At 36.4% G+C, this 144,179-nt stretch overlaps 1 protein-coding gene across 3 annotated transcripts; it reads left to right on the top strand.

Annotated features, from left to right (window-relative positions):
- Window positions 1-52,503: 52,503 nt before the first annotated feature.
- YTHDC2 (YTH N6-methyladenosine RNA binding protein C2) lies at window positions 52,504-122,021 on the top strand. Of its 3 annotated transcripts, XM_004267460.3 has the most exons (30): window positions 52,505-52,893; window positions 54,431-54,521; window positions 61,146-61,342; window positions 62,678-62,877; window positions 67,912-68,078; window positions 68,847-68,949; window positions 70,177-70,333; window positions 73,429-73,536; window positions 74,659-74,807; window positions 76,553-76,688; window positions 80,475-80,601; window positions 80,814-80,879; window positions 85,888-86,066; window positions 86,320-86,416; window positions 86,495-86,582; window positions 86,669-86,749; window positions 88,443-88,525; window positions 93,988-94,093; window positions 95,553-95,672; window positions 95,981-96,253; window positions 98,744-98,870; window positions 99,915-100,120; window positions 100,475-100,670; window positions 102,703-102,812; window positions 104,182-104,474; window positions 108,577-108,751; window positions 114,474-114,677; window positions 115,431-115,613; window positions 116,837-116,924; window positions 117,053-122,021. In XM_004267460.3, the coding sequence occupies exons 1-29, from the start codon at window positions 52,707-52,709 to the stop codon at window positions 116,915-116,917; spliced, it is 4,290 nt and encodes a 1,429-aa protein (XP_004267508.1). In that variant the 5' UTR covers window positions 52,505-52,706; the 3' UTR covers window positions 116,918-116,924; window positions 117,053-122,021. The 3 variants fall into 3 exon arrangements, with proteins under 3 accessions (XP_033279675.1, XP_004267508.1, XP_033279674.1); XM_033423784.2 differs by having other exon boundaries at window positions 52,504-52,893; window positions 102,706-102,812; window positions 116,837-122,021; XM_033423783.2 differs by having other exon boundaries at window positions 116,837-122,021.
- Window positions 122,022-144,179: the final 22,158 nt, after the last annotated feature.

Raw genomic sequence — 144,179 nt, 5'->3', positions numbered from 1 at the left:
AGTCCAGTGATTTTTTTCCTTCTGCCACTGAACTTGGACTTTACCTCTGACAGTCCTCAAAACACTTATGAGAAATTCAACCTTGGGGACAGACGTGCGAATACCATGTGATAAATCCCATGCTATGGGAACAGGAACACCAAGATGGGTCATTTATCTCAGTCTAGGAAGGTAAAGTGATGAGTGGGCACTAACCAGTGGAGAAAGAAGGGCAGTTCAGAGAGAGTGAGAGAAAAGTGCAAGCCAGAGTGTAGAGGTTGGTTTGTGAGGGATCTGCAAACTTTTTAGAAGAGCTGTAGCATAAAGAGAGAGGCAGGTAGAGCTCAGATCTTGAAGGACCCACATCCTATAAGTAATGGGGAAGACACTGATGGATTTTAAATAGCAGGGTGTAGAATAACAGGATAAGATTTACATTTTAGATAGGTCACTGTGTCAGTGATGAAGAAGTTTTATTTGAGGAAAGCTAGTCTGTAGGCAGGGAAATATTTAGGGCACTGTTGAAATAGTTCAGGGGAGATATATAGTTTTAAAATTTTCTTGAAGTACAGTTGATTTACAGTGTTGTGTTAATTTCTGCTGTGCAGCAAAGTGATTCAGTTATACATATATATATATATACACACTCTTTTTCACATTCTTTTCCATTATGGTTTATCACAGGATATTGAATACAGTTCCCTGTGCTCTAAAGTAGGACCTTGTTGTTTATCCATTTTATATATACTAGTTTGTATCTGCTAATCCCAAACTCCCAATCCTTTCCTCTCCCACCCTGCTCCCTCTTGGCAACCACAGGTCTGTTCTCTATGTCTGTGAGTCTCTTTCTGTTTCATAGGTATGTTCATTTGTGTTGTATTTTAGATCTCACATATAAGTGATATCATATGGTATTTGTCTTCATTTTTTCTGACTTTCTTCTCTTGGTATGAAAATCTCTAGGTCCATCCATGTTGCTGAAAATGGCATTATTTCATTCTTTTTTATGGATGAGTAATATTCCACAGTGTGTGTGTGTGTGTGTGTGTGTGTGTGTGTGTGTGTGTGTGTGTGTGTATACCACATCTTCTTATCCATTCATCTGTCGATGGACAGTTTGTGCCCATGTCTTGGCTATTTAGTGCTGCTATTAACATAGGGGTGCATGTATCTTTTTGAATTATAGTTTTGTCTGGATATATGCCCAGGAGTGGGATTGCTGGATCATATGTCAACTCTATTTTTAGTTTTTTGAGGAACGTCCATACTCTTTTCCATACTGGCTGCACTAATTTACATTCCCTCCAACAGTGTAGGAAGGTACCCTTTTGTCCATAACCCCTCCAGCATTTATTTGTAGACATTTTAATGATGGCCATTCTGACCCATGTGAGGTGACAGTTTTGATTTACATTTCTCTAATATTTAGCAATAATGAGCATCTTTTCATGTGTCTGACATTGGCCATCTGTATGCCTTCTTTGGAGAAATGTCTATTTAGGCCCATTTTTCAATTGGGTTGTTTGGTTTTTTGTTATTGAGTTGTATAAGCTGTTTGTATATTTTGGAAATTAAGCTCTTGTCGGTCACATCATTTGCAAATATTTTCTCCCATTCTGTAGGTTATCTTTTCATTTTGTTTATGGTTTCCTTTGCTGTGCAAAAGTTTATAAGTTTGATTAGGTCCCATTTGTTTATTTTTGCTTTTATTTCTAGTGCCTTGGGAGTCATACTAAGAAAACATTGGTATGATTTCTATCAGTGAATGTTTTGCCTATGTTCTCTTCTAGTTTTATGGTGTCATGTCTATGTTTAAGTCTTATGGCCATTTTGAGTTTATTTTTGTGTATGGTACAAGGGTCTGTTCTAACTTCATTGATTTGCATGTGGCATTCCCAACTTTCCCAGCACCAATTGCTGAAGAGACTGTCAGGGGAGATATATTAAAGGTATATCTTAGAGCAGAAATATAGAGTAGGGGAGAGAGCAATGAATTGAGAGACTTTTAGAACTGAATAACCCAAGGCTTGGTGATTGATTTGAGATGGTATATGAAAGACAAGGGTGGATCAAGCATGATGCTGAGCTTCCAGAGCTGGGCAATATGGAGCAACTGCAATAGGAACATTGGAGGAGAAGCATATGTGGAGATGAAAAGTGCCATTTGGAGAACGTTGAATATTGAGGAGTCTGTAGGTTATCCAAATGGAGATGTCTAGTACCTGTTGAGTGAAAGAAAATTATTCACAATTGCCATTCAGAGAGAGAGTTAGAATCACAGGAGTAGCTGATAAAAACCAGCAGGGCATGATTGACTATTTGCTTTCCCATATTAGGGAAGCTTTCAACTTTCTGGAAAGTTTTTTATCATAAATGGGTGTTGAATTTTGTCAAAAGCTTTTTCTGCATCTATTGAGATTATCATATGGTTTTTCTCCTTCAATTTGTTAATATGGTTTATCACACAAATGACATACAGGGGAACTCCCATAAGGTTAACAGCTGATTTCTCAGCAGAAACTCTGCAAGCCAGAAGGGAGTGGCAGGACATATTTAAAGTGATGAAAGGGAAAAACCTACAACCAAGATTACTCTACCCAGCAAGGATCTCATTCAGATTTGACGGAGAAATTAAAACCTATACAGACAAGCAAAATCTAAGAGAATTCAGCACCCCCAAACCAGCTTTAAAGCAAATGCTAATGCACAGAAATCTCTGGCATTCCTATATAATAATGATGAAAAATCTGAACGTGAAATCAAGAAAACACTCCCATTTACCACTGCAACAAAAAGAATAAAATATCTAGGAATAAACCTACCTAAGGAGACAAAAGACCTGTATGCAGAAAAGTATAAGACACTGATGAAAGAAATTAAAGATGATACAAATAGATGAAGAGATATACCATGTTCTTGGATTGGAAGAATCAACATTGTGAAAATGACTATACTACTCAAAGCAATCTATAGATTCAATGCAATCCCTATCAAACTACCACTGGCATTTTTCACAGAACTAGAACAAAAAAATTTGCAATTTGTATGGAAACACAAAAGACCCCGAATAGCCAAAGCAATCTTGAGAACGAAAAAAGGAGCTGGAGGAATCAGGCTCCCTGACTTTAAACTATACTATAAAGCTACAGTAATCAAAACAGTATGGTACTGGCACAAAAACAGAAAGATAGATCAATGGAACAGGATAGAAAGCCCAGAGATAAACCCATGCACATATGGACACCTTATCTTTGATAAAGGTGGCAGGAATGTACAGTGGAGAAAGGACAGCCTCTTCAATAAGTGATGCTGGGAAAACTGTACAGATACATGTAAAAGTATGAGATTAGATCACTCCCTAACACCATACACAAAAATAAACTCAAAATGGATTAAAGACCTAAATATAAGGCCAGAAACTATCAAACTCTTAGAGGAAAACATAGGCAGAACACTCTATGACATAAATCACAACAAGATCCTTTCTGACCCACCTCCTAGAGTAATGGAAATAAAAACAAAAATAAACAAATGGGACCTAATGAAACTTCAAAGCATTTGCACAGCAAAGGAAACCATAAACAGGACCAAAAGACAACCCTCAGAATGGGAGAAAATATTTGCAAATGAAGCAACTGACAAAGGATTAATCTCCAAAATTTACAAGCAGCTCATGCAGCTCAATAACAAAAAAACAAACAACCCAATCCAAAAATGGGCAGAAGACCTAAATAGACATTTCTCCAAAGAAGATATACAGACTGCCAACAAACACATGAAAGAATGCTCAACATCATTAATCATTAGAGAAATGCAAATTAAAACTACAATGAGATATCATCTCACACCAGTCAGAATGGCCATCATCAAAAAATCTAGAAACAATAAATGCCACAGAGGGTGTGGAGTAAAGGGAACACTCTTGCACTGCTGGTGGGAATGTGAATTTGTTCAGCCACTATGGACAACAGTATGGAGTTTCCTTAAAAAACAAAAATAGAACTACCATATGACCCAACAATCCCACTACTGGGCATATACCCTGAGAAGACCAAAATTCAAAAAGAGTCATGTACCAAAATGTTCATTGCAGCTCTATTTACAATAGCCCGGAGATGGAAACAACCTAAGTGCCCATCATTGGATGAATGGATAAAGAAGATGTGGCACATATATACAATGGAATATTACTCAGCCATAAAAAGAAATGAAATTGAGCTATTTGTAATGAGGTGGATAGACCTAGAGTCTGTCATACAGAGTGAAGTAAGTCAGAAAGAAAAAGACAAGTACCATATGCTAACACATATATATGGAATCTAAAAGAAATAAAAAGAAAAAAAATGTCATGAAGAACCTAGGGGTAGGACAGGAATAAAGACGCCGATGTAGAGAATGGACTTGAGGATACAAGGAGAGGGAAGGGTAAGCTGGGACGAAGTGAGAGAGTGGCATGGACATATATACACTGCCAAATGTAAAATAGATAGCTAGTGGGAAGCAGCCGCATAGCACAGGGAGATCAGCTTGGTGCTTTGTGACCACCTAGAGGGGTGGAATACGGCGGGTGGGAGGGAGGCTCAAGAGGGAGGGGACATGTGGATATATGTATACGTATAGCTTATTCACTTGGTTATACAGCAGCAACAAACACAGCAATGTAAAGCCATTATACTCCAATAAATATGTTTTAAAAAAAGTAAATTTTAATTAAAAACAAAAAACCAAAAACCAGCAGGGCAATGCAATCATGGAAACTTGGTGTGGTGCCAGAATTTCAGGGGAAGGCAGAGCAAGAGGGGTCAATGAAAGAGAATCAGTGTGTAGTGGAAAAAAAGTACTTATGTGTGAGTCATCACCCCGGTTAATCACTTTTCCTCTACTTCTCACCCATGCTTGAAGAAGAAATGTGTATTTGGCCCCTCATTTCTTGCTTCTTCCCCTTTCCAAATTAGTAAGGAAAGCAGAGGCAGAAAGGGCAAATAAATGTATATAATAAAGAGATGGATGGAAGAAGAGTGTGGGAGAATAAAGAAGAAGAGTCTCATCTCTGAAGCTCAGGAAGAGAATTTTGGAGATTTTGGTTTGAGAGACTCCAAACCAGCTGTGAGGTTTAAGAAAACTTGTGTTATAGGAATCTTTGGGAAATGTGGCTGAATTAGATTCCCTTTAATATTCTTAGAGGAATCTAAGGCTAAATGGTTTTTAGTTGTTGCTCTGGACAGTTTTGGGAAAGCCTCTGTGTAGGGACTGAGCAATATGACACAACAGATTCACTAGGGTTATAAGAAGGAATCGTCAGGGATGTAGGTGGCACCGAAAAGGGAAAATGCCACAGAAACCAACAAGATGATGGAGCAGCGCTCAGCACTGAGTGCTGCTGAGAGATCAAATAACCAGGTCAGCTTTTGCCAATGCAGTTTTGGAAGAGTTGGGAGTCAGAAGTCCATGGGCAATGAATGAATGATAGGTAAAGAAGTGGGACAGTGAGTTTGATATACTCGAATGAAAAGCTTGACTGGTAAAGGACAGAATTAGGAGTAGCTAATGGGAGATAAGAAGACCATTTGAAGTGAGACATCAGTTTATGCACATACAAAGTGATTGATCTGAGCAGATGTTTCAGTTCAAACACTTTGATTCTCTCTTACTCTAGCCAAAGGCCAGCTCCCCTCATCTGATTAACACTGTACATCACCCTCATGGAATAATGCTAAAGAAAGAGTAAATAAGAAGGAATTTGGTTCTTATCCAAGAATATTTGGGAGAGAAGTTCCCATGCTTTTCTGTGTGCTTACTATAGCCGTTTTGTTGTTTGTTTTCTTTTTTTAGTTTAGAAGTTCACTTAGAAAAAATTATTACAGAAAATTAAAAAAAAAGAAATCATCTAACTTCCATTCTCTTTTAATTAAAAAATTTAATAATATGTATATATTTCAATAGTAAAAACAGTGTCTCTCCACAGGTTAGCCTTTGGGTACACTGGAAATGAAATGTCTCCTGCTTCCTCTGAGTGAAGCAATAGCTTCTTTAAAGAGGAAGATGTATTTAGGAGAAAAGTTAAACCCATGGCCATCCTTACATTCTTACTTGCAAATTCAAAACTCTCTTCTTTGGTGGCTTCTAGTCAAGATCAACTTGCCTTGAAAGCAGGCTTGTCAATAGTGTGCTAAGAAAGTGGCAAAAATATCTTTTCAACTATTGTAATAGAGTTGATTTTCTACTATTAGACCTCCATTCCTTAGGGTTTGGGATTGTCCTTTCTCAAAATGTCAGACCAGTGCCACACAAAATGTGATCTGTAGAAAAGCAGCAGAGGCAACACTAGGAGTGTGTTAGAAATGCTAATTTCCCCACCTCACTCTAGACCCACTGAATCAGAATTGCTGGGCGGTGGTGGTATGTAGGGCCCAAGAATCTGTATTTAACAAGCCCTCCATGTGATTCTTGCATCTGCTGAAGTGTGGGAAGCACTCTTGCAGGCTCCTAGGAAGGAACCCTGTCTCATCCATCTAAAGCATGTTCGGTGTCTTCCTTTGCTCCTTGAGATCCATTCCCCTGCATTCTCACACTACTGGGTCCTAAGAAGCAGATCTGTATTGGTAATATCAGCAGTATCCTGGGAGGATTGATTGATGGAAGGCACCAGAAGGAGATGGATGTGAGAAGAGTGTGGTCTGAGATGTTTATTTCTTCCCAATGCCCTTTCTGCAAGGTCATCAAGGGCTGATGGCTTCCTTTAACTGAAGGTCACAGCTTCTTATCAGTTGGCTCTCTCCACACAGGTCTCCCTGCCTCAGTTTCCTTCCTTTCACGTCTTTGTAGTGGTGGTGATGAATTCCTTACTACTGTCCTAGTAGCCCCAGGAAATTGCACTAGCCCTGGTCCTTTCCCTGTGTTTAACTCCACCTAACAGATAATTTGTAAATAGTCACTTTATAATACTTCCTTTAAATCACCCAACTTAAGCGTGCCTTCCTTTTCCTTTCAGGACTCTGACTAACAAAATCCATACATTCCCAATGCCTAGAATGATGATTAACAAATATTTATAGTAGGAACAAATGAAGGACAATATAGATGGTCCTATCTTATGATGGATCAACTTACGATTTTACAACACTTAACAACAGTGCGAAAGTGATACACATTCAGTAGAAACTGTACTTTGAATTTTGGTCTTTTCATGGGCTAGCAATAAGTGGGATGATACCTTCTCATGATGCTGGGCAGTGGCAGCTCCGTCAACCATGAGATCATGAGGGGCAAGAACTGATACACTTAGAACCATTCTGTACCCATATTCTGGTTTTCACTTTCAGTACAGTATTCAATAAATTAAATGAGATATTCAACACTTTGTTACAAGATACGTTTTGTGTTAGATGATTTTGCCCAACTGCAGGCTAATAAAAGTGTTCTGAGCACATTTAAGGTAGGCTAGGCTAAGCTATGGTGTTCGGTAGGTTAGGTGTATTAAATGTATTTTCGATTTATAGTATTTTCAATTTATGATGAGTTTATTGGGATGTAACCCCATTGTAAGCTGAGGAAGATCTGTATATATGGAAAGGCATAACCCTCTCCAAGAGCAACAGTTATTAGTAGCTTAGTGACTTTATACTTTTTTAAAAATGCCAGTAGGCCAATTTGATAATGGGATATGGAAACATGAGATATGGATTTTAGAGACATGAGGTCCAGAGCACTGGCTTTGGGAAGTACTGGCTCGAATACTACCCTAATGCATTAAATGGGAGGTGATTGATCCCAGGGCCCATCAAAATTCACTGTCCTCAAAAATTTCAACAGTAAAATAGGTTAACACAGTCACAAGGAAGGGGAAAACTTGGTAGGCAATTCAAAAATAGTGACTAAGCCTTCAGAAATTAGCAAGTATGGCTGGTGGGAGAAGAGGACCTTACAGCAGTATATTAAATCCTGGCTCTTACGGGTGGTCCAAGGATATTCAACTGGCTCATGCTTAAGATGGGGCAATATTAAAGACAAAGCTCTAGTGCTTGGAATGGTGCCATGCTGTATTATTATTCAGCAGACATTGTGAAGAGTGGCTATTTTCTTTTATCAAAGAAGAGATCTACCAATATCAATGTCCCCTATCTTAATAGAATCTGCTCATCTTTCTTGTTAGCTGATCTGTGGTACATTCCTTAGCCTTTGCCAGCATTGAAAAGCACAGTCAATATGAATCAAAAGGACTTGGAAGATCTGGCATTTGGGGACGTGGTGTACAACCCCACCCTGTACTCCATCACCTTATTTTATTTCCCCCAGCTCAAGCTTCCAGGGCCATCTGTAAGCACTGATCACTATGTAAACAAATGCAAAGAGATGGGCAATGGACATTGTTTAGAGTTATGATATCCTTACTGTGTATTTTATGTATTTTAAAAATTCTTTCCTAAGAGTAACTGAATTTACCAACCAGCTTATCAAAACAGGCAATCCTTGGAAGGTTGTTTTTTTTTTTTTTTAAAGTTTCCATCTGCAGCATAATGTTGTATATCCAGACCTGCTTCTTTTATCACTTCTTTCACCCAAAGTTCCCTCAACACATCTTGAATCAACTTTTCAAATTTCTATTCTGGCTCACCACATGTCAAATCTTGCTAAGCAAATGAAGAAACAACACTCAACATATCTCTTCCTGTCAACGGCAACATCTGCGTTCGAGTCATTAAGGACTAGATACTGAATTTTATCCCACTGTTTACTCTCATATCAAACTTGGTAAGGAATGTATACAAGCACTTTCCCTTATAATTATGGACTGAGGTATGCAGGGCTCAGAATCAGCGCTCTTTGGTTTAGCATCTTGTGCCTTGATTGCTAATTAAAATAACTCATCTCCAACTAATTCCATCACATGATGCGTGTCCTGCCTGACAGGATGCAAATTTAACTACTCTGCTAGACACAGGATACCTTCTACTGCAGACAGGGAAACTGTAGTCACCAGCATGAAATGTCATCTGCTTAAGTCATTTTAACTCCAAAATAGTAGTTTCTGTATCTACTTAGATACAGAATACGTAGTATTACCTAAGTTTTTGTACTTTAGTTCCTGCAAAGATTGTTTCTACTTGAGGGCATTGAATGCCAGTAGATCCTAAAAAAGTTACTAAAGCCAAAATAGTCATTGTGCCCAAGAAATGACACTTAGTCCAGGAAGACATGAAAATGTTTGGGTAGCTGGTAATTTGCCATAATTTAAGACCCATCTGAATAAACAGTGAATGAGGGAACCACCCTCTCCACCTAAAAAGCTTGATAGAACAGTTGTTTTATACACATTTGAAACTAAGCTATTGGGTTTTAAAAATTCAGTAAAGAAAGAAATATGGACAGTAGTTGATTGTATGTGCAGGTTTCAGCTCCCCCTGCCCACTTACACCAAGTGTCCAGCACATCAAATTATTCATCTCATATCAACAATCTCCTGTTGGAAATCCAACAGTCACTTCAAACTCAGCAAGTCAAAAACTGATCTGATCCCTTTCCCTCTTATATTATGCTCCTTCTTTTGACTTTGTTACCTCAGTGAACGGTAACCTACTTGCCCAGATGCCCAAAGCTAAACCCTGGGAGACATCCCCATCAATCACCAAGCCCTTCTTATATGATATTTGATAGTATATGATATTTCTCAATTCCTTCCTTTTTTATTCTCAACATCCATATCTTTATTTTGTTCCTCAAAATTTCTTACCTGAATAAGTGACATATCCTTCTAATTAGTCTTTCTGACTCCAGACTATTGCCTTTCAATTAATTCTCCAATTGTAGGTCAAGCCGGCTTTCTGAAAAATACAAATAGGATCCTTGGGCTTAACTATCTTTCAGTACCTCCTCATATCTTTAAATGCTTTTTTAAAATCCAAACCCCTTATCATGGCACACAACCTGCTTTATAATCTGACCCCACCCTTGTGCCTTCACCTGATGTCCTGCCACTCTTCAACTCTCACTTGATACTGAAACTGTAACAAACTACTTGTAGTTTCCTGAACAAGGCCTGTAGTTCCTCTCTAGCCTTTACACCCTAGCTTGGATCTCAAGTGGGGCATCTGTGACCACCGCCCCCCCCAGAACACATTAGGCAACATCTGGAGACTTTGTTGATCGTCAGGCCTGAGAGGGGTGCTACTGACATGTACAGCACAGTCTCCCACCACAAAATATAACCCAGCCCCAAATGTCAACAGTTCCAGGATTAAGAAACCCTACCCTGTTCCTTTTCCTTCCCTTGTGTGGCAGAGATTACTCATTATTCGCAGTATCATTCTTAATTTTTCTTTGAATCATCAAACCTCCCAAGTTTAGCTGGGCTACATTCCCCAGCTTCCATTGCAGCTGAGTGTAGGCATGTGTGCAGTAAAGGGTTATTATTGTGGGCCTGAGATTTCTATCCTTAGGAAGCCCTGCTTGCAAGGCCGACCTTTGGCTGTCATCTGGGAACTCGAATTTCAGGAGGGTTCCCACCAGTCCCTGATAGGAGTGGGTTACTATGCTTAAACTGTATATAAATATATAGTTTATGGTGACCTCTTGCTTTTCTTCTGGGGATCTGGAATTTTGGTACATTCTCAAGTAGAGAGTGACATGACCAGCTCCAATAAAAACCCCTGGTACCGAGTCTCTAAGGAGCTTTCCTGGCACAGAGCACTTCATACATGTTAACCACAGTTTGTTCGTGGAGGAATTAAGTACATCCTATGTGACTCGACTGGGAAAGTACTTTCGGAAGCTTGCAGCTGGTTTCCTCCGTACTTCACTCAATGGGCCTTTTCCTTTTGCTGATTTTTCTTTGTATCCTTTTCTTACAGTAAATCTTGGCCATGAATTTAATTGTATGCTGAGTCCTGTGAGTACTTGTGTATCACTGAAACTGGAAGAAGTCTGGGAATTCCTTACAAAACATGTAACCAAATTCTAGCCAGGGAGAAGTGAACAGAAGTTAACTTCTGGGTCACATCCTTAAAACAAATTGTTTCACCCTTCTTTCTCTTTTCCTTCTTTCTATATACTGGATTGTAGATTGGTACTAGCCAGTCAGCTTCAGTCAGGTGGACAAGGACCATACCCTGGAGTAGAGGTTGGCAGAGTTTTTCTATAACCAGGCCATATGGTCTCTGGTGAAACTATGCATGTCAGCCACTGTAGCCCTGAAACTGCCATACACAATATGTACATGAGTGTGTATAGCTGTGTTCCAATAAACCTTTATTTACAAACACCAGAGGGGGCCCAGATTAGGCCTGGGGGTCATGGTTTGCCAATCCCTGCCCTAGAGGACAGAGACAAAAGGTGTAGAAAGACAATTATCCATGGGTTTAATTCCTATGATGTGACACCCCCACTTGCTATCCATACAAATATCCTAGGAGAGTACTCTCCTAAGTGTTTCTGTCTAGTCCCATATATATATCTATCAAAACAATTACTCATCTGAATTGTCATCTCTCTACTCTGTTATTCTGTAAGCTCTTGAGAGCAAGGATCATTCATCTCCATATCTTTAGTGCCCATCACAGGGCTCAAGATGTATCGGGACTCAAAACAAATTTATTGATGTGGTTAATCAAGTACACTTTGCTTTTTTTTTTTTTTTTTTGGTGGTACGCGGGCCTCTCACTGTTGTGGCCTCTCCCGTTGCAGAGCACAGGCTCCAGATGTGCAGGCTCAGCGGCCATGGCTCACGGGCCTAGCCGCTCCGCGGCATGTGGGATCTTCCCGGACCGGGGCACGAACCCATGTCCCCTGCATCGGCAGGCGGACTCTCAACCACTGCGCCACCAGGGAAGCCCACACTTTGCTTCTTATACTCTCTTTTTCTTTTTTGAATTTTATTTCATTTTTTAATACAGTAGGTTCTTATTAGTTAACCATTTTATACGTATTCGTGTGTATATGTCAATCCCAATCTCCCAATTCATCACACTACCACCACCACCCCTGGCCACTTTCCCCCCTAGGTGTCCATATGTTTATTCTCTACATCTGTGTCTCTATTTCTGCCCTGAAAACTGGTTCATCTGTACCATTTTTCTAGGTTCCACATATATGAGTTAATATACAGTATTTGTTTTTCTCTTTCTGACTTACTTCACTCTGTATGACAGTCTCTAGATCCATCCACATCATTACAAACAGCTCAATTTCGTTTCTTTTTATGGCTGAGTAATATTCCATTGTATATATGTGCCACATCTTCTTTATCCATTCATCCGATGATGGACACTTAGGTTGTTTCCATGTCCTGGCTATTGTAAATAGAGCTGCAATGAACATTGTGGTACATGACTCTTTTTGAATTATGGTTTTCTCAGGGTATATGCCCAGTAGTGGGATTGCTGGGCCATATGGTAGTTCTATTTTTAGTTTTTTTAAGGAACCTCCGTACTGTTCTCCATACTGACTGTATCAATTTACATTCCCACCAACAGTGCAAGAGGGTTCCCTTTTCTCCACACCCTCTACAGCATTTATTGTTTGTAGATTTTTTTGATGATGGCCATTCTGACTGGTGTAAGGTGATACCTCATTGTAGTTTTGATTTGCATTTCTTTAATGATTAGTGATATTGAGCATCCTTTCATGTGTTTGTTGGCAATCTGTATATCTTCTTTGGAGAAATGTCTATTTAGGTCTTCTGTGCATTTTTGGTTTGGGTTGTTCTTTTTTTTTGATATTGAGCTGCATGAGCTGGCTTGTATATTCTGGAGATTAGTCCTTTGTCAGTTGCTTCATTTGCAAATATTTTCTCCCATTCTGAGGGTTGTCTTTTCATCTTGTTTATGGTTTCCTTTGCTGTGCAAAAGCTTTGAAGTTTCATTAGGTCCCATTTGTTTATTTTTGTTTTTATTTCCATTACTCTAGGAGGTGGATCAAAAAAGATCTTGCTGTGATTTATGTCAAAGAGTGTTCTTCCTATGTTTTCGTCTAAGAGTTTTATAGTGTCCGGTCTTACATTTAGGTCTCTAATCCATTTTGAGTTTATTTTTGTGTATGGTGTTAGGGAGTGTTCTAATTTCATTCTTTTACATGTAGCTGTCCAGTTTTCCCAGCACCACTTATTGAAGAGATTGTCTTTTCTCCATTGTATATTTTTGCCTCCTTTGTCATAGATTAGTTGACCATAGGTGTGTGGGTTTATCTCTGGGCTTTCCACTCTGTTCCATTGATCTATATTTCTGATTTTGTGCCAGTATCATATTGTCTTGATTACTGTGTCGTTGTACTGTAGTCTGAAGTCAGGGAGTCTGATTCCTCCAGCTCCGTTTTTTTCCCTCAAGACTGCTTTTGCTATTTGGGGTTTTTTGTGTCGCCATACAAATTTTAAGATTTTTTGTTCTAGTTCTGTAAAAAATACCATTGGTAATTTGATAGGGATTGCATTGAATCTGTAGTTTGCTTTGGATAGTATAGTCATTTTCACAATATTGATTCTTCCAATCCAAGAACATGGTATATCTCTCCATCTGTTGGTATCATCTTTAACTTCTTTCATCAGTGTCTTATAGTTTTCTGCCTACAGGTCTTTTGTCTCCCTAGGTAGCTTTATTTCTAGGTATTTTATTTTTTTTGTTGCAATGGTAAATGAGAGTGTTTCCTTAATTTCTCTTTCAGATTTTTCATCATTACTGTATAGGAATGCAAGAGATTTCTGTACATTAATTTTGTATCCTGCAATTTTACCAAATTCATTGATTAGCTCTAGTGGTTTTCTGGTGGCATCTTTAGGATTCTGTATGTATAGTATCATGTCATCTGCAAACAGTGACAGTTTTACTTCTTCTTTTCCAATTTGTATTCCTTTTATTTCTTTTTCTTTTCTGATTGCTGTGGCTAGGACTTCCAAAACTTTGTTGAATGATAGTGGTGAGAGTGGACATCCTTGTCTTGTTCCTGATTTTAGAGGAAATGATTTCAGGTTTTCACCATTGAGAATGATGTTTGCTGTGGGTTTGTTGTATATGGCCTTTATTATGTTGAGGTAGGTTCCCTCTATGTCCACTTTCTGGAGAGTTTTTATCATAAATGGGTGTTGAATTTTGTCCAAAGCTTTTTCTGCATCTATTGAGATGATCATATGTTTTTTTCTTCTTCAGTTTCTTAATATGGTGTATCACATTGATTGATTTGCATAAATTGAAGAATCCTTGCATCCCTGGGATAAATCCCAGTTGATCATGGTGTATGGTCCCTTTAATGTGCTGTTGGATTCTGTTTGCTAGTATTTTGTTGAGGGTTTTTGCATCTATATTCATCAGTGATATTAGTCTGTAATTTTCTTTTTTTGTAGTATCTTTGTCTGCTTTTGGTATCAGGGTGATGGTGGCCTCATAGAATGAGTTTGGGAGTGTTCCTTCCTGTGCAATTTTTTGAAGAGTTTGAGAAGGATGGGTGTTAGCTCTTCTCTAAATGTTTGATAGAATTCACCTGTGAAGCCTTTTGGTCCTGGAATTTTGCTTGTTGGAAGATTTTTAATCACAGTTTCAATCTCATTGCTTGTGATTGGTCTGTTTACATTTTCTACTTCTTCCTGGTTCAGTCTTGAAGGTTATACCTTTCTAAGAATTTGTCCATTTCTTCCAGGTTGTCCATTTTATTGGAATTGAGTTACTTGTCGTAGTCTCTTAGGATGTTTTGTATTTCTGTGGTGTCTGTTGTAACTTCTTCTTTTTCATTTCTAATTTTATTGATTTGAGTCTTGTTCCTTTTTTTCTTGATGAGTCTGGCTAATGGTTTAACAACTTTGTTTATCTTCTCAAAGAACCAGCTTTTAGTTTTATTGATCTTTGCTATCATTTCCTTCATGTCTTTTCATTTATTTCTGATCTGATCTTTATGATTTCTTTCCTTCTGCTAACTTTGGGGTTTTTTTTTGGTTCTTCCTTCTCTAATTGCTTTAGGTGTGAGGTTAGGTTGTTTACTTCAGATTTTTCTTGTTTCTTGAGGTAGGATTATATTGTTATAAACTTCCCTCTTATAACTGCTTTTGCTGCATCCCATAGGTTTTGGATCATCATGTTTTCATTGTCATTTGTCTCTAAGTATTTTTTGATTTCCTCTTTGATTTCTTCAGTGATCTCTTGGTTATTTAGTAATGTATTCTTTAACCTCCAATGTGTTTGTGTTTTTTATTTTTTTTTCCCTGTAACTGATTTCTAATCTCATAAAATTGTGGTCAGAAGAGATGCTTGATTTCAATTTTCTTAAATTTACTGAGGCTTGATTTGTGACCCAAGATGTGATCTATCCTGGAGAATATTCCATGTGCACTTGAGTAGAAAGTGTAATCTGCTGTTTTTGGTTGGAATGTCCTATAAATATCAATTAAATCTATCCGGTCTATTGTGTCATTTAAAGCTTGTGTTTTCTTATTAATTTCCTGTTTGGATGACCTGTCCATTGGTTTAAGTGAGGTGTTAATGTTCCCCACTATTATTGTGTTACTGTTGATTTCCTCTTTTATAGCTGTTACCTTATGTATTGAGGTGCTCCTATGTTGGGTGCATATATGTTTATAATTGTTATATATTTTTCTTGGATTGATCCCTTGATCATTATGTAGTGTCCTTCCTTGTCTCTTGTAACATTCTTTATTTTAAAGTCTATTTTATCTGATATGAATATTGCTACTCCAGCTTTCTTTTGATTTCTATTGACATGGGATATCTTTTTCCATCCCCTCACTTTCACTCTGTATGTGTCCCTAGGTCTGAATTGGGTCTCTTGTAGACAGCATATATATGGGTCTTGTCTTTTATCCATTCAGTGAGCCTGTATCTTTTGGCTGGAGCACTTAATCCATTCACGTTTAAGGTAATCATCGATATGTATGTTCCTATTACCATTTTCTTCATTGTTATGAGTTTGTTTTTGTAGGTCCTTTTCTTCTCTTGTGTTTCCCACTTAGAGAAAGTTCCTTTAGCTTTTGTTGTAGAGCTGGTTTGGTGGTGCTGAATTCTCTTAGTTTTTGCTTGTCAAGAAAGCTTTTGATTTCTCCGTTGAATCTGAATGAGGTCCTTGCTGGGTAGAGTAATCTTGGTTGTAGGCCCTTCCTTTTCATTACTTTAAGTATATCGTGCCACTCCATTCTGGCTTGTAGAGTTTCTGCTGAGAAATCAGCTGTTAACCTTATGGGAGTTCCCTTGTATGTTATTTGTCATTTTTCCCTTGTTGCTTTCAATAATTTTTCTTTGTCTTTAATTTTTGTCAATTTGGTTACTAAGTGTCTCGGCGTGTTTCTCCTTGGGTTTATCCTGTGTGGGACTCTCTGCACTTCCCGGACTTGGGTGGCTATTTCCTTTCCCATGTTAGGGAAGTTTTCTACTACAATCTCTTCAAATATTTTCTTGGGTCCTTTCTCTCTCTCTTCTCCTTCTGGGACCCCTGTAATGCGAATGTTGTTGCATTCAATGTTGTCCCAGAGGTCTCTTAGACTGTCTTCATTTCTTTTCATTCTTTTTTCTTCATTCTGTTCCGTGGCAGTGAATTCCACCATTCTGTCTTCCAGGTCACTTATCCGTTCTTCTGCCTCAGTTATTGTGCTATTGATTCCTTCTAGTGTATTTTGCATTTCAGTTATTGTATTGTTCATCTCTGTTTTTTTTGTTCTTTAATTCTTCTGGGTCTTTGTTAAACATTTGCTGCATCTTCTCAAACTTTGCCTTCATTCTTTTTCCAAGGATCATCTTCACTATCATTCTGAATTCTTTTTTTGGAAGGTTGCCTATCTTTATTTAGTTGTTTTTCTGGGGTTTAATCTTGTTCCTTCATCTGATACATAGCACTCTGCCTTTTCATCATGTCTATATTTCTGTGTATGTGGCTTTTGTTCCACAGACTGCAGGATTGTGGTTCTTGCTTCTGCTGTCTTCCCTCTGGTGGATGAGGCTATCTAAGAGGCATGTGCAAGTTTCCTGATGGGAGGGACTCGTGGTGGGTAGACATGCATGTTACTCTGGTGTGCAGAGCTCAGTGAAACTTTAATCTGCTTGTCTGCTGATGGTGGGGCGTGGTTCCCTCCCTCTTGGTTATTTGGCCTGAGGTAACCCAACACTGGAGCCTATCTGGCTCTTTGACGGGGCTAATGGCAGAATACAGGAGGGCTCACACCAAGGAGTACTTCCCAGAACTTCTGGTGCCAGTGTCCTTGTCCTCACAGTGAGCCACAGCTACCCCCTGCCTCTGCAGGAGACCCTCCAACACTAGAGGTAGGTCTGGTTCAGTCTTTTATGGGGTCACTGCTCCTTCCCCTGGGTCCCAATGTGCACAGTACTTTGTGTGTGCTCTCCAAGAGTGCAGTCTCTGTTTCCCCCAGTCCTGTCAAAGTCCTGCAACGAAATTGTGCTAGCCTTCAAAGTCTGATTCTCTAGGAATTCCTCCTGCCATTGCCAGATCCCCAGGTTGGGAAGCCTGACATAGGGCTCAGAACCTTCCCTCCAGTGAGTGGGCTTCTGTAGTATAAGTGTTCTTCAGTTTGTGAGTCACCCACCCAGCAGTTATGGAATTTGATTTGTGATTTCACCCCTCCTACCATCTCATTGTGGCTTCTCCTTTGTTTTTGGATGTGGGGTATCTTTTTTGGTGAGTTCCAGTGTCTTCTTGTCGATGATTGTTCAGCAGTTAGTTGTGACTCTGGTGCTCTCGCAAGAGGGAGTGAGTGCATGTCCTTCTACTCCGCCATCTTGAACCAATCTCTTCTTCTTATACTCTTTACTACTTATTCCCCAGGGTCCTTGGCAGTCAAATCAAGAAGGCAGTATTACTCATCCAGTCAGAACTCTACCCTATAGCATTCTCCCAAAGCCTTCTAATCTCTAAGCTACATCTCAGAAGGACACTCAGGGGTACACATGTCTCACTTTAGGGGTGCACTTGTTCTAGACCTTACATAGCACTTAATGCAATAGAACAGGATATACACTGATAGAATGTTTATATCTCACTCCCAGAATCAGGTCCAGCATTTAAAAATTTTACCCAGTGAACTTCATGCTCATTGATCACAGGATAATGCTTCTTCTTCTATGAAAATAAGGGTACCAGAAATGTCCCAATAATTCAGCTGTTGTCACTTTTAGGAGTATTTGCTAACACAGCCAAGGGACAAATTATACCCAATGGGACTTGTCTTGCTTATGAGAGACAAAACTGCTCACTTGTCGGCCACAATTTCTGGCTCTTGTACATCCTCCAAATCCTGCTCCACTGTGCACACTCTCTACAAGTGAGTTCCAAACACCTTGCTATAAACCCTCCTCTGTTTTTGGAAACAGCCCCACTGGGCATGTTGAAGCTATAGCATCCTTATTAACATAATTCCTCTTTCTTTTCCCTGTGGCCATGACTGGATGTTAGCCTTCTAACATCCAAAGTTGTGTGAGATAAAGATTTGATTGTAACTGGGAGCCATCTGGCACAGGTCAGAACATGTTTTATGGGTAGGCTGTCCAAGTGCAAAGGCTTGGGTGTATTCTCTGCAGGCCATCAACTTCCCTATGACTAACTGGGCCATCACTTGCAGTTCTGATTAAGCACATCACTACCCATATGAAGCATTCTCTGGTTCCAAATGTTCACATTGTTTCCACCATGGCTATCTTTTCTGGTACCTGTCTTCAACAGTGAAGTGACATCAACCCCTTGACAGTTCCCTGAGGGAGTCAACAGAACCAGCCTGTTTCTGGCCTCAGTGTCTCCTGAGGCTGCTGGTATACCTCCTTTGGATGTCAGTTATTGGCTGTTAATTGTTTCTTAGTTTGAAATAGAATAAATAATAGAAGGACATTGAGACTTTCTGAAACCCAAGATGGATGTGAATTACATATTCATAAATATTTGTAAATATTGACAAATAGGAACTTATCTGACTTGACCATTCATGAGGCAAGAGAAGCAAATGTTATATGAAAGTGGTATGTCAAGGACTGCGCGAAGCCTGGGGTGGAAATGGATCTGATCCCAAATAGACAATATTCAGCGTAATAGCATAAAATTTTTGGCTGAAAGAAAATGATGATATTGAAGGAGCATATGGTGTTTTGGCCAAAGTTTATGAGAGCTGGGAGTGTCATCCTTAAACCCAAAGGGCAGATGTAAGTAAATACCTAGGGATTATCTGAATCTGTATCAAATAGAAATCAAATTCCTTATCTTGCATCATATGAAAAGGTAATACAAGATGAGACAAAATGATAAATCAACCCAATCTGGTCTGTTGTCCTATGCTTTACTTAGTTCACTATTTCTATCTATCTGAATAAATTCAGATAATTTTTCTTGCATTAAAGCCTTTAGTATCCATCCACCATTCAATTTCTACCCATCCTACAAAGCCTACTATAAATCTATTTCTACTCGGAAGCATCCACTGCTGTCCCTTTAGGCTCCATCTTTATAGAACTTGTCTGCCACTCACGTGAATACCTTCATGACACACAGCCTTGTGTTACTCAGTGTTCCCTTTTATGAATTATTTTTATTACCTCACCTCTTGAGATCGGAAGCCTTCACCAAAGCAGTTAGCTTAGCACAGCTATGTGGCAGCTACTCACACTTGTTGATGGGTGGGGTTTTAAACACTGTTGAAGTGAAGAAAAACTAAAATAACAAACACTGTGACACAACGGACATGAACGATGTGAAAGCCAATTTGTATGGGAGCTGAGGCCTCCCAAGGAGTTTCAGGGCTTCTTTCTCAAGAAGTTCCCAGATGCCAGGCCTGAGGCAGAGTTCCCAGGGCAGGAGCTCCCTGGCTGCTCCCTTCCCCGAATTTGGAAGTCCAGTATAAAGTCCTAGTCAAAGGCCCCAAACTCGCTGTCCAGAAAAAAAACTCAGGTTTGTACTGTTTGACAGGTCACCTTGCAGGACAGACCCCGGACTTCAGCAGTTGTCTGCAGTGACCCAAGCATGGGCAGGACATTCTGCAGGAGTTCTTGGATCCCAGCACGAGGCCATGTAGGGTGAGTCATGTGGGGCCTGAGAAAAACCAGATGCTTGGGAAAGAAGTAACAGGAGATACTGGAAATACTGTATGGTCTAGACTGAATGCTTCAGTGGTTTCAAGATAAATAAAGTAGGCCAAGGGTGAAATGTGTGAGCTCAGTCAGCTTTACCCAGGAGACTTCCAGCTCCTATCTTCAGGAAACAGCTAAGGCTCGCTTATGTGACCGCAGGCAAACTTGGCATGCACTTTCCTTGCTTTCTTTCAGCCTGATCTGTGTACTTGAATTTATAGGATGGCACATTCCCATTACAAGCATTTCTCCAGATTCTAGGGCCTGATCTTGGGGCATATGGAAAGGCAGTCTCTACAGGCGTTTCATTCCTGCAGGAGGTGCTAACTGAGGTACCTTCCCCTGCCGAGGAAGGATGGGTGTTCTGGGGCTCTGCTCCGGCTATTTGCTCTCCTCAGATGTTACCTTCAAGTGGATCAGTGCTGATGATTGGCATGTTCACCAGAGACAGATTTGCAAAGGCTGAGGGAGGACTGGCTGGTTGCAGGAGGGGCCTGAGCCTAACGGTGCTTTAGCCAGATGGCATCAGAGAACATTGTCATTCACACGGACATGAGAGATGGTCAGTGCAAATCTTTCGTTCAACAGGCTAGGGAAACAATGCTCCAAAACTAGTGCTTGCAGAATTGTCTCTCAACATTGTTTTCTTCACATCAGGTTTGGAGGTTCCATCCAAGCTCTGGTACTGTCATAACACAGGTCCTTTCCAGCTGGGCTCACCCATCTGTGCCTACGATATGCCAGAGCATTGTCTCAGCTTTCCCAGGGTGAGTTCCTGAATTGGCTTTGTTTCCAGTCATCCTGTTTCTGACCCTCACTTTGATCCTTTGGCTCATGTCCCACTCAGCTCCTCTAGCCTGATGACCTTTTTGATTTATTATTCTTTTGACTTGACTTAACTGGACTTTTAATCGGCTTTCTTCCTCCTGCTAGTCCTATGCAAGCCCCTGTTGGCACCCTTCCAGGCCCCCTCCCACCCTTGCAGACTTTTCTCCAGGATAGCCTGATTGGGGATGAACTAACTTCACCATCCCTCCCGCATCTGACTTTGCCTGAGAAGGCTGTAGGAAGCAGCTCTGCAGAAACAGATGTGTAATCAAGTTATATGAGAAAGCCAGAGTCGTTATACTTAACAGACCCAAATTCTCCATCAACAGATAGACTATCATAATATTTAGTCTATCGACTAATCAAATTAATGTTGAAACCACCAAGCCCTTAGAGGACCACAGGTGGCAAGTGTCAAAGAACTGACCTTGATGGGCAAGTAAACTTTTAAGTCTTTGAAGAAAATCCAGGCTTGAGATCCCAGGCTTCCAAATGGAATTCACAACCAGGCTTGTGATTACAGTGGCAGTATATAGTGGTAATAAAAAAATGAAGAGATACAAGTCTTCTGAAGAAAATTGAAATTGTATCCACATGAACATAATTTAAGTAAATACTCTGAGCACTAACGCAATGCCTTTCAGTTTGTCAGCTTTCCAGGCAGACACATTCAAATACCGGAGTCTGCATTCCCAAGATAAATTCAGTTTTTCACGCCTCTCAGACCTAATATGTGAAGTTAAGGACTGTAAGTGAGCAGTAATGTTTTTCTTCATTTTGTTTTACTATTTATTTAGCCCAGCATTGCCTCTGTGATGTTTCAGTCTGCACAATGGAGAATAAAGCATCTTATCATTTCTTCCTTTGGACTTGTGGTTCCACTGTGCCTTCTACCCAAGAAATTTCCCCTCTCATCTCTGTTTTTCCAAATCCAACCATCCTTGAAGGACAGTGAAAGTCCTGCCTCTTCCTTGAAGCCTTCTATGATGTTACCAGCCAAGCATGATTTGTTTGGTCTTATCTTTTGAGCTTTTGTACTGATCATTGAACTTCCCATTCTTCTAGCATTGCTTGATTATACGAACCAAATATTAAAGCTCATGAAAATTTACCCGGGGATACAGATCAACATACGACCTCATCTAGCGTGCTTTCTATCAAAATACAGTTACAGTTAGGAATTTGGATTTTTATTTTAATGATATCTTAGTTCTAGGATTAAGTGTGGCTTCCTTTTAGAATGGGTTGCAAACTGGCAGCTTGTGGACAATATTCAACACAAGAAATGGGTTTTTTTTTGCCCTACACAGTGTTGGGTGGCCCAATGTTTTAATCAAGTCAAATTATTATATGCTCAGTATTTTAAAATTTGGAACTTTCCTCAAAAATATATATTTCTAACTTTGCTTCAGCTCTCTGAAGATCTGGCAGCACTGGGCCCTCCTGATTACCTGTAGGAGGGACGCTCACTCCGGATAGAGTCAGCACTCCGATTGCTCCAGTCCTTATGTCACTCGTGTTTCTACAGCACGGAAACTGAGGGCCCTTTGCCTTCCATCATCTTCCAAGCATCTCACTTCATCCATTTGCCTTATCTGTCTTGTCTCCATAAGCATCTGAGTTTGCAAGGTCCCTTTTCTCTAAATTGTTTTTACCTACAGTTTAGCGTAACTCTTTTTGCTTTCTTCAGATTTTAGTAGCAGTTTTAAACTTCCTCTTGTCTTCACTTTAGGTGTCAACATTCTCTGACTTAGCTCACTGGCTTGCTGAGAGTCTTCAGAACTTCAAAGCAACTTAATTTCAAAAGCTCTTAAGGACATACCTTGAAATAATCTGTCTTCTTAACTCTTAATTATCGAAACACTTCTCATTCACTCTCTGCTCCCTACCTCTTTTTTGAAGAGAAACTGACTTCTGATCAGTATTGCCTGCTCCGTTCTGTTCGGTGAAAGTTAGAAAGAGCAAGATGGTAGCATCATCCCTCCTGCCCGTGTCCCTAGACAGTGGAGAGCAGCCTATTTTGCAATACAGGTGAGAGAAGTCTTCCACCAGCTTGAGGGTCATGCTGGCATCCACATTATTGTAAGTCACCTCCAGGAAGCAAGAACTGATACCTGCAAGGACCACACAATTGTGATGATCTTCCCTGTGGACGAGACCCAGGGAACCAACCTGGCACTTATGGAAACTAAGCCTGGAGAAGGGCTGTGCAGTTCAGCCTGTTCTCTTCCTGATCCAGTCTGTAAATATGCAGTCAAATCTCGTGACACTCTGAGCTAATGGCGTTCAGCAACTGGAAGGTCTTTGGAGGGCAATCAGGTGCTAATAAAAATATGCTAATGGCAGCTTGTGATCTAGCAGCAGGACCCCAGGATTTGGGGTTGGCATGGCAACTGCCAGCAGATAGTTCACGCAGAACAGGAACAACGGAAAGAATTAGAATGAGCTGCTTAAATGCAAGTGTTAATGAAAAATGTGAAACACAAGTGAGGATCAGAGAGAAGGTTTGGTGCCCTCAGCGGCAAAAACAAAACACACAAACACACAAACCAGAAAACCTGAAAGCAAAATGAAGCCCTTCCTTTCTGCTATGGCCATAGAAGGCAAGCCAGTCACTGGGAAGAATTTAGTATTTAGCCTGATGGTTTTATAGAAGACCTATGACCCTGTAGAAATCTGTGTCTCATATGTGGATGAGAGAAGTGTCATATGTGTATGTGTCTCCCTGCCAAGGCTGAAAGAAGAGGTCTGACAGGGAACAGCTTTTAGCAATCTACTGTATCAAAGGCAGTACAGATGGCCGTTTTTGCTTTTAGTTTAACTGAATGTCAAAGAAAGAAAAGGGGGGCTCCCTCACAAGAGCATATCCAATATGTAGAAAGAGCTTGAAACTGGGGCTTGTACCCATGTGCATATCGATCACTGTGAAAACCTAAGGCATGTTTCAATGTGTGTGCACATGTGGGCATTCCTATAGTTTACACGTGCCCTGCACTCTTTCCCCTCTTTGCCTGAAGCTGGAAGTTTCATAGTAAGTCAGCCTCTGCCACTGTGGGCTTGAGACCACAAAGAACAAGATTCTTTCCTGCTTTCCCACTGCAAAGAGTCAATGCCGTTGGAAATGATTTCCCATGGCGGGGATGGACAAGAAGGCTAAGTTCACTGTCTCCGTTAGCTTTGCTAGCTTATGTGGCTGAGGGGAATGACACAGAATAAAATCATTGGAAGGGAGCTGTCTGAGACAGGCAGGGATGGGAATGACTCCAGGAAAACAGAAGTAATTTATCTGCAGCCATCACAGACACTCTCACGTGCCAAAGATGGAAATGAAGCCAGCTATGCAGAAAATGAGGCATGCGTATCTCTGGGGGCGCAGAGGAAAAAGGAAACAGAGAGGTAGATGGACCACGAATTAAGTGAGTTTGGGAATGTAGGGGATCCTGGGAAAAATCTGTAAAAGCTCAAAGGACAATCCATAGGCAGAAGAGTAGGAATTCAACTCCTAAGATTCGTGTTTCAGTTCATGCTGTCCTTAGCCTCACCTGAAACTTCTACTTTGGGAAAAGGTTGTGTCATTTGACAAATACACTTTTCCAATGACTTAGGCATAGCTTCCTTTTCTTAGTCACTTCCTTCCTTCTCTTTGATACAATAGGTCCTTAAAGAAAGACCAGGGGAGAAAAGCTGGTGGAAATGCGTGAGACTTGAAACAATTGCTATTGTTCTAGACATGGTCCATCTAGCAGTGACTGACAGGTGTTCTGCTGCTGAAAGGATGGTCCTAGGTATGGCTTCATGTAAATAATATCTGGGGAAATCAAGATTTTGTGGGGACAGCCTGAAGTTTATATAATTGGGGAAGCCCCATTTAAGAAAAAAAAAACAGAATTACAATACAAAATTGCTAAGACCCTCCTAGAGCCTTGGAAAGGGTCTGGGCAAGCGAGGAGCATGTCAGATGATATTCACTACCTGCCGTATATTATTGTCAACACCTGCAGGGGCAGGGGAGTGCCTTTCCATTGAGGGGTCCTTAGGCAAGAAAAACTAGGGTCCATTTATTCTTTTTAATTTAAGCAGTCAGCCAAGATGTAGCCTGGGCTTAAAACACCCACACTGTTGTCTGCTCATTAGACTAAATGCTGCATCCTGTACTGTTAATAGCACTTCCTGAGGAAATGGGCTGAAATTCCAAGATAATATCACTAAGAAACCAAGAGACGTTAAGGTGACGGGCATATTTCTAGAGACACCTACATGACTATAGTATGTCACCTCAAATAAGACACAATCTCTTGGTCTTGTAGCAGAGCTGATGGTGATGTGTATGGTATAAAACTGAAAGAAGCCAAAAGGTTCACTTTGAATCCTTCTAGACGCCAAAGGCAGGCAGCTCATTGCTTAGAGGATAAGTACAAATTTAACTGGAGCTATTGTAAATAGTATGAGACTCCTAAAGAGTGATGTGACTTAAGAAAATAGAGCCCTGAGGTGATAATAGGAGTCTTTTGTTTTGGACTCACAGGAACACCTTTGCTTCAGCTCCACAGGAATTTAAGGGAGCTACGGAATTTCTGTGTTCATCAGGGGATGTCTTCCTGCTGGGCTCCTCTGAGGGGCCGTTTCTTCTGAGGTTGCTGGCGTCAGGCACAAAGGATGTGAATGGATGAATGAGGACTTTCTTCTGCAAGGGCGCCCTCTTGTGGGAAACTCATTAATTATCTTGCAAGGGAAGGGGCCGTCCACCTACCCTGTCATCTTACACAAGGCACAGTTGTGAAGATTCCCAAAGTTTCCTATAAAGCCTCAAAGACCAAGTCTCATCCAGCACTGGTCTCTCCTCTCTCTTCTCACTGTGGCTGAACTGGTGTATTTCTCAATTCTATGAGATCCTTCTAAACAGGTAACCCAGTTCCCTGTCAAAGTGAGTGTCCTGAACACAAACTGCTTGCACCCTCCTCATTCATTCTCCTGAATTCTCCTAAATGCACAAAACCCTGAGTTAATCTGTCCCTTACTTGGCTCTTCCCTGGCCTTCACCCTTCATTCCTGCAGTCTTTCAACTCGCTTTTGCCTCCAGGCTCCCTCACAGGCTATTTTCCTTACCTGAAGCATGCTTCCTCTTAACCTTCTCCAAATCTTAGTGATCCTTCAGGTCTCAGCCTAAAAATCTGGGGAGACCTGTTCTCCTCCTCCAAGCCTGGAGTTGGGGCATGTCCTACAAGCACCCACAGTGCTCTTTGCTTCCCAGACATAGCTCTTCTTGGGTTCTGTTTTCATCACCTTTTTATTTATCAGCATCTCCCACTAGACCAGGCTCCCCAAAGGCAAAAGTTCTGTTTCTACCTATTTTGCTCCTGGTGGTGACACCAGTGCCCAGCCTGTTGTCTGTCACTTAATAGGTGTTAAATAGGTGTTGGGTGATGAATAAATGAGTGGCACACAACAAGACATCATTCTCTAACACTGCACACACTCCTTAAACGCTAATGCACACACATTCAATACAACTCCTGGGCAGTATTTGATCACCACCAGTTTAGTAAACAACTACCCAGCACCTACTATGTGTCAAACACAGAAATTGATGCAGTGTAAAAGGAATCAACAGAGAAATTAAAGAGAAGTAGAATACAGCTGGGGCTACAGCGCCACAGGGGGAAAGGGGATCACGCAGGAGAGGTATGATCCGCTGAAACTTCACCTGCTGAGAAGGCAAAATTCTCAAAGGCTTTACCACTTAGGTGGTCATTGTTAGAAACATTATCACGAGCAATTTCAGTTGAGTGGTGAAAATGACTGGCTTGTTACTTTTAATCACATTTGGAGGCTTCTAGGAAGAAGGAAGGAGTAGGCACTTTTGTGTCTATTGCAAGAAAGATCCCTGAGCAGGTTTTAGTTTTGATTAATTCTTGGCCTTCATGTGGCTCCAGTAAAATGATCTGATTTGGCCGGCCCTCTAGTCAGGACCACCACCGTGGAGCTTCACATCCCCCATATCTCCCTGCCTTCTTTGAATATTTAGCCTCCTTGTCTTCCCATAGGGCTCAAGGAACAATCTAAGATTGTGAGAGTAGGGTAATTGCTGTGACTCACTAAAGAAGGCCTCCCAGCACCAAAGTGTTACCATGAGCTCTAAAACCTGCAAATCATATGATAATTATTCCTGAAGTTCCTTGGCAGCCCTTAGGTATAATTATCATGTAATCTGCAAGGCATGTAATGTTTTCAAAACAAGCATGAATGGAAAAGAGAGCTAATGAGCCTCTCCCTTTTTTATTAGCACAGCCCTGCTCTGAGGTCAAAGGGACCAAGATGTAGGTAGCCACAGGTCATGTCCGAAAGCGCCTCCCCTTGGTGGGAGGTCTGTTACTTTGTAATCTATTGCGACAGCCTAGTTTGCCCATTGGCTCAGAACGGTGACTCTGTGCCATCGTGCTTTGTTTCCTCTCTCTGACACTGCGGGTGGCTCTAGCAGTTCCTATCTGAAATATTCAAGTGGGTCCTAAGGATTTTAAGAGGAACTCAGAACAAATTACCTTTGTCAGGCCTGGTTGGTGGAGGCTTTTCAGTTTGCTTAGATTGCCATGTGGAAAGGGGGGAATTGGGATAAATAGGCCCAGAAAGCCTGTCAGTTCTACTCCTGATCCACGAGGATTGGGGATTTCCTCCTGGAGAAGAGTATGGTGATCACTTATCTCCTCTGGAGCCATCAATGCCCTGGTGTGAAATGGGGCAACTATGTTTAAGAAACAAAGCGCAGCACTATTTTACAGCTCAGGGCAGGAGACCAAGAAAGGCGAATTGTGTGGCTACTTGAGGAGATGTTAAGTGAAAGGTAATTTTGAAAACTGCAGCCCATGTCCAGCAGAGGAGAGCTTATTTAGCTGCAGCAGTGACAAGGAGCTTGCCTGTGTAGCATGGCAGTTGGAATCACTGGATGCTGAGGTCCTACAGGGTGGAGGCTGTGCCTCCGTCCTCTTGGTGTTCCAGGACACAGGTTCTGACACACAGAGGGACCTCGATAGTGGCTGAATCGCTATGATCCACACAAAAATGGAGACTCTTTCCAGAGCCCTTGGAATGTGGTAAATTGAGACAGTGGACTGGAGAGAGAAAAGAGAATGGAGTTTGCTAGTGTGGAGGCTACAACCTCTGTCTCCATGTGTTATCAGGTGTACTCCTGCTCTTGCCCAACACCCCATGTTCCCTGCCCCAACTCTGGGGCAACTCTCCTCTAGCCAGGGCAGGAAGATCTTTCTTTTCAAACATCTATCCCTTGGCCAGCTGGTCAAACCTCAAGGACAGAGCAGTCAGATTCAATATAAGACAGTGCTTGGTCTCACAGCAGAGACAAAATGTCAAAAATGGATTTTTAAACATAAAATTTTATTTGATTTATTTCATAAACCTATTTTTAAAAAAATAAGTAAATATAGAAAAGACCTGGAATCACTGTAGCCTTTGATAATATTTTGAGCAGTATTATCTCTTATCTCTTATCTCTTTTTCTTATCTCTTTTTCTAAGCAGTATTTTGTTTTTTCTTTAATTGTGGCATATGGCACAAAGCGTTTGTATCTTACTTTAACTTAAGCCATAATTGTTTCCCTGTGATGTTATTATATACTCTCTGTAAATATTTTTCATGGCCCTATGATGATAGGGGAATAGTTTATGTACCCATTGCTCTATGGTGGCAACATGATATTATTTCCACTTTTTCACTGTTCACTAATAGTGACATAAAGAATGTCCTTAGGCATATAACATTTTCTTTCTTTAAAATTATTTTCTTAGGGAAATCTTTTATGACCTAGGGTTAAGCAAAGAGTTCTTAAGAATGACACCAAAATAGGATCTGTAAAGAAAACAATTAATAATTTGAACCTCAGCAATTTAAAAACTTTTGCTCTGCTTAGGATATCACCAAGAGAATAAAGAGACAAGTTATAGATGGGGAGAAAATATTTGCAAATCACCTTTCTGACAAAGGCCATGTATTCAGAATGTATTTTTAAAAGGTCAAAACTCAACGATAAGATAGCAAACAACCCAATTAAAAAAATGGGCAAAGGACTTGAACAGAATCTTTACCAAAGAGGATATAAGGATAGTGAACATAAACACACGAAAAATGCTCAACATCATTAGCCGTTAGATAAATGCAAATACAAAACCACAATTAGATATCACTATACCCCTATCAGAATGGCTAAAAGAAAAAATGCTGACAATACCAAGTGCTGACAAGGAACTGGAACTCTCATACATTGCTGGTAGGAATGCAAAATAGTACAGCCACTCTGGAAAACAGTTTTGTGGTTTTGTATGAAGTTAAACAGACTCTAACCACTGACCCCGCAACCCCACCCCTGGGTATTTACCATAGAGAAATGAAAACTTATGTTCTCACAAAAGCCTGCACACAGATATTCATAATATTGATAGATTTGTTTGTAATAGCTAATAGCTGGAAATACCCCATGTCCTTCAATGAGTGAAGGCATAAACAAACTGGTATATCCATATAATGGAACACGACTAAGTAGTTAAAAGGAACAAACTATTGATGTACTAAACAACTTGGAAAAATTTTGAAAGCATTATGCTGATTAAGAGAAGCTGGTCTCTAAAAGTTACATATTGTTGTATGATTTTACTTATTTGACATTCTCAAAAAGACAAAGATAGAAACCAGATTAGCAGTTGTCAGGGGCTAGGGGATGAGGGTGTGACTATAAAGGGAGTTTTCTGGGTGATGGGACAGTACAGTTTCCTGATTGTGGTGGTACAAGAATCTATCCATGTGTTAAATCTCATAGAATTCTACTCCAAAACAAAAAAAGTCAAATTTACTGCATGATCATTTGGGGAAATTAAATTAAATTTTAAAATAGAGTTAGTTTTTAGGGAAAATCACCAGAAGTTGAATAAATGGGATAAACAGTCAGTCACAGGATGAAAGAGCTATGAGGAGCTTCATTAACTATTCAGCTCTGACTGTGGAAACTAAGATGAGATGAGACTTTCCCAAGGTCAGTGGCAAGCCTGGGACAGGAAGGAAAATCTACACCCACCTGCTTTGGTGCTGTTTCCTTAACTGCTCAAGTCTCTTCAAATGAAAGATGTGCTGTACCGTTATGGAATAATTTTCTTCTCACAAATCCAGTCCAGAGAGGGTATGGTGCAGATAGGGAGCAGAGGGGAATTGCATCACTGCACTTTGGAAAATCAGCCCCATTCTGTAGAAAATCTCGTTTTAATCGGTTTGTGACCATATGTTCTCCTGACCAGTAAGCAAATGGGTGTAACTACAGGATTTCAGGTCCCAGCGCTGTGTCAGAAGGAAAAGAAGTTCAGAAAGCTGGTTCTTGGTTGGCTGGTGAAAGCTCCCAGTTACAGAGGGAAAATCTGTTACAACTAACAAACTGTAACACAAGAGTAAGACCTGAAAACTGCAGAGAACTATATAATCATTCATCAAAATGATGATAACAGGAACAATTCAGGGGCTTCCCTGGTGGTGCAGTTGTTAAGAATCTGGGGGACACGGGTTCGAGCCCTGGTCTGGGAAGATCCCACATGCCGTGGAGTAACTAAGCCCGTGAGCCACAACTAGTGAGCCCGTGTGCCACAACTACTGAAGCCCGTGCGCCTAGAGCCCATGCTCTGCAACAAGAGGAGCCACTGCAATGAGAAGCCTGTGCACCACAACGAAGAGTAGCCCCACTCGCTGCAACTAGAGAAATCCCGTGTGCAGCAACTAAGATACAACACAACCAAAAATAAATAAATAAAATAAATTTTAAAAAACCAGGAACAATTCAGTCTTTCCTATCAGTGAGTTATTTATTGGTTACATGAAAATCTATGCATTTAAATATGGATATTCTTAAGGGAAATATTTTTTTACTCATTGATATTCTATTTCATGATTGTTAAATGTTCCATTCAAAACTGAAGGGAGGGATTCCCTGGTGGCGCAGTGGTTGAGAGTCCACCTGCCGATGCAGGGGACGCAGGTTCGTGCCCCGGTCCGTGAAGATCCCACATGCCGCAGAGCGGCGGGGCCCGGGAGCCATGGCCGCTGAGCCTGCGCGTCTGGAGCCTGTGCTCCACAACGGGAGAGGCTACAACAGTGAGAGGCCTGCGTACCACAAAAACAAACAAGGGAATGATTGAAGGGAATGATTCATATATTTTCCTATCTGTTTTTTTAGGATGCTATATAATATGATGGAAAGTTTTAATTCAACTATCATGTATATTCACAAATGTTTGTCTCATCTTCCCTTATTTTCTCTAGCTTTTCTTACAAGCTAAAAGTCACTGAAAACCTCAGGGTAATAAGACAGCATAGATCTGCTAATAAATAAAACAATCACAATTCCAACTAAATCAGTTGAGAAATAAATTTGTAAATGTGTTCTTGTATGTTGTAATAATGGATCATATGCATGATAAAAATCACATGCATGAAATCTTATTAAGAACAATGTTATATATCTGTTGGTTTGTAAACTGGCCCCCGTGCATGGAGGACAAGGAGAAACTGAAGAAAGAGGAAGACCACTCCAGATTGGCAGGCGGCAGTTTTCATAAGCAAGAAAACTTACGTAGGAGGCTTGTCTTGGGTGGCTGCAAGACCAGTAGATCTCTGAACCTGATAGCCAGAATATGAACTTATATGGGGTCTTAACTGGGTTCAGTCACGTATACCATCCACATGGTCTCAGCAACACATTACTGTCTCAAGGCTGCATCCCTGAAAATGGCTCCAGCTGTGGGAACGGTGGGCGGAATGTATATTCCAAGGAAGGGAAGAGCGTGGGGAGCCTCCAATTGCCTGGGTTCAGCTTACAGGTCACCAGGCAGTCACATCCACTCGATGACCTCCTCCAATAATATCTAGTTTGAATGTGTGTCAAGAAATCTGTTCTAAGATATTAACAAGCTGAAAGGTCCTTAATAAGCTTGCCATACGTCGGAATGTTGAAAACGCATTTTTTTCCAAATTTATTTGATTTTATTCAAATAAAAATTGAAATTGTAGATTTTTAAACTGTAAGGTGCTTTAAAGATTCCTTATTACCACCCTTACAGATGAGGAGATTGAGGCAGGAAGAATCCCACAGCTAGTTTGTGCAGAACTGACGTCTGCTGTGAGTCCCGCCTCCTTCCTCTTCCCTCTGCTCTTGAGAAGTTCTCCTCCCTTGGCCCCTAAAAGTGTAGAATTTTTCCTGACTGGTTGTGTGAACTTCCGATTGGTCAGATAGTCTTCTGATAACATGGCGTGAAAACAAAGAGAAGATATGCTTGCTGAAGTTTCAGAGCACTGTGTCCTGAGGGGCAAGTAAAATGATCACAGGTTTATCCATTTTACTCTTTATTTTACATAGAGCTAGAGAAAATCTAGAAGGGAAAAGGATAGAACTTGTTTTGTTTGCCTGCTACACTCTGGATATCCCTATTTTACCTCAATATTTGGTTTGGGGAAGTAACAGGAAAATGTGATAATGACTAAATTGCAAAATCAACTGAGGGAAGTATTTTAGGAGAGGCAATTAGATTTGTTGTAGGGAAAGAGATTTTCCGATGAGGCTGGGGTTTGGTGTTGGACAAAATCAATTACAATTGAGTTACACCTATCTCCAACTTGACTGCACCTTGGCTTGTGAGTGGGGTCTACTTGTATGAATGCCAGCTGGTAACAGGCAGTTAATGTTCAATGAATGAACGAATGAATGATTTTCTTGCCCCATAAAATGTCATCAGAAAGCTTTAAAAGTATTAAGATGATATCTCAGTTCAATATAAAGAAGAATTTTCTTAATTTTGTTTAAAAATGGAAGAGAAAAACTGTTAAAAAATAAAAAAGAATGAGATACCTTGTAGAATATTTACTCTTTTATTCTCTGTGCAAGCAGAGGCCAGAAAACCACTGATAAGGAATTTAGTGGATGGTGTGTATATACAAAATCTAGGATTCCTTCCAACTCTAAGATTCAAAGATTCTGTGGTAAAAATGTTGCCTCATATTCAAAATTATTCAAAATGCTATTCTCTTGTTCACATCTTTATTTTTTCCTTCAGTCTCTTAAAAGATTTGGTAAAAATGTTGATGAAAATTGAGGGAGTTATGCTATATGAATATAATATCTATCTTATATCTATCATCTATTTCCAAGCTAGGATAAACATTCATATATAGATCACATATATTCATGTAATTCTACATATGAGATGATTTAAAAAATCCTAAGATCTCAGTTATGTAATTGATTTATTTAGGTATCAATTAATTTCTTATATCTGTCATGAATGTCAAGTGCCAAAGAGTGATATCTGGTCATTAAGATCAGCAAAATGCCCCAAGTGGCTATTTCTATCCCACTTACCACCAAAAGGGATTGGTTATGTGGTGATTCTCTCTACAACTTGGCAATGATTCTATACACCATTTAAACTTATGTAGTATGCATCTATAAGCCTCAAATGGGGGTTCATATTTGAACATTTTTTTCACATTAACCTTTCTCTCAAGGAAATGGTAATGATAATATGATAAATATTTGTATAGGAATTTATAGTTTGTAGAGCATTTCTACACATTTATTTAATATAATGAATTTTACACCTTGTTATAGCCTCAATGCAATTCTACTGTGACTACCATTTTATAGATTAAAAACTCTCGGATTCAGTGCAGTTGGGTGTCTTGCCCAAAGTTACCCAAATAGTAAGTGATTGAGTTGAGACTGAAAACACAGTTTCCCAATTCCTGATTCCACATTCCTTCCCCTTTACATAATATTGATAAATGTTCTCAGCAGTTTCTTCAGAGGTAATTGAGTCAATAATGGGGCTCCTTGATTTCTGTTTGAATGCTCTTCAGTGTAAAATGTAGGAATGTGATAAATCTAAGTACTGGAGAAATAGGCCCTACAGAAACAGACTTTGATTTATAAAATTTTTTCAAAGTCCCTTAACAAAATTGTAATAACGACATATGACTTTTTTTTTTTAAATTTTATTTATTTATTTATTTTTGGCTGTGTTGGGTCTTCGTTACTGTGCAAGGGCTTTTCTCTAGTTGTGGCGAGCGGGCGCCACTCTTCATCGCGGTGCGCGGGCCTCTCACTGTTGCGGCCTCTTTTGTTCCGGAGCATAAGCTCCAGACGCGCAGGCTCAGTAGTTGTGGCTCATGGGCCTAGTTGCTCCGTGGCATGTGGGATCTTCCCAGACCAGGGCTCGAACCCGTGTCCCCTGCATTGGCAGGCAGATTCTCAACCACTGCACCACCAGGGAAGCCCTGACACATGACTTTTTAATAAACGTAATTTGGAAGCATTTAAATGTTGGCAAGATCTGCTACTATATAATGAAATGACCAATGAAACTGTGGTATAATCCCAAATAGGAATATATCATGACTGTATCTATATGGCTCCAAACTAACTGCTTTTTTAAAGAAAATTGATATTGCAGAGTCTAATTTTTAAATTAATCTTTCCATTCGTTGGTCATAGTTTTGACATAACAGAGGCAAAGCCTTTATCTAAAAAGTAAATACTCAAATGAAAATTGAAGAATTCAGTCCAATAGATCTGGTTTTTCTTACATGCAGTCATTTTTATATTTGACTTCAGGGTCTGCTTAGACCTTAAGCTTCTCGAGGACAAACCGTATCTAGATCACACGTTTCTCCAAGACACCGTTAGGCATAGGGGAGTGGTCTAATACATGTGTACTGAGTTGAATAAAACATCAAACAGATGGGCTTCCACAGTATTCTACTCTATGATCTGTGGTAATTTTCCACAGCTGTTTAAGTTTCTCACCAAAATGAGAACCATTCCTTTCAACATGGACAGCCACACCTTCTTTCTTAAAATCATTTCATCCCACGGCTTGAGAACATTTCTCTCCTGGTTTCCAGCTCTCCTTCTTGCTTTGCCTCTGTCTTTAGTGTTGGCACTTCCCAGGATCCTCTTTTCTACTTTTTCTGATGCCTTTACCCGTTATCCCTGGGTATCTTCATGTATTAATAACCCCCAAATATATATCAGCAGCTCATAACTTTCAGTTGAGTTCTAGATCTATATATCTAGGTTCCCACTGGGTAGGTTCACATCTTCACTTGAATATTGCACACATCAAACTAAACTTATTTGCTTTCTCCACAGCTGCTTCCTCTTAGTATGTCCATCATCCACTCAGTCTTCCAAGCCAGAAACCCCAGAGTCCTTGCCTCCCTCTGCCCCTCACTTCCCACCTTCTAGGAGCCCCCTTGCCATGCACATAACATATTCATAGGTTCTAGGGATTAGGATGTAGATATCTTGAGGGGCATCATTCTGCTTACCACATGGTCCATCAGATTGTCCTATACTAAAATGAAATGGCTGCACCTTTCTACCTCTGCCTCAATTAGTTATTGGATGGAGAGCCACATCCCACTGGATCTAAACCCCAGGAAGGTCGTGACCTTGGTGAGGTCTCTGCGGCAGAGTTGGTTCCTGATGGGCTGACAGCTGAATGTTGTCTACTGACAGCGCTCTTAGAAGCTGGGACAGTAAGCTCCTTTCTTGAAGGAAGAACTGCGTGGTGCATCTCCATGTTCATCACAGTTAACTCTTTGAGCCATCTGGATCCACTTCCTCATAGCTATTTGGGGAACAGCTCCTCTTGGACTCTGGTGTGTCTCTTCATGTGGGGGAGTCTTAGAGGAAGTGATGGGAAAAAGTACAATTCTGACCACTGCTGCGGGTCTTGGGGTCCCAAGTGGTACTCATTGTCCCCCTCCCCCACTAGCAAGTCTAGATTCCCCTTACCCTCAGAGAGCTGGCCTCAGTGGCTTACCTCATGGCACAACCCAGATCCTCATCTCTGATTGTGACACTTGTTCATTTAATTATAACTGAATAAGGGAGTATGAAAGTGGTGCCCAAACGAATCACACAACATATTCCTCTTTGCCCCTATTGTATAACTATAGCCCTGCCTCTTCTTAATGACTGGGGTCAATGACCTCAGCAAAGATGTTGACTTTTCTTCTTACCTGCTGATATCTGTATCCTTTGGTAGAAGAGTTCTTCCATTGAAGACCAAGATTTCTAACCCTGCAAAGGCAAGAGCTTTGTGGACAGGAGGCACACATTTCACAAAGGGGTCATGGGGAGTCAAGGTAAGTGTGGTCACTTCTACTTCCACCCCTTGGCTTCTAGACCCATGTAGTCTTCCTAATGGGGATGCAGCACTATATGAAGCCTTTGATTCAAGGTATATCCTGTGTCCTGGAGGGGGGTTCACCATCCTCATAAAGTATCACCCTCAAGCTGGTGTTTTAGCTGTACTTCCAGGAAGCTGTTCTACTTCTCTTTCCAGAAGCTTCTTGGTGGTGCAGTATGTGATATGACCAGTGGATCCCAAGATCATGAGCCCCCTCCTGTGCTTCAAGTAATGTGAGTTAAGTGATTTGACATAGTGTTATGTGGGATCTCATGCCCGTAGAGCAAACACTCTGTAAGCCCTTGGATAGTAATGCTGGCTGAAGCCCTGCAGGTAGGAAAGGCGTACCCATACCAAGAATATGTGTCTAGTGTAAGCATGAATCTCAGGCCTTTTCAAACTAATAGTGGCCCAATGTAGTCAACTTGACCAACAGGTGAACTGATGGTCAGTTCATCTCCTCAAGGAATGGTGCCATATTGGAACTCTAGTATTAGTCTCTGCTAATGCCAGGCTAGACAGCTGGCAGCAGTAGCAGCAACATCAGCCTTTGTTAAGTGGGTGCCTATATTGCTGGGCCCAGGCATACCCTCCATTTCTGTCTCCATGGCTGCTTCATTCATATGCCCATTGTGCTGGCACTGGGGTGGCTGATAACAGGGCCTGGCTGGTGTCATCTGGCTGAGTTATTTTGTCTACTTTGTTGCTTAGTGCCTCTTCTGGGGTTGATCCTCTTTGGTGGACTATAAAATATGATAGAAAGGTTTTCACATCTTTTGCCCACTCCCATGTGTCCTTTCATATGTCTCTATCTAGTCCTTCTTGTCTCCCTGTTTTTCCAATTTTCCTGCTTTCATGCTCCTGACCAGCTGGCTAGACCATTTGCCACTACCTATGAGTTGTATATATTCTAACTTGGGCCATTTCTCTCTATACAAAGTAGATGACCACTTGAAGCTCTGCCCATTGGGAAGGTTTTTTTCCTTGCTACAGTTTTGGTTCTCAGGGAAGATACCTGGAGGTAGAATATGGTGTGCAAGATATCTATTAAGGACTGTCCTTGAAAGGACTGTGGGAAAAAGAGAAAGGAAGCAAGATTAGGTAAAAGGAGAAGTATAGCTTGGTGTGGGCCTAATGTCAATCTGATAGGAAGCTCTGGAGTTAAAGTGATCTTTTAGAGTTGTCCTATGTTGGTCTGTCATGGCTGGGCCTTCATATCTCCACCTCAATCAGTCACTGGGTTTCGGCTGCTCTGAGAAAGTCGTGACTCTGGTCAAGGAGTTTCTTTGAGGCTGAGTCAACCCCTGAACAGTTTGACAGCTGCAGGCTGCCACTGATGACACTCCCAGCAGCTGGACAACAAGTCTTCTCTTGAAGGGGGATTAGGTGGCATATCTCTGTGTCCACACAGAATCGGATAGCCTGAGTTCAAGTCCTGTCTGTGCTGATTACTTCCTGGGTGATCTTGGACAACTCACTTAACTGTTTTGCCTTTCAGTTTCCTCATCTGTAAAATGGGGGTCGTAGTGTTATTTATTTCCTAGGGATATTGTGAAATTCCAGGACATAATTCATGTAAAGCATGTCATATGGATCACTAGGAAGAGCCCAGTGAAACTTAACTATGATTATTTTTTATTAGAAAACTGGATCAGGCTATGCATCATAGTATTACCAGGACCTTTATTGTTGGATAGCTATCATCAGACCTTCTCCTTTAAAATGTTTTCTATTTTTTTTTGTCTGTGTTCAGGTACAGGAAGTTAGCTATACAGTATTTAGATTCAAATCTCTGGAGAAGCAGTCTGGTATTTTCTTTGCACACAAAGCACCTCTTGTATGTAAGAGGCTTGCATTTCTTCTTGCAGCTAAAGGGTATGGCAAACACAACATGGAATCTTGGAGCATGGCTGAGTGTGTGGATGGCTGTGCATCATCATCACTCTCTCCTGACCTCAGATGATGACTGGCTCTCCAGCCACCTCCACCCCAGCTATGGCGAGTCTGGCAGGCTGTGACGGGGAGCCTTCTATCTGGCAGTTACTCAATGTTGGTTAGTTTTAAATAATTCCTAGCTAAATATCATCTCTTGTAAGGAGCCTAGGTATCCTGGATTTAAGCTGAGCCACCATACTTTGTGAGGGCTCAAACTGGCCCCCCATGAAGGAGACAGTGAGACCAAGAGCCCCAGAGAGAAGCATCCCAACCCAACATCGTAGGCAAAGCCCCTAGGGCGATGGTTTTCAAACTTTAGATTGCAACCCATAAAATGCCAAATCATTTTAGTGGATGGTGATCAGCTTTTTTTTTTTTTTAAATGAGCTAAAGAAATAGAAAACATCTGAATGTATTTAACCTAGTAGTCTTATATATTGTTTCAGAAAACCTTTTCTTTTGTGCATATATTGCTTTTTTGGGGATACAATGTAAAAAGAGTGTGTATCTGGTTGTATATCTGGCCAAAATACATAACCTTAGGGAGAAGATACTTGTAGCAAGAACAATTACCCTGACACTCTGAGCCAGGAAGCCTTACTTTTCTTTCCTTTCTTTTGATGAGGAAAGGCTTGAGACATTTCTCTTAATCCTGTCCATTTCATTCACCTTCTGTTCATCACACTTGGGTTAATCAAGGAAGAATGCTTTTTATTTCTGTTCCTCCTATGCCCCTTCTCAGTTCCAGGTGGTTTCCAGGTGGGTCTAGAAGGCCGGACTGCTCCATTTCTCTCTCCCCTGGGGCAAAGCAGTCAAGAGTGAGCTAGGTTTCTGGGTTCTGGGAGCGGGTTGGAGCAGCTGTCTTATCTGAGATAGGTGACGCCAATGAAGGAATTACAGAAAATCTCATTTAGGTCCTCAAACCTAGGCTGCTAGACAGAAATCTGGAGCCAACGTGCAGAGGCAAACAGTGTTTGAAACAAAAGTGGAGTTGGAAGGGTTGATCTTGCAATGTTGAAATAGGAGGAGGGGAGGCTAAAGGGAAGAATTCCCAAAATGAGGAACATCCACAGCAATGCTTCATGATCTGAAAATGAGAAAAGCTAAAAACCTGTAAGTTGTTTCCTTATCTATACATTTACATATTTTAAATGAGACCAGAAGGAGATAATAGGGGCGTGTGTTATATGGGCATTTCCAAATTATATAGCTAATTGTGCATTTCAGTATGTATACATTTTACTTTAAAAAACAATAAGCCCCTCCCACAATGGGAGGATACAGTGAGACTGCTCCAGCTATAAAAACTGGGGAGGAGGTCCTCACCAGAGAAGGAGACCATGATGGTGCCTTGATCTTGAACTTCCAGCCTCCAGAACCGTGAGAAATAAATTTCTGTTGTTATATATAGATATAAAATTGAATAAGAGCGGGAAATGTATGGAGGAACAAATGGGTCAAGAATGGCTGATTTGGGGATTCATTATACTATTCTGTTTACTTTGTGTTTGAAAGTTTCCATAATACCTCAAATGCCTTTAATAGTCTTCCTTGTAATTAATCCATCCAAGGGCTGATATTACCTTTTTCTCCATAACCTCAAACGAACATGGAAGCAATGAATGGGTTACACTTTTTCTACATTCTTAACTGCTCCCAATAGCCAAGTCCTGAAGTGAAGAGAGATCAAGCTCTCTAGGAGAGGCATATCAACCATAGTCACATTGGGTGATGAGAAGAGATCTAAGAGAGACAGTAGATTTGTGTCTGAAATATTTAGTAAATCCAGCATTTCTCCATGGGCTCCACAAATCTCTTTAATGTTATACCTGTCCAGCAGTCTATGTAGGTAAGAAGAGACTTGTGCTTGTTATTTCAGTTGTGCATTGATAATTAAGGAGGCAATAAGACCTATGACTACCTAGAAAGTACCCGATGTTGTGAATTATGACTAGAGAAGGTGGGTGGCAACAGCTGGCAATTCAACACATGTGGTTTGCTCTAACAGGAAATCACAAACTAATCTTTGAGGCCCAACACTGCATGAAACCTGCAGAATTGCTTGCTCAGGGCTAGGAATATAAAACCTTGCTGGTGAGGAAATGCTCCCCCTCAACTACCTCCTCATTAACAGGTCCTCTGTGCTGCCAGAGGCTGATCTTGATGTCTAATGATATGAGGCAGAACTGGAGCACTGGTGTGAAATGATGTAGTAGAAAGGCATTCTAGTCTTGAGTCTTCAAGTAACCATACATATTGGACAATCCACCCAGCTAAGCTATACTTTCCTTTCCTCATATGTAAAATGATTCGGTTGAATTCTAAAGGTCCCTTTTATTTCTAAAATTCCATGATTCATTTGCCATAGTTAAAGTTTCACTCACCCATACCCATTATATTGGCAAATTATCAATGAGACAGAATTGTTCTCTGCTCATGCATTACCCTAATTCTTTTTTTTTGAATTGAAGTATAGTTGATTTACAATACTGTATTAATTTCAGATAAGAGTCAGTCTCACAAGGAGAGTAATAATTACTTCTATGTGATTATTTAGGGCATAATAAGATGGAATCCCAAATTTGCAAACTCTTCACTAGCTATAGCATTTCCTGAATTACACAAAAGAGATTTATGTCTTTGCACTTTGGAGATTTCTATTTAAGACTCCCTTATTAAAATGGAAGTGTCCCTGGAAGAATATTCAGTCCTTAGCACTGATTTAAAACTTTATGGAAGTAGTCCATTAGGTACATCTTGTGGGCAGGAGGAGAGGAAGGGGCTGAAGAAGAGTCCAAACACCAATGTGAATCTAGTGCACTTCTTGGGCTCCACTACCCTGAGTGATGGATTAGTTGTTATGGGAAAGGTAATATAGAGAGACTAAGGATAGACAATAGTTTGGGGAGGGTTGAATCAGTTGGAGTCAACATGAATTTTAGGCCATGACTCTGAAATTCCTTCCATCTCTGTTATGGACTGAATGTTTGCATCCCCTCAAATTCACATGTTGAAGCTCTAATCCCTAATGCTGTGGTATCTGAGGATGGAGCATTTGCGAGGTAATTAGGGTTCAATGAGGCTATGTAGGGTGGGGCCCTCACGATGGAATTAGTGCCTGCATAAGAGGAGACTTGAAAGAATTTGCTCTGTCTCCACACACACATAACAAGGAAAAGCCATGTAAGCATGTGGTGAGAAGGTGGCTGTCTGTAAGCTAGGAAGAGAGCTCTCACCAGAACGGGATCCTGCTGGATGTTGATTCTAGGTTTTCCGGCCTCCAGCACTATGAGAAAATTAATTTCTAGTTTGAGCCTCAGCCTGTGGTATTTTGTCTCAGCAGCCTGAGCTGACTAATACAATCTCCTTTTACTCATGTAGCCCCCTTCCCTTCCAGTGTTAGCCATGAGCCAGTTTGCCAAAGTAAGCATGACAGAAAAATCCTCAAAACATTTGAAAGCATTATTCTTAAACATTATTCCTCAACCAGAGGTTACCAGGTTGGTCTTTCTTCTGGAGCTGTTGCTGAAGTTGACTACTTTTGGATGAAGTTGACTACTTTCAGATGATCTATTCAAACAAAGTGGTTGCATTTCTTAAAGCAATTTTTACTCTCTTAACCTGTCCTACATGTGATGTAGGTTTATTAACTTGATACCTGTTGGAGCTGGAAAGACTTTTTTAAAAATTAGCAGCATTTTCAAACATGTTCCAAAGTAAAGAGAATGGTACAAAGAGAACTCTTATACTCATTACCCAGATTCAGTGATTACCAGGATTTGCTGGTGAAGATTTTAAAGAAAAATATCAGTGAGAGACAAAGTATTATATTTACAAAGTACTAAGTGTGCCATGGGGAAAATAAAGTCATTATTTTGTGGAGTGTAAATATACTGTTAAGGTAGAGAAAAATGTGTCTAATTCTTCTTTGACTACATGTAAAGGTAAATTTGGCCTAAGCTTTAAAAACTAGATTCTTTAATAAAATGGAAACAGTAAATATTTAGTGATAAATTTTTTTTCTGTCAGTAGTTTTTTTTGATGTTTTCTTCTCTTCAGAATGTCCCAGAAAGTGGTTTCCAGGAGAGGGCTCCACAAATAGACAGGTTCTCCCTCTTCATATCTGAGTTCTTTCGAACATTCTCCTGAGGGAGAAACTTAGGGACATTCATTCTCCTCACCCTACTGCATCTCCTCTCATAGATTCTTATCTGATTCTTCTTACAATCACAGCGAAATCCTTGATTTTTAGAGCCTGCTCTTGACTGGCCTCCTAACAGCTTCATTTCCTTACAGTTCTACAGGGATGTATGCCAGTGGGCATATTTTTATCACTCCTGTCTTCAAGCCACATAGTGGTTCTGCTTCCCTGTAAAATCAATTTCCTCTTCTGCCAGACCATAGACTAGACTTACACGTCTCCCCTCAGGTCACTGCTTTCTTCCTTGCTTCCTTCAACCTGCCTCGCCTTGTTCCCAGTGGGTAGTCTTCAGGGTTGTGACATGGTACTTTGTCTTCGACACCACCCCTTTGCTTAGAAAGTTCTTAACTGTGAGCTTTTCCATACCTCTTCTCTCTTTTTTTTTACTGTGCATCTCTTTAAAATTACATCTATTTAAAAAAAAAACCTAGCAAGACTTCACCTGGAAGAGGTGACCTTCCTCCTCTCCTTGGTTATCCTCAGCATGAGATAGCAGGTGCTGTTTTAGTTACACAGTGCATTTGCTGGTCTATTGTGTTCTCATTTTGGCGCTGAGCTTTAGTATTTCGGAGAGGTTTAAGGGTGTCCCAGATATGTTTGAGGCACATCCTGTAAAAATATTCATTTAAAATTTACACTCTGGGATCTAAAACACCATGTGTATTTAAATTTTTCCCTGAGTGCTGAATATATAGTGTTCGATGTTTCAGGTAACAATTGGGATAGTCTATGATGACATGATAGTGGATAAGAAAAAGAGGAAGAATACAAAATAGTTAATAGAAACTTTCATAGAAAGGGTTTATTTTTATGGTTTTTAAATATGCACACTGCCTCACATGAACCCAGTCTCTGCCATCTCAACCTCTACTCTGATTACTGCAATTATAGTTGTTCACAGTTGTATATTAAAACCAGTGATGGTCAAGGAAGGCCTAGAGCAAAAGATCATTTTCTAGTACCACCTTGTGGCCAACCTATTAATATACCTTTATGTAGATAGATATACAGAGTATTAGCAAAATATATATTTTTGATGTCTGTGTAATTATACATGTAATAAATGATTGAGCTGGAAGAAATTTCACAATTAACTCAGGTAGTGGGGACAAATTTCACTCCACAGATTCTGATATGTAGGACTTCATTTCTCTGTAATTAACTTAATCTCAGTCAGTTCAGTGGCCCCTAATACACCCCTAGGCTTGCTTCTAAACTCTGGAGGACTTAAGGGGTATCAAGGCATCAGGAAATGTGGGAAGGGTTTCTCTCTTTTGTTGTCAAACAACATTGGTAACTTCTAAGTCTTTCATTCCTTGTTCCCAGCTGCACAAAACCTTCAGGTCTGGTGTATGTCTCTGCCAATTCTGGGCCCCTTTTGGGCACCAGGAATCCCCTGCTGTTCTACACCACACTGAGCCCCACCTGCCTAGACAGGCCACACCACCACTTTCCCAGGCTGCCTCCTTGGGGATCCACCTGGGAAAGCTGCACAGGTCAGGCTCTTAGAGGATCTCCCAGACCATCTGGAGTTTCTGTTTTGTTCTCCTCTAGGAGGGCAGGGCTCAGGATCCTTCTTAAAAATTAATTAATTAAAATTAAAAAAAAATTTTTGGCCATGCTGCGCAGCATGCGGGATCTTAGTTCCCCAACGAGGGATTGAATCCGTGTCCCCTGTAGTGGAAGCTTGGAGTCCTAACCACTGGACAGCCAGGGAACTCCCTCAGGATCCTTTTTAGTGACTCACAAGCATGTTAGTACATGACTTCTTCCTCCCCCCGAGTCTCCCCATTTCTTCCACCTCCCAGCCCCTGACAAGCACCTTTCTATTCTCTGTTTTGATGAGTTTGACATTTTTTCTTTCTTAAAAAAAAACAAATCCACATATAAGTGCTTATAATTCCACATGCAGTGTTTGTCTTTCTCTGTCTGGCTTATTTCACTTAGCATCATGTCCTCCAGGTTCATCCATGTTGCTGCAAATGATAGAATTTCCTTATTTTTAAAAAAAGTGTGAATAATATTTTATTGTGTGTGTGTGTGTATATGCCATATTTTCTTAATCCTTTCATCCATTGACAAACACTTTGTTTCCCATCGTGAATGATGTTACAATGAACATGGGAATAAACATATCTCTTCCAGATAGTGGTTTTGTTTCCTTTGGATTTCTACCCGGAAGGAGGATTGCTGGATCATATGGTAGTTCTACTTTTAATTTCTTGAGAAGTAACAATTCTCTTTTCCACAGTGGCTGTACCAGTTTACATTTCCAGCATTCGTGTACCTGTTGGCCATTTGTATGTTTTCATACAAATGAAGAAATACTTATTCAGGTCTTTTGCCCATTTTTACTTGGGTTATTTGTCGTTTTGCTATTGTGTGAGTTCCTTATATATTTTGATTATGAACCCCTTATGGGATATGTGGTTTGCAAATATTTTCTCCCATTTCATAGGTTGCCTTTTCATTTTGTTGATAGTTTCCTTTGCAGAATAGAAGATTTTTAGATTGATGTAGTTCCACTTGTTTATTTGAGCTTTTGTTGCCTAATCCAAAAAAGTCATTGCCAAGGCCAATGTCAAAAAGCTTACTCCCTGTTTTATTCTAGGAGTTTTATGGTTTCAAGTCTTATGTGCGAATCTTTAGTCCATCTTTAGTTAATTTTTGTGCATGGTGTAAGATAGGGGTTCAGTTTCATTCTTCTGTTTGTGTATGTCCAGTTTTCCCATCACCATTTATAATTAGAATCCTTCTGTAAGGAAGAGCTGTCCTATCCCTCCTTTACTTATACATCCAGTTATGTATTAATATTACTGTGGGCTCATGGATGTTTATTTTATTTTATGGGTTATATTCCAATACTATCACTATTTTATTAGTCAGATTGTGCCAGCATTAGCCCCTAGGAAAGAGCTCCTTGAGGTTGGCTCCTGTGTTCTTTTGATAAGCCTGTATCCTGTTTTGAGCAATTCCTTACCTTCTGACACATAAAAATGTTTCAGGTTCATCTTGTTTCTGTCCTGTTCCAGCCCCGGAGTCAACCATTTCTTTAGGGAGCCTTGGTTCTTTTTATTGGAGAATGGAATTTGGAAACTAGGATCTGAGTGCTAGATGTACACAATAATATTGGGATGTCTGCTTCTAGGCCATCTCAGTGTTTACACTCACACATACATTCTTACATATGTATTTTTATTTCTTTACCTATCCCTTTGTGTATATATATTAAAAGCCATAATTTCATACTGATACTGCTAATTCCAGTCCAACACCACAGACCTCATTCTGGCTTTCCCCCTTTCCTTCTTTGTAATTCCTTCTTCCAAAATCTGGCTGCAGACTAGAGAAGAGGGAGGATCACAAGAGGGGTAGGATAAATCACTTCTGTCCACATTCCACTGGCCGGCACTTAGCTATTTAGTGTCACAATTTCACGGCAAAAATAGGGACAGAAACATGGGAGAATATGGAAGAAATGTGGTCTAGTGTGCTTAGAAAGAAGAGGAAAACATGAAAATTTATGAGCACTAGCATCTTTGCCATAGCTACAGTGCCATGAAAATATTGTAATTTTCTATGTGTGCCATGAAGTGAAAAATTTGAGAAGTACTAGAGAGACTCAATAACTTGTCAAAATTAAGGAGCAGCTAGATTTCTTCCAGTTAAATCATATTATCTAACTAGGGCTGAGCACAACAATTTTATTATTATTTGGGAATATTTTTGATATGTAAATAATGAAGTCAGTGGGAAAACACCAAAACTTGGGTGTAATAAGGAGACTCAAGGTTTCAATTCAGGACACATTTTCTTCACCTTAATCTCTAAGACAAATAAAAATCTGAGTGTTTATGTATGTAAGTCTCTTTGTTGGGTTAGGTTTTTGGTTTTAGTTTCTAAATTATCATTATTTGTAACTCTGTGACATCCTGTGAGGTACTGTAGGAAAATGACTAACATGGTGGGACAATAATTATTCTTTGACTGATACTGAGTTGCTAATTCAAATTCTATATGGATATATTAGCAGTTGTGTGGCCTTTTCTACTTTAGTGAAGGAGATGGCTGTTCTCTGTGGCTTACTTTCTAATTTCTTATAAAGTCTTAATGTATCTTCTGGGAATTAAAATATTCTGCCTTCCAAGATAGCCGTTCTTCCCCTTTTAGCAAAACCATATCCGAGATATTTTTCTGTGGATAATTAGACATGTTTACTTTAGATAAATTAATTATCTGAGCTAAACAGACCTACAGTTTCGTACCTTGTATAAAGGAATATTTAATTAATACAGAATATTTGATCATTCAATTTGGATTGAAATTATATGTCAGTTTAAAACATAAAAGATCACACAACAACTCTTTATCTGGAGGTCCAAGAATGACTTTTATAAAGGAGGGAATATGCCTTCTGATATTGTGTAGGAAAAAAATAGTACTAGACTCAGAGTCTTGTAGGTTATTTTTTTTAAAAACAAATTTATTAAGGTATAATTGACATACAATAGCACATATTCACAGTGTATAATTTTAAAAGCTTTGATATATGTATACATAAGTGAAACCATCACCCAAATCAAGGTAATGAATATATCCATCACCCCAAAGAGTTTCCTCATGTCCCTTTGAAATTCCTTCCTCTCTATGTTATCCCTAGGCAACCACTGATCTGCTGTCACTATAGATTAGCTTGCACTTTCTAAGTGTGACATGAATGAAATTATATAGATGTACTCTTTTTGTCTGACTTCCTTCATTTGGCATACTTATTTTGAGCTTCATCCATGTTACTGTGTGTAACAATATATAGTTCATTCTTTTTATAGTTGAGCAGTATTGCATTGTATGCATGTATCACCATTTGTTTATCCATTCACCTGCTGATGAATATTTGGATTCTTTCCTGTGTTTGGGCTATTACAAACAAAGCTACTACGAACATTTGTGTTCTTGTCTATGTACAGATATATGCTTCCATTTTTCTTGGATAAATACCTAGGAATGGAATGGCTGGATTTTATGGTAGCTGTGTGTTTTACTTTTTAAAGAAGCTGCCATACTGTTTCCAAAGTGGTTTCTTTCCCATCACTAGTGTATGAGAATTCCAGTTCCTCAACTAGCTCTCTAATACTTTGTAAAATCAGTTAATTTTAGACATTCTGATAGTTATGTAGTGGCATCCCTTTGTGGATTTAAGTTACATTTTTCTAATGATGAATAATATTTAGCATTTTTAATGTGTTTATTTGCCGCCCATATATCTTCTTTGGTGAAGTGCCTGTTCAAACTTTGCCCAGTTTAAAACATTGGGTTGTTTGTTTTCTTATTATGGTATTTGAGAGTTATTTATATATTCTGGACATGGCTTTTATCAGATATATGATTTGCAAATTTTTCCCCCCAGTCTGTGTTTTATCTTTTCATTCTTTTAACAATGTCTTTCAAAGAGCAAAATTCTTTTGGCCGTGTTGGGTCTTCATGGCTATGTGCAGTCTTTCTCTAGCTACGGTGAGCGGGGGCTACTCTTCGTTGCAGTGCACAGGCTTCCCATTGTCATGGGTTCTCTTGTTGCAGAACATGGGCTCTAGGTGTGTGGGCTTCGGTAGTTGTGGCACATGGGCTCAGTAGTTGTGGCTTGTGGGCTCTAGAGCACAGGCTCAGTAGTTGTGGCACACAGGCTTAGTTGTTCCACAGCATATGGGATCTTCCTGGGCCAGGGATCGAACCCGTGTCCCCTGCATTGGCAGGCGGACTCTTAACCACTGTGCCACCAGGGAAGCCCCCAAAGAGCAAAATTCTTAACTTTGATGAAATCCAATTTATCAATTCTTTCCTTTAATGGTTTTTATTTTTGGTGTTATATCTAAAAAGATCTTTGTCTAACCTAAGGTCACAAAGATTTTCTCTTATGTTTTCTTTGAGAAGTTCTGTAGTTTTACCTCTTATATTTAGGTAATGCCTATAATCCATTTTGAGTTAACTTTTGTGTATGGGGTGAGGGAAGGTTTGGGATTATTTTTAAAATCTTATTTGCATTTGTCCATTCAGTTCCAGCACAACTTGTTGAAAAGGCCAGCCTTTCTCCAGTGAATTATCTTTATACCTTTGTCAAAAGTCAGTTGTCCAAATATATGTGGGTCTATTTTTGGACACTCTATTCTGTACCAATGATCTATTTGTTCACCTTTATGTCTGTACCACACTATCTTGTTGAATGCAGCTTTATACTAAGTCTTTAAATCAGGTTGTGTTAACCCTCAAACTTTTTTTCTGCTTCAAAGTTGTTTGGGCTATTTTAGTGCATTTCCATATGAAGCATCAGCTTGTTACTTTTTTAGAAAAAAAATGTGTTGGGATTTTGATTGGGATTATGTTGAATTCATAGACTAATGAGAGAAGAGTTGATATCTTAACACTACTGAGTCTTCTGATCCCTGAACACAGTATATGTTTTAATTTGTTTGTCTTTAAGTTTTTCTCAGCAATGTTCTCTTGTAGTTTTTAAATAATTTGTAATAAGATAAATTCACTTTTCTTTCTTAGACATGTTTTGTTAGTTGTTTGCAGCTAACTGCAGCGAAAAGTGAGGTCAACATGAAAGTGAAACATAGCACTTCAACTCACTCCTCATTGCCCAGAACTAATCATATGTTCCCACCTAACTGAAACAGGGCCAGGAAGTATAGTTCTGGGACATCCCTGGGAAGGAAGAAAACCAGAAATATTTGACAAACATCACTGCTGACTACCATAATATCTTTGGTTGCCTACCCAGGAGTCATTCTCCATCCCTTTTTACTTGCTATGAGAACCCCAATTTTCTCCATTCTCTTCTAGGTGACCACCTCGTTCAAAAAAGACCAGACCTTTCATGGTAATCCCATTTTTCTTTGCTGGTTATTGGGTTAGCCATGTTCTGGCTAGGAGACATAAGGATGTCTATGTCTGGGACTTCTAGGAAAGTTTTTCTTTACCTTAAAAAGAAACATCAGATGGGGGCACTTATCTTGCCTTTATCTGGTTCTGTGTGATGATGTGCTTACTTGGATCTGCAACCAAGAGGGGAGTGTCAAACACTCTTAGGAGGCAGAGTGCTAAGCTGAACAGATTCTGCATGACTGAGGGAATTGATGTACAATGTTGAACTAATCATTCCTGGAACCACCCTATCCTAAGACTTCTTGCTATGTAAGATGATAAATGTCCTTATTTTGGGCCTTTTTTTAATCTTTGGTTTCCTGTTACTTGAAGTCAAAAGCATCTAGTTAGTACTGAATGCTAAGGATAAGCCAGGAATTGTACTAAGTACTTCATCTGCATAAAGGTAATACAGTCTAACTTAATTCCCATAATAATGCTGTGATATAGGTGTTTTTATCACACACATTTTATGGATGGGTAAATTAAAGCATAGGGAGATTATGTCCTTGCACAAGGCCATAACTATAAAGTGGCAAAAACAAAGATTAAAACTTTAGGTCTGGGGCTTCCCTAGTGGCGCAGTGGTTGAGAGTCCGCCTGCCGATGCAGGGGACACGGGTTCGAGCCCCGGTCCGGGAATATCCCACATGCCGCGGAGCGGCTGGGCCCATGAGCCATGGCCGCTGAACCTGCGCGTCCAGAGCCTGTGCTCGGCAACGGGAGAGGCCACAACAGTGAGAGGCCCATGTACAGCAAAAAACAAAAAACAAAAAACTTTAGGTCTATCTGACAGTAAGTTCAACTTGAAATCATTTGTAAATATTCCATATCTTCCTTATTTTTAATTTTTTTCTGAAGCACATGTAAAAAGTAGAATTGCAGTGTTCACCCTAAGCACCAGAAATTTCTAGGAGTATGCAAAAACATTAGATAATGTAGAATCTGATTGACTTTATAATTTACTGCTATGTAACTTAAGTAAATATTCTCTTTTATTTCAATGAACATATTCCATATGTTTACTAGGTACTAGGAATACAAATATTTTGGCATTTATTCCAAAATAAAGGAAAGAAGGAAAGAAGAAGCACACATTAGATCAATGCCTAATACTTACATATTATGTCAAATTCACAATACTATAAAATGAATATTAAATATACCCATTTTACAGATGGGAAACCAGAAGCTCAGAAGGCAAAGTAAGTAGTCAAGTCACAAAGCTAATAAATGATGGAGCCAATAAAGTATGGAACAAAGAGGTTATCGAGTGAAATTGAAAGCAATATGTGTCTTACCCCACATAAAATGTTTTCAGTTTTATCACAATATATTTGGTGCATCCAGGTATTATCTTCTATTTATGATTTGTCCTGGAATGAAGCTAGGCCTCATGATCAGCTGGGCTTTTTTTCTATTACCTCATTAATTATCACTAGCATGGCCTTGGACCAGTTTTTAACCTCATCCAGCCTGTTTACTCATTTGTATCATGAGGTAATATAACTACTTCATATGGTTTTGTGAGGATTGGAAAAATAAAGACAGTGCCCCTGGGCACTTAATAAATGGCAGGCATTATTACGAACAGCTAAGGAAATTAGGATCAACATAGTAGAAAATGTTCACACAGTTCACTGGTAACCATGACAGGACCAGGACACAGGACTTATTTCTGCTTATCCAGAACTCTTTCTAGTAGCAAATCAAATTGATTAGGATCCCAAGGATTACGAAGAAAGTTTTCAGAGGATAGAGATGACAAATCTTAATTCCAGATTCTACAATATGGAAAACCAATAAATTTTTATTGTATGACCATACAGTTCTAGCTACTGTTGAAACAGTGACAAACAAGATAAGGTTCCTGCTCCTAAAAAGCTTATATTATAGTGAAAAGAGCAAATAATAAATATATAAATAAACAAAATAATTTCAAACAGTGGTAAATGATAATGGGTTGATGTGGGAGAGCCTATCTAGGTAACGGATGGAATCCTGGCTTATATGAGGAGAAAGAGGCATCCATGTGAAGTACTGGGAGGAAGATTGTCATGTGCAGGAGAAAACTGTGCAAGTGGAAAGTTCCCCTGCTGTAATAAGCTTGTTGTGTTCAAGGGACAGAAAGAAATTAGTGCATTTGAGCACTGTGAGGATGAGAATGGTGGGAGGTAGACAGAGGCCAGATTAGGCAGGGTCTTCAGGGTCATGGTAAGGAATTGAGGGTGTTTTATAGTTGCAATGGGGAGCAATTGGAGTGCCTTGTGTAGGGGTGTTAACCTACTTGGCTTGTACAGTTGTCTCTCTATCTGTGGGGATTGGTTCCAGGACTCCTTGAGGATACCAAAATGCAAGGATGTTCAAGTCCCTTGTATAAAATGGCAGTAATATTTGTATATAACCTATACACATCCTCTTATGTACTTAAAATAATCTCTAAATTACTTATAATACCTAATGCAATGTAAATACTATGTAAATAGTTGCAGTGCACAGTAAATTCAAGTTTTGCTTTTTGGAACTTTCTGGAATTAAAAATTTTTTTTTTTTTGGTTTAGTGGTTGGTTGAAGCAGTGATAAGGAACCCAAAGATACTGAAAGCCAACTGTGTTTTTAAAAAGATCACTCTAGTTGCTTTCTGGAGAATGGATAATAGGAAGTCTAGAGTGGAAGCAATTAGGGTGGCTGGGTTGAGGTTTATGTTAGTGGAATTGTATACAAGCAAATGGACATTCTCATAATCTTCCTTGACATTCCAAACTAAAGGGTTGCATCTTCCTATTCCATTATCTCACATAGCACTTACAACTACCTTTAATCATTTTTTTGTCTACTGTCTGTTATTCCCATATAGGGTTGCCAGATAAAATATGGCCACTCAGTTGAATTTGCATTTCAGGTACCGAATAATTCTTTACTCTGTGTGCTCCCAAATATTGCATGGGAAATACCTATACTGAAATTGTGTTCCTTATCTGAAATTCCAATAAACTGGGCATCCTGTATTTTTGTTTACTAAATCTGGCAACTCTACCCCCACTAGAATGTAAAATCCACGAAGGCAGGAGCCCTTTGCTGTCTGGTTCCCCAATGTATATCTAGGGCACATAGTAGAAGCCCACACATGCTTACTGAATGAATTAATGATTTAACCAAATAGCGAGCGACTGAATAAGTGGTTGAACGAGAGGCCCTCGGGACGGTGCGGGGGGGCGGTGCGTGGGGACAGGAGACGACAGGGAGAACCAGCTCGACAGGGAGCTGGAGATTTGGACGCAGCGCGCAGGACGCCAGGGACAGTCGGCGTGCTGAGGTCACCGGCGGCGGCCCCGGTGACGTCATCACGCCCGCGCTCTCTGCCCGGCTGGCGCTCTAGCGTCGCCGGCGCCTCATCGGCTGTTGTGGAAACCGGGAGCTTTCCGGTGAGCCCGATCCAGCGCAGGTAGCCCGTGGAGCCGTTTGAACCCGCCAAGGCCCCCGAGGCCCACTTTCCCTGTCGTTGGCCGTCAGCCAGCAGGCCTGGCCGCTGTACCGCGAGGAGAACACCTCCTCAGGGCCATGTCCAGGCCGAGTAGCGTCTCCCACCGGCCGTCGGCTCCTGGAGGGGGCGGCGGCAGCGGCCCGGTGCCGTGTGGCCCTGCGGGAGGCGGCCGGGCCAAGGGGCTGAAGGACATTCGTATAGACGAGGAGGTGAAAATCGCGGTCAATATCGCTCTGGAGCGTTTCCGATACGGGGACCAGAGAGGTGAGGTTCCCGACAGGGACCCCGCCGGCTGCCCCACCTCCCGGAAGCCCGGTCCCTCGTGGGAAGGGGCTGCCTCACCGGAGGGAGGGGAGACGGGGGCGGTCCACCGGGCCCGGGCGAAGCGGGCGCGGGGCTGGGGCCAGAGTTGTGAGCCTTGCCCGGGGATGTGAAGAGCCCCGTGGCGTCCTGCGGCTCAGCCGGGTTACGGGGCACTTGTCTGGCGTCCGAAGGCATGAAAATCAGGTTGCTCAACTGCAGGAGGCATTTCTTTCCCCAGGGAGAGGCCTTTCGGTAGCTTTGCCACAACTTTTAGGTATTGTTAAGCCTCTACTTTTTTTTTTTTTTTTTTTTTAAAAGGAGGTGGTGGTAGCCTTAATCGAGGTACGTTTAGTTTGAGTTTCGGAAGTAGAGGAACAGAAGGAAATTCGACGAATAAATGCAGTGGCAATATGTAGTGCTTTGTTTACATCCTGGAAGTATCACTCTAAACACTTAAAAAAAAAAGAAACTCGTTCTGTTAGACGAAACGTCTTCCATACCTCTTAAGGTTGGAAAGCTACTTGTCTTGGGTCACACAGTGCAGAACCAGCAGCTGACCTGTGATCAGTACAGTATATTGAGAGCTCATTCCGATTTGCTGCTCTAAATAGAGGACCCCTTATTCTGGAAGCTTAGAGTCTTTCCCTCTCCCCCCAAAAAAGGACCTGGACAGAGTGATTCTGAACTTTCATTAAACAGAGGTGAAGCGCCAGAAATATACAGCATCATATCCAGTCTGAGACAGTGAAATAGGGATTCTATGCAGTTTTTGAAGGCAAAGACACTGGAATCTGATACTGAGCATTCATAATACTTGAGCATACCTCATCCTTGAAGGAAATAAACATTTTGTTGGTTAAGCAAGTAAGTTAAGATAGTAAAATATGTTCATCAGGAGCTCAAGATTTCAGCACAAGAGGACTAATCTTTGGTGAACATCAGGGTCCTTTGTCACATTTAGGTTTAAATGTTATTAATATCAGAATTCTGGTAGACATTCAGTGGTTAATTAGTACAGGCATATCTCATTATTGCACTTCACTTTATTGTGCTTTGCAAATACTGTGTTTTTTTACAAATTGAAGGTTTGTGGCAACTCCATGTTGTCAGATGATGGTTAGCATTTTTTATCAATAAAGGATTTTTAAATTAATTGTGTATGTTGTTGTTTAAGACATAATGCTGTTGCATACTTAATAGGCTACAGTGTAGTGTAAACATAACATAGGCCCTGGAAACCAACAAACCAACATAGGCCCTGGAAACCAAAAAAATTTGTATGACTTGCTTTATTACGATATTCACTTTATTACAAGGGTCTGGAATCAAACCCACAGTATCTCCTAGGAATGCTTATATCTATTTTTCACATAAAATATGATAATTTGATTATATGTTTATATGATTTTTCATATTTTATAAACATATATGTGTATTGAAGTACCTTGAAGGAAAATCGCCGATCCACAAATGATGCTTTGTGTTTTTTTCCATGTAGAAATGGAATTTCCTTCTTCTTTGACCAGTACGGAAAGAGCCTTTATTCATCGATTGAGTCAGTCTCTTGGTTTGGTTTCTAAAAGTAAAGGGTAAGCTGACAAGTTTTCTTAATTGAAAAAATTACTTACCGAAAAAGAGAAATGTTTTTGACTAAATAGTTATTACTGCTTTAGTTAGATTCACATCCTTAATTATATTGTGTGTAGATGATCTGATTCATGTCTGTACCAAACTCAGCTCTTTGCTTTTCTTACTGTCCCCCTTTTTTGTTTTCCCTGATTGGGGGAGAGTGGGAGAAGAAGGTAAATTTTAAGATGTAAAGAGAATGGTTTAAAAGTTGAAGTTGATTGCATTGAGAAAGGTATTCTCTTCTTGTATGGAAACCAAAACTTTTTTCTTGAAGAATGGATGGACTAAAAATAATAAGTACAATTATTTACAGAACTTTTCTCTTTTAATGCTACTGTACTATAATGGTATGGTTTTAGAACACATGCTTGTTGTTTTTTTTCATACCAAGTCACGAATCTGATGATTAGAACTGATTAAATAAAACTGAACAAGAGGAAACTTAAATATTTTTTGAAGATCACTTATCCATAGTGGGGAAAAGTCATTTGAGCCATCCATATTGAAGAACTCTAAAATTCTGTGGAGTTATTTCATTTTGGGAATAAGAATGATGGGATTGATATAGAGTTCTTAGTATTGGTGCTATTGACGTTTTGGACTGTATAATTCTTTATTGTGGAGGGCTATTTTGTGCATTGTAGGATGTTTAGTCGCATACCTAGCCTTTACCCACTACATGCCAGTAACACTTCCACCCCCAGTTGTGACAACCAAAAATGTCTTTAGACATTTCCAAAATCTTCCCTGGGAGCAATATTGCTCCTGGTTGAGAACCACTGAGATTGGGGGAAAAAAAGATGAAATTTCAGCTTCCAGCTTTTAGGTTAAGAAGAGGGAAAACAAAGCCTTAATTAAGTAAATATATTAATAACTAAATAGAAGGTCCTAAGGTGAAAGTAGCTGAGGTTGCAATGTCTTTCATATGAATGTCCACCATAGTGATGATACAGTTACTGACTGAGACAAGGGATGTAGCTTAGGTGCATGTGCACTTTGAACATCACTAAAAGCAGTGTTGGCGTCCTGGGAAGGTTCCACCCATATTATAGTCATCTGGATAGGTAAAATATTGCACTTGAAAATAAAAAGAAGGCGCAGGGCCACAATCCTTTGTCCAAAAGGGCCTGGGCCAAATATGTTTTGAGATGCAGATTTTCAGATTTCAGAAAGGCAATAGGGTATATTAGCAGTATGTTATATTTCTTGCTGAAAAATGTATGATTATTGACACTAAGGTAAATAAAGATCATAAATAGCTTCATGTTAATTTAACCAGGCTTTGCTGCCAAATGAAGTTGCTGCAGACTTTCAGAAGTCTGCCACTTTTCAGAGCTGTTTGGATTTAAGGGTAGTAGATAAGAGATTGTGGGCCTGCACTAGAAAATATCTGTTATAAACACACTGTTCTGCAGCTACATCATTTCTGTGGTTACATGGGTTTTTAATTCTAAACAGTGAACTTGGAAATGACCTTTAGAAATTACTCTTAGAAAAGCAGTCCATTGGACTAGACTACCTCTACTTTTGTTCAGTAGCATGATCCTTTAAAGGATGGTCCAGAGACGAAAAAAGTTTGGGGGGGAAGGGGAGAGCAAGTTATCAGGACAAAAAAAGGGGGATGAAGAAACATTGAAGAGACAGAAAGAGGAAACAGGAAAGAGATGCTAAGGGAATCAAGGCAACCCCACCTATTATCTCATCCCTACTCCCTATATCTAGTGTTCCATAAATCCTCTTCTTAGTAAATGTCCTAGCTCTTTCCCAATCCCTTTTTATCTTTGAGCAAACTTAGTACAATGTTTTTCTAGTGGTCCTTGTCATTTTCAAATGCCTTTCCTTCTTTTTACATATATAAAGAACTAAATCACTTTGAATATATTTCTTAAATCCTTTCTTTTCATTTATATGAGAATTTGTACCTGACTTGTATGGGTTTTTCTGTTCACTCTTGAGTAAAGATCTTTTATTTTTAACCTCCTAGAATTAACTTTGTTAATTTAGGATAGTTAAGTTAGTTAATAATTGTTAAGTTAGTCTTTCTGTTGTGTGTTTGTTTTTTTTTTTTGTGCCTGGTATTATGATTCCATAATACCTATTTGAGAGGTGTGGAGGAAAGGACAAGAAACCTGGATTCTAATCCCAGTCTGTCACTGCTTTGTTCTTTAGCTTTGGTCATGTCCCTTAACTTTAAAGGCCTGTTTTCTTAAATGTAAAAAATGAAGGAGTTAATCTCTATGTGTTGGTTAAGATTCTGTGATCCCGTAGTTTATTTTGAGTTTCTTACAAGGTTGTTAAAAAACAGATTCCAGACTTACTGTGTGATAATTTACAGTTTTTTTTTTTTCTGATCACTTTTTAATTTTTTTAAATCTCCTTTCTTTCAAAATGAAGGCCACGTGTTGGATTTTGTTTTTCATCTCCTCTTAGAGAGTTGGGTTTACTTTGAATTGATTATTTTCTTTATAATTGCTTATCTTTTGGTAAAAATACTCTTGTTGGAGTAACACCCCCATTTTGTGTTCTTCACTATATCCTAACGTTTTCTTAGACATTCCAGTCAAGTTTTCCCATACCCCAAATTTCACCTCCTTGTAATTTGTTCTGTTTTTCCTCAACCTATGTCACTGTGTTTTGGTTCTAAGAGCACACTTTTTTGAGTCTTTAATTTGTTCATGAATAAAACAAAATTCTTTCCTATTCTTCTTAGTCCAAGTTAGACAAAAAGAAATTTACAAGATGAACTTTGTTAAAAACTTGTGGAAAGAGAAAATATAAAGTGTATGAAAGTAGGTTTTTCCAAGTACAGGTTTTTTATCCTGTGATTGCTGAAGGTGCTGCTTAATAGGTATCCAGTTATTCTACTCACCCTGACCAGGAGGCTCTACCGTACAACAAGACCCCCTTTCAGATCTGAGTTACTGCCTCCCTTACCTCCTTCCATGGAAGATTGCATACCGCACTCCACCTCTCTTCCCCTAGCTAAAACAGAAAATGGGTTAAAAGTGATGAACCCTGTTAGTGAAGTTTTGGATATCCATTAAATAAACCCCTACAGTGCGCAGTAATAATAGTAACAGTAGCTAACATTTATTAAGTGCTCTTGTGCAACAGGCATTGTGCTAGGTGCTTTAAGTAGATTATTTGATCCTCACAACAGTCTTGTATGGTAGGTTCTATTTTTTCAATACCTGGTGCCTGTATAACAGATGAGGCAATTCGAGCTTAGAGAATTAAATAGTTTTCCCAAGATCACACAGCTAGCAGGTGGCAGAGCCAGCAATCAGACCTAGTTAATGTTTAGCTAATTAATTTTTGTTTTTCACAGTGAGTTCATAACAGTGTTTTAGGAACTGCGAGGAGTTAAGACAGAGATATTGGATAAAGCTCATCTCTAAGTTGCTTATTGTCCATTAAGTCACAGAAAGAAAAAAATTTACCACAAACATAGCATCACATGAAAATAATTGTGTTTAGTGACAAAAATAACTTGTTTGGTTTATTATTTTCTAGGTAATCGTAATAAAGCACAAATTTGTATGATTCAAACTTTAATAAATTTGTAATTTTGTATTACAGTATTGAGGAGAAAATGGTTTGGAGTTAGATCTTTGCATCTGTCTGCTTAGTGGAAGTATAAATTAAAGGGATATGAAATTAAGTATATACTAGACATCAAACAAATGTGTATTTTTTTAGAGGCATTAGCTCCTTGGCGGCTGTGAGCTTTTTAAGCAGTGATTTCAGATTTTGGCTCTTTAGCAGATTTTTAAACTGTTCTCAGGTTTGTAAAGTGGGGAATAGCAAGATGTATGGTTGTATTTGAGGTAGATTACTCAGTAACATGCTGTGTAAATGAAACATTTATTAATATTAAAATTGCATCAAATTTGATTAGTTATATCATCATTTTTCTTTAAAAAGAAGAAGCTATTGAAATGTCATAACTTCATTATAACATGCATGATTACTTTTCCCTTTGAAAGTTAGAAGTTATGATGTTCTTATCTGTATTTGTAGGCCATTTACTTTTATACTTAAATATGGCATATAGGGCTTACATGTTATTATTTAAAAAAATTCTTGTGAAGTTCATTTATCTAGCATCTTTTCCATGTTGTGCAGGTAGTTTCTAGTCAATTTTGCTGTGTAAAGGGAACTACTAGATATTCATCAAATTATAGTGTTGGTTACCTTGGAATGAAAGCATGATGATGAGATTTCAGTGTGTTAGTTTACATAGTAGGACAACTCTACTATATTGAATGTTTTCATCCACACAATAATGAGGTGAATATTTTACCAAAATTTCACTAATTTTTAAATTATATATCAGTGTCACTGTGGTGCTGAATGGGGTAGGAGTGAGCCCTAATAGCACTAATAATAGAATTTTTTTACTAAAACATAAAAACTATCAAGTTGATATTCTCTTTCTGTCCCACCATCTGGGTTCAAACTGAATTTAGTAAATTGTAAATGGTAATGACTAAGTACTCACACTTGCTTAGTATGAGTTATTGTTATAGATTAATGCTGAATTATTATTAGGCAACCTATGTTAGGAAAGTTTCAATCTGACCTGTTATTTTAGTTGTGAGCTTATTGAGGAAGGAGTATATTTTCCTCAACTTTGTAATCGTAGCTTCTAGCATAGTGCCTGGCATACAGTATGTAATCAATATATGATGAATGATTATGATTGAATGAATGAATAAAATAAAATTAAAAGTGAAATATAGCAAAACTTTCCTGAGATGATTTTTGAGAAAATTAAAGCATCTTGGAGCTGATAGAAATATTAGAGGTTTTAAAATTCTGTGTCAGAGAAGTAAAATGATTTATTTTTGATCACATAGCTAGTTAATTGAAAGATTATTACTAGCTGAACACAAGCCTCCTGACTGTTGCTCTAGTGCTCATTTCAGCACACTTCTGGCCTTCTATAGTTAAAATTTTATGAAGTACATGGAACAGAAGGGGAATGAATGATTGAGTCTATCATGACTGTACTGAGGTTTCAGAAAAGTCCATGGGAAAAGAACCTACTACAGAGAACATCTCTAGAATCCAATAATTCTGATTTACCATGGAAATGACTAAAATTTCTAGATCAGTTAGATTTTAATAAGCTCATCTTTATGCCATCATTTAAGCATCACTAAGCACTTGTCCAGGAGTAGATGATGGCATAGAAAGGGTATAATTCATTGAGGAGTTTCCAGAAATTAAAAATCTTGGTAAATTGAAAGCCTCACTTAGAAGACTTAGATAGCTAAGGCTGTATAGGTTAATCTTCAGTTTCATGTCACTCTATAGTGAAGATATTGTTGAAAATATTTATATTAGATTTAGGAATTAGGAAAATTCTAAAATTTAATTTAGAATTAGTAAAATTATATATATAATTTTCATTGTATTTGTGGCTTTGTTGCTCATTTCTATAATATGATAGTGGCATTAACAAATGGCAAAACATTTTATGAAATGTTTTGTGTAACTCTTTTTGGCACAAGAAACGATATTTTTTCCTGGCTATAATTATAATAATAGCTTTCATTTATTTAATGTGTACTTTGTAGCAGATACTGCCCTTTACATGCATTATCTTATTTAATCATATGAAGAGTCTTTTGAGGCAGGTATTATTATTATTATTATTATTATCATCATCTTAGGCTCAGAGCTATTAAATAATTTGCTTGTGGTCCCACAGCTAGTAGGTGGTAGAGATAGGATTCAAATCCAAGTCTGTTTGCTTTCATAACCCAAGCTTTTTACAGTACTACATTGTACTAGATTATAGACATGTATTATTAAATCATTCAAAATACATTTGAGGACTTCCTGTGTGTAAAACATTGTACTTAGTACTCCTAAAGCTACAGAAGTCATCAAAGACATAATTAGGACCATTTAAAGAAGTAAATATACCTACATCAGGTAACTTGAGAACAGTTATAAATCATCATTACCTTATAATTGAAGGCTAGAGTCAGAAGCTTTGAAAAACTTTTTTTTTTCCCCAGTATACATCTGAAAATACTTATCAGTAGTGCTGATTTATGTTTTTTTGGTCCAACCACTAAACTTGGCTTTCTTAACAGGTTTTCATGGGAGTGTGACATTACCAGCATACTGGAGAAACATTCAGTGGGATATATTAGTCTGGACCACTGTTATAATTGGACCACCATAATGTTTTCATTATCAATTTTAGATTCTGTTGTTCAAATTGATTTTCTCCCTCTATATGTTTCCCAGCATGTATTAACTGGTGATGTTTCATCCACCATGAAGCCTGCTAAGACAAACTTTAACACTTAAGGGTAAGTAAGCCTTTTTTTTTTTGCTGATTTAAAATTGGATTTGCAGCATTTTGAAATTTTAATTGAAAATGGTCTTGTGGACAGTTTAGCATTAAATTCCTCTTTACTGAATTTTCTGGGATTTCCAGCATCTTATCCCAGAGCATTTTGATCTTTTTCAGTGTTTTGCTTGAGACATGTTTTCTAAGTAGCCATACATCATATGTGAACAAATTGACTATATATAGTAAATAAATGATTTTTATTAATATTCAGAAAGGGAGCAAGTAGATACCTAACTGTGAAGAAGAAAGATGGATCAGAAACAGCTCATGCAATGATGACCTGTAATTTGACTCATAATACAAAACATGCTGTTAGGAGCCTAATTCAAAGATTTCCTGTCACCAGTAAAGAGCGTACTGAACTTCTGCCTAAAACAGAAAGAGGAAATGTGTTTGCAGTTGAAGCTGGTATGTATTTTCTGGGGAGCTTCCTTGTTTATCCTATTATTTCTTGACTGTTCTTTTTCCACTTAAAATTTATTTTTAAAAACTAACATGAAATATGATTTCTCAATTTGAATAGTTGGTTAGAAATGATTAAGAGTTGTGAAGATTTTGGAATGAATTGCAGTGTTAAGGCATGTCATTAAGTTAGACAGGGTTTTTTGTAAAGTGTTACAGTAATAGCTAAACATTTATTGAGCACTTATTGTGTGCTAGACAGTATACTAAACTCTACATAGAGCCTCATAGCAACCCTTGCAAGGTAAGAATTTCCCCTATTTCACAGGTGAAGAAACTGGGGCTCAGAGCAGTTAAATTTGTTCAAGGCCACTCAACCAGCCAGTAAACCACAAAGCTGGGATGTGACTCCAAAGTCTGAACTTTCCTATATTATGCTGCCGTGACATACTAATGAGTGGGATTTTGAATTGGGACTTTAGCTTCTGGGAAGAGACAGGACAGAGTCTTCAGTACATTAACTTGCTCAAAGGTAGATAAATAAATATATTTAGGTTATAAAATGAAGTAATTTTACTATTTGGAAAAATAACTTTTCTAATGAGAAAGTTATTTCTTTTATTATCTCCAGTGAAAGAATCTGCATAATTTCTATTGGTGGAGTATGTTTGCAGAATGTAGAAATGGATGGTGCTAGCTATCAAGGAGTTTTAAAAATACATGCACATAAAAATATTTTGAGTTATGTGAAGAGTATAAAACACATCATGCCTTTTGTATTCCTATCTGCTTAAATGTAGATGTTGGCTAAAATGCACAATTAGGAGATTTGTTAAGCATTAGGACCTTATATTTACACATATTATTCTGTTTGATCACATGATCTTACATGCTAACTTTAAACATAGAGGGTTTTTTATTTTTCATATGTGTTTTCATACTGTATGTAACAGAATTTATAAGTATAATATACATTGTTTCCTACTCTAAAATTATAATTTTCTGTGTTATAATTGATAGAAACAAGGCTGAAAATTATTTTAGGATATCAAAATTGGGTTTTATTTTTAATGATTTTTGAATGATTGATTTTTGTTCATTTTTAAACATTGTGCACCAGAAATACTTTTGGGAAATTTGCCTTCTGATTGATACAAAAATGTGTAACATTCTCTAAGAATATTGTGTGGCAGTACAACAGCTGAGGCATTGCTTTTTAACTTTAGACTGAGTAGAGAAGAAGCACTTGAAAGGAATTACATTAGAAATTACTTATTTTTGTTTTTTAACTCTTTTTATTGTTGATCATAAATTTTTTTGTTCTCTTATTCATTTTCAAAGAAAACCGGGAAATGAGCAAGACAAGTGGGCGACTCAACAGTGGCATATCTCAGATTCCAGTGAAAAGAGGAGAATCTGAATTTGATTCTTTCAGGCAGTCTCTGCCAGTGTTTGAGAAACAAGAAGAAATTGTTAAAATAATTAAGGAAAATAAAGTAGTTTTGATTGTAGGAGAAACTGGGTCTGGAAAGACTACACAGGTTTGTTTCTTCTTTGTTGTTTATAGAAGAAAAAATTATTTTATCTCGTGATAGTTTTATATCAAATTTACACTACATGTATTTTAACAAAAACAAAAAAGGAACTTTTGTTTATTTTAATGGTTATTTCAGAAATAAATTATTACTGGAAGTACATTTTGAGAATTTGTAGAAAGGTAATATTTTAAAATATTTATTTTTAAATTAGTACATAAGGGCTTTATTTAAACAGAGGTGAGGTTGTGATTTGGTATCATGAAAGGAAAATGGACTTTGACCTTCAGTTCAGATTCCAGCTTCCACATTTATTGAATGTGAAATTTTAGGCTAGACTTGTAACTCTTGAAGCCAGAGTCCTCATTTATAAAATGGTACTAACAATTGCTACCATTCGAGGTGGGGTTTAGAGGTAATGTCTGTGAAGTGCCTAGCATAGTGTTTTTACATAGCTAAATTAAAAGTAATATTGATAACAAGAAGAAGTGTTAATATAAAGTTAACATAAAGTGGGATTAGTATGACATGTTTGACTTGGATGTTTAGAATCATAGTACTTCATTGTTTATGAAGTTTCACTCATAGGCTGACAAGGTTGGAAGTAAGCATGGTACAATGATATGACCTTTTCTTGTTTATATTCTTTAACATGTTAGCACGTTGAAACAGTAAAATTACTTTGCTTTTGATTGAGGTGCAGATAGAATAGTCAGTATAATTTTACATTTTCTTCTTCTCTTCTATGGACAAATAAATTTGCTTTTGACAGTTGCTTAAGATTTCCTATGCTTATATTGGTTGGTTTCATAAAGTTAGATAAATAAGGCAAGGTGGTAGGAGAGGTTGACTATAAACTTTATCAGTTATTTACTTGTGGGACTTAATCATTTTCACAGAAGTGCAACTCGTTATACCTAAAACTTGAGCCTATAAAACTAATTACAAATGTGATGAAATTTTTATATGAAGACAATGTATAAGATTTTTCTTCAACATGATTATGATTAAGTGAAATTCCATGGAGTCATGCCAAAGAATCTGTTCAGATGTCTTAGATTGTTATAATTGTTTTAGTATTAGAAAGTTTTGCCAGTTGATGTTAATTGTAGCCATTTTAATTATATCAAATAGAGATAATGAAAGTTTTGATAAAATATAACAAATATGGTTTTATTTAAATTATTTGAGTGTTCTTCCTAAGAATATTTGTATACTGGAATTATGGATGTCTATTTTCACAATTATGTGTATCATTTTACTAGGTATGAAAAGATCTGGAGAATTTAGTTAGGAATTAAATATTATTCTCTTTGCTTTTCAAAAGAAACTATTAATCTAAATGGGTTTAAACCTAAGAAATAATTGTATCTTGTTCAAGGAGTTCAAGTAAAATTACTAATGTTCCTGTCCTATGAAATACAAATATGACAGTTTGAAGTTAATATCATTAGCCATTTTCATCTTTCCTTTGGGAGCGTTAGAAAGTTATTTGCCTTTTTTTTTTTTCGTTATGTGGGCGTCTACCGTTGCGGAGCACAGGCTCCGGACGCGCAGGCCCAGCGGCCATGGCTCACAGGCCCAGCCGCTCCGCGGCATGTGGGATCTTCCTGGACCGGGGCACGAACCCGTGTCCTCTGCATCGGCAGGCGGACTCTCAACCACTGCGCCACCAGGGAAACCCCTATTTGCCTTTTGAATGTTCATTATATAAAATTCAAACATTATAGAAAATATAATGTTTTTATATTTCTCCCTGGTTTATTGTCAGAAACTTGGAGTATATGTTTCTGGGTTTTTCAGGGGATTGTTTGTTTTGTTTTTGTTCTCTTTACAGTATTGATATAGATTATTTTTAAAACAAACATGGGATAATATGTATACGCTTTGCATCTTGCTTTTTTCACTTAATAGATATTGGATATTTTTCTGTGTTAGTACCTAGCGATAGACCTCATTTTTTAAACAATTGAGTAGCATTCCTGAGCATTTTTGTAATAACAGTGATAAAATAAATGACTGTTTACTGCGTGCTGAAGTTTTACAACAGTTATCTTAATTAAACCTCTTATTAACCCAAGATATGTAGGCTTGTTATTATCTCTTTTTACAGATGTGGAATAAAAACTAAAACTTACAGATGTTAATCTACCCAAATTCACATAACTAGGAAGTGGCAGAGCAGGAATCTTACTCTGTACTTACTTTATTATATTGCATCCTAATATTTCTTTTCTAATTTGTGGGAATGTTTTAATAGGATAAATTCCTAGAAGTGGAAATGCTGGATCAAAAATATTGCATTTAAAATTTTAGTAGCTAGATTAACTAGTTACTGTCTGTTAATTCAAAAAAGACTTATCGTATTAAAATAGTACTGAATGTATTGAAAGTTCCCATTTCTCTAAAACTTAGGTAACAATGGATATAATTTATTTTTTACCTTTATCAATCTGATAAGCAAAAAATAATGTTTTAATTTGCATTTCTCTGATTCTTAGTTGAGTATCTTTTTGTTTGCTTATTATCTATTTATGTTCTGTGAGTTACTTATTTATATCTTATTTTTCTTTAGGTTTAATCATTTTGGATTTATTTTTAATAATGCTTTGTACATTATGGATACATGGCTGTTATGTGTTATATATCTTAAAAACAATTTCTCACAATTTTTTGGTTGCTTTTTTAGCTTTGCTTATGGTATCTTGATTAGTAGTTTTACATTTTTATTTAGTCAAATCTGTCAGCCTTTTTTTAGGGCTTCATGCCATGCTCAGAAAATCACTTTCTACCCCAAGATTAAAAAACATTTTCCTACAAATATTTTATTCTAATACTTTTATATTTGTAGTTTTAAAAATCCATCTGGAGTTTATTTTATTGTGTCATATCAGGTAGGAATCTAACTTTTTTCCTTATGTTAGTATCTAGTGTTCCAATATGTTAGTATCTAGTGTTCCAATATAATTTTTATTTAATAATCCCTTCCCCCGATTTTAAGATACTACTTTTTAAAAATTGAAGTATAGTTGATTTACAATATTGTGTTAGTTTCAGGTGTACAGCAAAGTGATTCAGTTATATATATATATATATATATATATATAATTATTTTCAGATTATTTTTCATAATAGGTTATTACAAGATATTGAATATTGTTCCCTGTGTTATATAGTAAATCTTTGTTGCTTATCTATTTTATGTAGTGTGTATCTATTGATCCCATACTCCTAACTTATCCCTTCTTCCCTTTTCCCTTTGGTAACCATATGCTTGTTTTCTATGTCTTTGAGTCTGTTTCTGTTTTTTAAATAGACTCGTTTGTATTATATTTTAGATTCCACATATGAGTGATATCATATAATATTTGTCTTTCTCTGTCTGACTGACTTAGTATGATATTCTCTAGGTCCATCCATATTGCTGCAAATGGCAACATTTCAGTCTTTTTTATGGCTGAGTAATATTCCATTGTGTACATATGTGTGTGTGTGTGTATATACATATATATATATATATATACCCACCACATCTTTATCCATTCATCTGTTGATGGACACTTAGGTTGCTTTCATGTCTTGGCTATTGTAAATAGTGCTGCTGTGAACATTGGGGTGCATACTACTTTTGATCAAATACTAAATTTCTGTAGTACCTGGGTATATTTCTGGAATTTTTGTTATGTATTTTTAATTATCTGTTCCTACACCAAGATCTCACTTTTTGAATTTTGTAGTTTTACAGTATGTAGCATAATATTCCTCTTTATTATTAGCTTCTCTTTTTAGATATTTCTTAGCAGTTTGTTTGCATTTATGCTTCCGAATGAACTGGTCAAATTTTAAAAAATCCTGGAGGGTAAGACGTGCATGAAAAGATGTCCTTTTCACTCATAGTTAAAGAAATGAAATCAAAACAATAATTATATTTTTCAACTATTAGATTGGCTGAAATTTAAAAATTGATGAAATCCAGCATTTGCATAGGTGTTGGGAAAACAGCATCTTCTGCTCTGTTGGTAAAAGTATAAATTGTTTTGAAGAGCAGATTGATAATTTTTCTATGAAAATTTAAATTTATATACTCTTTGACTCCACATATATTTGTCTTTGCGTAAGTATGTGAAGATAGATGTTCACTGCAGCATTCTTTTTAATAGTAAGCAACAGCATCAAAAATAACAAGCCTAAACAAACTGGAAATTACTTAATGTATAGTCATATTTGTTAAGTTATAACACATCCATAAGATGGAATGTGCAGCTATTAAAATGGATTAGGTAGATCTGATGTGTTATTAAGTGACATCTGCAATTTACAAACATTAAGTATAATAATGACTTTGTGTGAATAAAAACCTGTTTATATACACAAATAATTTAAGTTGTATAAACTTTTTTTTTCCCCAAAAGAGTTTATAAGAAAATTAACAGTAGTTACTTTCATGGAGAGGACTATTGGTAGTAGTATGGGTGGGGAAGACTTTTACTTTTTATTTTAAATCTTTCTGACCTGTTTAAATTTAATTATAGAAAAGTGTCTGCAATCCTGGTATTAGGCTATTTCTGGTTTCTTTATATTTTTCACTATTTAAAAAATTCCAATGGAATTTTGATTGTTGTTTCATTGACTTTATAGGATAACTTGGGGAGAATTGACATTTTTGCAATATTGATTATTCCTATCCAGTAATATGTTGTATTTTTCTAGTATATTCCCGTCTTTTATGTTTCTCAGTAGTGTTTTATAATCTTGGTTTTTCAGTAGTGTTTTATAATCTTTTTCATGTAAACCTTAACTATTTCTTTATAATTCTGTTTTTAAGTGTTTTAGTTTTAGTTTCTATTGTGAACAAGATCTTTTTAAATTACATTTTTTAGCTGATTATTAGCAGTTACATGAAAGTTGTTGGTTTTATGATTATTTTATGTTTGGACATGTTACATAACTTTTTTAGTTCTGATGGTTTTTCAGTTGATTGACATGGATTTTCTGGATATACAATTATGTTGTCTTATAGTACTTTAAAATTTGTTTCAGATTCCTCAGTTCCTTTTAGATGATTGCTTTAAAAATGGTATCCCCTGCCGTATATTTTGTACTCAACCAAGACGATTAGCAGCTATTGCTGTGGCTGAAAGAGTTGCTGCAGAGAGAAGAGAAAGGATTGGTCAGACAATTGGGTATCAGATCCGTTTAGAAAGCAGGTAAAGACAATTCACCTGTAGCTTTTTATCATTCTCAGAAAAGACTAAATATTTATATTTCACTAAATATAGAGCATGTGTTAGTTGAAAAGTTAGATGATCATTTTGCTCCAAGTAAGTTTATAATAGGCCATTGAGCTCATGTCTAAACTTAGTGAGGTTTTGAATAAATAAATAGCTTGAAAAAGAGTTTGGGCCGTAGATAGAAATCCTGTTTCATAGTTTCATGATAAAGTGCAAGTTATTTCACCTCTTTGAGTCTTAGTTTCCTCATGTATAAAATGGGGCTAATGAAAGCATCTAGAGCACAGGTTTGATGTGAAGTTTATAGTAAGCACTCAGTAAATGTTAGTGACTGAATTGATTATTATTAGTAGTAGTAGTAATGCTAGTAGTACCTTCTTGAGAAGTAGTACCATTTCTTTGCTCATAGTTATTTGGATATAGTGATTCAAAAAGCTAATCTCATTTATGATACACTTTTTTCCCCCAAGTAAAAAATGTTTAAGATCTTTAAAAAAAATCTTTTTAAGTTCTTTAACAAAATAATTACTAAATTAATAAAAGGCTGTTAGTAATAATAAATTTGTGAGATTGTCAGGCATAAAATACATATTTCACATAACTTTGCTAATAAAGCATATATACTAGTACACTGTTATATTAGTAACACTTATTAAGTACAAAGGACACTAGCATTTAATATATGACCTTGTTTTAATTACATAAAAGATTTGTAATTGTGAACTTTTTTGATTTTTTAAAAAGGGTTTCTCCAAAGACACTTCTGACATTTTGCACCAATGGGGTACTGCTTCGTACTCTGATGGCAGGAGATAGTTCATTGTCAACTGTGACACATGTTATTGTGGTAAGAATATTTAAATTTAAATATCTAATTAAATTTTTAGAATAGGATATAAATGAGAACCAATTTTTTTAAAACAGGCTATTCTAATCAAGTTACTTTTTTTTAAACTTTTATTTTTTATTTTTAAAGATTTATTTATTTAATTTATTTTTGGCTGTGTCGGATCTTAGGGTCTTAGTTGCTGTATGCGGGATCTTCGTTGAGACATGCAGGATCTTTTGTTGTGGAGCAGGCTTCTCTCTAGTTGTGGCCTGCAGGTTTTCTCTTCTCTAGTTGTGGTGTGCAGGCTCCAGGGCATGTGGGCTCTGTAGTTGTGGCGTGCGGGTTCCAGAGCATGCGGGCTCTAGTTGAGGCTCAGGAGCTCAGTAGTTGTGGCGTGCGGGCTTAGTTGCCCTGCGGCATGTGGGATCTTAGTTCCCTGACCAGGGAACGAACCCGTGTCCCTTGCATTGTAAGGTGGATTCTTTACCACTGGACCACCAGGGAAGTCCCTCAAGTTACTTTTTATTGTCCATAATTGTTAGAAATAAATATTTTATGTTAAATAAAGATATTCTTACCATCAGGTTTTATGAGTGAGAATAAAATAAGTAGATAGTTTTTTAAAAAGTGCTTTTTATATATGAAAATGGCACATGTATTTTAAGAGTTCTCCAGAATGATGAAAGTTTTCTTTTTTCTCTGTGCTTAGTCATCTGATTTCTCTTCCAAATCTTAGAGGCATACTTTAAAGTCATTTAACTTCATGGTTAAGCTGCTAAATTAACTAGCTCCTGATGAAATAAGTAGATGAATTACCACCTTGTTAAAGAATTCTAAGCTTTTATCCAGTTTGTGTCAGAAAACTTAGATTAAGTTTTATAAGCTTGTGATAGAGCAGCTTTTGGAAACTTATTAGTTCTGTGCATTCAAACCACAGGATGCACCTGGTCCTGATGCTAACAGAAGCATATTAAAATAGATTTTGTATTTATTAAAATTACATGAAATTAGACTCCACTAATTCAGCATTTGTTGTAGTTTTTGTGGGAAAAAGGGCAGTGTTTTGTTACCCACAGTAGGTCGTTAATGTCTGATTATTTCTAAATTGTCCATAATACAAAATTTTCACTAATTGGCTGTGTCCACATTTAACTTGAATTAGTGTGAAACCCAGCAGCTCCATAATTTTAAAGACTTTATTTTTGTATTCTAACTGTTCCATGGTTTTGTTTTTGTTTATTGCAGGATGAAGTACATGAAAGGGATCGATTTAGTGATTTTTTACTTACAAAGTTAAGAGATTTGTTGCAGAAGTACCCAACTTTGAAACTAGTTCTTTCTAGTGCTGCCTTAGATGTAAATCTTTTTATGAGATATTTCGGGAGTTGTCCAGTGACATACAGTAAGTTAAACTGTCAGATTTCTTCTAGGATTTGTATGAAAGAATACTTTTTTGGCTTGATTTTATTTATTATAATAGAAATTGGGGAATGTTCTATGTATAGAGCATCTGTTTATGTTTTCTCTGAAATATGCTTAATCAGTCATATCTATATATTTTCATCCTCTCCTCTTCCATCTACAACTCTTTGGTATTGTGTAGTGAGCCTGTTCTCTAGTCTTAAAAGGAGATATGCTTTATTTTGTATTCCCCTTTAAATTCTGTCCTATAGCTTTGCCTTTATTGCTAGACTCTTTAAAAGAGTAGTCTTAATGCCCGTGTTTACCTCCCATGTACTTCTAAATATGTTGCCACTTAAATTTTGTCCTTATCCTTTAATCAAATCTGGTTTTTCCACCAATCTCTAAAAAAATCATTGATTTTTTTATATACATACAAACACATTTATATATATTTTTATATATACACATTATATATGTGTATATATATATACATTATAAATGTGTATATATATATACACATTTATATATATACAAACACATACAACTGTATGTGTTTATATAAACACATACAGTTGTATGTGTTTACCTCAGTGAAATAGTACAGACATTCAGGGAAAAAGTTCACAATCACCTGTCTTCTTTTCATTTCATAAATTTTCTTCCCTGAGATTACTTGATGTTGAAGCCTAGTGTATATCCTGTCTCACCTTGTCCATGCTCATACAACATATGTAAATATATACATATATATTGGGTTTATAGAAAATGGTTTTTACATAAATGGGCACATGCCATATACAATGTTTTGCAATTTGCTTTATTCATATGACAGTATATCATGAACAGTTCTCCAGTTTAGAAGCTCTAGATGTAGTTCATTATATTGAAGAACTGCTTTTATATTTCCTAGTATGAATGTACCATGATTTATTTAACCATTTCTTAATATTTGGACATTAGATTGGTCCTGGATTCTCCCTTTCCCCTACTATAAACATCGTTGTTATGAGCATACTTCTACATATATTCTTATATATTGGTGCTCTTATTTCTAAGGATAGATTCCTGAAAGTGAAATTGTTGAGTAAAAGAATGTATCTATTTTTAATTTTAACAGTAAGATGGTTTTGTCATTTTACTTTTTCAAAAGGCTGAAATGATTCACATTTCCGCAGTTTATGGGGCTATTCATTTGTGCATTCTTACCAGTATTGTTTTGAAATTGATTTAATTTTACATAAAAATCTTACTTATATTTTCCGTAGTATTTCTCATAATCGTTACCCTTTTTTTGTGAAATGCTCGTATCCCATAATTTATTTGCCAGAACTACATCCTAAGTCTCATTCTGTATTACAGCCTGTATTTTCTTGGTCTCCTCTGTGGGCTTCTCTTCTTTTGCATCGTGCTTAAATATTGATATTTTTGAGGATTTTTCCCATGACCCATTTTTCTCCTCTTCCTCCCTTCCCTCCCCTCCCTTTCCTCCTTCCCCTCCCTTCCCTTCCCTGCCCTTCCCTGCCCTTCCCTGCCCTTCCTCGCCCTTCCCCATCCCCTTTCCCTTCCCTTCCTTCTTTGATTTCTTTGCTTTTTCTCTCTTTCCTGCTCTATGCTGTTCTCTACTAGGTACTGGGGGTGCACAGTTAGTTTTCCTGGAAGATCTCATTCTTGACCTTGCCTTCTACTTTCTCTTGCACTGATGAGTCCTGAATCTTTATTTCCCAGTTCAAACTGTTCTCCAGAGCTTTGGACTTGGTTGCTTATAAGCAGTTCCCCTCTAATATGCCCAAACTGAATACTTAATCCTTTCTAAAAAATCTGCTTCTCTTGTGTTGCCTGTTTTGGTTAATCATACCATTGACCTAATCACCTAAGTCATAAACCTGTAAGACGTTTTGCTCATAATATTACTGGGTGGTAAGGCACATAAAATTTATGCATCTGCTAATTGAAGGTCATTTTGGTACCTAACATTTGACCAAACCCCGGCTCCCACAAGCCAACCTGTTTTTCTTTTAGCTTTCCTTGTCAGCCTCAGAAAATGACAACATCATCCATTGAGTTTTGTAAGCCAGACTTTCAAGAACTGTGGTTGACACTTCCTTATCATTCTTCCATATCCAATCTAATGCTGAGTTCTGTGGATTTTACTTCCCATCTATCTAGTCTGTCTGTCTCCTTCCATTTTTACTATCACCAATCTTGTTCAGGTTATTGTCCTCTTCATCGTGAACTATTGTAATTGCTCCTACCTGGTCTGTTTCATCCACTCTGGTTTCTTTTAAATCCATTCCCCATGTTGCAGCCAACGTGGAATTTTCAGCCAGATTTCTGAAGTGGAATTTTGATGATGTTAAATACTCTCATGAGCTTGAAACTTTGAAGAACCTTTACCTCAGAATAAAGACCTAAACCCTTAATAAGACTTATCTATTTCTTCTGCCTCATCTTGAACTACAATCCCTTCTTCACACCCCTCTTCACATCATGTTCCAACTAGCTTGGCCTTTTAGTTCCTTGAGAACATCATACTCTTTCCCACCATAGGGGCTTTGTACATACTGTTTTTTTCTTCATAGTATACTCTTTCCTCTCTGTGTAGCTTAGTTATTTTGTTTACTCCCTTCTCTTGGTTCTCATTTTTCTCAGTGAAGATGCTTTTCTTGATTCCTTCAAATTCCCCTATTATGTACTGTCATGGTATCTTGTACTTCTCTCTCACAGGACTTTTTACAACTTTATTTTTACATTGATGTTTTGGATTATTGGATTAATGTCAGATTCCCCTGCTAGATTACAAGCTTCAAGCTTCAAGAGAGCAGGAGGAACTCTGTTTCTGCTTACCATTTATATTCCTAGTGCCTAGCATGATGCCAAACAATCAAGTAAATAGTAAACACTGGAAAAAAACATGCAAATGAACAGTTGTCTAAAATATAGATCAGAGTTATATTTAAAGGACAATATGAGGATCACTTGACCTATGGAATTGCCTTTGGATTAATATTCAGATTTATTAATTTGAGAATCTCATGTTTTTATGTGAATTATCTCTAAGATGCAAATTGACTGTTTAAAAAAATTCCTATTTAGTACAGGGAAGACCATTTGAAGTAAAAGAAATGTTTCTGGAAGACATTTTAAGAACTACTGGATACACAAACAAAGAAATGTTAAAATACAAAAAGGAAAAACAACGAGGTAAGCTTTTTATCAAACAAATATAAAAGAAAATTACTATTGATATTGACTTTTTGGAGTACTCCAGTCTTATACTATGCAGATACAAGGACACTTGAAAGTATTTCTCTCTGTGTATAGTTGTAGAATATTATATTAGAATACTGTCCCATATGGAAGTTCTACATTCTGGTTTATGTCTAGAAGTTATAATCTATAGAGAGGAATTGAAAGGGGATGCCAGAGTTGAGGAGGCTGAGTGTGTCTGTATCCAAATATTCAACCACTATTTTAAGGAGGCAGAAGATTTGTGCTGGCTGTCCCCAGCATATGTTATAGAGTGGGAGTGGGGAGTGGGTGAGGAAGTGAAAAGAGTAGCATATGAGTAATAACAGGCTCATCTTTGGTATAATTGTTGAGTTTTTCAAATCTTGATATTGTTATGAATTGCATCAGTACTTTGAATTTAACATTACTTGCCTATTAATACATCTCTTATGATTTATACTATATCTCAGCTTTTGAATTAAGGTTAAGTTCCTTTTGCTTACTTTTAATTACATTATTCATGATGGAAGACTTGGCTTCAAGCTTTGATTCCTTTGTTTAGTTAGTATAACCTTGGACAAATAATCTTAACTTCTTTGGATTCTTCACTTGAAAAAAGCAATTAGCAACGCCTGTGTCACAGTGCAGTGCTGAATCACTAATATGTAAATTATAAAACTTCTGGTTCTCAAAACTTTTGAAGATGAAAATTGAATATAACTTGTGTCTCAAACAGAATGGTGGTAGAAATTCAATAAATGATTTTCTACAAAGTGCTATATGAATATTAGCCATTGATTTAAACATTATTTGTTATATGGCTAAAATACTGTTCATTAAATTATGTCCTGATTCAGAAGTAAACTTCTTACTAGTAGACGAATAGATGAGGTTTTATAAAGCAGTTTCATGTCTCCTTTTGGTTCAGCATAACACATTTTATTGAATGTTCCTAATTAATATATTTTTAAAAAGTAACTTTAAAATAAGGCCAACTTTTAGGTATTTTCAGATTCACTTAATTTTTTTAAACAAAGAAATATATTTCAAAAAGCAAAGAATTTATCTACTTATTTTCTTTGGTAATTAATTTAGAAGAAAGACAACAAACCACACTTACAGAATGGTACTCAGCTCAAGAGAATACTTTCAAGCCTGAATCTCAGAGACAGAGAGCTGTCCCAAATGTAACTGAAGAAAATGATTTATTGGATGATGGTGGTGATGCCATCTTCAGTCAGTTGGTAAGACCTCAGTGGTTTCACACTGCTATTTTGAGTGAAAATTGTGTAATTTAAAGAACATTTCATGAGATTATATTTTTTATTACATTCTTAAGGCATAATTCCCTTAGTTTATCTTAGACTACAACACATTTTTCAGAATAATTTTCTACACACTTTTTTTTTCAAATAATGCAACATCTTTTATTGTTTCATTCTGAGTTAAAACTATTTCAATATTTTCTATAAATTTTGTGAAGAAAATAGTTGTAGATATTATGTATATATACATACATTATTATTGCTAGATATTTTATCATCTCAGAAGTTTAAGAACCTATGAGCTAAGCAATGCAAGATAAGCTAAGTTAGGAAAAAACTGAGAAAAGCCTCTTAGTATTAGGGCAAGTAATCAAGACTGATGTTTATACCACAAAGCCGTGTGAATCTGTAAAATCAATTACCCACTATAGACCTCAGTTTCTTTTTCTCTTTGCTTTTCTCCCTTCTATTTTGCCACAATATCTTTTACAAATGAAATATTTTGTAGAAATCCTGCCTGCTCATCCATCACTCTCCATCCCCACCCCTAAGCAGGGCTTCTGCTACTTTGGATTCCTTGGAGTCTGTTTGAAAACTGGAACCAGCGGATTTCCTAGGTCTTTGATTCTGGTTTAGAATTCTTAAAAAGGCATTGGTGATTAGTGAGATGGCTGGGACTATGCACTTTTTAGAAAAAGAATTTAACTCTTTTGAGCATGAGAAGCTACATAATGCAGATATGCTTGCAGTTTTCTCCCAGTGTTTAAAGTTCTGATGCATCCAAATAAACTATAGTTTTAAAGAATGTGTACTTTTAAAGAATATTTAAAAATTGTTATTTAGTGCAGGGAACATCCATTTGGTTCAGTGAACAGCATTTTGACCATTTAAATTAGTGATTCTTTTTTTTTTTAATTATTTGTTTATTTTTGGCTGCATTGGGTCTTCATTGCTGAGTGTGGGCTTTCTCTAGTTGCAACGAGTGGGGGCTACTCTTTGTTTTGTGGTGCGCGGGCTTCTCATTGTGGTGGCTTCTCTTTGTTGTGGAGCACGGGCTCTAGGCATGCGGGCTTCAGTGGTTGTGGCACACGGGCTCAGTTGTTGTGGCTCGCGGGCTCCAGAACACTGGCTCAGTAGTTGTGGTGCACGGGCTTAGTTGCTCCGTGGCATGTGGGATCTTCCCAGACCAGGGCTCGAACCTGTGTCCCCTGCGTTGGCAGGCTGATTCTTAACCACTGTGCCACCAGGGAAGTCCCTAAATTAGTGATTCTTAAGCCTGGCTGCACAGTAACATCCCCTAAAGAACTTTTAAAGTCCTATGGAATCTGGCCTCCATTCCAGAGATTCTGAAGTACTTGCTCTGGGGTGGGACGTGGCTTCAGTGTTGAAAAGCTCCAGGTGATGTTTCCTCTGTTGTGCAGTTGGGACATAAGACCACTGATAGACAGGTACATTTAGCAACATTCTGTCAGAAGCACAGTTAATATTGTGACTGTATCATACTCCTTTGTTGACAGGCTCATTCTCAGATAAAAGATGAATGTGAAAACAAGGTACAATATTGTGAGTGATTATGTTTGTGATGAGATGAGAAACTTTTATGCAAAGCCTTTGCTGTAATACCGAATGGTTAGTAGTTCTTGTGGCTGTTTATGGCCATCTCATGTTCTTTGCAAACAAAGGTTAAGCTGTTAGTAATTTATAATCTTTGCTTCTTTTTAAAGACAGAAAAAGATGTGAATTGCCTTGAACCATGGTTAATAAAGGAAATGGATGCTTGTCTTTCTGACATATGGCTGCGTAAAGATGTTGATGCCTTTGCTCAGGTCTTTCACCTTATTTTAACTGAAAATGTTAGTGGTAAGTATAATTTATTTAAGTTTTTTGTATTACTCTTGAAGTTATTTATTATGATAGAAGTGTAGCTTAATTCATAAAATTCAAAATTCACTTTTTGTTCACAACCAATATTTTGTTCTTTTGGAGTACTATTTCAAATGTACAAATCAGGATCTTCTTATTAGCATAGTAGAATAGATAAGTATTGTATTAAATCAGGGACTCTTAACCTAATGTCTCCAGAATAGTTTCATGGGGTCTGTGAATATATGACAGTTATATGCAAAAGTATTTTTATGTGTATAAAATTTGTGACATAAATATACTCCCCCCTATGCATCACCTTTACCCCTGGAGTATCTTGGGTTTTCAAAGAGATTTGTTATTTCAAAACAGGGGAAAAATGTTAATAACTTTAACTCTAGATTGTTCATTGAATAAATGGAAAATTTTAGTATACCTTTAGTTATATAGGTTCAAGTTCTGATTCACATGTACCTGCGTTATGTCACATGACATATTTTCACTAATGATTTATTCTGATTTCGTTAGTTGGTTATAATGGATATTGGCAATCGGGTGAGTTTTAGGACCCTGAAGGCTTTTAGGCAAAAGGTAGAATGATGATAATAAAAGGTCATTACTGGAAGGGATTTAGATGTCAAGTAGTTTATCCCCTCACTTGAACTTCTCAGCATTATTATTACTATACTTGATCACTCCTTTCTTGAAACATGTTCTTCAGTTAACTTCTGATATTCCATACTTGATTTATTTTCTTCTCATCACCCTGGCTGGTATGTCTTGGTTTCCTTGGCAGGATTTTTTTCTTTTTCTTGACCTCTGAATATGGAACGTCCCAGGCTTCAATCCTCAGACCTTCCTTCTATTTACACTTACTCCTTAGATGGATCTCATCTAGTCGAAGCTTTAAATATTTATTTAAAATGACTCCTAATTTTACGTCTCCAATCCTGAACTCCCCCCTCACTTCAATACACCTCACCACTTGACATCTCCGGTTGGGAGTCTGTTAGGGGAATAAAACTAGATATTCCCCAAACAACTTGATTCTCTGTTTCTCTACCTCTCTCTCAACCTGCTTTTTCCTTAGTGTTCCCTTAGTGATCATTATCAGTTGTAGACCTCTTTAAAAATGCATGTGCCTGGCCATCCCAGGCACACTGAATCTAACTCTAGGGTACTACCATTCACCTAGTTGCTAAGGCAACAAAATATAAAATCATCTTTGAGTTTGCTCTCATACCCCACATATAATCCATTAGCAAATCTTGTTAGTTTTACCTTCTAAATAAATCCCGAATCTCACATGTTTTACTTCCTCTACTGCTGCCATCCTAGTCAAAGCCAACATTTTTTCCTGGACTATTACAGTGGACAATTAACTGCTTCTATTCTTATGTTACTAGTCTGTTCTCCAGAGAACAATCAGATTGATCCTTTTGACAAGGAAATTGGATCATGCCACTTCTCTTCTCTTAGCTGTCCCATGGCTTTCAATTACACTTTGAATAAAAATCAAAGTTCTTTCCCTGATTTAGTCTCTGACAGTCTTTTTTATCTCATTTTCTACTACTCTTTTCCTTGTTCACTGTGCTTTAGCCACTCTTGTCTTCTTGCTCTTCATATATGCTCTTCATATGGCCCATTCCCGCCTTTGGGCCTTTGCTTTTGTTGTTTTCTGTGCTTGGAACGTGGTCCCCACAGATACTCATATGGCCCAATGCCTACTTCATTTAGGTTTCTATCCATAAGTTAGGAAATTTGAACTCTGAGACATGTTGCTTTAAAATATTTATAAAACATTTTAAAGTATTTTTGTATTAACTTTGACCCTCTTCCTCGATATTTCTTTAGAGAGTACTAGACTATTACTTTGATAATGGTCATCCATTATGACCATCCAAGTCCCTCTCCTTTATAGTTTTATTGGACATTTTCTGGAGCCCAGTATTCTAATGTCTTAGGCCATGTGTATGTAGTAAACTAAAATGTTATGGTATCTCTATGAACAGTAATTTACTTCCCATGTTTTTATTTCTCTTCTAAAATCTCAACTCTTAATTGGCACCAGAGTTGAGAATACTTCATGTGATCCAGGAAGCCTTGGGCTTGGTAGATTTTTTTTTAATCATATCAATTTCCCTCTGTGATCTTGTATAACCAGGTAGTAATTAGCTGGTTTTGTAAGACTAGGCATTCTGTGGAACGCTGGATGCTAATCATCTATTGCTGCATAACAAATGATTCCCAAACTTAGCAACCTGAAACGTCTATTATTTCGCATAGTTTCTGAGAGTCAAGAATCTGGGAGTGGCTTAACTGAGTGGTTCTGGTTCCTAGTCACTCATGGAGTAGTAGTTAAGCTGTTGGCAGGGGTTCAGTCATCTTAAGGTTTACTGCGGCTGGAGGATCTGCTTCCAAGAAGGCTCACTCATATGGCTGTTGGCTAGAGGCCTCAGTTTGTCTCTGGCTGTTGGCTGAAGGCCTCAGTTCTTTGCCATCTGGACCTCTCCATAGGATTGCCTTATTCTTCCCAGAATGTGGCAGCTGGCTTCTCCCAGAGTGTGTGATTCAGAAGAGAAGAAGAAAAGGCAAGCAGGAAGCTATAGGTACCTTTCATGACCTAGTCTCCAAAGTTGCACACCATCTTTTCCACTTTATTCTATTTGCTAGAATGAGTCACTTAGTCCAGCTCACACTCAAGGAGAAGGGAATTAGGCTCCACCCCTTGAAGGGAAGAGTATTAAAGAATTTTTGGATGTTTTCAAACTCCCACACTTATCCATACCCCTAATTGAATATTCCGTTGAACAGTAATTCCCATATATTGAGTACAAATCATAATCTTTGCAGATCTCTGTAATAATGCATGTTCCTGGCCATCCCAGACCTACTGAATCTTAATCTAGGAGTAAGGCATAGCTATCTGTGTTTTCAGAAATAAAAAGCCTGAAGTAATTCTCTCCATAGGTTCCTCTCCCCACCTTAAGAACCGTTGGCTTATATTAATAATGGATACCATGTTTTAGAGGGTTGTTAAATTATGAGGATAATTGGGTATATATGGAAAATTAAAATTTTCCTTTTGTAATTATCTTAAATTTTACTACAGAGGTTTTTTTTCAGTGGTGATTTCTTTCTGACATTTTTTAATTTTGTGATTTATGAAAATTAGTTCTCAGTAATTATAGTATGTTGCATTGCTTGAAATATATTCTAAGAATGAATTTAAATTCAATAAAAGTTTAATTTTTTTCTCATGGAAGGGTTTTATGGGAAGTAAACTTCCTGCCAGTGTTATTCTCATTAAGCATCTAAGATAATAAGAACCTGGCATGATGGGGTAATAAAAGCAAAACAAAAGGACCTCAAAAAATCATTTTGAACTTTTCATTTGCCCTTTTAAGCGTTCATTACCAGATACTGATGAAAATTAACTTTTTAATTCTTCTTTAATTATATCTTGTCATTTGGTCAAGGCATATCTAGGAAGATTACTTAAGGATTCTACAAAGTTAGTAGCTTTCCTTTTCTGTTTTAATTAACAACTATCTTTCCTTCTCCTGCCTTCCAACTGATAGTACCTATTTCATCCTGCTTATACTAAGGATACATCAGTATCAGATCTTCTTGGGTCAACTGAGTTAAAGGTTATACAATGCTGTTATATACTTAGGTAAAGGAGCAAGTCCCAGGTTAATTCTGCTAACATTCAAGAAAATTAAAATGATTTTCCAAAGTAATTTGGAAATGTAACATTTATGTATCTTTTCCTTCTTTTAGTGGATTACAGACATAGTGAAACCAGTGCAACAGCTTTGATGGTTGCTGCAGGACGAGGTTTTTCAAGTCAAGTAGAACAGTTAATTAGTATGGGAGCCAATGTTCATATTAAAGCATCAAATGGCTGGTAATTTTAAATTGCATTCATTCTTTGTATATCTTCGTATAACTACACATATCTATTTTGATTTCTTATATGTCTTTATATTAAAAGCTATTTGTAATAATTGCTCATACATCTCTACTTTAATGGGTGAATGAATAAATTTGAGTAACTGGTTTTATAATTTTGAGAATATTATTTCTCTTTCTTAATTCGATATCTTTGAATTTTGGCAGGATGGCTTTAGATTGGGCTAAACACTTTGGACAGACTGAAATTGTGGATCTTCTAGAATCTTACAGGTAACACTTTATACTATTTTTAATTAATCCTGACTCCTTTTTAAAAAACTTAGCCATATAAATCATAGAATGTGACAAATGAAGGCTATTTATAGTCTCTTATCCAGATTTTTTTGTGTGTGTTTCTAAGGAGTTTTTCTAATAACAGCTTTCAGTTATTTTGTAGGTTGTTAGTAAGATCCACTGTATTATAGTATTTACCTTATTTTTTATTTTATCTTAAAAAAGAAGAAGGGGAATCTCCAGTTAAACTTGGTATTTGTCTCTCTGCATTTCCCCAAAACCTCACTAAAATGGTAAGGAAGGAATATAAAATGTGTAAACTAACAAAGTCAAAGAGAATGGAAGAGGATATGCAACTGATGAAAGATGTTAGTAAATTTTTGGATGATATATGGCTAATGGATTACTGATGTTTGACTTAGCAAAGCTAAGAAAGCTGAAGCCTGAGTGCCTAAAGAGGGAAGTGCCAATGAGAAACAACCTCATTTTAGCTTTGAACTTCTTAGAGGCTCATTCAACTACTTCTGAATGAAGCAATGAAAGAAAGGGCTAAAAAAATAACAGAGTTAGTTGAAATTCTCTATGAGGAATATTTGGAATTTCAGATTCCCTTCTCCCCTGCCCTCAGGTGATATCTCTTTCCCACTTTAGCAGGATGTAGGAAGTTTATTGAAAAATTAAACCATTTAGAGTTTGGACTTGGGGTGACCAGGTACAGTGGGAGAGTGGAAGTAAGGTATCAAACAGAAAACGGGTTTAAGTGAAAGTCTACTTAAAGACTAAAAGTTGAGATACCATCCACTCACTTCCCCTGATGTCCCTATCTCCTTTTCCTGTTTGAAGCTTATGTTCTTTGGCAGAAAACTTGAGAATTCCTTCCTGGAAAAACAGACCAAGCCTAGAGAAAAGATTTAGAACTTTAAGAGGTTTGGTATTCCTTCAATGAAATGACCATCTTTAAACCAGATAACTCAATTTTCCCCACTTGTACACATGGAGGTTTTTGTGCTTTACTCTTTAAAAATAAACAAACTGCCAAGGATTGATCACCAGACATTTGAGTGGAAAAAGCACTCAAACATCAAATAAACAGTAACAACAAAAAACCCCAAGAAGTTGAATAAAACTGAGCATCAGTGACCAGAAGAAAACTTCAAAAATAGTAATCGAAAATAACATTCATGAACCAGAAAACAGTGTGCTTAAAAAAAAGAAAAAAAGGAACAGACCACAAATCTTTGTTCAAATTTCATCTTCATGAGGGCTACCCAAATTTACCTATCTATTGCAATCTGCCTCCCCCACAGTTGATCCTCTTTAACCTGTTCTACTTTTTCTTTTGTCCATAGGACCTACCATCCTCTAATAAACTATATAATTTACTTATTTACTGTATTTATTGGTTTATTGTCTGTCTCTTCTCTCCAGTGGAATTTAGTAAGCTTCTTGTCTCCTTTGTTCAGGGACAGTGTCTGGATACAGATGTTCAGTGATTATTTTTGAAAGAATGAATAAACAAGAAAGAGCCCTTGAAAATTAAAATATGATAGCAGAAAAATAATTCAGAAGGGTTGCAAGATAAAGTTGAAAAAAATTGCTGACAGAGTAGGAAAAAAAGACAAAAAAATAGAAAATAGTAGAAAAAGGATAGGAAAATTTATTTCCTATGTATTTTTTTATGAGGAAGCTGTTAGAGAATGTGTCCTACAAAAATGAGGAGGTGAAGTAAAACAGAGAAGAACACAGTAGATCCAGCACAGGAGATAGGTGAAAGAAATGCTTAATATGTTGGTGCACAGGGCTATTCCTATGACAGCTGCCCAGTAGGCCTTGTCTCATAGAAACAGAAGATAGAGAGCTCCAGGAGGAAAGTCCCTCTGGGGTAAAAAGGATTACCTGATGGTTTTGATCATATTAAAAAGATTTTATGAATTTGTTGGACACTTTGGGAAGAATTAGTGCTAAGTACACAGAAAACTAAGCAAATAAAAATTAGACAGTAATTACTCAAGGAAAACCAAAAAGTTACAGAAGAAAGGGAGTGTAATCATAGTTTACTATTTAGCTCAGGGGTAAATAATGTTTACGTAGCAAAGTAAAGCTGAATGCAGATTTAACGAAAATTGTATGGGTTTATGTGTGTGGTAACTATATGAGGGTGGGGGTGGTGACCTCATTTTTCATTAATTGGAGATTCACAGATAATTACTAAATTGTTAAATCAATAAATAGCAGAAGATGCATGTTGCTTAGAAATACGGCAGTAAATACCAAAAGTAATGGCTAAAAGAATTGAAAAAGGTCCTAGGCAGTGTGACTAGGAGTGGAGAGGGGTTTTTGTTATAACTTCTATAAAACCCTTGTTTATTAACACTATGTACATGTATTACTTTGATTTCAAAAAAAAAAGGGCAATACTTCCAAAATCCTATGAAACTGTTATAATTCTTCTTTTAGATAATTATTTTAGATAAATTTTGATGTTTATACAGAGTTTAGATTAGACATTTAAAGAAAAAATATATTTAAAAGAAATTTAAAGGAAATGTATTTTATAGTACACTGATAGCTTTTATCTATTTTCAACCGATAAGACTGTCAAAAAAATAATAGAGTATGAAGTTAAAATATATTAAAACATCTATTATTCAAGAACATATAAAATGTTTTATTTGACTTGGGTTTTTGTATTTAAGTCTGTAGATGAAGTCTCGGGTATTAGATGAAGTAAACATTTGAAATATGAAATTAGTTTTATCATTTTAATTTCATTAAATGATAATGTAGAGTCTCAAAGTCTTGGCAGATCCAAATGCTAATTCTGGTGTGGTGGGTTTTATTATCATTTCATTAATAGCACCAGAACTTGCACCAGAACTTCCTTTTAATGCTAACACTTCGAATGTTCCAGATATTGTTACGGTGTTAGGTGTAGCTCAATATGTACTACAGATTACCATGTAAAACAGTTATCTGGATAATATTTTAATTATCCCAGCTAAGTCAGCTTTCTTTTTATTCCACAGATCATGATGTTATCAACTATAAATTTCAAATATTTAAATTAAATTTATTATGTTTGCTGGATTATTGATACTTGATATCTAAAGTTTATAGCATTAAACAAAGAACATAATACCTCCTTAATTTACCTGGTAAAAATAAGAAAACAAAAAACTTGGAATGTTTTAAATTGCATTTAAAAATTTTAAATACTACAATTATAATGTTGCAGAAGTTTCATATTTTTCCTATTGAAAGCAGTCTTTTTTTTTAAAAAAATATTTATTTTTGGCTGTGTTGGGTCTTTGTTGCTGCACATGGGCTTTCTCTAGTTGTGGCGAGCGGGGGCTGTTCTTTGTTGCGGTGCACGGGCTTCTCATCGCTGTGGCTTATTTTTATTGCAGAGCACGGGCTATATAGGCCTGTGGGCTTCAGTAGTTGTGGCTCGTGTGCTCAGTAGTTGTGGCTCATGGGGTCTAGAGCGCAGGCTCAGTAGTTGTGGCACACAGGCTTAGTTGCTCTGTGGCATGTGGGATCTTCCTGGATCAGGGCTTGAACCCGTGTCCCCTGCATTGGCAGGCGGATTCTTAACCACTGTGCCACCAGGGAAGTCCCTGAAAGCAGTCTTATGTTATTTTTCTGCTAAGCTCTTTAAGAAAGATTAGGCTGAACTGAACTTTCTAGAAATCATATTGATAATTACTAGTGATGGCAGTTTTATATTTTCACTTACAGGATGAAGAAGCAAGGGGGTTATTTCAGTAATTTCTACTGATTTTGGCTTTCGGGAAATAGCATAATCAACCTGCTTTTAGTATAGGATAACTGAATTAGTCATTTTAAGCTGATACCTGTAGACTGTTTTTTTTATGTATGAACTATTCTCCAGAATATTGTTTATAATAATGAACAATTAGAAACAACCTATTAAGAAAAGGTAAATGACGAGCAAAAGTTTGTGTTTTTTTAAGTTTTATTGGGATAAAATTCACATACCATATAATTTACCTACTTAAGTGTATAATCCAGTGGTTTTTAGTACGTATGTTCAAAGAGTTATGCAGTCATCACCACAGCCAATTCTGAGAACATTTTCATCACCCCAGAAAGAAATCTGTGCTCATTAGAGGTCACTTCTAATTTCCCCCAACTTTAGCAGCCCTAGGCAACCACTCATCTACTTCCCATTTCTATAGATTTATCTGTTCTGGACATTTCCTATAAATGGAATCATATAATATGTGATCTTCTGTGATTGGTTCTTTCACTTAGCATAGTGTTTTCAAGGTTTGTACATGTTGTAGCATCTTTCTAATGACTGAGTAATATTCCATTCTATGGATAGACCACAGTTTGTCTATCTGTTCATCAATTGATGAACATTTTAGTTGTTTACACTTTTGGGATGTTATGAATAGTACTGGTATAAACATTTGTATACAGATTTTTATGTGGACATATATTTTCATTTCTTCTTGTCTATATACCTAGGAGTCTAACTGCTGGGCCATATGGTAACACTATGTTTAACAGTTTTGAAGATCTGCCACATTGTTTTCCAAAGTGGTTGCACCATTTTACATTCCCACTAGCAGTGTATTAGGGTTCCAATTTCTTCACACCCTCTCTCACACTTATTATTATCTGTCTTTTTTATTATAGTCATCCTAGTGGGTGTGAAGTGGTATCTCATTGTGGTTTGAATTTCATTTCTCTCATGACTAATGATGTTGAATGTATTTTCATGTGCTTATTGGCTATTTGTATATTTCCTTTGGAGAAATGTCTTCAGATAGAGTTTTTTTAAAAACACATATTGCCAAATTTTACTTTGAGTAATATACTTGAAACCAAAATATGAATTACATTATAGAGTATTAATTGTCACTTACCCTCTTTAGAGTATATTGAAAATTTGAACATGGACATAATGGGAATCATTGGCCTTTAAGCGTTACTCTTTTTAATGAAATTTGACTTGGTCTGTGTTTTTCTTTTCTAGTGCTTCATTGGAATTTGGAAATTTAGATGAAAGTTCTTTGGTTCAAACAAATGGGAGTGATCTCAGTGCAGAAGACAGAGAGCTCCTGAAAGCTTATCATCATAGTTTTGATGATGAAAAAGTAGACTTGGATTTGATCATGCATCTTCTATACAATATCTGCCATAGTTGTGATTCTGGTAAATAAGTATTGTCTAAAAGAACTGAAGCAAAAATATATTCTTTGACTTAAATTTAGTATTTTGTGTGTGTACAAATTTTTATACAATTTTGTTGATAATAATGCACAAATAATCTCTTGTGTCATTTTATAAGTATTAGAATTTATCAGTACTTGAAACACATGATGTAGTTCATTATAGCTAGTTGTTTTGATTGATTTTGGTTTTACAAAGAGATTTAATGTTTAAAAAAAAGTCATTCTTCTTCAAGGTGCAATATTGATTTTCCTGCCTGGATATGATGAAATTGTTGGTCTGAGGGATCGCATCCTGTTTGATGACAAGCGGTTCGCTGACAATACTCATAGGTAAAAGCTAAAGCTTTATATTTATTGCATTAAATAACAGTTAGGTACCACAGTATAATTTCTCTTAATTGTCGACAGGTACCAAGTCTTTATGCTTCATTCAAATATGCAAACATCCGATCAAAAGAAGATATTAAAAAACCCACCTGCAGGTGTTCGAAAAATAGTAAGCTTCATAAAATCTTCTTTTTTCCATTTTATTAGTCATTGGTTTTGCTTTCATATTAACGATAACATAATATCCAATTGCAGATCCTTTCCACCAATATTGCTGAAACCAGCATCACAGTCAATGACGTTGTCTTTGTTATTGATTCTGGTAAAGTGAAAGAGGTATGTATGGATAAGTTGTATTTTTACCTAAATGACAAAGGTTAAGTTCCATAACAATAAATGCTTTTATAAGCAGAATTCATTTTAATGGGAAAATTTCTGGTTCTAAGATGAATTTAACGTAGTAAATGTTGGTTTCACTAAAGTAAATATTCTGCCTTAAACAATTCAGTTTGTAGGATCTGTCTTATTTTAACAAATTACACAAAAAATTTAGCCTCTGCTCACTAAATATTAGGAATAAAATAAAGGATTTGGCTAGTTACAGTGAAAATTTTGTCAGTGTGGGAATTTGATTACATATTTTGTATGTTTTCTTTCTACTCATGGGCATGGACCGTGTCCCTCTTGTTCATTGTTATATCTCCAGTGCTCCACATATAGTAGGTATTCAAAAGATACTTAGAGAACCATGCTGATAGGAAACAAACAAACATAAAACCAGGCTTCAGCAAATGATGGCTAGCAGTAAAATTGGGCCCATCACCTGCTTTTGTAAAAATAAATTTTGTTGGAATACTGCCATGTCTACTTTTTACCCATCGTCTGTGGCTGCTTTCACACTCCAGTGGCAGATTTGAGTAGTTGCAACAGACCCCCTCTGCAAAGGCTAAAATATTTACTGCCAATTCCTGATATAAATAAAAGGCAGCATTTATTTCCTTTTAGTGTTGGAATGCCCAGCAATTCTCAGCATCCTTAATTTTGGTCGATCCTTTCACTGAAATAATTGAAAGTGATAGAGGTAATTGATTTTTCAAGGAGAGCAATGCTATCCATGTTGGGAAAGCAAATTATATCTGTTCTAGTGGATATGAATGATCATTTTTAATGTGAAAAAATTAATTGCCTTTAGGTGTTATTTATCAAGTAAACTGTGATGGTAGTGCCAAAGTTATTTTATGTACAAAATTGTTAAATGTAACATTTTATTAAAAACAAAATAAGCAGCATCTTTTCTAAAAATCCCATAATTAAACAATTATGAGAACACATTTGTATTTGCTCTATGTAGTAATTTTATGAAAAGGAAAGTGTAAAGTCACTGAATGATTGATGTATATATTCTAGCAATGAATTCTTTTAAAATATTTTTCTACGTAAGTTTCCACTTTAGAAGTGAAAGTATGGGGATAGTAATGGTTCTTTTTTACCTTCTCTTTTGTAACATTCTGGATAGGCTAACTGCATTAGTAGTTCAGCAGGAGGTAAAATGGAAGGGGTTAAAAATTATTCAGTTGGGAATAGGATTACTTTAGTGATTATTGTTATTCTTCCAATCAACTTCCTGGAAAGTATTTCAGAAAACGTCTTTCCCTGGTCACTCCTATTACCCACAGTGATGTAAATCTGATAGAAAATGACCTCAAGGAATAGATCAGTTCTCTCCAATCTTGATGCCTTATGAGAACTGACTGCCATTATCCAAGTGTAGCAGAGAAAAACAGATAGCTTAGCAAGGCACAGAATGAGGAAGTTTTACAGCTCTTCTAAGTTTAGTTTTCATTCTTTTTCCTTAGAATGTTTGTGACCAGAAATCTGGATTTTTTTTTTAAAATCAGTATCCTGTTTTAATTAATCAAAGGGGACTTTGAATTAAACTCGATGTGCTAAAATATGTTCATAATGTTTTCTGCTATTTCTTCTTAAATACCTTTTATGTATTAACATGAAGGTGATTTAAATATTACAGAAATCCTTCGATGCACTGAATTTTGTTACAATGTTAAAAATGGTGTGGATTTCCAAAGCTAGTGCCATACAGCGAAAAGGCAGGTAATGTATATTTAATGGACATTGATTCAATTGCCTATAAAATGGAAACATTTTCATATGTATTACATATTTAATGTATATTCTACTTTCTCTAAAATGTTAAAACTTTCGTGTTAGTCTTAATTTTTATATTATTTTTGCAAAGCATACCATTTTAATACTTATTTTAAAAGTTGAATTTAGGTTATGTTAAAAATAAAAAATTTTGTCTAGTATGATCTACACTCAGAAGACATAAGAAACTTAAAAAACAAAAATAAAAGCAGTGTAAGATGTAGGACTAATTTCTGTACAATACATAAAAAGCTCCATGAAAATCAATTAAATAAAGACTACTACATTAACCTCACATATACCACATATATCTCATATATACCTAAAGAAATGCGAATTAATGAGGTACTATTTTTTACTTATCAGATTGGCATCAATGAAAATTTTTAACAGCACACACAACAAGAGTTGACAAAAGCATGGGCCAATAGGCTTTCACAGTTTGCTGATGGGAGTTTATATTGATGTGACTTCTTCAGAGGATGATTTGAAACTGTTTATCCAGATCTCCCCTTTAGCAGTGGATTCTACTTCTCATAATTTATCCTGAGCATACTTGTACTCAGGATAAATGTGTGCCAAGTATGTGGCACTCATAGTATGTGTGCCAAGATGTATGTTTAAGAATGTTTTTTGCAGTATTATTTGTAGTAGTGAAAAGTCTAGGAACACTGTAGTATCCATAACTAGTGAAGTGATTAAGCAAATTATATTATTGTCACACAATGTCATACTAAGTAACTGTTAAAAGGAAATATGTAGATGTATGTGTTTTATATGGAATATTAATTGAAAAAAGTAAGGTATAAAACATGTATCTAGTATTTTCTTGTTCTAAAAAATATCTATGCATGTGTATGTTTGCATGTATATTTAGACACATATGTTGTCGAGGCTGAGATAAACATTACAAAACAATGATTGTTGACTCTGAGAAGGAGGATTTGTGGGGCTCTTGGAGGAAGGAGACAATTTTTATTTTTGTATTTTTTGTATTTCAGTTATTTAGCACATACTTGCATTACTTTTTCATTTTTAAAAAGGCAAGATTAAAAAGAGTCATATTTTTCAGTAATTATTTGACTAATTTTTCTTGCATTTTAACTAACAAGAAAACATCAGATACTGACTTTAAGAGTGCTGCCTACTGCAGACGGTAGATACATTGATTTCTGTACTTTATAACTTCATAGAATGCTCTTTGTTGTTGTTATTTGTTGTTATTGTGTCAGTTGTCTTCTTATGACAAGTGTGGCTTGGCACATTGAGCTGGACTTATACTGTGTTAATAGTATATTATCAGGGATAAAAATCAGAAATTATAGAAATTTTCTTTGTCATCTTTTTCAACAGATGTTTTTTGGCAGCCTTCACTGTGCAAGTGTTAGGGGTGCAATGATGAATAAACTATGGTCTGATGGGTAAAGTTTGAGATGGGGAAATGTTGCAGTCCATCTTGGAATCCAATAAATTAAGCAATTTTAATATTATGTGATCTGCACTGTAACTAGATAATGCTTCTAGAGGAGTTAAGATAGAATCTGAGACAAATATGATTAAATAGTTATTTTGGGAAGGCATTGCAGAGGGAAAACATTCACAGAGGCCTAAAGGCAAGAGTGACAAAGAAAGTTGTTTGGATGGAGTTTAGTTTAGAGGAGAATAATGAAAAATGAGTGGAAAGAGGTAAGTTGCAGACTGGTCCTTTAGGACCATTTTGTATTTTCTCTCTCTCCTTTTTCTTTTTAATAACATGGTTATAGTATTCTTTCATCTTTTTGAGGAATGAATAGGTAGAGACAAAAATGATGGTAGGAGGACCCCAGTAGGAGACTCTTTTCATTAATCCTGTCATTTACAATAAGGGAGAGATGAGAGTAGCCTGAATTATTATAGTGGTGGTTGAAATAAAGAGGAATATAGGCATACCTCCCCTTACTGCACTTCTCAGATACTGAATTTTTTACAAATTGAAGGTTTATGGCAATCTTGTGCACCCCGTGTTGAACAAGTGTATCAGCACTATTTTTCCAACGGCATTGCTCAATTCTTGTCTCTGTGTCACATTTTGGTAATTCTTGAAATATTTCAAACTTTTTCATTATTACTATATTTGTTATGGTGATCTCTGATCAGTGGTCTTTGATGTTATTATTGTAATTGTTTTGGGATACCACGAACTGTGCTCGTATAAGAAGGCAAACTTAATCCATAAATATTGTGTGTGTTCTGACTGCTCCACCGATCAGCCATTTCCCATCTCTCTCCTTGTTCTTGGGCTTCCCTATTCCCTGAGACACAATACTGAAATTAGGCCAATTAATAACCCTACAGTGGCACCTAAGCGTTCAAGTAAAAGGAAGAGTCGCACTTCTCTCACTTTAAATCAAAAGCTAGAAGTGAATAAGCTTAGTGAGGAGGGGATGTCAAAAGGTAAGACAGGCCGAAAGCTAGGCCTCTTAGCACCAGTTAGCCAGGTTGTGAATGTGGAGGAAAAGTTCTTGAATGAAATAAAAAGTGCTACTCCATTGAACACATGAATGATAAGAAATCGAAACAGCCTTATTGCTGATGTGGAGAAAGTTTTAGTGGTCTGGATAGAATATCAGATCAGCCACAACGTTCCCTTAAGCCAAAGCCTAATCCAGAGCAAGGTTCTAACTCTATTCAATTCTGTGAAGGCTGAGAGAGGTGAGGAAGCTGCAGAAGAAAAGTTTGAAGCTAGCAGAGGCTGTTTCATGGGGTTTAAGGACAGAAGCCATCTTCATAACATAAAAGTGGAGGTGAAGCAGCAAGTGCTGATGTAGAAGCTGCAGCAAGTTATCCAGAAGATTTAGCTAAGATAATGAGGGTGGCTACACTAAACAGATTTTCCTTGGAAAGCAGCCATTTCTTGGAAGAAAATGCCACTAGGACAGGCTGACTCTCTTGTTAGGAGCTAATGCAAGTGGTGATTTGAAGTTGAAGCCAATGCTCATTGACCATTTTAAAAGTCCTAAGGTCCTTAAGAATTATGTTATATTTACTCTGCCTGTGCTTTATAAATGGAACAACAAAGCCTGGATGACAGCACATTTGTTTACAACATGGTTTACTGACTATTTTAAGCCCACTGTTGAGACCTGCTGCTCAGAAAAAGTGACTCCTTTCAAAATACTACTGCTCATTGACAACGCACCTGGTCACCCAAGAACTCTAATGGAGATGTGCAACGAGATTAATATTGTTTTCTTGCCTGCTAACACAACATTCATTCCTCAACCCATAGATCAAAGAGTAACTTCAGCTTTCAAGTCTTATTCGTTAAGAAATACATTTTGTAAGGTTATAATTGCCATAAATAGTTATTCCTCTGATGGATCTGGGCAAAGTAAATTGAAAACCTTCTAGAAAGGATTCACCACTCTAGATGCCATTAGGAACATTTGTGATTCATGGGGAGACGTCAAAATATCAACATAAACAGGAGTTTGGAAGAAGTTGACTCCAACCCTCATGGATAACTTTGAGGGAGGAAGTAACTGCAAATGTGGTGGAAAGAGCAGGAGAACTAGAATTAGAAGTAGAGCCTGAAGATGTGACTGAATTGCTGCAATCACATGATGAAACTTTAACAGATGAGGAGTTGCTTCTTATGGATGAGCAAAGAAAGTGGTTTCTTCAGATAGAATCTACTCCTGGTCGAGCTGCTGTAAAGATTGTTGAAATGACAACAAAGGATTATATTACGTAAACTTAGTTGATAAACCAGCAGCAGGGTTTGAGAGAATTGACTCTGATTTTGAAAGAAGTTCTGTGGGTAAAATGCTATCCATCCAACAGCATGGAATGCTTCAGAGAAATAGTTTATGAAAGGAAGAGGCCGTTGATGTGGCAAACTTCATGATTGTCTTATTTTAACAAATTGCCACAGCCTTCAGCCTTCAGCTGATCAGTCAGCAGCCATCAACACTGAGGCATGACTCTCCACCAGCAAAGAGGCTATGACTTTGAAGTCTCAAATGATGGCTAGCGTTTTTTAATAATAAAGTATTTTTTAAATTAAGGTATGCACGTTGTTTATTTAGACGTAATGCTATTGCATGCTTAATGTACTACAGTATAGTGTAAACATAACTTTTCTGTGTATTAGGAAACCAAAACATTCTTGTGATTCACTTTATTGCAATGTTTGCTTTATTGCCATGGTCTGGAACTGAACCTGAAATATCTCTGAGGTATGCCTGTAAGTAACTAATTCAAGAGATATCCAGGAGAGTAATATTGGTGATTGTATGTCCAGGGGGTGGGGGTTAAGGAATAGAGTGGAATGAAGGATGTCTTACAGGTTTCTATGAAAATTTTGTGGATGGTGGTGCTATTGTCGGGGAAAATGTGAAGCGTGGTTATGTGGGGAGAATTAATTTTTGGTTGTGTTGTTTGAGTTGACTGTGGAAAATCCAAATGGAGCTAAGAGCCTTCTGAAATATAGGTCTAGAATTAGGATAAGGAGACCTAGGTGGACGGAACTTGAAATTAGGAGGATTATTAATATCACTTGGGAGAGAGCAGAATAAGGAGAGCAAAGGGCTAAGGTCTGACCTCAGAGGAACATCAACATTTAAGAACTGGGAAGGATAGAAATCTTTCAGAGGAGACTGGATAGGTGGGAAAGCTAATGGGTATGTAGTGAGGGAAATATTTGATGAAGGAAGGAATGGTCCAACAATGTCAGATTTTCTAACTTGTATCACACTGTGTTATGGTTAGGTTTGTCTCTTTGGATTATGAGCTTTGTGAGGCTACATAGGGATATTTCTGTATCTCTGTCACTTGGCATATTCAGCCTTGCTATTAGCTGATACAGGGACTTTGGATGAAATTAAAAGTGACTGCTTTTCCTCAAGATGTATTTCTAGTGCTTTCCAGAAAATTATGCAAGTCTCTATGATCGTGGGGTAAATGACACTCCCTTAGAGTTGTGTAATGCATAACTTCCACAACTCTGTGTTTAGTGGGCCTAAACACAGTGCTTAGTATCAGCTCTGTAAAATTGATTAAATTTAAATTACCATATATTTATTCACGCCTTATTTTTTACTCACTTTTATTTTTGTGTGTGTATATATATATATATATATATATATATATATATAGTATATAAATTTTTACCATTGTCTTAGAAGTATTACTTGTCAGGTAGTATTACTTGTCATTCATGAATCTCACTTTATAAATGAAATAATTGAGTCCCACAAATGTGAAGTACCTTTTCAAAGGTTAGGGGATCAGTATCAGAGTAGAGGTTCAGACTCACATGTCCTGATACTGGTTCATTGTTCTGTCTCCTAAATCATATTGCTTTTACAGTTTCCTTATTATAGTCTTTATTCCTTGTTTGAGCCTTAATTTTGTGTTTCAATTTTAAGGGCAGGGCGATGCAGACCTGGAATTTGTTTCCGGCTGTTCAGTAGACTTCGATTCCAGAATATGTTGGAATTTCAGACTCCAGAACTTTTGAGAATGCCATTACAGGTGGAAATTTACTTAACTCTATCTAAAAGGCTATTTTTTGTGGGTGAGGGAGGAGAGGGACCATTTCAACTTATACTGATTGGGCTTTTAAAAAATCAATTTATAAAATAAAATTATAAAGTATATATTATGGAGGGTGGTTATATATAACTAATATTTTTTTCTGTATAAGAAAATTTAACTCAAAAACCTCCAAAATTTAAAAGAATTACTTGAGTGCATTTGAATTTTAGTATGGTTTATAGATACATTGTTTTTTTAATGTAACATTCTAGGAGTCTGTCAACCACCTGAGTGTTCACCTTTTAAATTCTCAATGAGAAGTAGAAAACAAATCATTTAAAGTACAAAATATAATACCAAAATCTCAGTTTAAGATGCTGATCTTACCTTGGTAGTTTTGGAATTGAGTTCACTGAGATTTCCTGGCCTGTATGAATTGTTTTCCTTTTGGTTTTCTGACTTCATGGAACAGCCAAACACTATGTACTTTCTAGGGAAAACTATCAGAAGTGCATTAATTTGATTCTCTGGTGTGCTGAGCTAGATGCTGGCTTCCAAACCTTAAAGAGACACTGGGTCATATTTTTGGCATCCAGGTACCTGGATGACTTCCCACTTCTCCATGCCTGTGTGCCATTTTCTATTCTTCTTAGGATATGCAAAGTTCTTAACAAAAGCCTAAATTATCTCTCCTGCTTGTGTCTCCAGTTTTAATTTTTTAATTCTTGCCTTTCCTCTTCTCTCTGCTCATACCAGTAGTTTCAGTTTCTGAAGCACATTTTGTTTCCTTCTATCTTAGGGCCTTCATATGTGCTATCCCCTCTCCATTGAAACCACCCCCTTATTCCTTTTCTGTTTAATTCCTAATTAATCTGTACATCTTACTTTAAGTGTCATTTCCTCAGAGAAATTGTCTTTGACTTCCCATGGCTGCCTCCTCCTACTCTTTCTTGAACTTGTGTTTACGTCTTTAGTTCCCTGTATCCTTCATAGCACTTATCCCAGTTGTAATTAAGTAGTTAATTATATAATTATTCTGTTTTTCACATACAGTGAAAATCCATGGGGGCAGTGTCTGCCTATCCTCTTCTTTTTCTCCAACTTGATACATGGTGCCTGGCACCTAGCAAAAACTTAAATATTTGTTGAATGGATAAAAGATTCTAGAATGTAATATAAAGGGAAAAAAAAGATTTTTGGACAGTGACTGTTATTGTTATATATAAGAATTGTGTGAGGAGACATTGCCCGCTGTTGATGGAGGATGGTTATTAAGATTCTCGCACTAAAGTATGAGCCCATCTTTCATAGAAAGACATTGTTCCCTCTGCTGTTCATTTTAATCAGAGACTCTACTAGTCTGTGTTGGGAAACTATAGTTCCCAGGATTTTTAAAAAAATAAATATCAATTATAAGTGTCAGTATTTCAAAATTATTTGCTCTTCTTATTTACAGGAACTTTGTTTACATACCAAGCTCTTAGCCCCAGTTAATTGTCCTATTGCTGATTTCCTTATGAAAGCTCCTGAACCTCCACCAACTTTAATTGTAAGAAATGCTGTGCACATGCTTAAGGTTGGTGTCTTAATAGTTTCATTTTACCTGAAATTTAAACCAATTGAGAATATGTCTTAACTAATTTTTTACCTAAAAAAATTATCTTTGTATTATATATTTTGAATAATACTCTCGTGGTAATTATAGTAACACAGTAGGTATAGTTCATTTTTACGTAATATATTTGAAGCAAAATATATTTTTTATGAGGTACAGTAGCAAAAGAAAATTTATGTTCTTGTATCTTACTTATGGATTTTTAAGTATGTGGTTTGATGAAACAGTTTTTGGTCATGTCAAGTTCTATTTTATATCCTTTTATTTAGACAATAGATGCAATGGATGCATGGGAAGATCTCACTGAACTTGGATATCATTTGGCTGACTTGCCAGTAGAACCACATCTTGGTAAAATGGTCCTATGTGCTGTGGTGTTAAAGTGTCTGGATCCCATCCTTACAATTGCCTGCACACTAGCCTATCGAGATCCGTTTGTCCTGCCAACACAGGCCTCTCAAAAACGTGCAGCTATGCTTTGTAGGAAACGTTTCACTGCAGGGACTTTCAGTGACCACATGGCACTTCTCAGAGCATTCCAGGTACTATTATTGTCATTTTATTTTTGAAATGTTGCTGGTTAAACACATTTCTAGGGTAAGTGTAACAAATTAAAAAATAGATATGATTCTGTTAATTTTGTTTCATTATAAAGTCACATTTTATTAATTGCTCAGAAAAATACCTTCCTAAACTGTTAATATGTTAAAATTATCATGTTTTTCTCTACTTTTTTCTTTCATTTTCTCAGTTTTCTCCTTGTAAAACTATGTATATATTTATTTTTATTTATACTTATATATATATTTCTTTTTTATAAACCCAAATTCCTTATCTTTAATCATATCTTGTTTAGGAATGCTCTAAAATTTTAGTTAAGAAACATTGTATATTATTCAAAGTATATAGAACAAAACTTAGAAGAAAATTATCTTGAATTTAATATCCATTTATTGATTTTTTACAGTAGGTTCCTTTCTTGTGTGCTCAAGACACTATGTTAAGAATTTAATTTTATAAAGCAAAATCCAAAAATCACTTAAAAATTTTAAGATAATAATAGTGAGAAATTGAGGAAAGTGATAAATGGGAAAGAAAAGATAAGTATAGTGAACCTGAGTAAAGGAAATGATATATAATTTAGAAATTCAGCTATGTGGGGGAAGAATATGTTATTTCTTGAAAAGGTAGACATGTTATTTATCCTTCAATTCTCTTGAATGTAGGCTGTATCTATACATTAAAAAATTGTGTTTTTGCAGAAAGTACTCTTTTCCAGGCATACAGGATTTTTCCAATATATACAATTAAAAAAGTAATTATAAGGTCTTTTGTGGGCATTATTGAATAGTGATTGATGCATTGCTATTAATTTGGTCTATTAGATACCATATATTATAGTAGATCAGTTGAGTGATTATAACTGGGGGGAGATTTGGAGTAGAATTCCTATCTATTCTTTGTTTTTTCCCCAGTTCCTTCAAAAACAGAGAAGGTAAATTACTGCTTTTGTCTTTCTGTTATATTCCAAAGCAAGATAACTCATTTTCAAAGAGAGCTCCATTATGCTACATATAGGTGATTTCTAGGAATCCTACTTTCCATTCTCAGACAGATTAGGAGGGTGATATAAAGATTATTTTTAGAGGCCTGAAGTGGCAGGTTTCTTAGATATAAATGGTATTATGATGGCTTAATTGAAAATCTCCCATACTTCAGTGGAGGAAAGTTAGCAGGCACATTTGTAAAGGTAAATATTTTTACATAGCTGGGTATTTAGGTTGCCTGATACTTTGTTCTCATTGGGATTTTATAAACTCAATGGCTTTCATAGCATTTGAGTATAAATTGAAAATGATAAATTCTATTTGGTCATAAAGTCTTAGATTTTATTTTAAAATTATTCTAAAAAATTAGATGTTATTGACATATAACATTATGTTAGTTTTAGGTGTACAACCTAATGACAGTATTTATATATATTGTGAAATGATCACCACAATAAGTCTAGTTAACATCCATCACCACACATAGTTAAAAAATTTTTTCTTGTGATGAGAACTTCTAAGGTCTACTCTCTAGTCTGTTAATTAGAGTTGTGATGATTTCACAATACAAATCATTATGTTATGCACCTAAAACTAATGTTATATGTCAATTATGTCTCAATAAAAATATTTATTAAAAAAATTACTCTCAGGGACTTCCCTGGCGATCCAGTGGTTAAGACTTCACGCTTCCAGTGCAGGGGGTGCAGGTGCAATCCCTCACTGGAGAACTAAGATCCGACATGCCGCTCAGTGGAGGCAAAAAAAAAAAAATTTCTCTCAAATGAACTTTTTACAAAACAGAAATAGAGTCACAGATGTAGAAAACAAACTTATGGTTACCAAGGGGGAAAGAGGGAGGGGAGGGATAAATTGGGAGATTGGGATTGACATATACTCACTACTATATATAAAATAGATAACTAATAAGAACCTACTGTATAGCACAGGGAACCCTACTCAGTACTCTGTAATGACCTATAGGGGAAGAGAATCTAAAAAAGTGGATATGTGTATATGTATAAGTGATTCACTTTGCTCTGCAGCAGTAACTAACACAACATTGTAAACCAACTGTACTCCAATAAAAATTAATTAAAAAAATAAATGTTGATGTTGAAAAATGAAAAAAAATTACTCTTTTAGCAACTTTCCAGTATACAGTACAGTGTTATTAACCACAGTCACTATGCTATATATTATGTCTCCAGGACTTATTTATTTTTATAGCTCAAAGTTTGTACCTTCTGATCCCCTTCACTTATTTCATCCACCCTCCTCACTCCTCTAAGCCCCCGCCTCTTGCAACCATTAATCTGCTCTCTGTATCTATGAGTTTGTTTTTGTTTTTCATAGTCTTAGATTTTATAAAGTAATTAGAAAAAGGAGAATTGACCTTGAGTGGTTATTGTAGTGATTTTCAGTTACTTTGGTTCCTAAGAAGTGATTAGAAACGTGTCTTGTTATGTAATTATATTTTTATAGGCATGGCAGAAGGCTCGAAGTGATGGGTGGGAGCGAGCCTTTTGTGAAAAGAATTTTCTTTCACAAGCTACTCTGGAAATAATCATAGGCATGAGAACTCAGTTGCTTGGTCAACTTAGAGCATCAGGTAAAGTTTTCTTCCAAAGAACCTATTTAAACTACTGAGAGTTGCCTATACGTTATAGTATTTCTAGTGTTAACTAATGCCATCTTATATTATTTTTATGACATTATCATGTTGTATATCTTATGTTCATGAACTGCTTTGTAGACTTCTGCATGACCTCAACTTTTGTTTGTTGATTAAAAAAATGATATTGTAGAAGCTATAGTTGAGAAATATATGAATGCTTTTTGATACTGTTGGCAATGAGCAATTTATAATATATTTGTTGGCAAAAATCAATTTAGAGATTGTACTTGTTATATTTTATCATTATTAATAAATATTTAGCTCTATGAAAGAGAAATTACAAAAATTTAAGTAGATTGATATGAAAGCTGGCCTTTATATTTTTGGAACATAAAACAACTAGTAATCACTTGAAGGCACTTGTTTTTTTTTTTAAAGAGAATGTCAGTTTTGCTATTTCATTTTAGAACTGCTCCTTTGAATTTCTTTTTGAGTGGCATAGTACATTGAGGAAACAGAAGAAAAGTACCTGAGCCTGGATTTATGGAATAGCTGAAGTGCCAAAGTAATATAAGGAATGAACCAGAGGATTCAGAGTTGTCTCAAATATGGGGAAATATGAAGGACTTTTGAAATTCAAGCAAGAGTACTTTATATTTACTTGACTTCACTTCCAGGATTAGTTTCTGTCACAACCAAGATTTATTAATACCATTCAGCAGAATAGTTTAGGTTTTCAGCTATGATTTTAGTATGTTTCTGATAGCAGCTTATGAAGAACTTTATTGCAAGAATATGTATTTGTTTCTGAAGTCCCTAACTCCTCAATGAATCTTCTGCTTACTTTAGCCTAAGCAAACTTAAACTTTCTTCGAACATTGACTATATTATAAACTTTTCAGAGGAGATTTTATGAATTATTGTGGCATTTGAATCATTAAACTTGTATGGATTATACAATTTTTTGTTAAAAACCCAAATTTAAAAGTATATTTTGTGCAATAGAAAAAGTTGGTGTGGTTTGTTTCCTCTTTCTAGGTTTTGTGAGAGCACGAGGTGGTGGTGACATTCGAGATGTTAACACAAATTCTGAGAACTGGGCTGTCGTTAAAGCTGCATTGGTTGCAGGCATGTATCCTCATTTAGTCCACGTGGACAGAGAGAATGTAGTATTGACAGGGCCAAAGGAGAAAAAAGTACGGTTTCATCCCACTTCAGTTCTCAGTCAGTCTCACTATAAAAAGGTAAAACTTTTTGAATGCTCTTAGGCCTTGAGGTAAAACTAATCTAATTTAGATAGTTGAAGATCAATAAAAAAATGCTCCCAATGCCAACCTGCTTTAAGAAATTAATTAGTTATGTATGTATAATTCAACATTGGAACAATATTTTGGTTGAGTCTTAAAGTTGGAAGAGGTAATGTGTTAAGTATTGAGGACTTTTGTACAAACTACATGACCAATGACTTGCTTTAATTTTTGTTTGGGTACTAATATACAACATCTATTTCGCTGAGGGACTTTGTACATTTTAAAAGTATTACCAGTAAATTAAGTGATAAATTTACTTAACAGTTTTAAAATTTATTTTCCTAATAGATTCCTCCAGCTAATGGTCAAGCTGCAGCAATTCAGGCACTGCCCACAGATTGGCTTATTTATGATGAAATGACCAGAGCTCATAGAATAGCTAATATTAGATGTTGTTCAGCAGTGACACCTGTCACTGTATTGATATTTTGTGGACCAGCTAGGTTGGCAAGTAATGCTCTTCAGGAACTTTCATCTTTTCGAGGTAAATATATTATTGAAGGAAATACAAATCTATTTGAAATAAAATTTTTTCTTCTTACTAAACCAAACAAATTTTGAAATTATAAAAATTTATGTGGTAGTAGCTCCCTTTTGATGTATTAAGACTAATTAAAAATTACTAAAGTGTACCATTGTTCTTGAAATTGATTTCTAAGGTAACTTGATATTCATTTGTGCATTTTTGATTAATCTTGTTGATAGTCTGTTTTTTTCTTCCACTTGAATTTAAATGATAGTTTAACATAAAAAACAGGTAATTGTTTAACTACCAAATATAAAATAGATAGCTAGTGGGAAGCAGCCCCTTAGCACAGGGAGATCAGCTCCTTGCTTTATGACCACCTAAAGGGGTGGATAGGAAAGGTGGGAGGGAGCCAAAAGAGGGAGGGAATATGGGGATATATGTATATGTATAGCTGATTCACTCTGTTATACAGCAGAAACTAACACAACAATGTAAAGCAATTATACTCCAATAAAGATGTTAAAAAGAAAACAAAAAAGTAATTGTTTAAAGGAAATGTTACCCATAATCCCACTACCCTTACGCAAACACTTTTTAATATTATACATTTTTTTCTGTATGTTTACATATTTTAGGTTATTTTACCCATACTGTTTATATTCTGCTATTTTCATTTCACAAAATATAAAAAACATTTTTAATATTTCATATTAATGGCTGGAAAATATTCTATCACATTATAGTGACATAATGCATTTGAAATGTTCCTTTATAGTCGGACATCTAGATTGTTTCCAATTTTTTGCTATTTGGTGATTCAGCAAATATTTATTGGGCAACTATTACATGTCAGTTATTGTGCTAGGCATTGAGGATATAACAGAAAACAAGATATACAAAGTATTTCTGTCTTCAGGAGTTCACCTGTTAGTGGGTGTTGACATATAGCAAAAAAGTAAATAACATGCATGGTACTTTGAAGAAAATGAAGAGGGTCTCCTTAGGAGTGACCTGCTTTAGAAAGGGACCTTAGACAAGTTTCTCTGAGGAGATGAGATTTAAGCTGAGCTCTAAAGTATGAGAAGAAATCAGCCATGTGAAGATGCAGAAATATGCTCTAGGTAGGAGAAGATGTCGAGGACCAAGATTCTGCACTAGGAAATGATATAGGAACAGACAGAAAGATTGTGTGATTGGGACCATAGTGATCAAGGTGAGAGTGGGATGATCTGAGGTTGAAAGAAAGACATGGACTTGTAAAGGAAAATGCAAGGGAAACCGTTGAAGGGTTTTAACAAGGGAGTAACATGGTGTGATTTATGTTAAAAAAAATCATTTTGGCTGTGAGAATGGATTGCTTGAAGGAGCAAGGATGGAAGAGAAGAGGCAGGTTGGAGGCTTTTGCAGTGGTCTTATGATAGATAATGATGGCTCAGAACTACAGTGATGGCATCTGATATGAAAAGAAATAGATTTAAAATTATTTTGGATGTACTAGTAATGGCTGGATCGAATGTGGGTGGTGAGTGAAAGGGAGGAATCATTAATTCTTGGGTTTTTGGCTGTGATAGCTAGTTGAATAATTGGTGCCACTTATTTGAGATTCAGAAAACTGGGAGGAGCAGGTTGTGTAGGGAAGTCAGGGGTCCTCTTAGACATGTTAAATTTGAGATGGCTAAGGAATCCTAAGTAAGATTTTTTTCTTTTTGAGTCAGTGGATTTATTATCCATATCTGGAGCTCAGGGAAAAAGTTTGGACTAGCAATACAAATTTGGAAATCATCAGCTAGTAAATGATATTAAAAAGAAGAGGGTTCTTGACAAAATTTGAAAAATTCTTTTATTTAGAATTTGAGTAGAGAAATAAACAATGGCCAGATACTGAGTTTTAATTTGTGACCTGTTGTGTTTGGAGAACTCCCCACACAAATTGTTAGTATATCAGGAGTATTTGTGTAAATGTAGAGTATCTATATTGACTTACTGTTTTGTCTGTGATATAAGATAGTAAAAGTGAATTTTTTTTCCTTTCAATATGTGTGAACAGCAGATGGTATTCCTAATGACAGTAGTGATAGTGAAATGGAAGACAGAACTACTGCTAATTTGGCAGCTTTAAAACTTGATGAGTGGCTCAATTTCAAACTAGAGCCAGAGGTAAGTTGCTTTTTAGTAGTGTGATAGATTTCTTTTATTCAGTTGTATGAATTGATACACAGTGTGATGAAAATTATATCTTTAAAATTGAGCCCTTAGTATGAGAGAATACAGCTTGTTTTTCAGTTTTCATACATTCTCTGCCATATTGGGGTTTATTCTCTAGAGGATTTGAAAAATCTAGGTGTGGCTCAGTATTTGAGCATGGTAATATTTGAATATTTTTGTGTATATAAGAAAATATTGAGTATTGGGTACACAAGAAACCCTTTCATTTTATGTAACTCTGTTTATAAGGGAAAGGTGTGAGTTCATCCTGTTTTCTCTTTTCATATTTCTCTGGAGTAGGAAAGATGAATGTTTTTTTTCAAATTAAAATTTTTCGTGATAAAGCCTTCCCTTAATTCCATCTTTACTTTTAAAGATCATTCTATATCCTTTTTTGGGACAATATCAACTGTTAAAAGTCAATACTGGCTAGGTTTACTTTTTTGCCATACATTCATTTATCACTTCAACCTACTGCAGTCTCATTTCCATTCCCATCGATCTTTCACTTCACTGAAACTGTGCTTGCCAAGGTCAATATTGTCTCCTCCAGGTTATCAAAGCCAGCCTGCTGTCCTTGATAAATTTGACCTTTCTCTCATATTTAGCTATTGTCCATACCCTTGTTTTTATTGATTCTGCCCTTCCCCATTTTTCTTCCTCACCCCTGTCCTAACTTCTTTGTCACTAGTTTCTATGACATTACTATTTCCTGATTCTTCTATCTAGAGAGGTCATTCCGTCTTAGGTTCTTTCACTAACTCTTCTGTATGTGTTTGTGCCTTAAATGTTAGATGTTCTCTAGTAGTCTGTTCTTTACTCTGTTCTTCTGTCTCTGCACAATCTCTAAGGACCTTACCTCTATGTGTAGATTTAGTAACCATTTATGCATTGATAACTTCCAGGTACATCTTATCTGTATCTCTAGCTTAAGCTTTTCTCTGGACCTATGAATTCAGCTGCCTTATGGACATCATCATTTGGCAGTAAAAATAAAGTATGAATGGAACTAAATGTATTTTTCTTTATTTACCCTGCTGTTACTTTTCCAGTATTAATCACACTCTACCACACATTGTTTACTTTCTCTCTCATTGGAGTGTTTCATTTGATTTTGGGTCTCTAGTGCCTCAAAATGGTAAATAAATTTTATTTCTTTCATGCAACAGAAAGACTGAAATTGATAGTAAATGATATGAAATGTAAAACATGTTCTTTGGAAACAGTTTTAGACCTTAACTAATAAACAAATAGTTGTCTTGCAAGTGTGATAGATATTTTGCTTGTATCTATTTGAACTGAAGAAACCATTTTATTATAGGCAGCCAGTTTATTGCTGCAGCTTAGACAAAAGTGGCATAGCTTATTTTTACGCCGAATGAGAGCTCCATCCAAACCTTGGTCCCAAGTTGATGATGCTACCATAAGAGCAATTATAGCTGTTTTAAGCACTGAAGAACAGTCTGCAGGTTTACAACAACCATCTGGGATTGGCCAAAGGCCAAGGCCTATGTCTTCAGAAGAACTTCCTTTGGCATCATCTTGGAGGTCAAATAATAGTAGGAAAATTTCAGCAGATATTGAATTTTCTGATGAGTCTACTACTGCAGAAAGGTAAATTCATAACATTTTATCAAAACGAGATATTTTCTCTAGGAAAATATTTATCATTTATCATAGAATCACATGCTTTTATAATATTTTAAAATTACTTTCTTATAATCTAAGATACACAAAAAGGTCGCAATAAAATAGGAAGAGTTACTTTCAAAAGATAATTCTTTCAAGTGTTAGATAATATTAAGGATTTCAAGCTCCTGGGGTCTTGAGTTATTTAACAAGGAAATTTTTTTGTCAGGAAAAGCTTAAAACGTTTAATTTCCAGAATTTACAAATTTAGGGTCTGAGAAAAAGATAGCAACATTTTTTATTATGTATTTTAGTTGATATATGTCAAGCCATATCTTTCCTAGATACTTCACAACGAGAAGTGTTGGCTGTGGCCATTTAGAAGAACAGCCTCCCCACAAGCCTTACCTACATATTAATAACACTGACTAGTATTCCTACAGAAAAATACTTTATTCATTCATTCATACAGGGACACATTGAATGCCTGTTGTTCTTAGTGTGAGGGATATGGCAATGTGTAAGACAGACAAAATCTCTTTCTTCAGAGAGTTTACATTTTATTGAGGGGAGGCATACATATATTAAAAAAGTAAATAAATTTACTGTCTTGGCAAAATTTTTTAGTTTAGCTAACTTCTTTTATCCTTTCTAGCATTTGGCAATTAGATGTGATTTTTTTGTTTATTATATGATTAGTAATAATAATGAGAGCTCTTATATTGAATTATTTATCCAAAAATGTATTTGGTGGTATAATAGTGGTTATAATGAATTGTTGGTCATGATGCAGAAATATTTCTGGTTGTAAAAATATTTGTTAGAATCAAATTTAAATTTCTTTATATCAGTTAATTTTTTTTTTTTTAAACCAGGTTAGAATTGATAACAGAGACAAAATTCTTGCTTGGAATGCTAATTTTGGCAGTATGGTAGATAGTCTCTGTGATAAGAATATGATTTCATTGTTAAAAACCTGAAAATAGGAACAATGGAAACATAAAAGATTTGTAGTGCTTATTGTTTTTCAAGGATCAGATGGAGTATATAGTACCTGCCTTCTTTTGATCAGATTTTACTTATTTGAATGAAGCATAAAAGCATGTTATCAGTTAAGACTTCAGTTGAAAAGGAATAATACATGGTGGTTTCCAAGTTCTTCATATATTACATTTTAGGAATAATTCAACCAATTGCTTAGAGAACCTTCTCGTAATATGCATCCCTGAACCTTTTTCTCTGATGTAGACACTGCCAAGTGAAAGGAAAATAGTAAAAAACACATTTTCTACTTAGACACGCTTCACTTTTTAAAAAGAGTGTTCTAAAAGTTTACTTGAACAATGATTGTTTAGAATGTGAGAATACATTTGCATAGAAATTATGTGGTAGAGTTATTTATAGACTAATGTGTAAAAAACCTGTTATATTCACAGAGACTTTTTACACACATATGTGTCTATATACATACACACATACTACACACATACAGTTTTAGGGAAAAAAACCCTTCATTTTTTTTTTCTTTATAAAAGTAAGACATACTCATTTAATAAAATTTGGAAATACAGAAGAAGAAAATCAGAATTATAAAGTGTAATATTAGTTATGCTTTAGAAACTGATTATCTTATAAATTCATTTCTCCACCTGTGATACCAGTGTCTACCATTTTCCTTTCCTTACAAGTTGTAGCCTTGCATTCTTCATTCTCTTGTCTGTTGAACAGTGAGATACAGAATTTCATCCACTTTTAGAATTTTGGTAGCATTAATAGATAAGGCCTGGAATTGATGTAGCTTGTTGAGGAATAGAATGAGGACTCTTAGGAAGATTTATTTTTGAGTGGAGAAGTTATAATCTTTCTAGGATTACTTCTTGGAGAAAAGGGATTTATAGTTAGAGTTTTCATGCTAGCATGGCAAGATATAGATTAGATAATTTCTTTTAATAAAAGCATTTTATTGAAACTATTTTTTAAAAGTTTAAGAAACTATTTAAAAATAGAAGTTGTCCACATCCCACCTTAAAATTAAACCAATTTTTATTGTCATTTTCTAAATAATAACTTGCTCATTTACAGAGAATAGACATATCTTTTCTATAAGAAAAATGAGATATAAATGAGTTATCAGAACTCTTTGTTCCTCTTAAATAAAAATTTAGGTTGGAAGGGTTTACACGAATGTTTTGTTTCTACGTGCATGAAATTTTGGGGGGGAAGCCAAGTATGAGAGAAAAGCTTAGAATACAGCACAGAGTCAAAGATCAAATTGAAAACCACGAAAGTAGACATTTAGTTCTATTGAAAACATCATTTTTATTTTAATAAGGTATTACACTCAGTTAAGTTCTGTTACCTAATTTTTAGGTAAATAAAGTACCAGGGAAAGAATGATGGAATTTTAGAGGTGTAACTTGATAATTCATTGAACGTCAATTCATGAGAGGGAAAAAAACCTGAAAAGTTGGTTCTTTACATTTATCAAGTTGTTATTAATTATTCAGATGTTTATTCATTATATATTTTCATTAATATTTTTAGGTTTTAGCTATTTTATTTCATTTTTGAACGAAATAGTATTGGATCTAAGATACTTACTGAAAGAGAAGCAAATTGTGGGGATAAGCTATTTTAACTTGTTTTGAAGGCAGAATAATTATAATTGCAAGACTCAGTGGAAGTTTATGTACTATTGATGACTTGGCCTTTTTTGTTTTGTTTGTTTATTATAAATATTGTTAAACATAGCAAAGTAAATGATATGTCATGGTGAATTCCATATTTCAGCTTCAGTAGTTTACCAAGATTTTCACCTATTTGCTTTATCTACCCCAATTATGTTTTTCTTGCTTCCTTTCTTTTTCTGTTTACATATTTCAAAAATCAGTCTCACACATCATGTCATTTTACCCTTCTGTATTTAAATATGCATCTCTTAAAAATAGAGGGATTTTTCCTACATAATCAAAATCCAATTATCAGTCCCAATAAAATAATCATTTCCCCAATTCTCAAACTATAGATTTATTTGAAACAACATCTAGGGAGGACTCATGCATTGTATTAGGGTGTCTTGTTTCTTGAATCTCTTGTGATCTAGAGCAGTTAGTTCCTCTGCTGACTTTTTTTAGGGAATGAGGTCAGTGGTATTAGATGTACCACATTCTGTATTGGTTTCTTTTTATTGCTATACCCTATGTATTTCATGGAAAATGGTGGTTAACTCTCAGGGCTTGATTAGATCCAGTGTTTTGGCAAGAATATTTTATAGGTAGTGCTATGAACTTTATATTGCACTACTTTAGGAAGTACTTAATGTCTTTTTTTTAATGTCTGGTTGTTCCACTAAGATGTATACTTTTTAAAAAATTATAAAATTCCTGACTGCCGTTTTTGCTGCATTTATTGATAGAATTTTAAAACAGAAGAATCTTAGCGTTTATCTAATTTACTCCCTTTATCTAACAGGTAAGGAAATTAAAACTCAGATAAATTAAGACTTGCCCAGGATCACCTGCCTCGTTAGTTGTAAATTTAGTACTGTCCCAAAAACCTTCTCTCCTGACTCTAGTCCTGTCTTATTTCCACTTTACCATACTGTAATTTTTAGTATGCTTTTGAAATCTATTGTATTTGGCTTTACGATATTATATGAAAGTGGAATGGAAGCGGAGTCAGTGATATTCTAGTAAAGGCCATTAGCACAGGTATATTTAATTAATTTTATAATGTTAAAAGACATTAAACATCAATATAAGACATTATAATTGTTAAGGACTTCTCCTGGACTGACATTAAAAGAGATTAGGAGTTTTGTAAGGGAATAATACTTGGGTATTTAATATTAAGTTAAAGATTTTTATAGGTTGTTTTAAATGTATTTTTGTATTATTTTAAATGTTGTTTTTGTAAGTATACTGTAATAATACAACTCTTTCATCTAAATGTAATTGAAGAATGAAATTGCCTTTTTAAATACTATTCCATAAATCAAAGTGTCATTGGAGCTTTGGTTTGAAATGGACTGTGCTTTGTATTATGAACTTATGTATAACTGATCTTTGCTTCCTCATTTTCACTCAAGAGTATTGATGAAATCTCCATCTCCAGCACTGCACCCACCTCAGAAGTACAAAGATAGAGGAATTTTACATCCTAAACGAAGCACTGATGACAGGTCAGATCAGTCTTCTGTGAATACAGACAGCAATAATTATCAAAGTCCTTGTGCTAGTCCTTCTCCTCCATCCTCAGGAAAGGTAGAGTATCAAGGATTTGTAGCAAATCTGATGTTACATATTTAAACAAAATTATAAAGTAATTGTTTTTAAGTGACTAATCATGGCCTCTGTTCTAGATATAAATAGAAGCTGACAAACTGAGTAAATATTTTAGTTTTTTCCTGCTTGCCAGGTATTTTAGGTTATTATCATCTTGGGGTGTTTTAAACCTAATAGGTCATTCACTGATGGCATGTAGCTAGGCAGTTCATGATTTCCTTTCTGTATCTTTAGAACCTTTTTTTGTTCAAAACAAATGACAAGAAGATTTTCTTAAATTAATTTTGGTTCATACCTTCAGAATTGAAAACAATAGTTTCTTTCAATTCTTAATTGATTTCTCCAATTCAATGGTTATATTAAAAAACACAAGACTGGATGGGGTTAGGAAGATAGGAAATGTTGATAAAGAATTGAGAACTATGTATCTTTTAAAAAATTTGTAATATGAATGACTTCAAATGTCTAGAATATGTTTACATTTACTTTCCTGCATTGTTAGTACCTGAGTATTCGATTAGTGTTCGTTAGCTATATGATGTGGTTCTGGTGAAAATGTCTGCTGAACTACTCTTGTTAAATAAGAGGAAAAGCAGTGTTTTTGCAGATTTGCATTCTTAGGTTTTAAGATTTTTTTGTTTTTAATTTTAAAGTGCCTTTATTAAGGCATAATTTACACAATAAAATTCACGGATTTAAACTGTACAATTGAGTGAATTTTGACGAATGTATACAATCATGTAACTGTACTATAGTCATGTAGAGAACATGCCCATCACCCCTAGATTCTGGCAACCACTAAACTACTCTTTGTTCTGGGAATTTTGCTTTTTTTGGAACTTCCTGTAAATGGAATGTATATAGCTTTTTATGACTGGCTATTTCACTTTTGAAATTCATCTGTATTATTGAGTGTATTATTAGTTTATTACTTTTTATTGCTGAGTAGTATTCCATTGTATGGATATGCCACAGTATGTTTATCTATTTACCATTGATGGACATTTGGATCATTTCTACTTTTTGACTATTATGAATAATATTCAGGTACAAATCTTTACGTGTAGATATGTTTTCTAATCTTGGGTACATACCCAGGAGTAGGTTTGTTGGGTTGTATGGTAAGTGTAACTTTACAAGAAACTACTCAACTGTTTTCTGAAATAGCTGTACTATTTTCTATTCCCTTCAATAATCTATGAGAATTCCATTTGTTCAGTATTCATAACAATACTTAACATTACTAGTCTCGTAATTTTAGCCATTCTCGTGGGTATATAGTGATACTCCACTGTAGTTTTACTTTGCATTTCCCCAGTGACTAAGGATGTTGAGCATCATTTCATGTGCTTTTTTGCCATTTCTGAATCTTCTTTGGTGAAATATCTGTGCAAATTTTTGTTAACCTCTTTACATTGTTTATTGGTTGTCTTTTTTTATTTAGTTGTAAGCGTTTCTTAGTATATTCTGGATACAAGTCTTAATTTTATGTTTTGAACATTTTTTCTAGTAGTCTGTGCTTGCATTTACATTTTCTTAATGGTGTCTTTTTTTTTTTCTCATGTAACCCATCACTTTATTTATGAGTGTTTTTAAAAATTTTTTATTTTTTATTGAGGTATATTTGATTTACAATAGTATATTAGTTTTATGTGTACAACATAGTGATTCGATATTTTTATAGATCATACTCCACTTAAAGTTGTTACAAAATAATGGCTGTATTTCCCTGTGCTGTACAATGTATCCTTGTTGCTTATTTACTTTATTTTTTTTTATATTTTTAATTTAATTTTTATTATATGTTGGAGTATAGTTGATTTACAATATTGTATTAGGTTCAGGTGTACAGCAAAGCGATTCAGTTGTCTTTTAAAGAACAAATATTGATGGAAATCCATTTAATCTATTTTTTTCTATTTTGGTTTCATCTGTTTTTTGTATTAGGGTTCATATTTTTGGTGTCCTGAGAAGTCCTTGCCTAACCCAAGATTTTCTCCTGTGCTTTCTTCTAGAGATTTTACAGTTGGAACTTTTACATGTATTGATAGGTATATGATCTATTTCATATACCTTGAATTAATTAATTTCAAGTTAATTTTTGTTTATAGTATGGGTGGGTGAACGATAATTTTTTGGTGTTTGCCTATACAGTTGTTCCAGAGCCATCTGTTGAAAAGATCTTTTTTTCATTGAATTACCTTGGCACCTTTGTCAAGAATCAATTGACCATAAATATGTTTTCTACTTATTGGACTCTATTTCATTGATCTGCATACTTCTCCTTTGCCAGTGCTACAGTGACTTGATTATATAATAGCTTCCTAGTAAGTCTTGAAATCAGTTAATGATTTTTCTCCAACTTTGTTCTTCTTTTGCAAAATTGTTTTCACTCTTCTGCAATCTTTGTGCTTTTGTATAAACTTAGAAGAAGCTTGTCAATTTCTACAGAAAAACTTTTTGGTATTTTGAGTGGAATTGCACTAAATCTATAGATCAACTTGAAAATCTACAATTAACAATTTTTAGTCTTCCAATCCATAAGCATAGCTGCATTTATTTAGATAGTCTTTAATTTCTCTCAACAGTGTTTTGTGAATTTCAGAGTTCAAATATTACAGTTTTTTTGTTACATTTATTCCTAAATAGTTTATATTTTTGATGCTGTTGTTCTTTTTAAATTTTAAGTTTCAGTTCATTGGTATCATATAGAAATACATTTGATTTTTGTATATTTATCCTATATCCTATGACCTTACTTCACTTATTAATTCTATTAGCTTTTTATGTAGATTTCTCAGGATTTTCTACATGGACAATCATGCTGTTAATAAAGGTAGTTTTACTTCTTTCCTTTCCAAAGTGAACGCCGTTTATTTCTTTTCTTGCCTTATATCTATGGCTAGAACCTGCAATAAAATATTTAATAAAGATGCTGAGAGCCCTCCTCTTTGTCTTGACCTTAGAGGGTAAATCTTAAGTCTTCCACCATTTAGTGGGATGTTTTCTTTTGGATCTAGTTTGATAAGAAGGTTTGTTAGGAATAAGCATTGAATTATACTCAGTGTTTTGTTTTTTTTACATCTATTGAAATGATAACACAATTCTTTTTTTTTTTTTGGTCTGTTAATATAATGGATTTCATTGATTGATTTTCTAATGTTTATACCTCTCTTGGTCATAATCTATTATCCTTTTAAAATATTGCTAGATTTGATTTTGTTCAATCAAAAATTTTGTTAAATGAGGGATCTTTGTTTATGAGAGATATTATTCTCTAGTTATCTTTTCTTATGTTATCTTTGGATGGTTTTGGTATCAGAATAATGCTGTACTCTTAAAGATTAGTTGGGAAGTGTTCCTTCCACTTCAATTTTTTGGAAGAGATGTATAGATTTGGTATTGTTTCTTCCTTAAATGTTTGATAGAATTCACTAGTTAAGTCATTTTTACCTTACCCTAATGTATCCTGAATCAGTATTATGCCCTTTCAGTTACAGTTTGAGAACCTTGCAATAATGTACTTTTATTTTACCCTTCAATCCATTATGTTATTGGTTTCATACATTTTTTTTCAGCATATGTTATAAATGCCACAATGTATTGCTTTTTATTTACATAGTCAATTATCTTTTTATCAAAAGTTAGGAAAATGTCCTGTATATTTACTCAATATTTACAGTTTCCTGTGCTTTTTATTCTTTTGTATTGACACGAATTTCTGTCTTGGATCATATTCTTCTGGCTGAAAACCTTCTTTTAACATTTCTTTAAGTACAGATCTGCAGGAAATGAATTCTTCTAGCTTTTGTGTGAAAATTCTTTTTCACTTTTATTTTTGAAAGATATTTTTACTGTGTATATAATTCTAGGTTGACAGTGACTTTCTTTCATTATTATAATATTAGTAGTTTACATAGTTTCTCATGAGATGTCTACTATCATTCTTATCTTTCTTTCTCCATATATAATTTGTCTTTTTTTCCCTACCTGCTTTTAAGATTTTCTTTTTCCACTGGTTTTCAGCAATTTGATTTTGATATGACTTGGTCTGGTTCTCTTTATATTTCCTGTTTAATCTGTATATTTATAGTTTCCATCAATTTTGGGAAATTTAACACCATTATTTTTCATATTTTTTTTATATCTCATCTCTCCCCCTTCTTCTCTGGAACTCTAGGTATACAAATGTAAGACTACTTGATATTGTTCCACGGGTCACTGATATTCTCTTCATTTTTTTCAGTTGTTTTTGTCTCTTTCCTTCATTTGAGATCATTTCTATTGCTACATCTTTAAATTCACTGATATTTTTATTTGTAATGTTTAATCTGATGTGCATTCTTTTTAGTGTATTTTTACTTCATATATTATATTTTAATCTCCAGAACTTCCTTTGGGTCTTTAAAAAAATACCTTCTATTTCCCCACTCATCACATTTATGTTTCCTCCACCTTCTTGAACATAGCACATAGATTTAGGATAGCTGCTTTAAATTCTTATCTCCTAATATCATCATCTGTCAGATCTCACTCTGTTCCTGTTGATTAATCTTTTTCTGGTTGTGTGTCATATTCTCCTGTTGTTTGCATTCCTTAAAATTTTGTTTGGCTGCTATATTTTTGTTGTATTTCTTTAAATAGTGTTAGACATTTTTCTGATACACAGTTAAGTTAGTTGCAATCAGTGTAATCCTTCCGGGATTTGCTTTTAGGCAGTGTTAGGGTGGATCCAGGGCAGTTTTTATTCTGATACTAATTTAGTTCCAGTACTAAGGTATGATCCTTCTGTGGGCTAATGCACTATGTATTACAAGTTCTTTCTCTTCTGTCTGGAATAAGATGAAGTATTCCCAACCGTGTGTGAGCTCTAAGAACTCTTTTCCTTTGGATCTTTCCTGGCCTCAGGTCATTTTTTCTTACCTATGTGCAGGTCACTACTTAGCCAAAAACTTCTGGGAACCCCTTCTGCAGTTCCCTGGGAGTTCTCTTCCCATGAAGCTTCCTTCTATATAGTACACTGCCATGGAAAATCTAGTTACCTTGGCCTTTAAACTCTAAGGTCTATGTCTGCAATTCAGTAAGACCATTGGATTCTGTTTGTGTTTCCCTTCCTGCATTTCCTGGAAACTGTATCGAGGCGGTAAGCTGGAGCAATTTTTGTTTTGTTTTCAGACTTCGCAAGTTTATTAAAATATTTTCTGAAAGTACATTTGGAGTGTAAATCAAAGTTGGCAAACCAGGATCCTTTCTTTCTTTCTGTCTTTCTTTTTTTGTGGTGTGTGGGCCTCTCACTGTTGTGGCCTCTCCCGTTGTGGAGCACAGGCTCTGGATGCGCAGGCTCAGCGGCCATGGCTCACGGGCCCAGCCGCTCCGTGGCATGTGAGATCTTCCCGGACCAGGGCACAAACCCGTGTCCCCTGCATCAGCAGGCGGACTCTCAACCACTGCGCCACCAGGGAAGCCCAGGATCCTTTCTTGATAAGGGATTTTGAATACTCTGAAAATGAGTGCTTGGTTTTGGCTCTTTAACCTCATTTTGATTGAGCCTTGTGTAGGTTTTCAGGCATGATAGAGCTATTTGCATTTGTTGACTGTTTGGTAAAATATTTTGGTTTATATATTTATGAAGATGTTTAATGGAGCCTATTGATTTTGAAAGGTCAAATTACCTTTCAAGAATTTATACTTCCTTTTTTAGGGCTCAAAATCTCCTTCACCAAGACCAAACATGCCTATTCGATACTTCATAATGAAGAGTAGCAATCTGAGAAACCTTGAAATTTCTCAACAGAAGGGTATCTGGTCTACAACCTCTAGTAATGAGAGGAAGCTAAACCGAGCCTTTTGGGAAAGCAGCATGGTTTACTTGATATTTTCTGTTCAAGGATCTGGACATTTCCAGGTGAGCCATCCTGAAGCAGTAAAAGGGCATTGTTCTTCTGTCTGCAGATTAGATCATTTAAATCATAGAGGTTAAAAAGAAGCTGGCTTTTTATTGCATTGGAATGCAAGAATGCATTGTGCTTGGATGAGGAATATATTGCACCTCTTCAAAGGAATGATGTATAGGGATCCCTTTACTTTTGCCTTGTTTTACCAGAGCTTTTCCAGATAAACAGTTTTTCCTTTTGAGACAACTTTAGATTTACTATTTCTCAGGTGGATTAAAAGTAATGAGAAGCGTGACTTTTTGATAAAATGTTTATTTTAAATAGGCCAAAGAGATTAGTTTTGACTGTCAGGAAACTGAGTGTGTTTCTTAACTCATCTTTATTTGATGTATATCTGAATTTATAAAATAATGAATTATTATTTGATATTATTATCATTTTTGGAATTAAAAACCCAGAAGTTACATTGTATCCATTTGTAATGGATAAATGTGGGTTTAGAACTATGATATATTATTTAGAAAATATCTGTTTGTATTTGAAATTATATTAGAAGGCTGGAATTGGTCTCTCCTCTAAAATTTGCTAATTCATCTTTTTATAAAAAACAATGGGTGGCTTTCTGGATTTTTGTTATATATTATTTTTATATTACATTTTTACCTTAAAATAAAAAAAAAACAACTCAGAGTTTCTCAGATAAATTGAATTCAGAGTCTTAATGTCATCCTCACCTTCACCATTTCCCCTCATTTTACCCACAGGGATTTTCTAGAATGTCTTCTGAGATAGGAAGGGAGAAGAGTCAGGACTGGGGTTCAGCTGGACTAGGAGGAGTGTTTAAGGTGGAGTGGATACGAAAAGAAAGTCTTCCCTTTCAGTTTGCACACCATTTACTCAATCCTTGGAATGACAACAAGAAAGTCCAGATAAGCAGAGATGGGCAGGTATGCAATGGCATTTAATATTTTTCTTCCACTCTTCTTTTTGTTTTGTTTGGCTGTTATTCAGTGATTTGTTTGAGGAGCAAATGCAAGAATACAAATTGTATATTCTGTGTGCACATGGGGAGATAATGGTTCAGATTTGTAAAAGTGCTAGTTAAAAGCCTACTTTCAAATGTGCCTGACAGAGCTCACTGTTTTTTTTTAACATTTTGTAAATTTGACTTTGCTCTGTCATTGCATATATAAAATCTTTCATAAGTCAATTCTTGGAGGTTCCTGTTTAACTAAAGATATGATCAAAACCTAGTGTAATTCTGAAGTTATTTCACTAAAGTCTAAGGATAACAACAGTATCTAAGTTCTTTATGGCTTTAACTAATGATATAACATAAATAATAACCTTTTAATATTTTTGTGGCTTGTTTTATTTTTATTATGCTTTGCTTTGCCTTCATGATGCTGCTATGTATTTTAAACTAGTTAAGGTGATGGGAATTAACATATATTGATATATTGACTACTGGGCTAGCTTCTTTATATGAGGTAGTTCAATTCTTAGGCCTAAAATGAGTTATTAGCCAAATATTTTATAGGAGAAAATAGATTCAGAGAATCTATCTAGTCTTGCCTAAGGTCACATCTAATACTTTATTTGAACAAGTGTGACTCAGTTCAAATCACCATATGAAAAGTGTTAGGGTTCCTTTTAAGTGCACATGATGTCACAAGGGGACTATAAATGCTCTTTTCAAATATATAAAAATATTTTCATTTTTATTCTATAATAATGATTTTGAAATAAGTCACGTTCCTTATAGTCATCCAAGATAGTTTCTTGAGAAAAATACCCCAAACATCTAATATGCTAAGTATCACCATAAACCTTTGGAAGTTTAAGCTGAGTGCTTTTGCTAAATCTCCATGAAAACAAAATTCATTATTTCCAGAAGAAAAAATTGCAGAAGAACTCCCTGGAAATTTCTTACCATTTTGTCACAGAGAGTTGCAATATTTGCAGGTTAACTACAATCTTGGAAATCTGGAAGTCAATTCTGAATCTTAACGAAAAGAATTAGAGCAATGCATAACATAGGAGTTTAGCATGTTCTTGTAGAAACATGGAATTTGATTTGATTTTCTTACATTTTTATCAGTATAGGTTTTGATGATAAAAAATTCAGTCTAGTCCTTTTTATGTTCATTCTGACTTTTGGTTTATCTAGGAACTAGAACCTCAGGTTGGTGAACAGTTGCTCCAGTTATGGGAACGCCTTTCATTGGGAGAAAAAACCACAACTGATTGACATTCAGGTTATACCATACTTGACTTTGAGTACTGGCAGTATTTGTGATCATTAAGGATATCTTTCAGATTATTTATCTTTTCTTTTTTTCTTCTTTTTCTTCCTCTTCTTCTTCTTTTTTTTTAACCCTTCCAGACTTCTTAGCTTCAGAAGAACATCATGCCTACTCATAACCACTGAATGCACTGACTTCCAAAAACTGAAATGGGGTTGTGTGTTATTCTGAATGGGCTTTTCTGGTTGAAAGTGTTGCTTTAGAACCACCATCTTCATATAAAAGAGAAAAGGATAATTTAATTTTTATAGTGATCATAGGGAATGATTATATATTTGTTAATATGTTTATAATTGAATGAAATAGAGTTAGTTTCATTATTTAACACAATAGCAGTTAAACATACTTAATTTGAAGTTAAACATTTCATTTGTTTGAAACACTGACTTAGAACTCTTATTGGTGATTTTTTTTAACGCAGAGTAAATTGTTTACTTTTAAGAAAGGTCTGACTATATCTGTCCATCTGAGCAACATTTTAGAAGAGTCAACTCTAAAGATTTATCATTAAAAAACAAGCAAAGAAAAGCAAATGACCAAAATCTAAAAATGTCCCTTTCAAAAATAATGTGTGCTGATTAAGGACTATTCATTGTGCCATTTTTAACCTGAGGCACATTAAGGAAGAAAAAAAAAGAAAGGATGTTCTTTTTTTGCAACTATGAAATGCAGTAAAAATTGAAGAAAGGCAGAATTCCTCCCTGACTTTGATCAGATCAGATTAAGTGCTTAGTTTTATTCCTGGTACTACCTCTTTTAACCTGATGTGTCCCAAACATTCTTTTCTCCTACATTACAGTCGTCAAACATCTCTGATATAAAAACAGTGATTATGATCTCTTTGTTTTGGCTAGAGAAAGTTGATTTAGACAGGTTAAAAATTTAAGTAAATTATACAAGTTGAAAAGAAATGCTCTTAACAGTTACTGGTAGCTTGGTTTCTCTATGTCTTCCAAACTGAAGCCTCCAAACGCCACAATTCTAAATGCCTTCTATTTGTTTTCTAGTACTTTTTATTCTACTTATGTTTCCAGGTAAGATTTCTCTTTTTTTGCATTTGTGGTTTAATAAATGGTGGATAACTTTTTGTAAACCCATGTTAGTGCCAACTCTCATGTATTTCTTTGCCATCTCAGAATTATTTGGTTTGCTCTCTTTACCACAATTGTCTATGAAGTTTCCTTAGACGCTTTCTGAAGGGAAATAGAGGTACAGGGAGAAATCAAAGAAATGTCTTGGTTACTGAGTTCTAAATAGAACAGGTTTGATAGCACTTCTCATGATGCAGTTGGGTCATTGCCATGTAACAAAAAACCAACATGAATATGATTTAAAGACAAAAAGAAAACTCTAAGTCCTCTGCTTCTGTATTTGACAACAAAGAAGTGAAAAATCATGGGTCAACATAAAATCTTGGGAACTCTTCTACTTTCTCTGGGAGAGCATTATATGTTGGTGCATTAGTTTAAAATGTCGGCTGTGACTTTTGCCTGTATTTGTAGGTACAGGATTTTTGTTTGTTTTATACTTTGAAACATAACTGTAAATTAAGCCTATGTGAATTATGTTCCACTATATGCGTATTACACTTCTTTTCCTATTAGAGCAAGTTGTGGTTTTCTGATAATGGATACATTTTGTTTAGGTACATATTTAGCAGTTCACAGTGTCCTAATTTGGAAGTAAGAACTTCTAAAAAATAGAAGTTGTTTTAATTTCCATCTGTTTTCTAATATATATCCCTGTATGTAAATGATGAGTTTGTTGATATTTAAGATGAACACAATTTGAATGTAATTAAAATGCTGTTTTTTGGAAGAGATGAACTTTAAACATACTTATTAAATGAAGTTCTGTTAAATCATTAAAATTTTGTTATTTCTGACACTATATAGTAGGACTAAGGTAACAATGATCAACAATACCCCTTGAGATATTAATGAATTTCATACACTTTGAAGAATACTAAATTGCAATAGAAGGTGATGGCCTCATATCAATACCTCCCCCTCAAAAAAAAATTGCCTTATTACGATAGGGGAATGGGGAAAATCCCAAGACGTGTTTTTATATAAAATCCTTTGCTTATTAATAGAATATGTAGCCGTGGACCTTTTGTTCTCAGGACACTGCATGATGGTACTGCATTATTGCATCCACTGAACAACCCAGCTTCACTCTACCAATTACAGCAAAGATAGACAATAAGGAAAGAATAATCTCAAATGAGTACTTCAAGAAAAGGCATGTTCATTTAAGAATTTATGCTCAGAGACTCATTCTTCACCATTTAAAACCTTATATCCTGAGACAGAGAAAGTGTTAAGGAATAAGTCAAATGAACTTAACCCCTGAATCAACACCAGGGTGAAAAACTGGACACATAATTCACAAGTGGCCACACCTCTCAGTCTGAATAAGCTTCCCGCAGCACAGATCCTCACTATGCTCCTGAATTCTCCATGATTCCTCTCTACCCAGAGGACCATACAGTGCAGTCAGTATAGCCAGGGCCACTGGATGCATCATGGTCTTTCTAGCCAAAAATGAATTTCTACTTGGCTGTCTAATAAAATGTCAAATTCTGTATATTCAAAATTGAACTACAGTTCTTTCCCCACAATCTATTCCACTTAAAGCTGTCCTATTTTCAATTGATGCCAGTTTCATTCTTTTGGTTGTTCAGGCCAGAAAACTTGGAGTCATCCATGATTCCTTTATTTCTCTCAAACTAATCCATCAGAAAATTTTCTTGGCTTCACCTTCAAAATATATCTAGACTCCAGCTGTTTCTCACCACATGTGTCATAACTACTCTGGACTGAGCCACCATCATTCCTAAGATGTCTTCCCTTTTCTCCTGTTCCTCATGCCACCAATCTGTTTTCAACACAGAAATCAGTAGTCCTTTAAAAACATTAAATCAGTTCATATTACTCTGTTGCTCAAAACCCTTCAGCGACTCCCCATTTCGCTCAAAGCCAAAGTCCTTATAATGGTATAAGCACCTTTTATGATCTGGTCCCCCATTACATCTCTGAACTTCTCTACTCTACTCTCCTCCTCTGCTCATTCCACTTTAGCCACATTGACCTCCTCACTATTCCTTGAATATACCAGGCACCTTCCAGCATCAGAGACTAGTTTTAGCTATTCACTCTGCCTACTCTTCTCAGAATATCTGTTTGGCCAATTAGTTGTGTCATCATTCAGTGTTAGGTTTACTGTAAATGTTTTAAAAAATTTATTTAACTTCTAGAATTAACAAACAGTAAAATCAAATTTTTCTTAGATGTATAGCTTTATGAATTTTAACACATGTACAGATTTATGTAACTTCCACCACAATCAAGATACAGTTCCATCACCTCCAAAACTCCCTCATGCTACCCCTTTGTAGTTATATACCCTTAACACCTGCCAGCCATTGGTCTGTTCTCTGACATTTCTAGCTTTCTCCTTTTGAGAATATCATTTAAATAAATCATACAGTGTGTAACCTTTTGGGTCTGGTTTCTTTCACTCATCATAATGCCTTTAAGAGTGATCCAAGTTGTGTATATCGAAGTTCATTTCTTTTTATCGTGAGTAGTATTCCATTGTATAGAATGTGCCACATTTTGTTTTTAACCATTTACTTGTCAAATGGTATTTAGATTGTTTTCCATTTTGTGTGTGTGTGTGTGATTATAAGTAAAACAGCTAAACATTTGTGTACAGTATTTTGTGTGGAAATATGTTTCCATTTCTTGAGTAAATACCTAGGACTGGGATTGCTGGATCATATGGTAAGTGTATGTTTTATTTTATAAGAAACTGCCAAACTGTTTTCCAGAGTGGCTATACCATTTTTCATTCCTACCAGCGATGTCTTAGAGTTCTTGGTTGCTCCACATACTTGACAGTACTTACTATTGCTAGTATATTTTATTTTCATCATTCTATTAAGTGTGTGATAGCATCTGATCATCGTTTTAAGTTGTATGTCTCTAATGGCTATTAATATTGACCATCTTTTCATGTGCTCTCTTAGTCTCTTTAGGATGCTATAACAAAATACTACAAATTGTGTGGCTTGTAAACAACCAAAATTTATTTCTCATAGTTCTGGAGCCTGGAAGGCCAAGATCAAGGTGCCAACATGGTTGAGTTTGGGTGCAAGCCCTCTTCCTGCTTGCAGATTGCTGACTTCTTACTGTGTCTTCACATGGTAGAAGGGGATTTTAAAGGCACTAATCTCATTCATAAGGGCTCAGCCCTCATCGTCTAATCACCTGCCAGAGGTCCCAGAAAGATTCCTAATATCATCACATTGGGCATTAGAATTTCAACATAAGAATTTTGAGGGCACACAAACATTCAGCCTCTAGCAGTCACCCTCCATCTTTGGTGAAGTGCCTGTCTAAGTGTTTTGACCATTTAAAAATTAAATCATTTGTTTTCTTACTGTTGAGTTTGGGGATTTCATTATATTTTTGGAATACAAGTTCTTTGTCAGATATGTGATTAAAAATTTATTTTTCTCTCTGTAGCTTTTAATTCTCATAACAGTATTTTTTGTATTTTTAAATTTTTTTAAAAAATCAGTTTTTTTCTTTTATGAATCATGATTTAGGTGTCATCTAAGAAGTCTTTTGCCTAATCCTTAGTCATGAAGATTTTCTCCTATGTTTCCTTCTAAAAGTTCTGTAGTTATATGTCTTATATTTAGATTCATGATCCATTTTGGGTTAATATTTGTACAGGTTGTGATATTTAGGTTGAGGTTTATTTTTAATGCATATGAATGTCCAGTGGTTTCATTGTTGAAAACTTTACCTTTATTGAATTGTCTTTGCACCTTTGACAAAAATCAGTTTGCCTATTTCTTTGGCTCTATTTCTGGACTCTCTATTATGTCCCATTGATTTATATATTTGTCCTTCACCAATACTGAAGTCTTGATTATTGGTGTTTTAGAGTAATTTTTAAAAATTGGGTAGTGAGGACTTGCACTTCTAACCAAGATGGGGAGTAACATGGACCGTATTTACTTTCTTTCCTGAAACAACATTAAAAAAATAAGACAAAATACATGAAGCTGCAGTTTTCAAGACACTGGACATCAGGTGAAGGACAGTAATTCCTGAGACATAGGAAACAAACAAGGTGAGTCCTACAATTGCCCAAGCTTACTGCCTCAGAGGGTTTCCAGACTGTGGCATAGGGAGGGGAACTGAAGCAGAACTTGAAAGTTTCTGAGTTGAGGAGACAGAGGTTAGAGTGGGGAAACCAGAGCAGCTAGAGTTCATAGAAGAGAAGACCAGAGAGGGTAGAACTGCATAGCAGGTGAACCCCAGAGATCTGTCGGTCTCCGTGGAATACTCATCAGAGTGCCGATCAGGTCATGCATGCACAGAAACTGCCTGAGGTCAGGAAAAGAACCATCTGAAAGGATTAAAGGGAATAGTGCCTGGTGCTTATAAAAGGCTAGTAATAGTAACTCTTCTCACTAGCCAGACTTGTAAAAATTCAAAAAAAGGCAGAAAAGAGGAAAAAAGAAAGAACAAATGGAAATAACAAATGGAAACAAAATAAATAGAAAACAAATAATGAGATGATAGACTCAAACATAACAAAAGCAATAATCATATTAATGTCTAAAAATCCCAGTTAAAAGGGAGAGCTTGTCAGACTGGATAAAAAAAAAAATCAAGACTCAATTACATGATGCCTACAAGAAATATACTTTAAATATGAAAACAAATAGGTTAAAAGTTTTAAAAAATGGGAGAAGTTATACCATGCTACTATTAGTAAACAAACAAACAAAAACCTAGAATGGCAGTAGAATTCAGAGCAATGACTGTAAAGACAGGGTTGAAGACAGGCAGTTAGTAATAATACAAGGATCAATTGACATAATCCTAAATATGTAGGCACCTAATTAAAAGAGCTTCAAAATACTTAAGTGAAAGTTGATAGAACTGAAAGGATAAGTTCACAATATTGTCAGATTTCAATACCTCTCTCTCAATAGTTGATAGAAAAAGTAAGCAAAAAATCAGCAAATATATTGTAGACTTGAAGAACACTATCAACCAAATTGACCTAATTAACATTTATAGAACTTACCAACCAACAGCAGCAGGATATACACTCTTTTCAAGTACACACAGAATATCATGATAGACCACTTTGTGGACCATGACACAAATCTCAATACATTTATTTATTAATTTATTTTTTCTTGTGGTAAGAGCATTTAACATGAGGTCTACCCTCACCAAATTTTTAAGTGTACAATACAATAATGTTAACTATAGGCATGGTGTTGTACAGCAGATTTCTAGAACTTATTCATCTCCATTTCCCACTCCCCCTGTTCCCTGGCAACCATTATTGTATTCTCTGTCTCTATGATTTTGACTACTTTAAATACCTCATAAAGTGAATGATGCAGTATTTGTCCTCCTGTAACTGGTTTATTTTAGTTAGCATAATGTTCTCCAGGTTCATTCATGGTGTTGTGTTTGGCAGGATTTCCTTCCTTTTCAAGGCTGGATAATATTTCATTGTAGGTATGTACCACATTTTCTTTATCCATTCATCTTTTGATAGACATTTAGGTTGTTTCTGTATCTTGGCTATTGTGAATAATAATACAGTAAACACAGAGTGCACATGTCTCTTTGAGATCCTGATTTCAGTTCTCTTGAATATATCCAGAAGTGGCATTGCTGGATCATATGATAATTCTATTTTTGAGAAATCTCAATAAATTTAAAAATGTTTCCGGTCATACAAAGTATGTTCTCTAACCACAATGGACTTAAATTAGAAATGAGTAACGTCCTACTTTAAACCAGCTAGAAAAAGCAACGTTTTCTCGCTAGTTTCCTCATAAGCTCCAGGATTGACTCTCATTGGATCAATTGGTCATGTGCTTATCTCTATACCAATCACTATGCTAATTGGCCAAATCTGTGTCAAATATTCACCCCAAACACATGGACCAAGAACAGAAGAGAAATGATCCTCTAAAGGGATATCAAAGTAATATTACCAGAATAAGCATTCTGGGGAAGGCAAAATTATCAGCTATCCACTACCAAAAGCTACTAGAACTAATTAGTGTGTTTAACGAGGTTGCAGGATACAGGGTCAGTTTTTAAAAAGTGTATTTATATACAATTGTAGATTAAAAGAAATAACATTTATAGTAACATTAAAAATATCAAATACCTAGGAATAACTGACAAAAGATGTGGAAAAACTTGTGAAAATTTTTGTACTTGTGAAAAGTACAAAGTATTGCTGAGAGAAAGAAGACCTAAAAAGCAACTTGCGACTTAAACTTGTTCATGGGTTGGAAGACTCAGTATCATTAAGATGTCAGATCTCTTCAAACTCTTTATTTAACAAAATCTCAATCAAAATCCCATAAGCCTTTTTTGTAGGTATTGACAAAATTCATGTGGATTGCAAAGGATCTAGAGTAGCCAAAACAACTCTGAAAAGGAACAACTTCAGAGGACTCACAGTACCTGATTTCAAGATTCATAAAAAACTATAGTACATAAAACAGCTTGATATTGGCATACGGATAGACAGGTAGATCAATTGAACATAATAGAGAGTCCAGAAGTAAACCCAACATCTAGGGATAACTGATTTTTTTTTAAAAAAACAAGGGCACAGAAATGCACAGGGGAGGCTGAGGCTGAGGGTCTGGGGATCACACTTGGAGAACCACTATCCAGAGGAGACACATTGCAGCCCAACATCTCCAGCCTGCCTGACTTTAAACCAGGCCCAAATTTGAGAAGCTCAGGATCAAGCTGCTTGCCTGGACTTCCCAAAGGATAAGAAGACCGAATATATTGAGGGACATCTATAATTCTACCATCTGGAAAGCCCTAATCTATAGAAATGAAGCCGTGGGACAGACAGGGTCTTGGTGCTTCAGCTGGGTGTCAGGCCTGTGCCTCTGAGGTGGGAGAGCTGAGTTCAGGACATTGGTCAACCAAAGACCTTCCAGTGCCATGTAATACCAAATGGCAAAAGCTCTCCCAGAGATCTCCACCTCAATGCTAAGACCCAGCTCCAATCAATGACCAGCAAGCTACAGTGCTGGACACCCTATGCCAAACAACTAGCAAGACGAGAACACAGCCCCACCCATTAACAGAGAGGCTGCCTAAAATCATAAGGTCACAGACACCCCAAAACACACCACTGGACACAGTCCTGCCCACCAGAAAGACAAGATCCAGCTTCATCCACCAGAACACAGTCAAGAGTCCCCTCCACCAGGAAGCCTATGCAACCCACTGAATCAACCTAAGCCACTGGGGGCAGACACCAAAAACAACAGTAACTACGAATGTGCAGCCTGTGAAAAGGAGACCCCAAATACAGTAAGTTAGGTAAAATGACAAGACAGAGAAACACACAGCAGATGAAGGAGCAAGGCAAAAACTCACCAGACAAAAGAAATGAAGAGGAAATAAGCAGTCTACCTGAAAAAGAATTCAGAGTAATGATAATAAAGAATTTCCAAAATCTTGGAAATAGAATGAAGAAAATACAAGAAACATTTAACAAGGACCTAGAAGAACTACAGAACAAACAGTGATGAACAACACAATAAATGAAATTAAAAATTCTCTAGAAGGAATCAATAGCAGAATAACTGAGGCAGAAGAACAGATAAGTGACCTAGAAGATAAAATAGTGGAAATAACTACTGCAGGGCAGAATAAAGAAAAAAGAATGAAAGGAACTGAGGACAGTCTCAGAGGCTTCTGGGAAAACATTAAAGGCACCAACATTCGAATTATAGGGGTCCCAGAAAAGAAGAGAAAAAGAAAGGGACTGAGAAAATATTTGATGAGATTATAGTTGGAAACTTCCCTAATATGGGAAAGGAAATGATCAATCAAGTCCAGGAAGCACAGAGAGTCCCATACAGGGTAAATCCAAGGAGAAACATGCCAAGACACATATTAATCAAACTATCAAAAATTAAACACAAAAAATATTAAAAGCAGCAAGGGAAAAAACCCAAATAACATACAAGAGAACCCCATAAGGTTAACAGCTGATCTTTCAGCAGAAACTCTGGAAGCCAGAAGGGAGTGGCAAGACATATTTAAAGTGATGAAAGGGAAAAACCTACAACCAAGATTACTCTACCCAGCAAGGATATCATTCAGATTTGACAGAGAAATTAAAACCTTTACAGACAAGCAAAACCTAAGAGAATTCATCAGCCCCAAACCAGCTTTACAACAAATGCTAAAGGAACTTCTCTAGGCGGGAAACACAAGAGAAGGAAAAGATCTACAATAACAAACTGAAAACAATTAAGAAAATAGTAATAGGAACATACATATCGATAATTATCTTAAAAGTAAATGGATTAAATGCTCCAACCAAAAGACACAGACTGGCTGAATGGATACAAAAACAAGAGATATATTTGCTGTCTACGAGAGACCCACTTCAGACCTAGGAACACATACAGACTGAAAGTGAGGGGGTGGAAAAAGATATTCCATGCAAATGGAAATCAAAAGAAAGCTGGAGTAGTAATTCTCATATCAAACAAAATAGACTTTAAAATAAAGACTATCACAAGAGACAAGAAAGGACACTACATAATGATCAAGGGGTCAATCTAAGAAGATATAACAATTGTAAATATTTATGCACCCAGCATAGGAGCACCTCAATACATAAGGCAAATGCTAACAGCCATAAAAGGGGAAATCAACAGTAACACCATCATAGTAGGGGACTTTAACACCCCACTTTCACCAATGGACAGATCATCCAAAATGAAAATAAGGAAACACAAGCTTTAAATGATACATTAAGCAAGATGGACTTAATTGATATTTACAGGACATTCCATCCAAAAACAACAGAATACAGTTTCTTCTCAAGTGCTCATGGAACATTCTCCAGGATAGATCATATCTTGGGTCACAAATCAAGCCTGGTAAATTTAAGAAAATTGAAATCATATCAAGTATATTTTCTGACCATAATGCTATGAGACTAGATATCAATTACAGGAAAAAATCTGTGAAAAAATACAAACACATGGAGGCTAAACAATACGCTACTAAATGACAAAGAGATCACTGAAGATGTCGAAGAGGAAATCAAAAAATACCTAGAAACAAATGACAATAAAAATATACGCCCGAAAACCTATGGATGTAGCAAATGCAGTTCTAAGAGGGAAGTTTATAGCAATACAATCCTACCTCAAGAAACAAGAAACATCTCAAATAAACAACCTAACCCTACACCTAAAGCAATTAGAGAAAGATGAACAAAAATCCCCAAAGTTAGCAGAAGAAACCATAAGGATCAGATCAGAAATAAATGAAGAAGAAATGAAGGAAACAATCGCAAAGATCAGTAAAACTAAAAGATGGTTCTTTGAGAAGATAAACAAAATTGATAAACCATTAGCCAGACTAATCAAGAATAAAAGGGAGAAGACTCATCAATAGAATTAGAAATGAAAAAGAAGTAACAATGGACACTGCAGAAATACAAAGGATCAGGAGAGATTACTACAAGCAACTCTATGCCAAAAATGGACAACTTGGAAGAAATAGACAAATTCTTAGAAAAGCACAACCTTCTGAGACTGAACCAGGAAGAAATAGAAAATATAAACACACCAATCACAAGCACTGAAATTGAGACTGTGATTTAAAATCTTCCAAAAAACAAAAGCCCAGGACCAGGTGGTATCACAGGTGAATTCTATCAAACATTTAGAGAAGGGCTAACACCTATACTTCTCAAACTCTTCCAAAATATAGCAGAGGGAGGAACACTCCCAAACTCCTTCTATGAGACCACCATCACCCTGATACCAAAACCAGACAAAGATGTCACAAAGAAAGAAAACTACAGGCTGATATCACTGATGAACATAGATGCAAAATCCTCAACAAAATACTAGCAAACAGAATCCAACAGCACATTAAAAGGATCACATGCCATGATCAAGTGGGGTTTATCCCAGGAATGGAAGGATTTCTCAATATATGCAAATCAATCAATGTGATACACCATATTAACAAATTAAAGGAGAAAAACCATATGATCATCTCAATAGATGCAGGAAAAGCTTTCGACAAAATTCAACACCCATTTATGATAAAAATCATCCAGAAAGTAGGCATACAGGAAACTTACATCAATATAATAAAGGCCATATATGACAAACCTACAGCTAACCTCGTTCTCAAGGGTGAAAAACTGAAACCATTTCCTCTAAGATCAGGAACAAAACAAGGTTGTCCACTCTTACCACTATTATTCAACATAGTTTTGGAAGTTTTAGCCACATCAATCACAAAAGAAAAAGAAATAAAAGGAATCCAAATCAGAAAAGAAGAGGTAAAGCTGTCACTGTTTGCAGATGACATGATACTATACATAGAGAATCCTAAAGACTCTACCAGAAAATTACTAGAACTAATCAATGAATTTGGTATAGTAGCAAGATACAAAATTAATGCACAGAAATCTGTTGTATTTCTATACACTAATGATGAAAAATCTGAAACATAAATTAAGGAAACACTCTGATCTACCATTGCAACAAAAAGAATAAAATACCTAGGAATAAACCTACCTAAGGAGACAAAATACCTGTATGCAGAAAACTATAAGACACTGATGAAAGAAATTAAAGATGATACAAACAGATGACAATATACCATGTCCTTGGACTGGAGGAATCAACATTGTGAAAATGACTATACTACACAAAGCAATCTACAAATTCAATGCAATCCCTATCAAACTACCAATGGCATTTTTCACAGAACGAGAACAAAAAATTTCACAATTTGTATGGAAGCACAAAAGACCCTGAATAGCCAAAGCAGTCTTGAGAAAGAAAAACAGAGCTGGAGGAATCAGGCTCCCTGATTTCAGACTATACTACAAAGCTACAGTAATGAAGACAGTATGGTACTGGCACAGAAACAGAAATATAGATCAATGGAACAGGATACAAAGCCCAGAATTAAACCCATGCACATATGGTCACCTTATTTTTGATAAAGGAGGCAAGATTATACAATGGAGAAAAGACAGCCTCTTCAATAAGTGGTGCTGGGAAAACTGGACAGCTGCATGTCAAGAATGAACTTAGAACATTCCCTAACACCACACAGAAAAATAAACTCAAAATGGATTAAAGACCTAAACGTAAGGCCAGACACTATAAAACTCTTAGAGGAAAACATAGGCAGAACATTCTCTGACATAAATCACAGCAAGATCCTTTCTGACCCACCTCCCAGAGAAATGGAAATTAAAAAAATAAACAAATGGGACCTAATGAAAGTTAAGAGCTTTTGCACAGCAAAGGAAACCATAAACAAGACAAAAAGACAACCCTCAGAATGGGAGAAAATATTTGCAAATGAAGCAACTGACAAAGGATTAATCTCCAAAATTTACAGGCAGCTCAATATCGAAAAACCAAACAACCCAATCCAAAAATGGGCAGATGATCTAAACAGACATTTCTCCAAAGAAGATATACAGATTGCCCACAAACAGATGAAAGATGCTCAACATCACTAATCATTAGAGAAATGCAAATCCATACTACAATGAGATACCACCTCACACCAGTCAGAATAGCCATCATCAAAAAATCTACAAACAATAAATGCTGGAGAGGGTGTGGAGAAAAGGGGACTCTCTTGCACTGTTGGCGGGAATGTAAATTGATACAACCACTATGGAGAACAGTATGGAGGTTCCTTAAAAACTAAAAATAGAACTACCATACAACCCAGCAATCCCACTACTGGGCATATACCCTGAAAAAACCATAATTCAGAAAGAGTCATGTACCACAATGTTCATTGCAGCTCTATTTACAATAGCCAGGACATGGAAGCAACCTAAGTGTCCATCGACAGATGAATGGATAAAGAAGATGTGGCACATATACACCATGGAATATTACTGAGCCATAAAAAGAAACGAAATTGAGTTATTTGTAATGAGGTGGATGGACCTAGAGTCCGTCATACAGAGTGAAGTAAGTCAGAAAGAGAGAAACAAATACTGTATGCTGACACATATATATGGAATGTAAAACAAAAAAATAATAAGTTTCTGAAGAACCTAGGGGCAGGACAGGAATAAATACACAGATGTAGAGAATGGACTTGAGGACGCCAGGAGGGGGAAAGGTAAGCTGGGACGAAGTGAGAGAGTGGCATGGACTTATATATACTACCAAATGTAAAATAGAGAGGTAGTGGGAAGCAGCTTCATAGCACAGGGAGATCAGCTCAGTGCTTTGTGACCACCTAGAGAGATGGGATAGGGTGCAAGATGGAAGAGATATGGAGATGTATGTATATGTATAGTTGAATCACTTTGTAATAAAGCAGAAATTAACACACCATTGTGAAGCAATTATACTCCAATAAAGATGTTAAAATAAATAAATAAAATCAAGGGCACAAAGGCAATATTGTGGAGAAAGTGTACCCCTTTCAATAAATGTGATGGAACAATTGGGTATCCATATACAAAATAATGAGCTTAGATCCATACTTCACATAATATATAAAAATTAACTCCTAATGGAACATAAGATTAAAATATAAGAGCTAAAACTATAGAACTTGTAGAAGAAAACAGGAGAAAATCTTCCTTCGTTTTCCAGAATTTTTAGATCCACTATCTCTAAAAGAACAAAAGGATAAATTTGGCTTCATCAAAATTTAAAACTTCTCTTCTTTAAAAGACACTATTAAGAGAATGAAAACACAAGCTGTAGACCGTGAGAAAACATTTGGAAGACATACATTTAATAAAGGACTGGTATCCAGAACACTTAAATTCTCCAAAATCTATAATAGGAAAAACAACCCAATTTAAAAATTGGGCCATTTCAACAGGTAGTTCACCAAAGAAGATACAGAGAAGACAAATAAGCACATGAAAAAGATGCACAATACCATTAATCATTAGGAAGTTAAAGCTGCAATGAGATACGATTATGTATCTAGTAGAATAGCTAAAATGATAAAGACTGGCCATGCAAATGTTGGCAAGGACAGGGAGAAATTGGATTTCTCAGTCCAATGTAAAATGATACAACCACTTTAGAAAATAGTTTGGCATTTTCTTAAAAATTTAAACATACACTTACCACATTCCAGTCCTAGGTATTGACATAATTTTTCCTCACTGTTTTGCATATTTTAATTATAGTTATTATCAGATACTTTAATTGCTTTTTGATTCACTGTTTTCATGTCTGCCTTCTTCTCTGTCCACAGACATTCCTTGGAGGTGAGGAATCTTTCAATTTTATATGCTGAGTTTCTTGCCCAGTGTTTAGTAAGCATTTAATAAATATTTGCTAAGAAATTACTAAGAGCAATAATGAAAATAGCAATGAGAAAAAGTCATTATTTAATATGAATTTTACCTAGTCGTTTTTATAGTACAGTATAATATTTTATTTATTTTCACTTAAAATTATATGATGATGTTCCCCCATGGTATTGCAGACTTCTGATTCATTCATAGTAATGGCTATATAATATTGAATACATTTCATTTTTTTAGAATAAAATTATTTCATTTATTTTTCCCTATTATGAATAGTATTATTGCAAATATTTTCTTATTTTAAATAATTTCATTAGGACAGATACCCAGGAGTAGTATTACTAGATGAGAGGGTATGAACAATTCTACTATGTATTTCAAGGTATACTTAGCTACAAGTGGAGGATATAGTTCCTTAAACAGAATGATTTGGGTATGGAAATGGTCTTAGCTCTACCTGGATAATTTTTTTTTAAATTTCTTTTATTTATTTTTTGTTCTAGTTTTATTGAGATGTAATCGACATATAGCACTGTATAAGTTTAAGGCGTACAGCATAATGATTTGACTTACATACATCTTGAAGTGATTATCACAATAAGTTTAGTGAACAAAAAATTTTATTTTTAAATCAGGGAAATAATCTTTTTAAAAATTAGGCCTATTCTGTTTGGGTTTGAAAACACACACAAACCTGTTGGTGGTTCTTTCCCTTTCGTGTGGCAGTTTCTTAAAAAATGATTCTATAGTTACAATTAATTTTTCTCAGAACATGTTTCATCTACCCTTAATTCATCCTAGTTAACCATCAGAAACACTTATGTGAGTATGTAAATATATAGAATCCTTTATCTTGTTCCAAAGTGTATTTGAGATTGTACTAAACAAATTCTGGTGTGAAACATAGGGGAAAATAACAAAATAAGCAATGACTTATTGTATAAACAGCAAAACATAGGGTCATCAGTTAAGAGAAGTGTGCATATAAGACTGACTTATACTGCTGTAATGCACTGTCAATACTTGATCATCTTTAGAGATGTGACTTCTGGAAATTTTAGTTTTCAGTCTTTTGTTTTAAGTAGAAGTGCTGGTAAGTAAATGATAAAATATGTTGTATTGAATGAAAGTTAACTTTTGGGTCACCCCTAAGAATTTGGTGTGTGTATCAATCAAAAAGTTTGGTGTAACTTAATTGTAAGCAACACATTCTGACTTAAGCTGTAAAGGAATTTATTTGAAGGATGTCAAAACAGTTTAGAGAACTGATAGGATTAAATATATGGAAATGGGCAGGGGAGTGTGTAGATGGAGTTAGAGCCAAGGAAAAGTCAGTCCAGGATCTTACCACTGGCTTTGCTGCCACTGGACACTGACAATGCTAGATTCCCACTTCTTTCTTCAATGACTTTCCCAGTCTCCTCTGTATCTTTTCCCCACCCTCTCAAGAATCAAAATTGGTGGGAGCGAATGACTGGCCAAGTGGGTCAAAGAGTAGGAAGCAGAAGCATCTGGCCTCTTCTGCCATGGACAGTGGGACCCTGCCTCCCAACCACCCAAATACAATGAAGTATCCCTCCCAAGAACAAGGAGGTTTGAATTATGGTTAGATTTTTTTTTTTTAAGGGAGACATAGATCTGTTATAGCATCTACTGATTCCTGATGATTATAGTATCATTTTTTATTTTCCCAGTGGTTGAAATAATGTAAACAGTGGAGGTTCTTAACCTGTGGCCCATGCATGATTGGAGAGGCCTCGACAGGGCCATATGTTCCCTGAAATTGTATGCAGAATTTAGGTATATATGACTTTATCATTTTTTGGGGAATCTCCAAGAGGCCCACAATGTATAAAAAGTTAAGAAATACAGGCGCTTCCCTGGTAGCACAGTGGTTAAGAATCCGCCTACCCATGCAGGGACACGGGTTAGAGCCCTTGGTCCAGGAAGATCCCACATGCCGCGGAGCAACTAAGCCCATGTGCCACAGCTACTGAGCCTGCGCTCTAGAGCCTGTGCTCCGCAACAAGAGAAGCCACGGCAATGAGAAGCCCGCCCAACTCCATTGAAGAGTAGCCCCCGCTCTCTGCAACTAAAGCCTGCGCACAACAACGAAGACCCAATTCAACCAAAAACAAATAAATAATTAAAAAAAAAAAACTGCCTGGAATGTTCTACATAATTACTTTCTCCTTGTGAAATTTCATTTTGTTTGTATTAATTAGCCCTAGTATTATTTCCTTTTTTCCACTAGATGGTGGTATTGCATGGTGTTTTCAAACTTCAATCGTAAGCTTTATAGACGTGAATGAAAAAGTGCAGTGATTTAAATGGCACGTTCTCAAGAACATTTTAGGGTTGGAAGGAATTTAAGAAATCACAAAGTGCATGATTTTTTTTTTTTAACAGATGAAGAACCTAATGCCCAAAGGTTAAGGGAGAGCTTTGACGGAAAACAGGACTTTGGAAAAGTCAAAAGGATGCCCTGATGGGGAGGAACACTTGGAGCTGGGGCTCTTCTTCAGTCGTAACATACTTTAAGGATATGCCTCTGGCTGCTGAGGGACCAGGGTGATACTGGTTGTGGACTTGGATTCTTTGGCTCTGAGACATGTCTATATTTCAGTTACAATCATGACTTAAAAGCTGGTCCTTCTCCCCTGAGGCAGAAGGTGTCCTAGTAATGCTGAGAGGCTTTGGTTAAGGAGAGAGCTTGCCCAGAGCCTTCCTTGTAACTAACCTTCCCTACCCCCTTCACGTACCTTATAGTTATGTACTTTATGTTCTCTCCACAGCCAAAGGTAACACTATAAATGTGTGGATACAGAGGATTGATGACACATAAGGAACGTATTGTAAATACTGGTGTTTGGAGTCCTCAGACATGAAGAGAGAGAAAACCCAAGTCAAATGGGGAGACCACTTGGGCAAAGTGGCTATACAGATTCTCTGCAGCATCCCTTGTGTACAGACCACTAAACAAAGGCATGAAGAAGAGCCGTGGCGTGTGCTCAGGACCCACCTCTCTAGAGTATAACCCTTCCATATTTCTTTCCCCAAAATTCTTTTTTTTGCCAAGACTGCGTGGCTTGCAGGATCTAAATAATTCCCTGGCCAGGGATGGAACCTGGGCTCAGGGCAGTGAAAGCACCAAGTCCTAACCACTGGACAGCCAGGGAATTCCCCTTTTCCCCCCCAAATTCTTGAAGTGCCTAAATCTCCAAAAGATGTGCTATTTTCCCCTCTACTTCCTTGTTCTCTTTTTTCTCCAGTCCTTTCTGACTTTGGTAATATCCTCAGCCACACTCCAGCCAAGACAGGAACTAAAGTGCTCACTGTTCACACCTCTTTCCACTGAAGCTAATAATATTGAGTCAATAAAGTGTCCTTTAAAAGAATAATCTTTTCATTTGCACTGATAAACATACCTAACTATATCTAAAACTCAATGTTGTGTCTTAAATTATAGTGAGCAATTGTGAAGGTTGCTATGATGGATAGACCTTGACTCTACAGATCACTCTCCTTTGTGCCCAGGATACTGGCTTTTATGTCCTCTGACTTCTTGTTGGGCTTGGCCAATGGAAGGCAACAGTGAGAAATGGGAAGGTGAGAAGATAGAGAGCTGAGAATTTATTTCCCTACATCCGTCTGCTAGGTCATTGGGCAGGTTCTCTGTGTCCTTGATCTTCTACTAAAAGCCACAGCTCCTGTCAGATAGCTCTATCCTACAGCTGGGACCTTCTGGTTTCCAGCGACTTCTTGTTCCTTCCTTTGCTCCATCTGGTCTAGGGGTGGTAGTAGCCTCCTGCTCTTGCCAGTCATTGGGTACTTCATTCCCCCTTGTTGTTTTTCCTTAACCTTGAGTCCTTTGTAAATAGGCACTTCATAAAAATCTCTTCAATCTTTCCATCTGTTTTCAGTCAAAACCCTGACCTGTTCAATGAAACTTTATTGAATTTCTGTAGTATGAGATTCCTTATTAACATCTGTGATGATGGATTTATATGTGAATTTTCAAATTGGAGCATTAATGGTCAAGTTTTATTAGATTTAGTTTGAAAACATTTACTGAGTGCCAGGTATGGCATTGATGAGGCTTAGGCCATGCTGCCTCAAAATATGCCCTTTGGCATATTAATCATTTTGAATTAAAGTTATTTAAGACACAGCTGGTGCAAGAAGGACACTTTGATTTCCATTTGTCCCCCTGAAAGCAGGAAATAAATCTCCCATGTGAAAGGTACCATCACTGTACCAGGAGGGAGAGAGAAATCCTGATCACTAGAGACAGGGAATTCAGGGCCAAGAAGGCTGTATAAACAAACCTTGTTACTTTACTAATTTACTACTCCAAGCCCAAACCCCTTTGTCTTGTCATTTCTTCACAAATTTACTGTTTCTTTGTCTAAAAGGTGTAAAAGCTGCCTGCTTTTGTCGCTTTTATGGATCCTATATCTATGGGACCACCCTAAATATAAAATTAAATTTGTTTTTTTTTTTCCTCCTGTTAATCTGCCTTGTGTCAGTTTAATTATTAGACCAGCCAAAAGAACCAAGAGGAGTAAGGGTAAAGTTTCCCCTCCCTGACAAAATGAGGCACTTCAATTTCTCATTATGTATTATCCTCATCACAACCCTCTAGGTTGAACTGAGGGCTTTATAGGTGAAACTTTTTAGGCATTAACATAATAGTTGAACATTGACATTTTTTACTGTGTATGTATTTGTATGTGTGTTTTAAAACACTATCATAAAAATCCATTATTTACTGCTAGTCATAGTTTCTATGTAGGCACTCTGGTACGTTACCCAGATACCTGTTGAGGAAGGAAACAGGTCCCCTTTCTGCCTGGGCTGCTGGCAGAAAGCCCTCAGATGTCAGCCCCTTGTGGGTACTGCCTCAGTTGAAGAGAACTGCCTTGCCCAAGCCATGCCTGCTTTCCAGGGTGGCCCATCTCCAGTGACTGATTGACGTTTGGGGTATAAATGTTTAGGCCTCTTGTCCCAACTTGAGACAACTCTGAAGGGTCATTCCAGCTTCAAGACTTTCTGTAGAGAGGGCTGAGACCTCCACTGAGATTGCATTGTGGCTCATCTTCTCCCTCTGCCCAACTCTGCTTCTTTGCTTCCCCTCTTCAGGTATTTATCACAAGAACACTCCTGCATGCCATAATCCTTCTCAGAGTTGGGTCCAACCTGTGACATTTGGTGCCAGGAGTGATCCAAAAATGTAGATGCTGGCAGAAGATGTTGGATCTGGATTATGCACCATTTGGTTGACAATAAGGACTCTCATCACTCGTGGTAAATGGAATGCAGATAGCCCCTGGCACAAGGTAGCAATGCAGTTGTTAAAACTTTGACCTTGCTTGAGTCACATGACCATCTACTCTCTGGGGACTGGATGGGAGGGGATAGTGCTGGACCTGACCTGGGTCATGTACTTTGCAGCAGGGGAACTGGCAAGGTGTTGTGATGGAGATTTAACAGAACCCTATGGGGGAGGGTGAGAGTTCACCAAAGAAAAGGATGATGGGATGTCTGGTGCAGTTGGAGATGCAGTCCTTGTTACTAAAGTACTTATTATTGCTGACAAGGCTGTACTTGACCTGGCCTCTATCTTTCTAAACTTCATCTCCTTCCCCTGTCCCCCTCCCCAACATTCTAGGCCACGCTAGCCTTCCTGCTGTTCCTTAAGTATGCTAAGCATTTAATTCCTGCCGTGGGGCCTTTGCACCTGTTCTCTTTGCTTGGGAGGCTCTTCCCTCATTTTACCATGATCACTCCCTCACTACGTGGGTCTCTGCTCAAATGTCACTTAGTCAGAGGGGTCTTCCCCAACCCTTTCCATAAGGTCATTCTATTCACCTAACTCTTTAACTAGTTTAATTTTTCTTTATAGCACCAAATTGTACTTGAAATTCAATTATTTTTGTTTGTTACTTTGTATCATCCACTTGAATGTGAGCTAATAGAGCAATAATTGTACCCTTTAAAGTACTGTATCCGTAATCCTTAGAATAGTACTTGGCATATAGTAGATGCTGAATAATAATTAATGAATGAGGACAAAGGGCAGATGGAAAAATAGAAATGCAAAGTAGGGAAAGGTTAATTTTGACTGGAGAAAACAATGATAAAGGCTTCATGGAAGAGAAAGCATTTACATTGGACATTGCAATGCGTAAAACTGGCAGGCAGAATCAGAAATGTTCAGGTAGAGAGACTTTTGTGGGGAAAGGCACTTTTGTGCAACATATAAAGGAATGAGTAGTCCATTGTGACAAGAGTTATGTGGTAATCTGGTGACCCAGACCAAGTGGTCTTGGGGCTAGTTCATATTGTGGTCCAGGCACTGTTAATAAGTAGTGCCTAACCATGGAATTCATACTCTTAAAAAGTATTGTTGGGCTTCCCTGGTGGCGCGGTGGTTGAGAGTCCACCTGCCGATGCAGGGGACATGGGTTCGTGCCCTGGTCCGGGAAGATCCCACATGCCGCGGAGCGGCTGGGCGCATGAGCCATTGCCGCTGAGCCTGCGCATCCGGAGCCTGTGTTCCACAATGGGAGAGGCCACAACAGTGAGAGGTACCACAAAAAAAAAAAAAAAAAAAAGTATTGCTGCTGCTCTTTAAGTTATTTCTTCCTAAATCATGTGCAAACCATCATTTGTGGTTCCTGCTCATAGTTCAAACAAATTTACCTACCTACTCACCATGCCAGTCGATATGTATAGTATATACAGGTTAAGTAGTTACCCCCCTGTTATCTCCGTGTTCTTATAGGGTCTTAGTGTAATGTAGAGAAGACCAAGACTCCTATTAACCAGTGGTTAGTAAGGGAGTGAGTGATGTGATTTCTCATATCTGTGTCAAAGGTTCACATTTCGAACAAAGCTTGGGTAAGTACTATTAACAATGAATATCAGAAGAGGCTTTAGATGTTTGAATTTTTTTTAATTCCATAGAATATACCTCTATCAATTTAAATATGCATTATTTAATCAATATTTTGATGAATATTTGATAAGGTATTTAAATATTCAAATTAGATAAGTTTCTGGAAGGATAGTAAAATAAAAGTAGGTTTGCTTTATTCCTCTCCCTGAAGCCACAAAATGAACAAAAAGAGTCAAATATAGTGGAAACTAGGAAACAGCTAAATTCCACATCACAGATGAAGGAATATCTTCTAGATATAACATCATTTGAACTAAATTGAAAAAGGATGCTCAGAGCTGACTCCTATATCCTCTGATATTGGGAAATTGGCAGATTTCAAAATGTAAATTAGTGGATTAAAAAGAGCCCCACTAGTAACCTTTAACTTGATGCAGTAAGGATTAATCCTATGGGTGGATCAAGGAGAAGTAGGGAGGACCTTGACTGCAGCATGTTTCTATTCCCAAAAACAAGGGAGATGATGTTAAAAGGGACCATGTACCTACACAGTCTTTATTGTTTAAGATCTGCTCCCAGACTAGGATAATTTTCAGAATGACCAAGATCCTAAGAGATTACCTTACAGAAACAATGTTTATACAATAGAGAGTTAATGAGTTTTATATTAAGTTTTATATTAAGCCTAGGTTTCTATGGAAAGGCAGAAAAATAAAAACCCAAAATTCCAAAAAGGGAAAATGGAGGTTGTGGCAGAGATATTCTAAAGCAAGTAGATTTGACAATAAAATGATCAAGAAATAAATTAATGGTGAAAATGTGGTACTAGTCAGTGCTATTATATCTTGATGAAATGTCTGATTCCTGGTTTAGACATGGAGAAAGAGGAAAAATGAAAAATTTCTGAAGTCATTTTCTAACACACATAGTTTAATTCTGTTTGATTATTGTTTCCCTATAATTAATGTTAGATCTTTGTGGCATTAGTTCTCTGCAACCTAAACACGTTTTTACACTAAGTAACAAAAGGAACTGGTGAAGCAAATTTGAAGCTTTTCCTATAATTCCTATCGTCTAGGTAATTTCTGTTTTCTGTATCCTGAGATGATCAAGAGTTGACTGGAGGTGAAAATCATATTGAAAATCTTTGTTATTGGGTGTTTTCTTTTTCTGCTTCTAGGATTTCTGGTGTACACAGGTTACCAGTTGTTCCTTACCATCGTTTCCTATAGAGATTCTGTAGTCCAAAGGCAAGGTATTAATTTATGTCTCTGCCTTTACTTATCTGTGTGACTTGGGGCAAGTTTCCCAATGTGTTCAGGTTTTGCCTTTGTAAAATGCAGATAATATATACCTCATAAGCTTGTTGTAAGGATTAAACAGTATTTCACGGAAAACAACTGGTTCAGAGTCTGGGACAGAGAGGGCATCCTAGTAATATACTATTGTTGCTAATTCAGTGGTAAGAGCTCATAAGTAATGAAATATGATAATGCCAAAAAGAAAGCTTCCTTCACTGAAGGATTTTGTCTCTCCTAGGTGGTAGCCCACCCATGACACCTGTTACATTACTCTATATTCTTAAAATTAGCATAGCATAGCATTCTGCTGGACATTTTATGGATGGAAATAATTAGAAATTTTATTTTTGGTTCAAATAATGGCCTCTGAGCATATAGAAGTCTCCTAATTCACTGAAAATGAGTTCATAAGCTCTGCTGGATCTACAGCTGTGAACCTACAGTACATATCCTCTGGGCATTTTTAACAAATTTTTACTTGGTGATAATTAATACATTAATAATTGGTGCTAAGGAAGTTTAATGTATCATGAAAGGAGAATCAGAAGCAGCAGGTCAGAAACACATGCGTCTATAAGGGACACGCAATTAGAACAAAAGAAAAGTTTGAAGGGTGATTGGACCTTAGCTAACATACTGGCATATTAGATTGATTACCTCCCACCATTTGTGATGATAAAATAAGTCTTGTTCATTTAAACACTGATCACTGATGCCTTGGAAGTTATCTTGCTTTATTAGAATAATGATATTATGGGAACTCCTGAATTATTGTTAATGATTAGTGCTTAAGTATTAAATTCATACAGAATACATCTGCAGCCTTTTAAGGAAAAGTGATGCTTATATTGTCTCTGAAAAATTGTTGCTGTACAAAGTCATATTCTTCTACATAATCCCTCTCCTTTAGTAAGGAATCATTCTCAATAAGTTACCCAACGTTCAGTACAATTGTAGGCACCCAGTAATAAAGAGTTCAGAATGTATACAATGCTTTTTAAAGAGCTTTCTCAAGTTGTTTTGCATTAAATATTTTATTATAATAATAATTATTATTTAATGTCCAGGGATCAGGAATCTTTTTTTATCAGAGATTACAGGTTGTAGTGCTCTTCAGATAGAGTCATGGCTTGAGAATGAGGCTGTCCTAGTAAGAATCATACCTCTGGCTTCATTAATTTCCTTGGAAAATGGAGAAAGGAGTAAGATAGGTACATGAAAAGAACATTGTTTGGGTGCCTTTTTCTTTCTTTCTTTTTTTCTTTGGTAAACTTCCAAGTGTGATCAGAGGCCATATGAAAGGCTTAAGGTCCACACTGCCTCCTACTCACTATTTTCACTAGATGTCTCCAAGGAAACAAATCACCATGTCTAAAACTACCAAGTTCGCTATTTGGATGCCCCCTTCCCCCACTCCACAACCCCCTCCAGGTGTTCCTCATTTTTGATTTACTAACTCAGCAAATGGCACCCCAGTTCATTCGGATGCATGTGCCAGGAGCTAGGGGTTATTCTTAATCTGGATACATCCCTCTGCCTCACCTTCTACAGCCACAGCTGACCATTTTACTTCTTAATATCTTTCAAATCCATCTGTTTCTCTCCATCTCCATTGTCACTGCCCTGGACAAGCCATCCTCACATTTTACCTGGAGTACTTCAGTAGCCATCTAATTGGTCTCTTCATTTCCATTTTTCCATTCCAATCCACTTTCTGCAACTCAAGTGACCCTTTAAAACCAAGTTGGATTACATCCCTGACCTATTTCAAATCTTTGCTTTTGGCATAAAAGTCTGTTTGATCTGGCCCCTGCTTGCCTGTCCAGGTTTTTCTGACACCTGCTCTTCACTTGCTGCACACTGTCTTAAAATCCTTCATCTGAGATGTGCTCCTTCCCACAGCAGGGCTCACCTCAGTCCACATCTTCAGATTTCAGAGCAAAAGTTACTCCTGGAGCCTTCTCAGATTTTCAGGCTTGGTCAAATCCCCACTATGTGCTTTTATTGCACGAGGTATTTTTCTTTGAACATTTATCAGACGTATACCTTGTGTGATCGTTTTTTCAGTGTTTGTGCAGGAACCCTATCTGCTAGGTGCACTATTGCAGCATGCCACCTGGGACATTGTAGCCTTTTCCCCCCTTCTTTTTACTTTAATGCCTTGGCTTCATTCACTGCTCTTTTCTATGTGTTATCTTCAGAGTTGAGTTGGAAGAGGAAGTAAGAGCCTATGATAATTAGCCATCTTGTCAGGAACAAGGAATTCCCTATTTCCATTCCCTGTGACTTTCATAATTAAATTTTAGTAGCTTCTGTATACTCCATCTTATTGATGAGCAACAACGTGAGACATTCATAAGGCAGGGAAAACTAAACTACAGTATTCAGGATCATATGTAGGTGATGAAACTATAAGAAAAGCAATGAAGTGGTTACCATAACAGTCAGGATAGATATTATCTTTGTGGGGAGGGAAGGGATTGTAATTGGGAAGGGACAAGTTGGGGCTTCTGAAGTGTGGCAATCTTTTTGTTTCTTGACATGGTTGGTGATCAGGATGGGCTACGTAATTTGCAGAGCCATTGCAAAATGAAAACGTGGAGTCCCTTGTTTTAAAGATTATTAAAAATCTCAAGACAGTGACATTAGATCAACCAAGGGGACCTTAGTATGGGTCTCTGTGTAACTGCACATGAGTCAGCCTTGGTGGTGATTGGATGGGTATTCACTCTATAATAATTTGTTAAGCTAGGTGTTTATGTTTTATGCACTTTCTTCTGTTTGCTATGTTTCATAATAAACAAATAAAATAACTGAATAAAATGGGAACTCAAAAATTATTTAAGAAATAATGACTGAGAATTTTCCAGAATGAGAGAAAGTGGAAAGAATTCACTGAGTATAAAAAAGGATAGATAAGAAGATACCTATACCTAGACATACTATCATAAACTTTAAGAACAAATAAGAACCAGAGAAAATTCTAAAAGCTTCTAGAAAGAAAGAACAGATAAGTCATAACAGTACAAGGGTAAGAGTAAATTTAATGCTGAACTTCTCTTCAATGACATGGAATGCAAGAACATAATGAAGTAGTGTCTTCAAAATGTTAAAGGAAAAATGCTTTAGACTTAGAATTTTATTTTTAGCTAAACTGTTTGTTCTAAAACTTTTTGATCTCAGAACTCCTTTGCATTCTTAAAAATCATTGAGGACTCTAAAGAGATACTGTTTTTGTGGATTATGTCTATCAATATTTAATGCAATTGATATTAAAACTGAAAAAAAAGATTAAAAAATAATTGTATTACTTCATTGAAAAATTACTAGTTACATTTTAACATAAATAGCATACTTATGTATATTTCAAACAAAATACAATTAGTGAGATGACTGGCATTGTTATGACTTGACCTGACTCAGGAACTTGATCTGTTGGGAAATGCTCTGTCCCCAGGGCATTTGTCAAAAACAATAAGCAGCAAGTCTTTAACATCTCAGCTGCCTGAAGCTACAATGCCAGTTGGGGCAAACAAGCCTGGCCAGAAACTTTAGAGGAAAATCTGGGAAACAAAATATGTATAGGGGGTTTTGAAAAACTCTAACTTATTTCTGGTAATCTAGAATGCCATGTGCATGTGTGGGACTGTGAGCGTATCCAGGAAAGGCCTGAGAGGGCCTCATTTTCTCCCCTCTGGCTGCCTTTGAGGCCATGTGCAAGCAGAAAGTGAAGGCTAAGGCAGAGTTGTAGATTCTTGAGTGTTGAAGGTATGCTCCAACACAAACTCAGAGCCGTTCGTGGAGGCTCCAATCTCTTCTTAAAATGGTTCTTTCTTAAGGGTTTTATAAACAGCTTGTAAATTTCAAAAGAAGTTATGGGATGCAAACTTCTTACCTTCTCAAGAAGGTGAGAACACAGTTATGGGATAAAGAAAGATGTCTTACCCTAGAAAATAAGTGTGCTTCTGGTGATCAGGAGAGTTCTGAACATATTCAGACATCTCTGTCTCCTCTGCAGATCCTGCACAAGTGATGACTTCATTGCAGTTTCTCTCTTCTCTGCTTGCACATTCTCTAGAGTAGTTCTAGAGGCTTCTGAAGTAAGAATGTGAATAATAAGAGGACACCAGCTTATCTCATCAGACATACCCTAACATGATGCTTTATTTCTACTAAACATAAAATCAGGAAACAGAAGCAAACAAATGAAATAAACCACCTAATCAGTTTTAAAACATAAAAATGGGCTCCAGGGTAGAGTAGAATCTTAGGACCACAGTGTCTTAGAAAGTAAAATTTAGAAAAATAAATAATGCCAAAAGCACACAGTAAATGAAGCCTGTTTCAAAGCAAAAAGACTAAATTAAAAATAAAAACTTTCAAGCAGTTCAGGGAACACAAGAAGCATGTCATAAAGCTGAGCAAGTTGTGAATAGGGAGGAATTCAACACCTGTTTGTGAATCTTTTTCCATTTAGGACTCATAAACCAAGCTCTGTCATTTAAGGTTTAATCTTCTGAAAAAACAAGCCTTTATCAATAAAGGTGCCTTGCTCTGTCAATTTTCTTTCACTTGGGATGGCACTCAGAGTGCAAATGATGTGAAAGGAGGCTGAAGCTC

This window comes from Orcinus orca, chromosome 3, assembly GCF_937001465.1.
Source record: "Orcinus orca chromosome 3, mOrcOrc1.1, whole genome shotgun sequence".
NCBI lineage: Eukaryota > Metazoa > Chordata > Mammalia > Artiodactyla > Delphinidae > Orcinus > Orcinus orca.
Note: the sequence above shows the minus strand (reverse complement) of the source record. Positions and strands in the feature narration are given on the sequence as shown.

Excerpts from the sequence above, each read along its gene's own strand:
- YTHDC2 (XM_004267460.3), top strand. The coding sequence starts at position 52,707 with ATGTCCAGGCCGAGTAGCGTCTCCCACCGGCCGTCGGCTCCTGGAGGG. Across the intron at positions 54,522-61,145 it reads TTGGTTTCTAAAAGTAAAGG|AAAGGGAGCAAGTAGATACC; the intron begins GTAAGCTGACAA and ends ATTAATATTCAG. Across the intron at positions 80,880-85,887 it reads GATCTTCTAGAATCTTACAG|TGCTTCATTGGAATTTGGAA; the intron begins GTAACACTTTAT and ends TTTCTTTTCTAG.